Consider the following 130,985-nt stretch of genomic DNA (forward strand, 5'->3'; position numbering starts at 1 on the left):
AGACAATACAAAACTAACGTACCCACCCTAGTCACACCCTGACCTAACCAAAATATAAAGAAAACAGAGATATATCAGGTCAGGGTTAGTATTGTGGAGTGAGTACAATGTTGTTGATCCATCCTTAGATTTCTCCTATCACAGCCACTAAACTCTGTAACTGTTTTAAAGTCACCATGTTCACCCTAGTGAAATCCCCGAGTGTTTTCCTTCCTTTCCGGCAACTGAGTTAGGAAGGAAGCCTGTATCTTTGTAGTGACTGGGTGTATTGATACACCATCCAGAGTGTAATAAAAAAAATCACCATGCTCAAAGGCATATTCAATGTCTGCTTTTTTATTTGTACCCATCTATCTATAGGTGCCCTTCTTTTTGAGGCATTGGAAAACATATATATATTTTTTAATTTAATCCATTTTAAATTCAGGCTGTAACACAAATTGTGGAAGAGGTCAAGGGGTGTAAATAGGTACACCCATCTAGTACTAGGTCAGACCGCCCTTTGCCTCCAGAACAGCCTGAATTCTTTAGGGCATTCTACAAGATGTCAGTACATTCATGCTGCGAACAGCCCGTTCCATCTCGTCTGAAAGATGCTCTATTGGGTTAAGGTCCAGGGACTGACCAGGCCACTCAAGTAAACTGAACTTACTGTCATGTTCCAGGCCATGTTTTTCCACTCCTCAATTGTCCAGTGTTGGTGATAACATGCCCACTGGAACTGCTTCTTCTTGTTTTTAGCTGATAGGAGTGAAACCCGGTGTGGTCGTCTACTGCAATAGCCCATTCGTTATAAGGATCATCGAGTTGTGCGTTCTGAGATGCCGTTCTGCACACCAACGTTGTACTGTGCCGTTATTTGTCTGTTTGTGGCTCGCCTGTTAGCTTGCACGATTCTTGCCATTCTCCTTCGACCTTTCATCAACGACATGTTTTCACCCACAGGGCTGCCGCTGACTGGATGTTTTTTGTTTGTCGCACCATTCTCGGTAAACTCTAGACAGACACTGTTGTGCGTGAGAAGCCCAGGAGGGCGGACGTTTCTGAGATACTGGATCCAGTGCGCCTGGCACCGACAATCATACCCCGCTCAAAGTTGCTTGGGTCACTCGTTTTGCCCGTTCTAACACTCAATCGAACAGTAACTGAATGCCTCAAAGTCTGTCTGCATGCTTTATATAGCAAGCACAGACCACGTGAACGGGGTGGTATATCAAAAAAACTGTCCAGTGAGTGTATATTTCCACACTATGAGGTAGGAACAATACTGTGAAATTGTAAATATGATGATAATACCCTTTTAGTGTAAGAGCTGTTTGAAAAGAATGCCTGTTTTGGTGGGATGGAGTTTTGGCCTGCCTTGTGACATGATAAATTAGTTGAAAGACCAATAAGAAAGAGTTCCAAACCTCTCTGCCAATAACAGCTAGTTTTCCATTTTACCCTCCCCACTCAGCCCCCTCCCAGATAATCCCAGAAAAATGATTGCTTGAGAAATTGATCTTTGCTAAGAAGAATGCATTTTTTATTTGAATTGAAAACAATCACAGTAAGGTACTTAATTGTTACCTAGAAATTATTTGATATTGAGATAAAAACCGCTGCATTGGGCTTTTAAGCTTTTTGTTTGCTAGCCCATTCTGAAGAAAATGCCAAAGGATCATCTTTGATGCGTAAATTATTATACTGAACAAAAATATAAACGCAACATGTAAAGTGTTGGTCCCATGTTTCATGAGCTGAAATAAAAGATCCAAGAAATGTTTCATATGCACAAAAAGCTTATTTCTCTCAAATTTTGTACACAATTTTTTTTTACATCCCTGTTAATGAGCATTTCGCCTTTGCCAAGATAATCCATCCACCTAAAAGGTGTGGCATATCAAAAAACTGCATGATCATATCACAGGTGCACCTTGTGCTGGTGACAATAAAAGACCACTAAAATGTGCAGGAGTATTCCTGTCTGTAATAAAGCACTTTTGTGGGGAAAAACTTATTCTGATTGGGTGGGCCTGGCTCCAAAGTGGGAGAAATTGTTGAATGTAGCGATCATATTGTTGTTCTATATACAGTTGAAGTCAGAAGTTTACATACACTTAGGTTGGAGTCATTAAAACTCATTTTTTCAACCACTCCACAAATTTCTTGTTAACAAACTATAGTTTTGGCAAGTCGGTTAGGACATCTACTTTGTGCACGACACAAGTCATTTTTCCAACAATTGTTTACAGACAGATTATTTCACTTATAATTCATTGTATCACAATTCCAGTGGGTCAGAAGTTTACATACACTATGTGCCTTTAAACTGTGCCTTTAAACAGCTTGGAAAATTACAGAAAATTATGTCATGGCTTTAGAAGCTTCTGATAGGCTAATTTACATCATTTGAGTCAATTGGAGGTGTACCTGTGGATGCATTTCAGGGCCTACCTTCAAACTCAGTGCCTCTTTGCTTGACATCATAGGAAAATCAAAAGAAATCAGCCAAGACCTCAGAAAAAAAATTGTAGACCTCTACAAGTCTAGTTCATGCTTGGGAACAATTTCTAAACGCCCGAAGGTACCACGTTCATCTGTACAAACAATAGTTTGCAAGTATAAACACCATGGGACCACGCAGCCGTCATACCGCTCAGGAAGGAGACGCGTTCTGTCTCCTGGAGATGAACGTACTTTGGTGCAAAAAGTGCAAATCAATCCCAGAACAACAGAAAAGGACCTTGTGAAGATGCTGGAGGAAAACAGGTACAAAAGTATCTATATCCACAATAAAACGAGTCCTATATCGACATAACCTGAAAGGCCGCTGAGCAAGGAAAAAGCCACTGCTCCAAAACCACCATAAAAAAAGCCAGACTACAGTTTGCAACTGCACATGGGGACAAAGATTGTACTTTTTTGAGAAATATCCTCTGGTCTGATGAAACAAAAATACAACTGTTTGGCCATAATGACCATCGTTATGTTTGGAGGAAAAAGGGGGAGGCTTGCAAGCCGAAGAACACCATCCCAACCGTGAAGCACGGGGGTGGCAGCATCATGTTGTGGGGGTGCTTTGCTGCAGGAGGGACTGGTGCACTTCACAAAATAGATGGCATCATGAGGGGGGAAACTGATGTAGACATATTTAAGCAACATCTCAAGACATCAGTCAGGAAGTTAAAGCTTGGTCGCAAATGGGTCTTCCAAATGAACAATGACCCCAAGCATACTTCCAAAGCTGTGGTAAAATGGCTTAAGGACAAAGTCAAGGTATTGGAGTGGCCATCACAAAGCTCTGAACTCAATTCTATAGAAAATTTGTGGGCAGAACTGAAAAAGCGTGTGCGAGCAAGGAGGCCCACAAACCTGACTCAGTTACACCAGCTCTGTCAGGAGGAATGGGCCAAAATTCACCCAACTTATTGTGGGAAGCTTGTGGAAGGCTCCCAAAAACGTTTGACCCAAGTTAAACAATTTAAAAGGCAATGCTACCAAATACTAATTGAGTGTATGTAAACTTCTGACCCACTGGGAATGTGATGAAAGCTGAAATAATTCATTCTCTCTACTATTATTCTGACATTTCACATTCTTAAAATAAAAAGTGGTGGTCCTAACTGGTCCTAACTGACCTAAAACAGGGAATTTTTACTGGGATTAAATGTCAGGAATTGTGAAAAACTGAGTTTAAATGTATTTGGCTAAGATGTATGTACATTTCTGATGTAAACTGTACATGAAAAAGGTTGTTTCACCTCACTATCTAACAGAGCTCAAGAGGATTTAAAAATTCCAAAAGGTGTCAAAGATGAACTGCAATAGAAGAGGACACCATGGGAATGCTAGCACCTGCGTTTTCTGTCCCCACTCTCTCGATTTGACTGCAATGCTGACATTCCAGCACCTAGGAAGGCTCTAGAACTCTATATTTGTAACCTCTGCCACTGGCCGACTGGGACATCCTTTCTGCTGTCATCGACTATTTGACAAATTGCTAACAAAATGGTGCGATCCAATCCACCAATAGCAGGGTGACAAAACCCAGCTGAGGCTGTCCCACGAGGACATGCTTTGACCCAAACGCCTGTCCTGCTCCACTGTCCTGCGCCTTCCACCCAGCCGTTAGCTTCTTGGTGTGTGTGTACGTGTGTGTACGTGTGTGCTGGCACGCCCTGTCTGTCTGCCTGCCTGCGTGTTTGTTTAGTGGCAGTGTGTCCGCAACATGTGCTGACCCCTGTGTGTGCCGCAGAGCCTGGAGAGCCAGCGCCGTGCTGCAGTAAAAGCAGCTTCCTGCTCCAGTGAGCAGCTTTGCCTAAGGTTTTAACGCTGCACACACTCCAGCTAAGGTGCTCATCAGCTGAGCTAAGGCCACCACGCCTATAATCACTCCAACTAATCTTAACCTACTATCACTTTACCATGACTGATATTAGCTATCAGCGCCCTGGCAGAAGTTTCAGTGATGTATAATTTCTTTCTGGCTGTGAATTTGGACCTCTTTATTTAGCGTGAGACGGTACTTAGAACGTGTTGCCAAGGTTGAGCAGAATAGATGAGTTCAGAGAAATTGTTTTTGGAGGAAAACAATTGATGCCCATCCAAATGAGTTCCTAGCAGCACACAATCTGGATTTTTTTTAAACATTCATGCACACACTTGGCTTATATCCACCTCGTATCAATTTCAAAACACAGAGCTGTTGTATAAGAATGTAAATGCAGGTTGCATTGTAGTTCATCCCAGATTTGCACTGATTTATGGGTGGATGAATCAACATAAATCTCATTGACATTTATCATTATGATTTAATCAACAGAGAGTGGTGTTCCGTGTGACTGACAGAAATCCTCCCCAATAAACAAAACAGAATCTGATCGCTAACATGAGTCACCGTAACTGAATCATTACAGGTACAAGCTCGTATAACTGTCATTAATCAACATAAAGCAATTCGATTTCTGATGATATCCAGATCCGAAGCTGACCTCAAAACATAAATTCTGTAGCGTCAACTGCATAACGTCAACATCCGAAACGTCAACATCCGAAACGTCAACTCTGCAACCAGAATAAAAGGGCAATAGATTGACAAACCATATTAAATTCTTAAGCTATTGTACAAACCTCCTGACTTTTCCCGGGCAAGAGTTTTGTCCAGAGGGGGGGGGGGGGGGGGGGGGGGAATAGATAACGTCCCACCAAGTGATTTACTGTAAATAGTGGTGATTTTCCTCCATCTAGCTCAAGCAGAATATGAATATGGCTTTCTAATTATCGACCAGGCCCTGTGTGTGTTCCCTGGAAAGTGATAGAGGTCTCAGCACCACAATATAGAGAGCTCTGCAGAGCTAGGAGGTGTCAGTGGAGTTGGGATGAAAGAGCACAGAGACAAATGATCTTAATCGTATCATACACCACGGTTACTTATTGCCGGAAATAGCCTTCTTGGTGCTTCCTTGAAATTCAGTCGGTGTAGATTGACCATCTATCGATAGAACTTGGGGAATTTAATTCTGTGGGCCCATCAATTACTATCCCAGGGTTAATAGTATACTGTACCTGTAAATTGTATGAGCATAGTCCTGCTGCAATGTGGACTATTTAGCATATTCTTTTTACAGTTGGATGTTACGTACACTCTGTATGAAAACATGCTGCTGTGTTTTCCTATGTTAGCCTAGTGAAGTGGTAAGCACTCAATACACATGTATGTAAAGTGTAGACCATGAATGTAAAGCGTAGGCCGTCAATGTAAAGCGTGGGCCATCAATGTAAAGCGTGGGCCATCAATGTAAAGCGTGGGCCATCAATGTAAAGCGTGGGCCATCAATGTAAAGCGTGGGCCATCAATGTAAAGCGTGGGCCATCAATGTAAAGCGTGGGCCATCAATGTAAAGCGTGGGCCATCAATGTAAAGCGTGGGCCATCAATGTAAAGCGTGGGCCATCAATGTAAAGCGTGGGCCATCAATGTAAAGCGTGGGCCATCAATGTAAAGCGTAGGCCATCAATGTAAAGCGTAGGCCATCAATGTAACGTGTGGGCCATCAATGTAACGTGTGGGCCATCAATGTAAAGTGTAGGCCATCAATGTAAAGTGTAGGCCATCAATGTAAAGCGTAGGCCATCAATGTAAAGTGTAGGCCATCAATGTAAAGCGTAGGCCATCAATGTAAAGTGTAGGCCATATATGTAAAGTGTAGGCCATCAATGTAAAGTGTAGGCCATCAATGTAAAGTGTAGGCCATCAATGTAAAGTGTAGGCCATATATGTAAAGTGTAGGCCATCAATGTAAAGTGTAGGCCATATATGTAAAGTGTAGGCCATCAATGTAAAGTGTAGGCTATATATGTAAAGTGTAGGCCATCAATGTAAAGTGTAGGCCTTGCTTTGGCACACACAGTACATAAAAAAGGCACATACACACCAGGGTTGAGGATCTAGATTTCAAACATTTAACAGACACTCATCCAGTGCGACTTCCAGTAGAGAGTGGATACATTTTTCATACTCGTCCCTTCGTGGCAATTGAACCCACAACCCTGGCATTAAATTCACCATGCTCTACCAACTGAGCCACACAGGATCTGCTCAAATTACAATTCAATAATGGAAAAAAGGATGTTTATTTTGCATGACTTGATAAACTGAATAAACTGAAAAGTAGAAGCTATTCATTTCAAAGGTTATACATTTTCAGATTTTTTTTATTCAAATCACTTCCTGAATTGACTGCCTTCAATTTCGAATTGAGCCCAACCCTGATACACACTCACACAGCTTGAGAGCTTGTACATCAACACACTCCATCAAACACATTACTAAAAAAAGGAACACACACATATACTCAACAAAAATATAAACGCAACATCCAACAATTGAAAAGATATTACTGAGTAACAGTTTATGTAAGGAAATCAGAATTGAAATATATTTATTAGACCCTAATCTATGGATTTCAAATAACTGGGCAAAGGTGCAGCCATGGGTGGGCATAGGCCCACCCACTTGGCAGCCCACCCACTGGGGAGCCAGGCCCAGCCAACAAGAATGGGTTTTTCCCCACAAAAAGGCTTTATTACAGACAGAAAAACTCATCAGCAATACCCCTCCCCCAACCCCTCCACCCCCCAAAACGATCCCGCAGGTGAAGAAGCCGGATGTGGATGTCCTGGGCTGGTGTGTTGTGAGGCCGGTTGGATGTACTGCCAAATTCTCTAAAACAACGTTGGAGGCAGGTTTTTATATTATTATTTAAAAAAATGTTTACCCCTTTTACCCCTTTTACTCCCAAATTTCGTGATATCCAATTGGTAGTTACAGTCTTGTCCCATCGCTGCAAGTCCCATACGGACTCAGCAGAGGCAAAGAGCCATGCGAGCCATGGGTCTCCCGGTTCTGGCAGGGTGCGGACACAGCCCGGGATCAAACCCGGATCTGTAGGCACGCCTCTAGCACTGCGATGCAGTGCCTCAGACCGCTACGCCACTTGGGAGGCCCTGTAGGCAGCTTATGGTAAAGAAATGAACATCAAATTCTCTGGCACAGGGAATGCTGGACATTCCTGCAGTCAGCATGCCAATTGAACGCTCCCTGAAAACACAAGACATCTTTTGCATTGTGTTGTGTGACCAAACTGCACATTTTAAGTGGCCTTTTACTGACCCTAGCACAAGGTGCACCTGTGTAATGATCATGCTGTTTAATCATCTTCTTGATATGGCACACCTGTCAGATGGGTGGATTATCTTGGCAAAGGGGAAATGCTCACTAATAGGGATGTAAACAAATTTGTGCACATCATTTGTGAGAAATAAGCTTTTTTGTGCGTATGGAACATTTCTGGGATTGCGTTTATATTTTGGTTCAGTATAATTACATAAGCACATCGCATTGAGGACACAAACATACCAGTATAATTCTCTACAATCATCCACTAAGTACCTCAGGAGCATCATTCATGATCAACACTACTGCCTCACTCACATGTAAATACATCTTTCTCACACACACACACACACCCACAGAGAGAGAGAGACAGACACACCGACTAAATCGTCTACCCTTTAATCGAGAGCATTAACACAAGCTCGCCACTATAATCAAAAATAAGGGAGAGAAGAATTAAAAGAAAATTCCACCCCATAACCATCTTTTGTTATTAGTCCATTGTTGACATCGTCCCAAAATGTTTTGCTTGTCAGCACAAGTTTTCAAGATATACAACTTTCAAAATACAGAAATCATCCCAATATGATGCTGCGTTTTAAGAAAATGTTAACTTTTGAAAATGAATAGCTTCCACTTTTCAGTTGATTGAGTTCATTCAAAATATACAACCTTTCTTCGACTACTGAACTGTAATTCCTGTTTACTTCCTAAATTGACTGCCTTCAATTTTCCTTTAGTAGGAGGCAAGGTGCCTGTAGACACACAATAACGTACTCACACACCAAAAGAGAGGGGAGCGAGAGAGAGAGAGAGAGGAATACTCACAGAATGAATCACACGACACCAGGAGCCGATATCAAAAGATTCCCAGGGATGCAAGCCGGCTTAGTCCTGGCAGGGAGTAGGATACCCCACGGATAACAGGAATGGAGAAAGAGGAGTAAGATCCGAGAGGAGGGAGAGGCGGAGGGAGGGGCGAAGAGAAGGGGGGGGGGGGGGGGGGTCGGGACTGGGTCTCTGGGTTTGAAGTAGGGGTTTGGAAGGATTTTCTATTTCCTTTCACCAAGCGGTGTTTTCTTCTTGATATGGTGATAAGATATAGTATGGGGGAAACCTATATAGGAGTACTGTCCAACCCCTAGGGATGTCCTTTACTAGGAAAAGATTCCCTTAGGGTGGAAAATTAGGAATTTTCTAGGGTAGAGAAAAATATCCAACAGCAGTGGAAAAAGGGATGCAGACAAACGGAAAGGGAAGTCTCTCACTTTCTGCCCCGACGGAGCAATGAGTAGATGGCAGAATGAAAGAGTGTGTGCTGCTAACAAATATAAGAGCTGGGGAGGAGAAAGACCATTCTGTTTCAATTGGAAAAAAACAACTGTTTCTCTCTCCTGCCTTCCCTTTCGGCAAAAGGGCAAAGGCCTTCCTTGCTTCAACCAGAACTGCGCTCAAAAAGGATCTCGTTCCCGAGATTAAAAAGAGAGGGGGAGAAAAAAACTAACTAAATTAAGGAGGAAGGCGATAATGACGTGTATCTGTGGCACCTGTTCCCTTCTCGATTTCGGTTCCCTCTCACTCGTCCTCTCTCTCTATATCTCTCCCACCTGACTGGCAAGATTAAGGCATATAAATGATCAATTATCTTAATTGGCCCCGATTGTGGCGACAGTCCAATCTTTCAGTCACTAGTTTTTTCTCTCTCTCTCTTTCCCCCCTCCCACTCTTTTTTCCCCCCTCTTGCACTCTCGCCTGAGGAACAGCGAGGAAGGTAGTGCAGAGAATGCCAATGACACTGGTGGGTGTCAGTCTAAAGGTTGGGATCCTACCACCCCACTATCTGACTGAAATGGCCCCCTTATCCTTACCCAGACCGCCACTCTATCCATCCGCCTGCCCAACCTTCCCTACGGATTCTCTCCCGTCTCTCTGCTCTCCTGTCTCCTCTATAACCGGGCTTCTGCAAATATCAGCCTGAGTCTTAGCCTCACTCTCTCTCACTTTGATCTTTTTAGATTCTCTACACCTGTTCCCCACTTGACTCCCTTTGTTTGTAACACTCTCTTTCTTAACCACACTTTATATATTTTTTTAACTAATTTCTTTGTTTCAGATGTCTTTTGCACCGGGAGGGCCAGAAGAATTTCATACTGCCTCTGATTAGGCCAATAATAATTACTCAAAAGCAAAACTGAAACGATGGAAATATGAGAGAAGAGATGGGCAGACAATAACCTAGTTGCAATTTCAAATTCTCTCTCAGTTCTGGGTACTGAGAGTTAATCCACTGCTTTGTAGATCACAGCATGATACAAAAAGTATTTACGTTGAACCAAGATTACCTGGAAGGATAATTCACCTCGTGTGAGACATCATACAGAATCCTTGGCAGGAAATTCTTGGGAACCGATGGCTTTCCTGTCTTTTAGTTCTCACATCCACTTGTGTGAAGCTGTATCATACAGAAAAATGACCCCAAATCCGCTCTTCATTCAACGTGGCAGCAAATGGAACGGGTTGCCATAGCACCCCCAAAGAAAGCCAGCTTGATGCAAAGTCTTTAGGTGTGAAGGACGCTGGGTACTCTAGAGGTTATCACACAGAAGAGTGGCCCCATGGAGGGAAGTGTGGCCCTTGGCAGGGCAGGCAATGGACCCCATGTGGAAAAGTCTCCAGGGGTGATTTGGAATCTGTAATGAAAGAGAAAGGGAGATTAAGAGGGTAGAATAGAGAGCGAAAGAGTGAGTGAGAGTGTGTGTGTGTGTGTGTAATTACACTGACATGTCTTGCATTTCAACATCATATATCCACAGCCATTTTTTACAGTATGTCTCCCAGAAACTGCAATGTAAAAAAAAAAAAAAAATTTGATTTAATCTTATTCCATTTAATTATCAAGGGACCATGTTCAACTACAACATCAATTTCCTTAGAACTTCATAGCAGGCACAGTCACCTGTCAACATAAAAACGACCTTTGCAGTTGCGCAAACTATGACAGTCCATCCAATTAAAATAATGTATAGTTCAGCGGACTTCAAATCACATGTAAACACCACTTGCTCAAATCAGGAATGAACGATAAACTTAAAACGATAAAAGCTTACTAGCTGTGGAACCGGTTACATAATCGTTTTAAGTTGTGGGAGGCAATTTTTTACAGTGTTTAGTACCTCACTAATGTCTCTTTACAGTACAGCACATCCATGTATGTATGTTACTCTCCCTGCAACATCGACATTTACACATGCATCTGCTGCAAACGTACACTGTCTAAATGTTCCCTTACTGTTGTTATTACATTCCCAGCGCGGTCATATCAGAAACATGACCACCAAGGGCGTTCGTTTCAGAAAACGCAGAGGCTGTTCAGGGGGTAACAAAAAATGTAACACGTGTTTGAAAGTGCAGCCACAGCGGTGGACATAGGAGATGATCCGTAACAGCACGTTCCGTAATATTCCACCAACGTTTTAGTAACATTTGCCTAACGTTAGTTCCCTTTACGTAACGCCATCAGTGGCAGCTGGAGCCGAACAGCCGCAGCTTGCCTGCCATTGCGGGGGATGGTGGTCAAGTGGCCTCTGTGATCCACATGTAGCTACCGACTAGCGACTACACTCCGCTTTAGCACTTAGATCTACTCGGCATCACCACAACACTCCAGCCGAAAGTGCATCTTCAGAGTACAACAAGCTCGAATGTACCGATTGTGTACGAGTTCTAACTGTGAAGGTGGATGCTTTCAACTCTTGTGAGACAGATCGACAGATGTTCGAGTGTGTGAGAACTGAAAGTGTGTGTGGTGAGTAGGTGTTGGGAGTTGGGAATTCATGTGACGGTGAACGATGATGGCAGGCAAATTAGCTGTATGCAGAGACAAGCTACAGGCAAAGGATGCCCCTTATAACAGATCTCAGATCAGCTCTTCATCACCCCTGCTCTTACCGTAAACCATTCAGAGATGGAAAAACAAACTGGCCCTGGATCTGTGCTTACGGGCAACTGCAATACGAGTATAAATGGCTTTCCAGTGGAATACACACAGTTTGAGCCTTTTAAACATGAGTAATGTCCCCTAAGCATTGTCTGATTTATCTCTGTTTACATCATCTGGGTTATAAATTGAGGCCCAGACAAAAGAAGTGCTGGTTTGCTCTGATATCATCTCGACTCTATTTCAATGTAATTTATAACTTCTGTTTCCAAACCCATGAGTTATTGTTTTTAAAATCACAGTTCTCTCCTTTTTTTCATTATTCGCTAGGCTAGGCTTCAGGTTGTTTTAGTCGCAGGCCGTCTTTGCATCTTTCTACGCTAAAGCACCATGCACTGTATGTCTCAGAATGGAGAAACCTGTGGAACGGCCAGATGGCAAAGCAGTGTGTTTGTGTTCTTGTGTCTGTACCCCTTTGTGCATCTGTGTTTTCCTGGTTGTTTAAGAATGAGTGTGTGTGTATGTGAGTCAGGCTGTGTTTGTATGTGCACGAGAACCCACAACATCCCCTGAGGTTATTGAACAAACACTGGTTTGTCATTGCTGTGTTCTATCCCCGAACGTCGCTTGCTATCTATGGCACAACACAACCCTGCTTCCGGTGTTTACACCAATGCAACAACCAAACCTACCATCACTCCATCACACGGAGTGATGGTGATATCAGTAGCAGAACACTGCTTGTGCTATTACCACCCTCAATCACCCAGAGTGACGGCTAGCATCAGCATACAGCCATACATTCCTTATGGCTTTTCAGACACTGACAAAAATATATGTTGGGGTCAATGGAACTGTGGTGATGGTAGTGGTGAATGGTACGGGGATGTCATGGAGGTGGAGTAGGGGTGAGATAACCGGGGGGAAGAAGGGAGGGGGGTTGTCTGGACAAATGGGGATGGCGGGGGTGGGGGAGTTTGCTGTGAGAAACGTTTTTTGACCCAAAAGTCCATGGTTTAGGTTGCATGTCAGTTCACTTCCAGTTTCGTTCATATGTATGCGCCCTCGATGGATGGCTCGGTGGGTGACGGTGGGAATGAGTGATGAGAGAAACAAGGGAACGAGAAAGAGAAGGAGAGGAAAAGAGGGGAGCGAAAGAGAGTAAGGTGATAAAATGGCTGATGGATGACAGTAGTCGATTTGGATGAGGGGTGATTGATGAGAAACAATGGACAAATACCGACGGTCGAGATAAAGATGTGACAGAAAAAAAAGGGAATGACAGAACGGGAGGAGAAGAAAAGGGGGAGAAAAGAGGGAAAAACACCACACTCACCCATCCCAGTCCCCTCTCCATGGGCGAACGGTTGCCCCTGCGAGATTAGCGGTTGCCACGGAGAGCTAGTGAGGGAGTCCTCAGCCAAATGCCAACTGGACAGCTATAATGAGCATGTGCACCAGCGCCGGGAAAAAGAGGAGATAGAAGGGGAGAAGGGGAGGAGGAAAGGGGAAAAGAGAGAGAGAAAACAGAGAGAAGAAGAGCAGAGGAGAAACACTACGACCCTATCAGGACTGTGTCTCTTCAGCATTTCTTGAATTCCCCAAAATCCGTCCCGTCCAAATCCTCTTTTCCAAACAGAATGATAGATCACTTTCTTTCCAAGAGGCAACCACAGCTCCAGAGTCTATTGACAGGCAGACAGATACACACACTCCCTCTCAAATACATGCAGGGCAAACGCTGTCACAATGACACCCCGAAACGGCTCCCCAGGCTGTCACAAGAAGAGAGAAATTGCCCTCCTCCTCTCTGTGCCTCTGTGGTGCTCCTCTTGTTCATAAAGACCAGTCCATTTAGAGATGCGTGAAAGCCGTGTAATTGCTCCTCTGTTCCCCTTTTCCTTTTTGACTCCTCTCTTTTCTATCTAACACCTCTCTTCCTGTAGTTCCTCCGCATTGAGCACGCTGTATTTCCACAGTGTGTGGCTAGCGAAGGAACCGACTGCAATCACCACCAGCAAGCTCTTGCTCTCTCTGCTCATTGTATCTCAATACCTCTTCAGCTCTCTCTCCAATCCAATCAGCTCTCTCTCTCTGTCAAATATCAACTGGCTGCCACCCTTTCATCCCCTTCTGTCAATCAAGGAAACATAAAATAAACATCAGCCAGTCTCTCTCCCTCGCTCGCGCTCACACACGTGCCCGTGATGAATTCTCTCACATGGCCATTCATCTTCCTTATGTTGTTTAACCACGTTTGTTTGTGTCACACACACACACACACAGGCAGGCATATTGTAACATACTCACACAGTAACACACTGACATACAGATGTAGGATCTTAATTGGATCATCCTGTAGCAGGAGAACATTCCTGCAACGCAGGAAATGTAAAACTTGTCGTGTATTTGAGGTTTAAAAAGGTTTAACATTTCTGACTTGATTTTCCCTTAAGAAAATTGTATCGACCCCTACAAAAATGTACATTCATTATAATCCACATAATAATTCACATTTCCTGTTGCGGCAGGAATATTTTCCTGCTGTATCAAACTGGCTCAAATTAAGATCCTACATCTGTAGAACTACACTGAAATCCATGCACAAACAAACACACAGGCATATCAATGTCTATCCACACACTACAAAGCACACCATATTCTGTTTATGAGTCACAGGAACAAACACACACATACTGTACACACATGAACACACAAAACACACAAGCTATGTGGTTAAACAACATAAGGCAGATGAATGGCTACGGGAGAGAATTCATCGCTGAGGACACGTGTGTGTGTTCAGCAGTAGTAGCACCCAGTGAGGGTAGAATAGAGTGAAAAGGAATGCCTGATCACAGGGGGAGACAGGGCTCATAAACCTTCTGCCCCACTGGAGTGTTACGTACCGTCGTCCCTCATAATAAATTAGACTTTTCCTTTTTTGTCCTCTCAATGCAGAGCCCCCTGGGCCATGGTGTATAGGTACTCCCCTCCCCGTCATCCTCTTACACCCCCCACTCCCACACACACACACACACACAGCCTACACTACACAGTCACATAGGCTATAGGACTCACAATAAAGCATTTGCTATGGAAAGCTCCCTAAATCAATGGTACACACAATCTCGATATCCATTTTTATTTGGTCGGGAACTAGTCACGGCGTGTGACTGCCACTGGGTTCTTAAGACACAGCAGGAAATGAGAAGCACTCACTGGGACGTTATTGACATAAAGAACATGGCTAGCTCCAAATCTTTATATGAGATTAGGACAAATGACAGGGAGAGATAAAGCAAGAAAAACTGAAAGACTGAGAAAATAAAATGGGGGAAAATCAAATGCGAGGTGATGCAAATTGAGTCACGACCGATAACGAAATCAATACTGCGTAGATATTCAGAAGGATGAAACATGACCGGGAATGTCTAGTACGTCAGAATTGAAACTATAAAACTAAAATCAGAACCAGCCTAGATGTATTGGAAAACAAGTACATGAGCCACATGCAAATGTCAAGCTACATTCTACGGCCTGCAAGTCACACATACTAAAAATGAACGCACATCTACACACACACACACAGTAACATACCAGCACACGCTAATGCATTCACACACAAGCACACCTTGACTTTAGTGTCCCCTGATTAAGGGCAGTGTGGTCCCCACGTATCTTTATCTGCATGTAAAAACTGTGGTGTTTTATCGTCCTCGTTCACTCTTCCGGTCCTCTCCTTTCAGGGCCCGTCTGTGTGGTCCCACTGTTCACCACAGCCTGAGAACACTATGGAGGGGAAAGCCAGAGAGAGTGAGAGAGTGTCAGAGAGGTGTGCTACGAAGATTATGAAGGGGAAAGCCAGAGAGCGTTAGAGGGTGAGGGAGAGCGGGGGGGGGTAAAAAAAAAAGCAGAGAACTGACATTCAGCCCCGGCGCCATACCTCGCCTGTGGAATAATGATTATGCTCTCAGCATGCCAGTCACTATCAATGAGTGAGTGAGCAAGAGAGAGGAGAGGAGGGAAGAGCGGGAGAAGGAAAGCAATGCATTGGGGGAGAAACAAGGTGAATAAGAGAGAGGGTGGAGTGAAAGGGGGATTGAGCGGGGGGGGCTATACAATTTTTAAAAAAGAGCCCCGGGGCCTATGATTTCTTAATCTGACTCACACACATGCACACACTCAGCAAATCACTGCAGGTAGTACCCATTCTCAGCAATGCCAGATGCCACGTGTATGAGCGATGCTGTGGGGAGGGGGCTTGGCAAGGATAATCATAGGTCAAAAAGATGGTGCACAGGACTTGAATTATGTACAGAAAATAACACTGTATGACTGTAAATGTGAGGATATGATTCTGGACTAAAACTACAGAGAAAAGATAAACAGGAAGAGAATGTCCCCTCAAACTAGGAAGAATACATCCTCTCAAAACAGGAAGGACATATGCTCTTAAACCAGGTTCCCCACACAACGTTGACACAACACTAAAGGGACACATTCACTGATAAAAGGGACTAGCTGTTTCCACGCTTGCCCTTTTCCAGCAGCGGACACATTTCTGTCATTGTTTATGTGGATGGGCTAGTCACCCATCATACAGCTGCCATTTTAGGTCTCAGCTGTGGCTGCTAGGTAGTAGGGGGCCTAATCAGTGTTACATGTTAAAGCCTCCCCCATTTCAGACAGGCAACACCTGACATAAGCGTCATGATTTGGCTTATTTTGCATGACGCAAATTGAGAAATATGATCTGGCAGAGAAAATGAATTGCTGAGATTTCACTACCGTAATGCCTAGATGAGATGATCTATCTTGTTTGCGTGGCTACTCTAGCGCCTCGTCCAAATTTGAAGTGCGAAGGAGACAAAATGAAGTAACAATGACGAATAGCCATAATATAAATTCTGAAATCACGATTGAGCAGAAATAGACTCTGAATGAGCTCCAATGAAGCTCCGAAATGTCAAAAGGGAGTTACACCATTGAAGTTGACATGGACAAAGTGGTTACGTGACGTGTGACAAGACTTTACACAAACTGTTGGAAGGTTAAACGCTCCGTCTCACCACCCTCTAGATTCTTACCTCAGGAGTGTTCGAAAACAAACCAAGTTTGAACTTGTTGGGCTCCTGCCTCTCCAATGTTTGGCACAGGAATCACATCAGTGGCAAGAGTTGTTAGAGGCTTTCACTGCTTAATGTAGTAGACACATGAACGCAAGTGGCAAGTGCACCATGCCCCGTCTCAGGCACCAATGCTTGTATCCAAGAATTGCTGACATTTGTTGGATCTTCTTGACATTAGCTGGATTTCAGAGCATGCAGACACAGCAAAATAAATATTTTTTTTAATGCTCTTTAGGGCTTTTCACACCACTGACCCAAACCGAGCCAGGCCAAACCAAGCTGTACTGAGCTGGCCTGGTTACGCATCTACCGTAGTTGCTGGAACTGTGCTTAAAAGGAGAATGTGAAAAGAGAATATCCAAGCCAGCAACTTTAGTCTGAAACAGGTAAAAATGTTAAGACATTAGCCTCATTCATTCTTGATCTCACTGACTAAATCGGAATGATAATACGACAAAGCAAATGACCGACACTTGTCCTTCATTTCAAGGTTTATGTCAGTTCAACGTGCAGCCATTCTGTTTTAACGACACCCCCCGCGATGCATACACACCATAGGAAGTGAGGGCACTTCAAGCTTGATGCTTCATTTGACAGTACAAGTGTCTCATTGACTTAACTGCCTACATGCCCATCTGCCCGCATTGCAGACATGCTCCTGGAAAAACAGATCAATTTCAGTTCCAGGCTGACCTGGTGTCAAAATTTGCTGGCATTCTAAACAAGCCTGGCTGGGACTGACACCATTAGCACTTGGATGCCTCTAACCCAGACAGCTGCCAACAGTCTGCATCCTTAGACCTCCCTCCCCACCGCATCAACTGCTGTCAAGGGATTTGTTACCACAAATATACCACTAAATAGCTTTCCCACGCCAAACAATCTCTATCTGAATCAAAGCCTAGTTTACCTAGCTTTGGGGACCCTTTTCGTAAGTGGGTATTCTAATTCACAGATCCTTCAGTTCACCTTGTTCTTAATTCTCACTCTGAGCAAGGGAGAACAGGTCATTGTTGACTAGTAACATAGTGAGTAAAACTATTTAGAAACAGAAACATTTTGTCAAGCAAGTACTTTAGTGAAGGGCTTACATTTATTGTCTTGCCAATAAAACCCATTGAATCGTTTGAGAGAACCCCCATGCTGTCTCCCTGCAAAAGGATGCAAATTAAATGGAAAGAGAGCATTTTATTCAAAGAAATACAACAGATTTTGAAGGCACTCTGTCAAATTGAGATTGAACACAGGCTCAAAAACATTCTATTAGAAGTAACTTACTTCAAACCATTCTATACATCTGTACTTAAATTGAAAACTGATCCTCGTAATCCTAACACCGCACCATTCCTTCACATTTTATTTATTCAAGTCCCACTTCACTCCGTTCCCCTCACTCCCTGCTCTCCACCCACTTCTTATCCTCCTTTTAGATTGTGACAGTTCTTCTCAGAAATGATTTTCATCCAGGTGACCTTGGCAGCCTCTTGTGAAATGTCTCACCAGTGAAGTTACATCAACTTTTCACCCGCTGCTCACCAGCCTGCTCCACGATGACCTCGATGGCATGCCGCATAATGGTGCCCCCCACAGCCCCGGCCTGCCCGTTGCCCACAGCAACTGAGGGGTGCAGGAGGATGAGGGGAGCAGATACGGAAGAATATCCTCCCTGAGAGACCACTTGGGGCTGAACAAGTAAGATCGTACGCACGGCCGCCTGACCCTCCATATTGTCCATATTCCCCTGAATTTTGACCCCTAGGACAGCGGTCTGCTCGCTGATGCCCTCTTGTGGCTGTGTGGGGGGGCAGCAGCGGTGGGTCTTGCGGTGCTTTCCCAGGTTGGAGAGGGAGCGGAAGGCCCGGTGGCACACAGGGCAGGAGAATGGTTTCTCGCCACTGTGAGTGCGGGCGTGCTCAGTGAGGCGGGCGGCCAGGACGAAGCTCTTGCCACAGACACCGCAGACGAAGGGACGCTCGCCGCTGTGCAGACGCTCGTGGTCGCGCAGGTGAGGGATCTGTCGGAAACTCTTCCAACATTGGGAGCACTGCGGAGAGGAAAAGGAGGAGGGTAGGGCAGGAAGAGGGAGGCAAGGTTGGAGTAGGAGGGAGGGAGGGAAAGATACAGATAGACAGTTATTGCTAATGTGAGCACCCGAAAACATTATCAGGTAGAGGGAAACAGATTTTAAGTGAAAATACTTTGAAAAGGCTTTAGCTACCTTAAAATGGCCTTTAGATACTGGCCCAGAGTGTTCAAAGATTAATAGGGGTCTAATGAGCTGCTAAGAGCTTTTACTCAACACCCTGAGCCTGGAGTGTTACCCAATAGACGGTTGCTAGGTGACGTACAGTGCCTGGCAAAAGTATTCATCCCCTTGGTGTTTTTCCTATTTTGGTGCATTAGAACCTGTCATTTAAATAGATTTTGGGGGGGGATTTCATGTTATGGACATACACAAAATTGTCCAAATTGGTTTAGTGAAATGACAAAAATAACTTGTTCCCAATTTTATTTAATTTTTTATTACAAAAAGGAAAAGTGGTGCATGCATATGTATTCACCCTCTTTGCTATGAAGCCCCTAAATAAGATTTGGTGCAACCAATTACCTTCAGAAGTCACATAATTAGTTAAATAAAGTCCACCTGTGTGCAATATAAGTGTCACATGATCTCAGTATATATACACACACCTGTTCTGAAAGGCTCCAGAGTCTGCAACACCACCAAGCAAGCGGCACCATGAAGACCAAGGAGCTTCCCAAACAGGTCAGGGACAAAGTTGTGGAGAAGTACAGATCAGAGTTGGGTTATAAAAAAATATCTGAAACTTTGAACATCCCATGGAGCACCATTAAATCCATTATTAAAAAATGGAAAGAATATTGCACCACAACAAATCTGCCAAGAGAGGGCCGCCCACCAAAACTCACGGACCAGGGAGGAGGGCATTAATCAGAGGGGCAACAAAGAGACCAAAGATAACCATGAAGGAGCTGCAAAGCTCCACAGCGGAGATTGGAGTATCTGTCCATAGGACCACTTTAAGCCGTACACTCCAGAGCTGGGCTTTACGGAAGAGTGGCCAGAAAAAAGCCATTGCTTAAAGAAAGAAATAGGCAAACACGTTTGGTGTTCGCCAAAAGGCCTGTGGGAGACTCCCCAGACATATGGAAGAAGGTACTCTGGTCAGAAGAGACTAAAATGTAGCTTTTTGGCCATCAAGGAAAATGCTATGTCTGGCACAAACCCAACACCTCTCATCACCCCGAGAATACCAGCCACACAGTAAAGCATGGTGGTGGCAGCATCATGCTGTGGGTATTTTTTTCATTGGCAGGGACTGGGAAACTGGTCAGAATTGAAGGAATGATGGATGGTGCTAAATATAGGGAAATTAAGGGAAACCTGTTTCAGTCTTCCAGAGATTTGAGACTGGGACAGAGGTTCACCTTCCAGCAGGACAATGACCCTAAGCATACTGCTAAAGCAATACTCGAGTCGTTTAAGGGGAAACATTTACATTTCTTGGAATGGTCAAAGCCCAGACCTCAATCCAATTGGTATGACTTAAAGATTGCTGTGCACCAGCAGAACCCATCCAACTTGAGCTGGAGCAGTTTCGCCTTGAAGAATGCGCAAAAATCCCAGTGGCTAGATATGCCAAGCTTATAGAGACATACCCCAAGAGACTTGCAGCTCTAATTGCTGCAAATGGTGGCTCTACAAAGTATTGACTTTGGGGGGTGAATAGTTATGTACGCTAAAGTTCTGTTATTTTGTCTTATTTCTTGTTTGTTTCACAATGAAACATATTTTGCATCTTCAAAATGGTAGGCATGTTGTGTAAATCAAATGATACAACCCCCCCCAAAAATACATTTTAATTCCAGGTTGTAAGGCAACAAAATAGGAAAAATGCCAAGGGGGTGAATACTTTCGCAAGCCACTGTACAACGCCTCCTATCAGCCATGTTGGAAGACCACCATATCAATTCTTCCCGACGACAACAGCTGAATGGCTAGCCCAAACGTCATGATAACAGTGCCTAAAAACTAGTTGATTCATCACCACAGTCAATTTTTGTGCAGTAATTGGCTGCTCTAAGGCAGGAAATCATGTTTTTCCAGATTACTCGCAATCATGAAACACCAAAAGGAGATATGACTGACCGTAAGGCGCTACAGAGGGTAGTGCGTATGGCCCAGTACATCACTGAGGCCAAGCTTCCTGCAATCCAGGACCTATATAATGGAAGTAAGCATTTCACGGTAAGGTCTACACTTGTTGTATTCGGCGCATGTGACAAATAAAGTTTGATTTGACTCAAGAACTGTCAGAAAAGCGAAGAAACCTTTTTGCCCATCAAGACCTGAACCCAGACAGCTGTCAGTACAGGGTCTGCTCCAATCATTTCATCACTGGTAAGTCTGATGAATTTCGAGTTTAGTTTAGCTGTTACGCTAACCAGGCGTTGACAACAATTCTAAGTTAGCCAACATTAGCTAGCTAGCTAAATAGCTTGTAGTCTAGCTATTAGCATGCATCTCTTATAGGCAGTGCGTGAGTTTCAATTTGAGGAAGCAATTTTTCACTACAAAAATGCACCTTTATAATAAAACATTGCATGCATCTATCATCGCATTTGCAGACTAATGAAAACCTACTATTCCTAATGTGGTGAGTAGATTGAGTTATATTAATAGCCTAATAAATTGACTATCCAAATCTAAATCACTGTGCATAGCTGAGCGCATAGTGGAATAGGCCTTTAAGGCTATATCAGATACTTTTTTTTCTTTGCACAGGAAATATTTGGCTTTCGATAAACACATTTCATGCAATTCTACTACACTTTATATGACTGGAGACATAAGCAATCTTTTTTAATACGACAAATCACGGGGTAGCCTTCCTTGCTGAGACAAACAGATCAATGAAAACAACCTTGTATTGAATGCAACCATCTAATCTAGGCCGGCGAAAAGGGGAGACACAAATTGTACAAAATCTCAGACAATGTTTTGAACGGTCATCCAACTCGGAATGCCATTTTTCTAGAGCGCTGACTTTCCGCCCTGAAGATCACTGACGTCATGATTTGACCTCTCTCTACTATAATAGTTAACAATTAAAACACTTCACTTCAAAGAACCAACACTTTATTTCATATAATTTCAAAGTGTACAAGTAAGCTAACTCATAAGATGTCTAACAGTAAAGGTTAGACATCTTAGTAACATGTAGGCTATTATTACTAAAGCATAATTTCAGGTGAAAAAAAAAGTGATACCAGTGACGGCCAACCTCGCTCCACTGATCACTGTTCTACTTGCTGAGCAGACTTCTATTCCAGCCCAGCAATAGCACACGTTAGTTATCAACTAATTAGGTTTGATAAGGTGAATCAGGTGTGTTAGTGCTGGAAGCCTGCACACCCAGCAGGGTTGACCTGCTCAAGTTGTAATAGGTTTATACATTGTGTGTGACTTAATTTTTTTTTTTTTTTGTTTACAACATTTGCTAACATTAGGTACACGAATAACCCATGGTATACAAGGATGTACCCTTATTCTCTCGGGACATTCACTGAGACCTCATCTGCAGAGTTCCACAGCTCTCTGTATCTGAGGACCGAAGACATAAACAGGCTTCATTATACTCAAATTAGACAGCACTGAATATTATGCAATATCTCTATCCTCAGTTTCTCTCGCTAGGTACTGGAACTGGAGAATATTTTCACAATGTCCTCCCACAAAAGATACCTGCCCTATCCAAAGTAGCCTACTCTCTCCCTTCTCTGACAGCTGGAGCTGCTAACATTAATCCTTTCACCCTCTTCCATGACTGTTTGCTAGCTACCTGGCTATGAATGCATGGAGTTTGTGATTTATTTTACAATGATAAATACATCATGGTAGCTAACTATCTAATGTGAAGTTAGCTAGCTGGTAACATTTTATTCACTTAGCTAGCTATACAGTATGTAAAGTAGCTATCATTACGTTAGCAGCTCATTTGAGTTAGCCTGCACATTAGTTCCTGTAGTAAGCTTGCTAACATTACATAGTCAAAGAAAAATGTTCACTTAGTTTTCTGGGTCCTTACAAAAAAAACGAATAAATGGGCAATCTTCCTGATGTTTCCGGTGGTAGCAATACGCAGCCAGCCATGTGGACGTTTGGAGGACTTCCACAGAGAGGAAGAGGTAGAGAGAGGCCAAACTTGGCAGAAAATCTGTTTCCCTCCAGCAGTTGGCTTTTTTCATTGTTTTGACTACCAAGCAAGGAGTTTTTGTATGGAGGTCAATGAGTGTCGAATTTGGTCAACAACAAAAAATGTAAGGTTTATTTAATCTAATATAAGTTTTTGTCATGCTTAAGTTGTACGAGTGTACTGATCTAAGTAGGAGACGTGACATCCCGGCAACTTTGAGTAAAAACACTTTAGATCTTGAGATGGCTATGCATATTCATGATAAGAGGCTAGTAGCATAGCATCGCTCTCCATTGAATACAGGCGCATCGAATACTCAGAAAAGGATTACAATAATTTGATGTATCCACCAATCCAAAAAGAAAGGATAGGTGGGAGCTTGAAAGCCGACCATGCCACTTTGTGGACAACAACTCCCATTGTTAGGGCTTCCGTTTGGCCACTCTACCATAAAGGCCTGATTTGGTGGAGTGCTGCAGAGATGGTTGTCTTTCTGGAAGGTTCTCCCATCTCCACAGAGTAACTCTGGAGCTCTGTCAGAGTGACCATCGGGTTCTTGGTCACCTCCTTGACCAAAGCCCTTCTCCCCCGATTGCTCAGTTTGGCCAGCTCTAGGAAGAGCCTTTGTGGTTCCAAACTTCTTCCATTTAAGAACGATGGAGGCCACTGTGTTCTTGGGGACCTTCAACGCAACTTTTGGTACTCTTCCCCAGATCTGTGCCTCGGCACAATACTGTCTCGGAGCTCTACGGACAATTCCTTCAACCTCATGGCTAGGTTTTTGCTCTGACATGCACTGTCAACTGTGGGACCTAATATAGACAGGTGTGTGCCTTTCTAAACCTCTAAACTTTTGTAAATAAGGTATCCGTTGTTGGAAAAATTTGCTAAAATTTATAAAAACCTGTTTGCTTTGTCATTCTGGGGTATTGTGTGTAGATTGATGAGAAAAAAAGTATATTTAATCCATTTTAGAATGAGGCTGTAACGTAACAAAGCGGAAAAGGTCAAGGGGTCTGAATACTTTTCGAATGCACTGTATATGGTTCATTCCTACAGTTACTGTGATGGTCTGGTTTCCACCAGACTGACTCTGGTCTTCCAACATGGCGCCTGGTGTGGTTGCTAGGTGATTTGTGACGCAACTGAAAACCCTCTATACAACAACCTGTTGAAGGGGACTAAAGCCGGACAATTTGGTTATCTAGAACTGTTATTTCTGTTGACAAGTTGGAGTAACAATTAACACAGGGTTGCCCTAATACAACCTTTGGTCTATGTAGGGCTGCAAAAATCATGAAACTGTGTCCCACATTCCTTTGTTTTTCAGAGAGGATTTCTGGAATCAGCAGGGAATGAGCTGCGAGGGAACCCTCTAACTTGGAAATCTGAAAAAGCAGGGAATTTGTGGAAAGTTTTGAAATTTTGCAACCCTAACCCTGCATTGACGTCTTTCACCTCTGACCTGAAAGGGCTTCTCCCCCGTGTGGACTCTAAGGTGGACGCTGAGTGATGAGCCGGTGGTGAAGTACTTCCCACAGTGATGGCAGTGGAAGGGACGGGGCTTGGGGAGGTCGGCGGCGGCCACCGTGTCCCCGGGCGCCGGGCAGTGGGTAAGGAGGTGCTCTTCCAGGGAGGCGGCCGTTGCATAGCGCCGTCTGCAGGGGGTCATCGGGCAGCGTAAGGGGGTCTGTCCGGCGTGGGACAATCTGTGGAGGTCCAGGCCTTCCTTGGTGACACAGCGATGGCGGCAGAACTCACAGTCCAGAAGCCCTGTGGTCTTGTCCCGCCTTCCGCCTTGGCCACGGCCTCTACCCTGGCCTGTTCCCTTAACCAGGCCTATGTCCACCACTCCTGTACAGAGAAGAAAGTCTGATTACATGGCACAGGAGCAGCCATGTTAAGTGAGCATATGCATAAAAGCAGAGGGTTAGAAACCAGTTTAGAAACGTAGAACTTTACATGGTTGATAATATCAGTGAGAATATCAAAAGAACCATACGATAACAAGGAAAATTACCAAAGTCCTAATTTAACCAAACGAAAATACTTCAGTTGAAATACACTACCGTTCAAAAGTTTGGGGTCACTTAGAAATGTCCTTGTTTTTGAAAGATAAACTATTTTTTTGACCATTAAAATAACATCAAATTGATCAGAAATACAGTGTAGACATTGTTAATGTTATAAATGACTATTGTAGCTGGAAACGGCAGATTTTTTTATGGAATATCTATATAGGCGTACAGAGGCCCATTATCAGCAACCATCACTCCTGTGTTCCAATGGCATGTTGGGCTAGCTAATCCAAGTTTATAATTTTAAAAAGGCTAATTGATCATTAGAAAACCCTTTTGCAATTATGTTAGCAGAGCTGAAAACTGTTGTTCTGATTAAAGAAGCAATAAAACTGGCCTTCTTTAGACTAGTTGAGTATCTGGAGCGTCAGCATTTGTGGGTTCGATTAAAGGCTCAAAACCTCGTACAAGCGGTGCACTACTCCCTTCACAGAATAACGCAAACTGGCTCTAACCAGAAAAGAAAGAGGAGTGGGAGGCCCCGGTGCACAACTGAGCAAGAGGACAAGTACATTACAGTGTCTAGTTTGAGAAACAGATGCCTCACAAGTCCTCAACTGGCAGCTTCATTAAATAGTACCTGAAAAACAATAGTCTCAACGTCAACAGTGAAGAGGCGACTCCGGGATGCTGGCCTTCTAGACAGAATTGCAAAAAAAAAGCCATATCTCAGACTGGCCAATAAAAAGATTAAGACGGGCAAAAGAACACAGACACTGGACAGAGGAACTCTGCCTAGAAGGCCAGCATCACGGAGTCGCCTCTTCACTGTTGACGTTGAGACTGGTGTTTAGCGGGTACAATTTAATGAAGCTGCCAGTTGAGGACTTGTGAGACATTTGTTTCTCAAACTAGACACTGTAATGTACTTGTCCTCTTGCTCAGTTGTGCACCGGGGCCTCCCACTCCTCTTTCTTTTCTGGTTAGGGCCAGTTTGCGCTATTCTGTGAAGGGAGTACTACACAGCGTTGTACGAGACCTTCAGTTTCTTGGCAATTTCTCGCATGGAATAGTCTTCATTTCTCAGAACAAGAATAGACTGACGAGTTTCAGAAGAAAGGTCTTTGTTTCTAGCCATTTTCAGCCTGTAATCGAACCCACAAATGCTGACGCTCTAGATATTCAACTATTCTAAAGAAGGCCAGTTGTATTGCTTCTTTAAATCAGAACAACCGTTTTCAGTTCTGCTAACATAATTGCAAAAGGGTTTTCTAATGATCAATTAGCCTTTTAAAATGATAAACTTGGATTATCTAACACATCGTGCCATTGGAACACAGGAGTGATGTTTGATGATATCAGAAATACAGTGTAGACATTGTTAAATGTTCAATTTGATGTTATTTCAAATGGACAACAAATGTGCTTTCTTTCAAAAACAAGGACATTTCTAAGTGACCCCAAACTTTTGAATGGTAGTGTAGAACATCTTCCATCTTTGTAGGCAACAACTTCTAACAGATAGACTAACATTATTAAGGGGTAAATAAAGTGGTCGGGGGAAATTCATTAGTCAAAGTGAAAGGGGGAGTATTCACAAGACTGATATGACTGCGCGAGGCCTTGTAAGTTGTGTTGCAACATTGCCCTTGACGACCTCGGTAACTGGCCCCGAGCCAGCGTGATTTAATAATGATAACAAAAGAACAAAAGCAACAACATAAATCAGCAGGTAATGGCCTGTGAAACGCACAACGCAGCGTATTAAAATAGATCATGTGTTCTGACAGGGGCGGCAGGGCTGGCAGTTGTTGTATGGCATTGTGGGATAGCGGGGGATTTCCCTCTCCGCCAAGTCTTTTCTCTTATACGTTTAGTTAGCGGTTAGTGGTTCATATGGATATGAAAGCTCGCTGACTTTATTAAATGTCATTTAAACGATATTACGCTGGTGCACTCAACCGCAGAGTACGGGCGCAATCCATCGCTTAGCCGAGGCAGCAGAGGGCAGACTTGATGTAAGGAAGAGCATATGGCACAGAGACTGGCGTAGACACGCGTGCATATGCAAAGCAACAGGCAGACGGCCAAGTGTAGTAATACAGGCACGCAGGTGCTTGAAGAGCCACCCACACACTCAAACACACACCGAGAAACCCACAGAATGACATCACGTAGGGCCATCTAAACCATGCATATAAAAGATGAAAGATTTGAGGGCACAGACTGGTAAAGAAATCCACACACGAACGCATGCACATACTATTAGTATTACTCTGACCATCGTGTGTGAGAGCATGAAGCTTCAGCCTGCTCTTGTGGAAGAAGTGTTCTCCACAGATGGAGCAGGTGAACGGATACTTCCCTGTGTGAGAGTATCTGACGGCCATTTCAGGGGAAAAGAGAGGGAAAAAGAGACAATTAGATATGTTTTTCTGAAAATATAGAGATAACATTTCAAGCGAAAAGCCCTTATTTCCAACATTCACCATATAAGGCCAGGTTTCCTTCCTTACCATGTGACCAGACCATTTCCTTACCACGTGACCAGTCCAGGAAAGACTTCTGGCCCTAATCATGGTCCTATATGCAATTCACAATAAGACAACATCTACACAACCTCATACAAATTCAACATAGGACAGCCTTATGTGTATTCAAACAGAGTGGTGCTAATATATTGTAGATTGTTTAAAGCTTTGCGCCACAAGTCATGACTGTTGAGCAACACAACCCTTCTGCAATAGACATGACACGTATAAAACTTCTGACCCTGTGTTTATCACATTCCCTCTCCCATATAATAAAAGCTGTGTTGTGGTCTGTGTGTGTGTGGTAAACTGTCCTAGTGGTTTATGCAATCAGAAATCGTCTGAATGAAAGTTAATGAGTCGTGGCGCAGTGTCATTACTTCCACCCCCGCAAACAGTAAATTGTGAGTGAGAGCAGGTTGGTTGGCACTGTGCTGGATTGTGTTCATTAGGCACCAAATGGAAGAAAACAGGCTGAAACAGGGAGGGACTACATGGAGTAAGTAGTCTAATATGAACTAAGACTTTTTTAGTTTTCCGATGAAAAACATTTTGCTACAGTGTGCCATAATGAATACTGGTGTCTATGATGGGTGGTGAAGAGCACGAGAACTCCGGCCTTCAGCCATGTTGCTAATGGGCTAGTCACATAATGGCAGGTCCGTGTGTGTGTGTGGGGGAGTCTTGTGTAGCCACATAACGGTGGGTCCACCAGACAGATCTCTCAACGTGATTACACTGTCAATACATATCCTCGGGCAAGAATAATAAGAAATGACAATGGAGTATACCCATCACTAACGAAATACGATTGACCACAAGCGACTTATAAATCGATTCCTTTTACTTGTGTTATTATACTGGAATTTGTTATGTCCATGATGGTCGGGAACTATTGTTGATTAACTATTGAAGCATCCGTCTATTAATAATACGAATATGCCTATTATAATTCCATCATTGACTGAACACTTTCCCGCTTCAAATGGTCAAATACTCCAGTCACCCAAATCATAGACTGTTCTCTCTGCTACCGCACGGCAAGCGGTACTGGAGCACCAGGTCTGAGACCAAAAGGCTTCTGAACAGCTTCCACCCCCAAGACATAAGACACACACACATATTGATGCCACACACAATCTTCACACATGCTGCTGCTACTCTTGTTTATTACCTATCCTGATTGCCTAGTCACTTTAACCCCTACCTACATATTACCTCAACTACTCCTTGTATGTAGCCTCGTTATTTTATTGTTACTATTAACTTTTTTAAATTAGCTACTTTTTCTACCTTAAGTTGGGAAAGGGCTCGTAAGTAAGCATTTCACGGTAAAGTCCACACCTGATGTATTCCGTGGCATGTAACAATGAACATTTGATTTGTTTTTATTGGTATAAACTTCTTTGTATCTCTGTGCACATGAATTAACAGAATGTTGTCAAATGTACAGGCTGATGGTTCTGTATGTACGAACGCAGGCCTTGCCTTCATATGTTCAATTGTATTGTATGAGCACTGAGCAGGTTGCATTTAATTATGCTCTTGTGCTTCCCATGATAACGCCTTCTCAATTGCCCCAAAGTATTGTACTGGTCTGAATGAAGAGCAATCGGTAATCAACTTAGTATTGTGCTGTTACACAATGTAATTACCAGTGTTTTTTTAAACACCTCAACTAAGAGGCCACATCTAAGCAGGCATAGAGAGAGGCATAATTGCCCCTAAGGCGATAAATAAAGTTGAATTGAATTCAGGCCAAACTGAATTGAATTGATCGCCAGACATACCTGTGAACCGGCACCTGAGATGACATTCGGAAGCAGCGTGGACAATCGGGGCATTTGTATCGAAAAAACGTTGGGTACTTTGAGTTCTTTGACTCTGCATCATTGACCACACCGCAAACCTCCTCCTTGACCACAACACCATCTTTGTTCAAGGCATCCTGGCGTTCGTGTAGTAGGTGGTGGGTCTGGAGCGAGCCCAACAGTGTGTAGCTCTTGCCGCAGCGCAGGCAGGTGTAAGGCTTGCGGGCGCTGTGGGTGATACGGTGGCGCGCCACGCATCTGTTGTAGGCGAACGTCTTGGGGCAGAGGTCACACTTAAACGGCTTGAGGCCTGAGTGGGCCTGGATGTGGGTGCGCATGCGGCTGCAGCTCTTGAAGAAACGCCCGCAGTGGGGGCACGGTCCGAAGTGGTCCCCGGGTGTTGTTTCCAGGGCCAGTAGGGAGATGGAAGGGTCAGGGAGGGTGGTGGTAGTGAGGGGTGGATGGGTCGGGGTCTCTTCTCCGCCATTCACCACAGCTGAAAGAATTACGGAAGTCAATAATGAACACTAAAGTAGGCACAAAATGTGAGAAAACGTTTTGAAAACGGAAGAGGTGCCCCTGGATATTACCCAATGAAAAAACAGATGAGCATTCTCCTTTTCAAAATGTTTTGCTACATTGTACACTACTGAACACATCCCAGTCTTCCATGTTCCTTTAGTAAGCCTACCTAGTACCTACCACTGTTGCTTTTCCACTGGAACAGAGGCTTAGGTAAAATGCACTCCACCCGGGGTGTGGAGCCCTCCGAGTCCTTTTCCCTTCTGTCTCGATGCTGCCTGCGGTGGTAGAGGTACTTGGTAGTGTTCATAAAGCTCTCTCCACACACGTCACAGTGATGTAGCGCCCCCGGCAAGCCGTGGATGGCCACACGGTGCAGCTTTAGCGCCGACTCGGTGCTGAAGCCCGAGCCACAGGCCGCACAGAAGGAGGTCTGGCTCGAGAAGGAAGCAGTTGGATTGGAACTACAGGCAGCAGGCTGACACTCTGTGTCCATTTCCTGGTCCCTTGGTTCTGACCCAGTGGTTGCAGAACAGTCACCCAGCTTGCTGTGCTTCTGCCACAGCTCCAGGGACTCAAACAACGCCTCACATTCCCTACACTGATAGTGGATGAGCAGGGCCGGGCTAGTCAGGTTTTGCGTTTGGGTCTGGTTCTGAGGGCTGTTGGAACCGGTCGGACTTCCAGTCGCTCTCTTCTCTATGAGGGAGTGCAGGTAGGGCAGGTTTGGGTTCGTCATGAAGGTTCTCTTTTGGTTTCTCTCTTGGTGCTGGGATGGTCCATTCTGAGACTGAAGCACCACTCTGGAGCTCTAGGACATCACCACACACACAGAGAAATTAAGGAAATACTTGAAAAACAGATAAAAAGAAAGAGTTATACAAAAACAATAGTTATTTTTGATCACTTAATTAATTTTTCGATGCTATGGTGGCATCTGAATGCTTGTCATGAGTGCAAACCTGTTGCAAGCTGATTCGTTTGTTGGTAAGGATAATAGGTAGCTAGGGACTAATTTTCATAGCAACATAATGCATTAGCTCAGGGAGTGTCAGGCACCAAGGTCCTCAAGGGCTACTTTTCACATTTCTACCTCCCTGACACTTATGTGATCGGTTTGACATGTCTCAAATTGCACCCTGGGGCCCAGAGGGTCTAAATAGTGCTCAATAAAGGGAATAGTCTCCCATTTGGGACGCATCCAAGGTCTCCAATCGGATGAAAGGAGGCTATGATGAATAGAGGCAGACAACCTGCAGCCCACAAGGACTGTCTGGAGGTTCAAAAGTGGTTGATAAACCTTTTTCCTAGTAAAGATTTCTTAGTCATCACTATCTGCCCAGGCTAGAAAAGGACAAAGTTAGACTTTCTAACAAAAAAACTATTTGAACTACTTTCCATGACTTTAACCCTAACTTATCCTTACTCCTAATCCAACATAAAGAACAAATAGCTCATGTTCATCATCTCGATCAGAAAGTTTGTCAATACTGCCATTTTGGTCCTTTCAAACATGGCCATCTAGCGACTTCGCCCAAGGCTGCAGTACCTCGGTCTGTGCTGTAGGTGGCGCTGCAGGGACCGTCTCCTCTGTGTTGACAGGTTGGCAGGTGAGCTGATGAGAGATCACCACCTCCAGAGAGTTGAATATCTGGTAGCAGGTAGAGCACAAGTAGAGGGAGGAGTCCATACCTACAGCTGAGAGGAATGCACACATTATACACAAAGAAATACAGAAAAAGTGCACACACACACACACACACACGATTGCAACCCAATGAACCCATGATTTAAGCAAACACACAAATACTCAACAAGACTACAACACAAATTAAAATCACACACACACCAAGACAGAGACACACACACACACACAGTTGCAATGGCTCACATACAGCTGTCAGCCGTCCCTATCACATTGAATGCTTAGTGATGGATAATGCAGGTCGGCTGACATATGGCTGCACATTAGCTGTTCCCTGGGGGGGTTCGATGGGTGTGAAACAGTCAGTGTGAATTTCTCTATCTATTATCTCTCTCTCCTCCTCCTCCTCCTCCCGCTCTTTCATTGGACTGTGTGTGAGCTTTCTGAGGGTAAAACAGATGGCTGTTCACCAACTGTTTGGCTAGGGACCCTTTCTGCCTCAGCCTCTATGTATACGCACACGCACACACACCACACACACACTATGACCCTCGCAACAGAGCAGATTACACAGACACATGCTGCACCATTTGGTTTCCCTTGGATTGTCACACGCAACCGAGTGTCTGTCCGCGCCTGGTGCCCGTTAATAACAATCGCAATTTGATTTTGACCTCGATAGGCGCTTGGAGCTAAATATGTTTTTAAACGCGTGGAACAGGGGTAATTTCCTGAGTTGACATGATGTAACAGGAGAGCGCAATACCCAACACAACTCTGAGATATGGGGAGATCTTAGATGCGTTTGCCAATTCAAAACTCTTTGACTGTGCCGATCCCGACAACGGCACCTTAACCTTGGAGCTCTGTGTTGATCCCAGGGGGTTTCACACTTCTAACGATGTGGACTTCTAAACATCTAAAAGACTCAATCAAATATCTGATTACCTTTGGTTGGGTGAATTATAATATGGTGTGGCAGTGTGAGAGTAAAGCATGTCTGTCAACAATGTTTCATCTATTTAGTCAGTGAATAGTCATCACTCACTGTATTAATCTTCAATTTCCAGTCAAAAGTGCTGCCCATGCACTTGTTTGTAAACTGAGGCGGTGGGTTTTGGTGAATATAAGCCCTTTTATTTTGCATCTTTGCAAAAATGTGTTTGTAGAAGGTTATATAAAACTACAGAGAAACTGAAATATTGTAGACTGTTGTGCCACCACTGCTGTGCTGATAGTTATAGAATGCCAAACAGTTGGCACCATTGCTGACAGCAGCCTTCAGTGCAAAGCAAATACTGATGAACTGTGCAATGAAGCCCCCAGGCTTAACAGCGTATAATGTGCAAACGGCGAGGAATTTCCAAGGAGACGAAACCATTTTATTTTAAATCCTTTAAAAGCTTTGGCACTCGAGCTTGCCTCTCTAACACTGTACTTGAGGTTAGATCTTTAAATGATTACATTTTTTTTTTAAGGAAAACATTGGCAGTTAATCGCGTGCACAGGTAATAACCAGGCAACACATCTTTACATAGTAAGTGGAAAAACACTGAACTGGCCTGCAGGACTGTAGGGATCCGAAAGTCATTGAAAAAGAACTAGCCTCTAGGGCCTTCTTGAATGGTGTTACTGTGTGCATGACAAAGGCAAACGCCTGTTAGAACATTACAGACCATGTTCTGACCTAGGCCTATAGGCGTATTCAAGCCTTGATCCTCCAACGTTTTCTTCTGTTTGTCTGTAGGCCTACAAGTGCATTCGGAAAGTATTCAGACCCCTGCCCTTTTTCTACATTTTGTTACGGTACAGCCTAAAATGGATTTAAAAAAAAAATATGTAAACATGTCCTCATCAATCTACACACAATACCCCATAATGACAAATCGAAAAAATGTTTTTTGAAATTTGCTATGAGACTAGAAATTGAGCTCAGGTGCATCCTGTTTCCATTGATCATCCTTGAGATGTTTCTACAACTTGATTGGAGTTCACCTGTGGTAAAATCAATTGATTGGACATGATATTTCCATTTCAGAGCAAAAATCAAGCCATGAGGATGAAGGAATTGTCCATAGAGCTCGGAGACAGGATTGTGTCGAGTCACAGATCTGGGGAAGGGTACCAAAACAATTCTGTAGCATTGAAGGTCCCCAAGAACACAGTGGCCTCCATCATTCTTAAATGGAAGAAGTTTGTAACCACCAAGACTCTTCCTAGAGCTGGCCGCTCAGCCAAACTGAGCAATCAGGGGAGAAGGGGCTTGGTCAGGGAGGTTCCTCAGAGTTCCTCTGTGGAGATGGGAGAACCTTCCAAAAGGACAACCATCTCTTCAGCACTCCATGGTAGGGTGGCCAGACAGAAGCCACTCCTCAGTAAAAGGCACATGACAACCCGCTTGGAGTTTGCCAAAAGGCACATAAAGGACTATGACCATGAGAAACAAGACTCTGGTCTGATGAAACCAAGATTGAACTCTTTGAACTGAATGCCAAGCGTCACGTCTGGAGGAAACCTGGCACCATCCCTACGGTGAAGCATGGTGGTGGCAGCCTCATGCTGTGGGGATGTTTTTCAGTGGCAGGGAAACTAGTCAGGATCGAGGGAAATATGAACGGAGCAAAGTACAGAGGGATCCTTGATGCAAACCTGCTCCAGAACCCTCAGCAGCTCAGACTGGGGTGAGGGTTCACTTTCCAACAGGATAACAACCCTGACCACACAACCAAGACAATGCAGGAGTGGCTTCGGGACAGGTCTCTGACTGTTCTTGAATGGCCCAGCAAGAGCCTGGACTTGAACCCGATCAAACATCGCTGGAGACCTGAAAATAGCTGTGCAGCGACACTCCCCATCCAACCTGACAGAGCGTGAGAGGATCTGCAAAGAATGGAAGAAACTCCCTAAATACAGGTGTGCCAAGCTTGTAGCATCATAACCAAGACTCGAGGCTGTAATCACTGCCAATAGTGCTTCAACAAAGCACCGAGTAAAGGGTCTGAATACTTATGTAAATGTGATATTTTAGTTGCTTTTTCTATACATTTGCAAACATCTCTAAACCTATTTTTGCTTTGTCATTATGGGCTATTGTGTGTAGATTGAGAAAAACGATGTAATCCATTTTAGAATAAGGCTCTAACGTAACAAAATGTGGAAAAGGTCAAGGGGTCTGAATACTTTCCGAATGCACTGTATGTGGCAATTCTGCCCCTAGCTATAAAGAAGTAATCTACTAAATACAATGAACCAATAAACCATTCTATATTACAGGCCTAAACACTTCACCGCATTCTATTGTACATAAAGTCTCTTGTAAAATCAGTGGCCTAACCTTTGATAAACTTCCCAGAAATAAATTAACTGTGAAATCCATCCAAGCGGTACTGTTCAATATAGAATCGGGATTTCAGTTAAGTATTGATGCGTATATATTTTTTTTACAGTCTATGATTTAAACCGTATTCAATGTCGCCCCCTGGCGTGCTATATACAACCTCACAACTTGTGGAAAGATGAGTGTGTAAAGAAATAGTTGCAGGCCTAAGTGTAGGTAGATATTTATGTTCAAATATTATTTTGTGCAGATGGTTACCACGATCTTGTTTGAGATATTTATGAAAGTGACATACATTTATATTGTTTTTGTCTTGTCAAGCATTGTTCTTTATGCATATATATTTACAATATTTAAATGGTCCTAAAACATTTTCAGGTGTTATTAGTAGCTGCATTGTTTGCGTTCTTGTATCAAAGTGGGCTAACTGTACCTGCAAGCCAGACAAGTGGCGTGGGTTGCTATCCCATCGAGCTGAGAAACACAATTGCGCGTGCTTTCTATGGTACAATGGCCGCTCCTCTGTAGGTCGATCGTCTATATAGTCCCTCTTTCAGAATACATTTTCCTCTCACGAAGACTCGGTTGCTTGAATAAAAATGATAGTCTGCTCCTCGAATAAGCTCAAAAGTAAACGGCCTTTCATAAAATGACATAAATGTATTGATACTAACTGCAAATCGACGCTAGCAAAATGTTTGTCAAAACAGTCGATGACGTCCTCCTAGTAAAACGCTATTTGATTGGTCGATATTCCGCGCCAAAGTAACCAATCACGCAATGTCGTTGGAGAATGTTCAATTTGCGCTACAAATTAGCAAACAAGTGGCACTGGCTGGCTAGTGTGGTAGCATTTGAAGAGTAGGTACAGTACATTGTAACACTGGTGCTGTTTTATATTAAAGCTGCAATATGTACATTTTTGGGGACCCCGACCAAATGCACATAGAAATGTGTCATAGACATGTTATTCTCGTTGAAAGCAAGTCTAAGGAGCGGTATATCTGTTCTGTGTGTGTAAATTCTTTGCTTCCCGTTCTTACATTTAGTTTTTGCATCTTTTACTTTCAGTTTTGTACACTAGTTTAGGACAATGCAGATGGCTCAGAGCGGTCTGGTAGGCTGTTTGGTGGTTTAAGCCAGCTGGATTTGGACCGCAAGGACACCACAGAGCGTGCGAACAGAGGCAGCTATTGTCTGTGTGTTATGCTTTTTCTCGGAGTTGTAAAAGTAAGCAGAGCAGAAACAGGCTACTCTTTATTTGACTGATGTAGCTGGCAAGGTAACTGCTGTTTAACTTAATAAAAAAATATATTTATTACGTGCTGAGCTAGTAGTGCAACTGACATGTAACGTTAGCAAATGTTTCGTCCCCTCTCGAATGAAGTTCTGTCTGAGGTGAATGAACTAACTAGCTACCACAGCCAGTTCAGCTCCAGCCTCTGGCTATCTGTCAGGTAGCAGTATCTGACATCTGTTGTCTGTATGGAAATGTTTTGTAGCCTTTATTTTGTCCCGTTTCAACAGAAGTAAATTAACTTGGCTTGTTTTCGTTGATGTACCATTGGAGTTACCAAAAGTTGGCTAATATTAGATGTTATTTTGGCCACAATCAGTCAGTATAGCAATGTAACTTTATTGGTCTGTCAGTTTCCCTATCTAATTCCATACAAATTGACACGGTATAAACAGCACTACAGGCTTCACTGTCGTGGTGCACAGTCAGTACACAGCACTATGCTCATCATGTCTTAAAACCGCTTAAGGATCTGCCCCTTTTTCAAATTTTTCGCCTAAAATGACATACCCAAATCTAACTGCCTGTAGCTCAGGCCCTGAAGCAAGACTATGCATATTCTTGGTACCATTTGAAAGGAAACACTTTGAAGTTTGTGGAAATGTGGAAGCAGTGTAGGAGAATATAACACAATAGATCTGGTAAAAGATAATGCAAAGAAAAAAACGACCGTTCTGTGTATTTTCTTTGTACCATCATCTTTGAAATGCAACAGAAAGGCCATAATGAATTATTCTAGCCCAGGTGCAATTTAGATTTTGGCACCAGATGTGCAAAGTTTTAGACTGATCCAATTAACCATTGCATTTCTGTAATTTCTTTTTGTCAAGACTGCCCAAATGTGCCTAATTTGTTTATTAATAACTTTTCATGTTAAAAATTGTGCACTCTCCTCAAACAATAGCATTGTATTATTTCACTGTAATAGCTACTGTAAATTGGACACTGCAGTTAGATTAACAAGAATTTAAGCTTTCTGCCAATATCAGATATGTCTATGTCCTGGGAAATGTTCTTGTTACTTACAACCTCATGTTAATCGCATTAGCCTACGTTAGCTCAACCGTCCCGTGGATGGGACACCAATCCCGAAGAAGTTTTAACAGGATCAGATGGGGACAGGTGTCCCAGCAGGGTCGGACAGCCAGGAAAGACCAGTCTACGGAGCTCAGCTCAGGTGAATTTTGCAGTATATTATAACAATCAGTGAATGGATACAAAGTTCCATCTTGAGTTGATGGGTAGACTACAGTCAGGGATCTGGAAATAATGGTAATTTCACTTACTGAACCATTGATTCTATTGAATAATATAATGTATAAATTAACACCCAGAGCAAATCAAGTGCACTTATAGACCTACCGCTGGCCAATCAGATAGCTCAGATAACTGTCTGCATTTTAGACCGGTCTAAAGAAGCATTAGCAGGCAAGATCTGCTTAGAATTCCGTGGCATTATTTTATAGTATGAAGAATACAATTGAACAAAGCTGAATAAAATAGAAAGGATATTTTCTCCAAAGGATTTGAGGGAGTGCCCTCATGCGGCTATTTGTGTTGCGCGGTTAACAAATAAATAGGTATTCCTATATGCTTAATTTAGAGTTATTAATGTAACTTTAGTTGTTTTACAAATGTTGGGATATATGTTTAGATGTTTAATACATTGTAAGGCTGCATGATGCGACTCTAATGATGATTTGAAAAAAAAGTTGCTTAAAAGGCATGAGCTCTGCTTTGTTTTTTGCGCAGGCTGTACACACTTCATCAGTCACTCATTCACAATTTGACAAGCACTTGATAATGCCTTGAATTTCACAGCGGCATTCCCTTTGTGTGGCCGTAATGCACCCTAAAGAAATCCATGCCTTTTGAAGATATTGGAAGAACTGTCCACATTTACTTTTCGTCAGCCAACAAGGTGAAAAGGTCTAACGAACAGCAAAAGCACTAGCCTATGTCAATCTACTATCCCCCATAGTACAAACGTCGACCTATTCTAATCTGTGCGAGAAATAAATATTCCAAACATAGTCTGGGACCGTTGTTGGATGCAATAGATCCCAAATGAATACAACCACTAGCATCAAAAAACCTTTTTCAAGCATTGTGGCTGACGCAACAGATCAAAACGATTAGCTTAAAATGTTGATCGACTATTAGGCTATTTCTTCACATTAGAAGCGCAGCAATGCACACATGGCAGTAAGCTATAAGCGCAAATGTTCCATTAGCGGGAAAACACCATTTTCAAAAGTGACTGCAAATGCAGTTATGCATGTAATGCTTTTATTATAAAGGTGAAAATGATCTTCCCCAAACTTGAAACTCATGTGCTGCTTATGTATGCCAGTTAGGCTCTACACCTCTTGTAAAGCAGATTAATTTGAAGATGTTATTTGGCCACTTTAGTTGTGATACAAACTAGAGGTCGACCGATTAATCGGAATGGCCGATTCATAACAATCGGAAATCGGTATATATATATATATTTTTTTACACCTTTATTTAGTCTTTATTTAACTAGGCAAGTCAGTTAAGAACACATTCTTATTTTCAATGACGGCCTAGGAACGTTCTGCCTAGAACGACAGATTTTTAACCTTGTCAGCTCAGGGGATCCAATCTTGCAACCTTACATTTACTAGTCCAATGCTCTAACACCTGATTACATTGCACTCCACGAGGAGCCTGCCTGTTACGTGAATGCAGTAAGCTAAGGTAAGTTGCTAGCTAGCATTAAACTTATCTTATAAAAAAACAATAAATCAATGACTGTCATTGCTCCAATGTGTACTTAACCATAAACATCAATGCCTTTCTTAAAATCAATACACAAGTATATATTTTTAAACCTGCATATTTAGCTAAAAGAAATCCAGAAATCCAGCAAAATGACCTCCAGCAGGCCACAAATGTGCATGTGTCAGCATATGGTCTCACAAGGGGTCTGAGGATCTCATCTCGGTACCTAATGGCAGTCAGGCTACCTCTGGCGAGCACATGGAGGGCTGTGCGGCCCCACAAAGAAATGCCACCCCACACCATGACTGACCCACCGCCAAACCGGTCATGCTGGAGGATGTTGCAGGCAGCAGAACATTCTCCACGGCGTCTCCAGACTCTGTCACGTCTGTCACATGTGTGAAGAGCACAGGGCGCCAGTGACGAATTTGCCAATATTGGTGTTCTCTGGCAAATGCCAAACGTCCTGCACGGTGTTGGGCTGTAAGCACAACCCCCACCTGTGGACGTCGGGCCCTCATACCACCCTCATGGAGTCTGTTTCTGACCGTTTGAGCAGACACATGCACATTTGTGGCCTGCTGGAGGTCATTTTGCAGGGCTCTGGCAGTGCTCCTCCTTTCACAAAGGCGGAGGTAGCGGTCCTGCTGCTGGGTTGTTGCCCTCCTACGGCCTCCTCCACGTCTCCTGATGTACTGGCCTGTCTCCTGGTAGCGCCTCCATGCTCTGGACACTACGCTGACAGACACAGCAAACCTTCTTGCCACAGCTCGCATTGATGTGCCATCCTGGATGAGCTGCACTACCTGAGCCACTTGTGTGGGTTGTAGACTCCGTCTCATGCTACCACTAGAGTGAAAGCACCGCCAGCATTCAAAAGTGACCAAAACATTAGCCAGGAAGCATAGGAACTGAGAAGTGGTCTGTGGTCACCACCTGCAGAACCACTCCTTTATTGGGGGTGTCTTGCTAATTGCCTATAATTTCCACCTTTTGTCTATTCCATTTGCACAACAGCATGTGAAATTTATTGTCAATCAGTGTTGCTTCCTAAGTGGACAGTTTGATTTCACAGAAGTGTGATTGACTTGGAGTTACATTGTGTTGTTTAAGTGTTCCCTTTATTTCTTTGAGCAGTGTATATATAAATACTTTTTTTTTTTTTATCGGCCGATTAATCGGTATCGGCTTTTTTGTCCTCCAATAATCGGTATCGGTATCGGCGTTGAAAAATCATAATCGGTCGACCTCTAATACAAACCTTAGCGAAACATATAGACGTATGGGCTAGGGTACATTAGGTGTGCGACTAGGATTTTTTTAAAGTTGCAAAAAAAAAGTTTTCTTATACTGGGCATCATTCACAAGTGATAATATATAATTCACAAGTGATAGGCTAATGTTGTCATCCATCAGACTATTCTTAATTTAATCTTGTCTTTACATATACTAAATAATATGTGTGAAATTTGTTTTAAATTTAGAATGGACCATTATCATTTACCTGTATCGAAATGGGCAGGGGGAAAAATACATGTAATATATGCACTTAAATAGCGAATGGAGGATGCTTTTCCAGTGGTTCATTGTCATGCCAGCAATGTAGGCTATACTCCTGCTGTAAATGTAAGCAATATGCTTAATACTAAAAAAGTTCAGAAATAAATATAGTAGGCCTAGCCTATAGAAAGCTGATGGGATCCTCCTCCTTTTAGTAGAGGCAATAGAGTGCTGAGTACCAGGCAGTTAGCAAGTTTGGTAGGCTACTAATGACCAGCAGCAGCATCAGAGCTTGGAGAAGCCTAATTACCTTGACTAAACGGTCACGTGGAATTTGACTGCCTACAGTCACCGCAACAGCCCTACATAGGAATAACATGAATTGGTGCATGAGGCAGAAATAATGCAGAGCGACTTAAGTTTCTCCATCAGCTGGAAGACTGTCCCCTTTTCTCAGTGTAGAGAGGAGGGATGATGAGTTGGGTGAGAGGTAGCCTCAGCGCTTCTCCCTCCCTGCCCTCACTGATCGTCAGATGCAGGCCATCAGTACAGTAAAAAAAAGAAAATGATTATGCTCACTTAGCTGTGCCTCACAAGGAATACAACGAATGATCTATTACCAGTGTGATCATATACCTCAAATTTGGTCTAAAAATGGTCTGAGAAGAACAAGATTGGCAGGGCAATTCAAGCATAGCCAATATGCGGTGATAATGTATTGGGCCTATAGCTTACTGCACAAACCTCATTGTTACAGAACTGTTTTTAATAGGTTAATGTTGCATAGGTTTTTTAAGTCATCTGAGCGGTAGATCTCAGCTTGCATTTTGACTGACTCAGATAAGGTTGGGGACCACTGCACTACACTGTATCTGCTTGTTTTGTCACAAACTGATATTAAGGCGGAGTGATTTCTGTATAATTTATCTTTAAGTGTCTTAATGCTGTGTTTATTGTTATACACCAAGCTAAACCTAGGAACGGTAAATCATTGATGATGCAATGCACTGACAACATCTACACAAAATATTAGGGATAATATTTATTAGCAGCAAAACTTCACTATGGCATTTTACATGATTAGCATCATTGAAAAGATTGACGACAGCTTATTTACATGATAGAAAATCCCCCTTAAGTTAAATCTCATGCTTGACTATGATTCACAAAAACTATAGGCCTACCATATATTTACATTCTTCAATAATACTGTACAGTTTTAATGACAAAAGGGATTACAAAAAAGTGGTTCAGTTGATGTTATGATGGCAGATTTAACACAACCTTTTGGAGCACACAGATGGAAATATAGATCCACATTGAATATCATTCCAGCGTTTTTCACCTAAAGAGGAAACAAGGAATGTCAATTAGCTCTCCACTTGATTACGAGTGCATGAGCTAGACCGGCAGAAAACGTCCTAAAGTTTGTACTGCTGCTGCATGGAAATGGACTCAAAACAGACATTGACTGATTTAAGCCTGGTTTTACATTTCCTTGTCAGACGTGTTTTTTTAAACACACTATAAATAAAGCTCAATGTCATTTAAGGATATTGTGATAAGAGTTTGATTACTGTACCTCCATCGTTCATCATCATGCATTGCTCTCTGCCACCGAAATTATTGGGTTCTCCTGTGAGCCAGTTCCTGTAGTCAAATCTGGAGCCGTCACTCCAGAGCCACACTCGGGTCTATGGGGAAGAAGTGGTCTCAGTGTCAAAGAAACCATAGAATACAAACAATCAAATTGTTGCCAGTAGATAATACATAGGTAAAAATGCTCAAGTGTAGGCCTACAGTAGAATACTGTTTTAAGATTTCCCAAACTTAGATCTGACTTCGTTGATGATCACTCTACCTGAACAGCATCAAATCCTCCAATCCAGGCAGGGGTAAAGTCTTCTGTCTGTAGTATGATCAACTCTTGCACGAAATGATACTCTTCAGAGCTGTGGATGGATGCAAGGTTTGCTCCGAAGTGCACACAGTACCGCTAGAGAGAGAGGACAGGAACGGAGGACAGGATATAATATCACTTAGATTTTATAATGGAAGTTAAAAAAACATACTTGTGTTCTTGCCACATGGACGCTTTTCAATGTATAATCCAGTGTGGAACTGCAGCACTGTGATCGGTGATACCTGGTGTATGCCTATATTATCAGTCTAATATATCTAAGCCAAAAAATGTAAAGGATGCAACAGGTTAAAATGCACCTCAGCATTCATCCACGTCTTGCCGGAACGTACAAACATGAAACACCGTGCCCCGTACTTGAGCCAGCCAGGTGGGCAAGAGTCCCTGCTCCACCTCTCCGCCTTCGCCACCTCTGAATGAGACAAGACATGATCAGAACAAACTCATTGAAGCCTAACCTTACAAACTTACAAAACTGAAAGCACTGTGTTGATCAACTGGCTTATGTGGAGGAAGGAAATCGGATTTCTTCATGCACCAGGTTTCACCGATCAGTGTTGTAGTTCCACACTTTAAAAAGCTATTACAAGTTGCTCATTCATTGAAGACGATGTAACATCATCAAGTACTTACCAGCAGGTGAGCTCTGTTCCATGTGGTTTTCCATGACAGTTGTATCCTCTGAAGAAAAGAGATGTAACGGAATGTTATGAAAACATTCCATTTTACAAGTAAATCATGTGAGCTCTATCATTTCCGTATGAGGATGACGTGTGTTTTCTTGGTTTACTGTGTGTCTTACCTGTTGCACCGCTCAGAGCAAACGCAGCACAGAGAAGCAGGGAAATTGTAAACATTGCCATGGTGATGAGATCCCTTTGTTGTTAAAAACAGCACTTAGTGATGAACTGACGATTCCCTCAAAGTTTAATGGAGTAGAATAGGTGGACTAATCTGTTACACTAATGTTTCCTGTCAGAAAGTGTCAAAATGAATACCAGGTTATCTCTGTCGCTTCTCTTTATTCAAGTAACAGGGAGCACTTTTATACTGTTGGGTCATATGGCCACAAGGAAACACATTTCCTGTGACTCCATATCAGTTGAACATGGTACAAAGTATCATGTTTGTGAGAGTTGTTAAATGTGATTACCTACTATATTGGGATCAGTTGTTTATTGGGGCAGAGATTCAACAATAGGAAGAAAATACACATACAGCATTTATTGAGCAAGTACAGCGGACTGATTAAAAAGTTGCCCTGCTCTCCCGCACAGGCAACAACAACAACAAAAATATGCAGAAAACCCAGTCATCTATGGCATTGTGTTGTGTGACAAAACGGCACATTTTAGAGTGGCTTTTTATTGTCCCCAGCACAGGGTGCACCTGTGTAATGATCATGCTGTTTAACCAGCTTCTTGATATGCCACACCTGTCAGGTGGATGGATTATCTTGGCAAAGAAGAAATGCTCACTAACAGGGAAGTAAACAAATTTGTGTACAGAATTTGATAGAAATAAGCTTTTTGTGCGTATGGAACATTTCTGGGATCTTTTATTTCAGCTCATGAAACATGGGATCAACACTTTACATGTTGCATTTATTGTTCAGTATCGTTAATAGTAATATTTATTTTTCAAATCAAAATCAAATCACATTTTATTGGCCGCATACACATATTTAGCAGATGGTATTGCGGGTGTAGCGAAATGCTTGTGTTCGTAGCTCCAACAGTGCAGTAGTATATAACAATTCACAACAATACACACAAATCTAAATGTAAAAGAATGGAATTAAGAAATATATAAATATTAGGATGAGCAATGTCGGTGTCCGGAGTATAAATATACAGTGCCTTCGGGAAAGTATTCAGACCACATTTTGTTACGTTACAGCCTTATTCTAAAATGGATAAAAAAATCTAATAAAAATCCTCATTAATCGACACACAATACCCCATAATGACAAAGTAGAACCTTTTTTTTCTTTGGTAATTTATTCAAAATAAAAAACAGAACTACCTTATTTACATACTTATTCAGACCCTTTGCTATGAGACTCGAAATTGATCTGAGGTGCATCCTGTTTCCATTGATCATCCTTGAGATGTTTCTACAACTTGATTGGAGTCCACCTGTGGTAAAATTGATTGGACATGATTTGGAAAGGCACAAACCTGTCTATATAAGGTCCCACAGTTGACAGTGCATGTCAGAACAAAAAGGTAGAAGGAATTGTCTGTAGAACTCTGAGACAGGGTTGTGTCGCGGCACAGATCTGGGGAAGGGTACCAAAAAATGTCTGCAGCATTTAAGGTCCCCAAGAACATAGTGGTCTCCATCATTCTTAAATGGGAGAACTTTGGAACCACCAAGACTCTTCCTAGAGCTGGCCAAACTGAGCAATCGGGGGGAGAAAGGCCTTGGTCACCAAAAACCCGATGACTCTGACAGAGCTCCAGAATTCCTCTGTGGAGATGGGAGAACCAGACGGCCAGACGGAAGCCACTCCTCAGTAAAATGCACATCACAGCCCGCTTGGAGTTTGCCAAAAGACACCTAATGGACTCTCAGACCATGAGAAACAAGATTCTCTGGTCTGATAACCAATATTGGAGGAAACCTGGCAACATCCCTACGGTGAAGCATTGTAGTGGCAGCATCATTCTGTGGGGATATTTTTCAGCGGAAGGGACTGGGAGACTAGTCAGGATTGAGGGAAAGCTGAACAGAGCAAAGTACAGAGACCTGACAGAGCTTGAAAGGATCTGCAGAGAAGAATGGGAGAAACTCCCCAAATACAAGTGTGCTAAGCTTGTAGCGTCATACCCAAGAAGACTCGAGGCTGTAATCGCTGCCAAAAGTGCTTCAACAAAGTACTGAGTAAAGAGTTGTCGTGGAATATTTCTAACCAAAGGAGAGAGACTTTTAGATTTCAAACTTCATTATTAATTATTGCAATAATAGAGCTGGTCAACAATCACCCGGAGGTGATTGCTGAGAACCCATGAGCAGATTTGGGTTACAGCTCTTTAAAGCAAAGTACATCCTCCTGAATGTTCATGACAAACAACAGATGTGTAGAATTACACAAAGGTACATTGTGCTATCAAGCAACAGACAGCAAGATTTACATTGCGCCCGGTTTTTATCTGTAGGTCATTTACTGTTTGTTTATACAGGGTTATCTTCTCAGTTTCGCACTCCTTAACACACAGATACTAATGCAACATTGAACATAGGGTCCTCCTCACAATTTCTGAAGTCCAGTGTTTATCTGCATGTGGGAGAGAAACTGAAGGGAAGGTTCACCTGGCCCTGGCAGACAGGCCAGCATGTCAGACAGGAATCATTCAATGGAGTGCAGATGGTAGGTTTTATCACCAAGCCATCATAAATCTATTGCCAGCGTGTTACGGTGCCTCCTAACGGAGGAAGGTGCAGGAATCAGGAGCAGGAGAGCAAGGAAATCCCAGTGGCAAAAGTTTCATGAGCAGTCCCAACACAACTACAACATGGGACTAAAACACACCCAAAACGAGATTGCCACACACACCGGGAATAAAGCGTAACACACATGGAGGAGAAACCTCTACTACTAAACTCAATACCAAAACGGCACAACTGCCGAGAGAAAAGAAACCCCGTGGTGCAGACACGCACCCCTAAATAACGTCACCACAGAAAACAATCCCGCACAAAGACTCGCAGGCAGCGGAGGTAAATATACCTACCGAAATCAACTAACAAGACACAGGTGTAAACAATACAGACAGACACAAACGAAAAGGAAGAATGGATCGGTGGCAGCTATTAGGCCGGCGACGACGACCGCCGAGCGCCACCCGAACAGGGAGAGGAGACACCTTCGGTGGAAGTCGTGACACAGCGTTAAGCTCCAGAGGTCCAACTCAGTCCCACAGACACAGATGAGAGAGTACTAATCAAAGCTATTCGATGCATAAACAGTGTTAGAACATAAGCTTGCAATTTTCTACCTTAGGGTCTGAATACTTATGTTATTGTGATATTGAATTTCTTTATACATTTGCAAAAAATAAATTTCAAAAAACTTTGAGGTATTGTGTGTAGATTGATGAGGAAAACAAACAATTGAATCAATTTTAGAATAAGGCTGTAATGTAACAAAGTGTGGAGAAAGTCAAGGGGTCTGAATACTTTCTGAATGCACTGTATATATGGCATGTTTTTGTTTTTGCACCATAGGTTAGGTTTATTGGTGTACCTAAAGATTGTAGCTAAAACAAGCACTGTATCTTTAGTCAGGTGACAGGATTCCTGAAAACACCCACACATACACATCAATGAACTACCCACATGATTCTGTGTACATTTCCATTCAACTGACTGGTATCAAACATAACATACCAATTCATAAACTATGCACAGTATTCTGTATGTGCACGGTGTCCTACACAAATGCAAACATTCCCATTTAACCCCCCAAACATAACACTGTAATATGATTTAGGCAGCTCTTGATTGGACATTGCAATTCAACCCAATTTCACAATGTACTATTACACAACCCCAAATGTATGCACACACAAGCTCATATAACTGATCAACTTGGACAAGTTTTTGTGGAAAAACTTTTGTTATCCATCAATAATGATAAGCCACCTAGCTGGGAAACTATTGAGAATGGTAGCAGACTGTATTGCCATCCCTATTTACCATGCCTTTAACCAAAGCCTAAAGGTGTGTGTCCACAGGTGAGGAAGTTAGTCATTCCACTACCTAAAATAGTAAATCCTTTGCTGGCTCTAACAGCCGCCCAATCAGTTTGCTGTCTATTCTTAGTAAACTGATGGAGAGAATTGTGTTTGAACAAATACAATGCTCTTTTTTAAAGAACAAGTTACCTACTGACTTTCAGCATGCATTTAGGGAGGGTACTCAACTTGTACTGCACTGACTCAGATGACTGATGATTGGCTAGAAGAAATGGATAATAAGATGATAGTTGGAGCTGTGTTGTTAGATTTCAGTGCAGCGGTGAGAGCGCCGAATCCTAACCACTAGACAATGCGGTATGCGATCTTTATTGCTACTCAATCATAATCTGGCAGCCGGCGAGAAAATAAAATCTACAATAATTGGTGTAATTAAAGATTGTAGCTAAAGATACAGTGCTTGTTTTGACAGAGATCGAAACAAGCACTGTATCTTTAGTCAGGTGACAGGATTCCTGAAAACACCCACACATACACATCAATAAACTACGCACATGATTCTGTGTACATTTCCATTCAACTGACTTGTATCGAACAACACAAACCGTGCACATGATGTATCGGTGTATGCATTCCCATTCAACCCACCTCTAATCCCTGAAGTGAATTCATTTGTTTTAGACCTCCCAAACACGACACTGTGTAACATGATTTAGGCAGCTCTTGATTGGATATTGCAATTCAAGCTAATTTCACAAAGATTAAAGAGATGACTAAAGATAAAGTGCTTGTTTTAATCTTTATTGATACTCCATCCTGATCTGGCAGACGGCGAGGAACAATTCCAAAATAACAACATCAAGGGCTCACGTTTTAATCTATGGTGCAGGGAAAAGACCATGCCAAAAATATACAATATCAAGTAAAAGAAAAAAAACGTCTGATCGTTTCCTTGTGATCTAACAGTATAAAAGTGCTCTTCTTTCTCCATCTGAACAGAACCTGCAGAACTTGTGACTCACTCTAATGGGTACGTCCTCTTCTCACCCTGTGTTGCTGTTTTAATCTCCTTTCCAGTGACTTCTTTCTCAGAAATGTATTTTGATGTCTTGTTTTCAGAAGCCCACCATCATCATCATCAGCAGCATGGCAATGTTGACCGTATCTCTGATGCTCTGTTCAGCAGCATGGCAATGTTGACCGTGTCTTTGCTGCTCTGTGCTGCCGTCGCTCTGAGTAGCGCCGCAGGTAAGACACACAGTAAGACACATATCACGCTTACTCCACTTGAGTTGACAAAATATTGACACTTTTCTAACCTCAGACAGATCCATTGATGATGTTTTATGTGGTCCAGGAGTTGAGGCCCTACCTTCATTCTTTTTCATGTGTGACAGTTTCAGAACCTTTTATTGGAGGGAAACATGGAGCAAACCCCCCCTGTTGGTAAGTGTGTGTACATAAGTCTAGATTGTCCTGCAGACATTATTGAAAGTCATCTTTTACATAACTGGCATGTTTATTCATACCTATCCTTTTACAGAACCCTTTCTGGAGACAAATATGGAACAGATTCCTCTAGGTGAGTGTGTTATTTACCAGGGAATACCTAGTAGTGGCAGAATGGACATAATGAGCTTCCCATGTCTTTCCCTCCATATGTTTCCATTTCAGTGAGGATATGGATGATGAGGGAAACACCTTTAAACAGAACCCACCTCTTGGTAAGTCTTTACCAGGAACACTCCCTTCACTAGATGCTTCCAGTAAGACGTGTTGTGTTAAAAGAGGAGTAGCGATCAAACCAAAACGCTGTGTAAATATTGCTACGACAGCTTTGATTGAATGCATCCCCTTGTTTCACTGTAGAAACCCTTGAGATGATGGACTTTGAGCAGACATTGCCTCTGGGTACGTTAGCAGATAGACATTTTTCCCAGTGAAACATGTCTATAGTTGTTTTGTTTTGCTTGTGACGCCCACCAGTGAGTCAGTCACTGCTATTTGAAACATGCACTTAGAGATATTCGTTTATCTCGGTCTTAAACCATATCCTGTGGGTTCCAATATACTGGAAGCCTGACTCCACACATGAAATAAATATTCCAAGCTAATAGAAAATGTAAATTAAACAATAAGTGGAGGTTTAGTATTTTACATGAGGCATGCCGTGTCTGTTAAAAGGCCAACCACTTATAAGGTAACGTCAAACCAAGTAAGTTGATTTCAATTGAACTTCCCCTTTAATTCATAGTAGAGGATAAGCATGATACCTCTGCTAGGAGCCATGTTCTTGTATTATCGACAAGCATGACGCAGCGTGAACCAAATTGGAACCAGCCTGTGAGGCATTGGCTCCTGCTTTCTGCCCCCTTAGCTCCTGGAAGGACAGACAGGAATTCAAATGGACCAGTCGCAGCAACGTTGTTCACAATCAACTTCCCCCACACACTGTCACGGCATTCAAGAGAAGAAGATGAGGACCAAGGTGCAGCGTAGTGCGTGTTCATATTTAATTTAATAACCGAACACTAAACACAAAAATGACAAAAAAGAATAACCGAAACAGTTCTGTCTGGTACAGAATACGAAACAAAAAAACAACTACCCACAAACACTGGTTGGAACAGGCTACCTAAGTATGGCTCCCAATTAGAGACAACGATAGACAGCTGCCTCTGATTGGGAACCACACCAGGCCAAACACATAGAAACACAACATAGAAAAAAGAACATAGACTGCCCACCCTAGTCACACCCTGGCCTAACCAAAATAGAGAATAAAAAGCCTCTCTATAGCCAGGGTGTGACACACACACTTCTTATTTCGATAAGTGAAGCCTCTTCCTATGAGGGGCGTCTACCTAGAAGTACTGCAGATTCATCTACTGACATCTATTTTATCATATGTTACACTTACCCAGGTGCAAAGCCTGCTCAAAGTCTACTATGGAGTATACAGTTAAAGACAAGAAAACACAATAAATGAAAGCTGCTTTTGCAATGTCCATGGGACAATTCCATTAGTTCTATACCATTTGCCGATCCGAGCTGTAGTGGCTCTGACATGTTTTATTTTTTTAAATTGTATCCCATTTTCTCCCCAATTTTCGTGGTATCCAATCGCTAGTAATTACTATCTTGTCTCATCGCTACAACTCCCGTACGGGCTCCGGAGAGACGAAGGTCGAAAGCCATGCGTCCTCCGAAGCACAACCCAACCAAGCCCCACTGCTTCTTAACACAGCGCGCCTCCAACCCGGAAGCCAGCCGCACCAATGTGTCGGAGGAAACACCGTGTACCTGGCCCCCTTGGTTAGCGCACTGTGCCCGGCCCGCCACAGGAGTCGCTGGAGCGCGATGAGACAAGGATATCCCTACCGGCCAAACCCTCCCTAACCCGGACGACGCTATGCCAATTGTGCGTCGCCCCACGGACCTCCCGGTCGCGGCCGGCTGCGACAGAGCCTGGGCGCGAACCCAGAGACTCTGGTGGCGCAGCTAGCACTGCGATGCAGTGCCCTAGACCACTGCGCCACCCGGGAGGCCCCGGCTCTGACATTTTCTTTTCACATTGTCTTTTCCAGCACAGTTCCAGCAACAATTATGGATTGGCCAAATTCTAAAACAGGTGCATACTTGGTAAGTGCGCACTTGGTAAATGCACACACCAAGTCAAGGGGTTGTGGTTTTCTACAGCAAAGGCTTTGAAATAAGACCTAACAAAAATAAAGTAAACATCCCAAAAAATTCAATAATTGTTTACATTGTGAAGTAATCATCAAGTCTGTATTCCTGGTTTGCTATGCGTCTTGCCTGCTGCACCACTCAGACCAAAGGTAGCAGAGAGCAGAAGAGAAATGGTTGACATCGCCATGGGGATGATGGGGTCCTAAATACTAGATAGACAGTCAGAGGAAAATAATGCCAGAAACAATCAGAATTCAGTGAAAAAAATGAAATAACAGCAAAGTAAATGTATTATTTACTGAGTAGAGGACTTACCGGTTGCATTACGTCACTACATGACTGTAAGGGTTGCGTAACTGGTGGCAGTGAAGTCAGACGCAGGAGAGCAGAAATAGGTAATAGCCGGAGCAGTTTAATTTCCAAATCAACGGCAATACAAAAATAACCTACATGGGTACAAAACCCGACGCGCACCAGTAACATAGTGCACAAGCACTTACAAACAAACAATTCCACACAAGGACATGGGGGGGAACAGAGGGTTAAATACACAACACTTAATGAGAGAAATGGAAACCAGGTGTGTAGGAAAACAAGACAAAACAAATGGAAAATGAAAAGTGGATCGACGTTGGCTAGAAGACCGGTGACGCCGACCGCCGAACACCGCCCGAACAAGGAGAGGAAACGACTTCGGTGGAAGTCGTGACAATGACACACTCACTCGATCGTCATTACACAACAACAAAAAACGGCACGACACACCCAAATTCTGCCGTCCGCAGATAGACCCTTCTCCAAAAATAGCGCAGCAAACTAGGTGAGAAATCCATTTGAATTGATAAGCTCGATTTACACACTTGAAATATGTACTTATTTCTTTATTGGATCTGAAATTGGTTTATTCGGTTGATAGAGCATCCCATGTAAATAGCTAGCTAGGTATTATGGCACCCTGTTATGACACCCTATTACCTTTGAAGGTTTTGTGTAATCAAATCCCATAGCACATTCAAGTGTCAGTTTTAACAAAAGACACCCTCTATTTAATTGAAAGGATCACTTAAATCACTTGCTGTAGCATTTGTTGCCAAGTTATTCCTATCAGTGGAGGCTCCTCAAAGAAGGAAGGGGAGGACCATCCTCAGTGAATTTCATAAAAAATGTAAAACATTGAAAAACTATACTAAATACACTGCTCAAAAAAATAAAGGGAACACTTAAACAACACAATGTAACTCCAAGTCAATCACACTTCTGTGAAATCAAATTGTCCACTTAGGAAGCAACACTGATTGACAATAAATTTCACATGCTGTTGTGCAAATGGAATAGACAAAAGGTGGAAATTATAGGCAATTAGCAAGACACCCCGAATAAAGGAGTGATTCTGCAGGTGGTGACCACAGACCACTTCTCAGTTCCTATGCTTCCTGGCTGATGTTTTGGTCACTTTTGAATGCTGGCGGTGCTCTCACTCTAGTGGTAGCATGAGACGGAGTCTACAACCCACACAAGTGGCTCAGGTAGTGCAGCTCATCCAGGATGGCACATCAATGCGAACTGTGGCAAGAAGGTTTGCTGTGTCTGTCAGCGTAGTGCCCAGAGCATGGAGGCGCTACCAGGAGACAGGCCAGTACATCAGGAGACGTGGAGGAGGCCGTAGGAGGGCAACATCCCAGCAGCAGGACCGCTACCTCCGCCTTTGAGCAGGAGGAGCACTGCCAGAGCCCTGCAAAATGACCTCCAGCAGGCCACAAATGTGCATGTGTCTGCTCAAACGGTCAGAAACAGACTCCATGAGGGTGGTATAAGGGCCCGACGTCCACAGGTGGGGGTTGTGCTTACAGCCCAACACCGTGCAGGACGTTTGGCATTTGCCAGAGAACACCAAGATTGGCAAATTCGCCACTGGCGCCCTGTGCTCTTCACAGATGAAAGCAGGTTCACACTGAGCACATGAGCACATGTGACAGACGTGACAGAGTCTGGAGACGCCGTGGAGAACGTTCTGCTGCCTGCAACATCCTCCAGCATGACCGGTTTGGCGGTGGGTCAGTCATGGTGTGGGGTGGCATTTCTTTGTGGGGCCGCACAGCCCTCCATGTGCTCGCCAGAGGTAGCCTGACTGCCATTAGGTACCGAGATGAGATCCTCAGAGCCCTTGTGAGACCATATGCTGACACATGCACATTTGTGGCCTGCTGGAGGTCATTTTGCGGGGCGCTGGCAGTGCACCTCCTTGCACAAAGGCGGAGGTAGCGGTCCTGCTGCTGGGTTGTTGCCCTCCTACGGCCTCCTCCACGTCTCCTGATGTACTGGCCTGTCTCCTGGTAGCGCCTCCATGCTCTGGACACTACGCTGACAGACACAGCAAACCTTTTTGCCACAGCTCGCATTGATGTGCCATCCTGGATGAACTGCACTACCTGAGCCACTTGTGTGGGTTGTAGACTCCGTCTCATGCTACCACTAGAGTGAGAGCACCGCCAGCATTCAAAAGTGACCAAAACATCAGCCAGGAAGCATAGGAACTGAGAAGTGGTCTGTGGTCACCACCTGCAGAATCACTCCTTTTTTGGGGGTGTCTTGCTAATTGCCTATAATTTCCACCTTTTGTCTATTCCATTTGCACAACAGCATGTGAAATTTATTGTCAATCAGTGTTGCTTCCTAAGTGGACAGTTTGATTTCACAGAAGTGTGATTGACTTGGAGTTACATTGTGTTGTTTAAGTGTTCCCTTTATTTTTGTGAGCAGTGTATATTCACGTCACCAAATAATTGATTAAAACACACTGTTTGCAATGAATGTCTACAGTAGCCTCAACAACACTCTGTAGGGTAGCACCATGGTGTAGCCGAAGGACAGCTAGCTTCCGTCCTCCTCTGGGTACATTGACTTCAATACAAAACCTAGGAGGCTCATGGTTCTCACCCCCTTCCATAGACTTACACAGTAATTACGACAACTTCCGGAGGACGTCCTCCAACCTATCAGAGCTCTTGCAGCATGAACTGACATGTTGTCCACCCAATCAAAGGATCAGAGAATGAATCTAGTACTTAAGGCATAAGCTACAGCTAGCTAGCACTGCAATGCGGTGAGTAGTTGACTCAGAGAAAGACAATAGTTTTCAACAAATTAATTTATTAAAAAATGAAGGAGAAGCAAGAGAGAGATTGTCATTTCTTTTCAGTTCCACTTACTTAGCTAGCAATTGAATCTTGCTAGTTTAGCCTGCTCCAACAGAGGGATGCTATGTTAGCTAGCTGGCTATGATTATCCAACAACACTGGAACTCTTTCAAGTCAAGGTAAGCTTTTGGTTTTATTAATTTATGGCCACCGGTGTAACTGCTTACTGACTATACACTTTAATGTTACACCATTATTGTAGCGGGTTTACTAACACGTTACTTCTATTAGCTATGTTGACTATGACGTTACTTTAGCTAATATGGTGACAACGATGTAGGCTGTGTGTAGCGGTTATGATGTGGTTTGGTTTGGAAAGGTTTTTTCTCCTGGTCACATACAGCTGATGTGTTGTTCATTGAAGTCCACAAACGAAGGGAAAAGGTGAGGAGGAGAGTGCATAGAGGCTAGAATGAATACAACGTGGCTGCTATGATCAGGGGTGCATTCATTCCGTCGATTCTGTTGAAAAATGTTTCTTAAACGGAAGCAAATTAAACGGTGATAAAAATATCGGAATTTATCCAATAGAAACTCTCGTTTGCAACTGTTGGACTAATGATTACACTCTAGATCAGCTAGATGCAGGCAAGAGTGTGCAAGGCAGTATTGAATGTGTCACTGTCTGTCATCTCAATTTTTTCTCTCGACCTGTGTGCACCTACGTTGTAAACGTTCATTCATAGGCTAGGTTGCAGCAACCTCTTGATGGGTATAGGGAACATTTGAGTATCATGTAGTAGCCTATAAACCCATCAATTTTACATTGAACTGGGTGAATGGAATATGAATGACAGTCATCCAACATGGTGTAATAGAAATAAGGCCATGCTAATGAAAACAAAAATGGTCCTCCCTCATCATAAACGACACTGACACGCACTGATTCCTATAATATGAGTCATGGAACAGCAGCATGAGAAAGCAGCACTAAGTCACTTGGAATGACTTGTGGGTACATTTGTTTTTTGATGCCTCATGTTATTGCCTGTGTGGAAGGTGAGGTGCCTTAATTAATAAGCACCTCTTCAAACCAATTTTATGACAGAGTAAAGGCCATTTCCGATTATAGTAAAAAAAATTATGGACTTTTCTTACTGAGTAAATACACATTTGAACTTAAATGGTAAGGCACTTCATTAAAATGAACAAACACTCCCATTTTCTTGTTTGCCTTGAGGCTGGTCCCATACACAACATGCGACAGGAACTCACACCCTGTCTTGAGGAGAGATTGTGTTATGTGCGTGATGATGTGTCAATAGACCACGAGAAGAATGATTCTTTCCTTTGTGAGTGATTATTATTTGCTATGCAAACTAGTATTGTGTTGGGTTTAACTTGTTAAAAGCTTCAGAGAAGCCTTTACCATTGGCTTCCATGATTTGATGAGCTCATCAATGAGTTGATGAGCTCATCGTCAGTCAGTCATTGTTTAGTTTATTAGGATCCCCATTAGTTACTGCACATGCAGCAACTACACTTCCTGGGGTCCACATAAAACATACAAATACATGAAAAGTACAGAACAGTTATAGACAAGAACATAAGATTATTACGTTCAATTCTAAATAAATAACATATATTGGGGGGAAAAAACAAGAGACAACTAAAATACTGTTTACATAATATTCATATATACTGTACGTATTCAGAAATACAGTACAGTTAAATTATCTGTTTTATAAAGCTAAACTTGCTTTTTGCCTGAGTAATCTCTGGTGGCAGAGCATTCCACTATGACATGACTCTATACATAACTGAGCAATGTATTAAATCTGTTTTTGGTTTGGCTACAGTGAAGAAACCCATAATGGCGTGTCTGGTGGGGTATTTATGTATGTATGTTTGAAGTGCATGCAACTAGATGATACAAGTGTTTTGGCATTTTCAGCACACAAATGTTTCTTAAAAAGATCAGAGCCTGAACGAGTACAGTTGATCTTTGTGTCAAAAACGCAGAACATATTTTACAACAGACATACCTCTCCCCTTCTTCTCAACAACTTTGTCAATATGACTTGACCATGCTAACTGACCATCCAATGTTACTCCTAGGAGTTCAGCTTGTCTAAGAGAATGCTTTGAACCAAATACAATGCTTTTGGTTTTAGATGTATGATAAATGTCCATTGGGGTGAGGGCAGGGAAGAACCTCCACACACATTCACATTTACTACATGCGTCCACATACACATAACACACAAGTAGACCAACACAACACAAAACAAACACAACACACAAGTAGACCAACACAAAACAAACACACACACATAACACACAAGTAGACCAACACACACATACACATAACACACAAGTAGACCAACACAAAACAAACAAACACACACACACACACACACACACACACACACACACACACACACACACACACACACACACACACACACACACACACACACACACGTAGACCAAAACAAAACAAACACACACATACACATACCACACAAGTAGACCAACACAAAACAAACACACACACACAAGTAGACCAACACAAAACAAACACACACACATACACACAAGTAGACCAACACAAGTTAAAGACCAACACAAACACACACACACATACACATAACACACAAGTAGACCAACACAAAACAAACACACACACACACACACATACACATAACACACAAGTAGACCAACACAAAACAAACACACACACATAAGTAGACCAACACAAAACAAACACACACACAAGTAGACCAACACAAAACAAACACACACACATTACACCAGGGGTGCAACTTTCACTGGAGATGTGGGGGGCATGACCCCCCCCTCCCGTTTTATAATTGCACTGTCCCTTACAAAAAAGATAGCGGTCAGAGTGCATTATAACTGCAGTATGCTTGTAACGATCGTCGAAGGGAGGAGACCAAAACACAGCGTGGTAAGTGTTCATGCCTTTATTAGAAAAGTGAACACTATGACAAAAATAACAAAGAGATAAACGAAAATCGAACAACACGAAACAGTTCTGTCTGGTGCAGAAACACAAAGACAGAAAACAACTACCCACAAAACCAACATGGAAAATGGCAACCTAAATAGGCTCCCCAATCAGAGACAACGAGAAACAGGTGTCTCTGATTGGGAACCAATTCAGGCCACCATAAACATACATACCATTAGACCATACAAAATCCCCATAGATAAACAAAAACCCCTAGACAATACAAAAACGAAACAAACCACCCTTGTCACACCCTAACCTAACCAAAAAATAAAGAAAACAAATATAACTAAAGTCAAGGCGTGACTATGCTGCAAATACTGTATCCAAAATATATATATATTTTTTACTGGAGTTAGAGTGCAGTATAACTGCAGTTCAACTGTAGTACACTGCAGTTATTCTGCAATTACTGTGTCCAAAACACCACAGTCGAATGTACAGTTGAAGTTGGAAGTTTACATACACTTAGGTTGGATTCCTTAATTAAAACTCGTTTTTCAACCACTCCACAAATTTCTTGTTAACAAACTATAGTTTTGTCAAGTCGGTTAGGACATCTACTTTGTGCATGACACAAGTAATCTTTCCAACAATTGTTTACAGACAGATTATTTCACTGTATCACAATTCCAGTGGGTCAGAAGTTTACATACACTAAGTGGACTGTGCCTTTAAACAGCTTGGAAAATTCAAGAAAATTATGTCATGGCTTTAGAAGCTTCTGATAGGCTAATTGACATAATTTGAGTCAATTGGAGGTGTACCTGTGGATGTATTTCAAGGCCTACCTTCAAACTCAGTGCCTCTTTGCTTGACATCATGGGAAAATCAAAAGAAATCAGCCAAGACCTCAGAAAGAAAATTGCACCTCCACAAGTCTGGTTCATCCTTGGGAGCAATTTCTAAATGCCTGAAGGTACCACGTTCATCTGTACAAACAATAGTACGCAAGTATAAAAACCATGGGACCACGCAGCCGTCATACAGCTCAGGAAGGAGACGCGTTCTGTCTCCTAGAGATGAACTTACTTTGGTGAAAAAAGTGCAAATCAATCCCAGAACAACAGCAAAGGACCTTGTGAAGATGCTGCAGGAAACAGGTACAAAAGTATCTGTATCCACAGTAAAACGAGTCCTATATCGACATAACCTGAAAGGCCGCTCAGCAAGGAAAAAGCCACTGCTCCAAAACTGCCATGAGTACAAACATTGTACCTTTTGGAGAAATGTCCTCTGGTCTGATGAAACAAAAATAGAACTGTTTGGCCATAATGACCATCGTTATGTTTGGAGGAAAAAGGGGGAGGCTTGTAAGCCGAAGAACACCATCCCAACCGTGAAGCACGAGGGTGGCAGCATCATGGTGTGGGGGTGCTTTGCTGCAGGAGGGACTGGTGCACTTCACAAACTAGATGGCATCATGAGGGAGGAAAATTATGTGGATATATTGAAGCAACATCTCAAGACATCAGTCAGGAAGTTAAAGCTTGGTCGCAAATGGGTCTTCCAAATGGACAATGACCCCAAGCATACTTCCAAAGTTGTTGCCAAAATGGCTTAAGGACAAAGTCAAGGTATTGGCGTGGCCATCACAAAGCCCTGACGTCAATCCTATAGAAAATTTGTGGGCAGAACTGTAAAAGCGTGTGCGAGCAAGGAGGCCTACAAACCTGACTCAGTTACGCCAGCTCTGTCAGGAGGAACGGGCCAAAATGAACCCAACTTATTGTGGGAAGCTTGTGGAAGGCTACCCGAAACGTTTGACCCAAGTTAAACAATTTAAAGGCAATGCTACCAAATACTAATTGAGGGTATGTACATGTCTGACCCACTGGGAATGTGATGAAATAAATAAAAGCTGAAATAAATCATTCTCTCTACTATTATTCTGACATTTCACATTCTTAAAATAAAGTGGTGATCCTAACTGACCTAAGACAGGGAATTTTTACTAGGATTAAATGTCACGAATTGTGAAGAACTGAGTTTAAATGTATTTGGCTAAGGTGTATGTTAACCTCAGGAGGGCAGTACAGGAGTACAGGAGGGCACTGAGGACGCACCCTTGTGGGGCCCCCGTGTTGAGGATCAGTGTGGAGGAGGTAATGTTGCCTACCTTCACCACCTGGCCCCTCAGGAAGTCCAGGAACCAGTTGCATAGGGAGGAGTTCAGTCCCAGGGCTGTGAACTTTGTGCTATGCTTAGAGGGCACTAAGGTATTGAAGGCCGAGCTGTAGTCGAACAGTATCCTCACATATGCATTCCTCTTGTGCAGATGCGTGAGGGCAGTGTGCAGTGCAATGGCGATTGCGTTGTCCGTGGATCTGTCAGGCTGTAGGCAGAGAGGGTTGAGTGTATCGGGAGGAAGGAGGTGATGTGGTCTTTGACTACCCTCTCAAAGCACTTCATGATGACTGAGTGCTACGGGCCGGTAGTCATTCAGTTCAGTTACTTTCCCTTTCTTGTACACGGGGATGATAGTTGACATCTTGAAGCAGGTGGGGGATAACGACCTGTGCTAGAGAGATTGAAAATGTCCGAAAACACAACAGCTAGCTGGTCTACACATGCACTGAGGGTGCGGCTAGGGATGCCGTCTGGGCCGGCAGCCTAGTGAGGGTTAAGCAAGTAGCCCTTGTTGTCCTCAGAGGCTCTCAGAGGCATCTCAGAGTCGTTTCGCTCAAAGTGTTAGGAAAGGGTGTTTAGCTTGTCCAGTAGGGTGGCGTTGGTGTCCGCGATGTGACTGGCTTTCTTTTTGTAATCCATGATCGTTATAAGCCCCTGACACGTACGCCTTGTATCCGACCCGCTGAATTGCTCCTCCACTTTGTCCCTATACATGTCTCGCCATCTTAATCAGTCTGCGTAGGTCTTATTTTTACTGTTTAACCATACAATTGTCCCTGGTCACCTTGCCATGTTTATAAGCAGCATCTCTCTCCTTCAGTTTCCTGACAAGGCTGCCATCAATCCACGGTTTTAGAATCAGCTAAGTTTTGAAAGACACCATCGGTATCACATCTATGCATTTTTTGATGAATCCTGTGACTGAGTTGGCATATTCATTAATGTTATCGCCAGAGGCGACCCGGAACATATTCCAGTCCACGTGATCAAAACAGTCTTAGAGCATGGATTCTGATTGGTCAGACCAGCGCTGTACAGACCTGACCACTGGAACTTCCCTCAAGTCTTTGTTTGTAGGTGGGGTGGAGCAAAATGGAGTCATGGTCAGATTTGCCGAAAGGAGGATGGGAAATGGCGTGTAGCAGTGGTCCAGCATAGAATCTCTGCGAGTTGGACAGTCAATGTGTTCATAGCAATTCGGGAGCACGGTTCACAAATTAGTTTCGTTAAAGTCCCACGTGACAATGAATGCTGCCTCCGGGTACGCAGTCTCTAGTTTGTTCAGGGTCCAATTAAGCATTTTTGGTGTCTGCTTGGGGCAGGATGTAGAAAGACATGGCGATAATCCCTGCCAACTCTTTCGGAAGGTAAAAGTGGTGACATTTGATGACCAAGTATTCCAAGTCGGGAGAGCAGAAGCTCGCAAGTTCCTGTGTATTTCCCCCATCGCACCACTTATTGGTCATAAAACAGAGCCTTCCGCCTTTGTTCTTGCCAGAGAGAGCCCTCTTCCTATCTGCTCGATGTGTAAAACCCACTGGTTGTATATCATTCATTTGGATGTCGGAGGAAAGCCAGGTCTCAGAAAAAGAGAGTATGTTACAGAATCAGATGTCCCTCTGGAAGGAGATCCTCGATCTGAGTTCAAGTTTATTCACTAATGATTAAACATTGGCAAGTAGTATGTTCGGTAATGAGGGCCGGTTTGCCCGGCGTCTCAATCCCATCAAGACCCACCCCCTCCATTAGCGTCTTTCTTTCCTACTCTCCGGTAGAACTCCCAGGCAACCGGGCGACTCACTGAAGATAGACAGATCATTGTTCAGCCATCTCCTGGAATTCGGGAAGGTCGGGTGAATGGCGAGTACCCAGCGATTGATTAATATTCCAATAGTTCTGCCCGGGTGTATGAAGTTTGCGTGAAACAAACTGAGTAAGAACATTTGAGAAAATCACTAGGAAAAACACTAGAAAAAGTAGAAACCTGTAATGTTTTGTAGGAGCTCAAGGCGAGGCGCCATCCGTGATGTATAGTGTGTGCAATCAGCATACAGTCATTTTTGCTCTATTTGTAAAAATAGAGTAATAGCCCAAGAGAACTGCCCTGAGGGATACCACACTGTACATATGTTAGAGAAGCTTCCGTTGAATAATACTTGAGTTCTATTGGATAAGTAACTCTCCAACCATGTGATGGTAGGTGATGCAAAGCCATAACATAGTGAGTTTTTTCAATAACAAATTGATAATAACATCAAAGGCTGCACTGAAATCTAACAATACAGCTCCAACTATTATCCATTTCTTTTAGCCAACCATCAGTCATCTGAGTCAGTGCAATACAAGTTGAGTCCCCTTCCGTATTTGCAAGTCAGTAGTTTACTTGTTCTTTGACAAACATTTTCTCCATCAGTTTAGTAAGAACAGGCAGCAAACTAATTGGGTGGCTGTTCGAGCCAGCAAAGGGTGCTTCACTATTTTTAGGAAGTGGAATTACTTTAGCTTCCTTCCACACCGGTGGACACACTCCTGTAGGCTTTGGTTAAAGACATGGCAAATAGGGGTGGCAATACAGTCTGCTACCATTCTCAACAGTTTCCCATCTAGGCTGTCTATACCTGGTAGCTTATCATTATTGATGGATAATAATTGTTTTCCCACCTCTTCCATACAAACTTAACCAAATTCAAAATGGCAAACCTTATTTCATTATTAGATCTTTAATACACAAATACGATGGTTCACTGTGTAATGTTGTCATTTCACTTCTCAGTTTGTCCAGTTTGTGAAATAGTCATTGAAATTACTGGCTATATCAGTGTTTCCCAACCCTGGTCCTCGAGTCCCCCTAACAGTACACAGTTTCTTTGACAAACAACTCATTCAACTCATTGAGTGCTTGATGATTAGTTGAATCAGGTGTGTTTGTCCAGGATTACAATAAAAATGTGTACTGTTGGGGGTTCTTGAGAACCAGGGTTGGGAAACACTGATATAGCCAGTAGCTGTGAAGATATGATCAATACAAGTGGATGTCACAGACCCAACACTATTGGTATACACTAGTTGGTTGAGTGATAACCTGGCTCATGTTAGAATCTCACACAGTAAGAAGCTTCATCTTGAGAGTACAACCAGTCAATGTTCAGGTCACTGAGAAAATACATGTCTGTTAGCATCAGAGACCTTATCTAACATCACACACACGTTCTCCAGATACTGACAGTTTGCGCTTGGTGGTCTATAGCAGCACCCTAAAATAGGCTTCAGATGAAGCAGGTGAACCTGCAATCACAGCACTTCTACTTAATTTTTCATGAGATCCTCTGAGCTTTACAAAAATGATGGCTCTGAATATATACAGCAACAACTCCCCATAGACATTCCTGTATTTTCTAGAATGTTACAATGTTATCCTACTGCTGTATCATCAAATGCTGTTTTGAGTCTCAATGTGTTCTCTTGATTAACAGATAAGACTGAGTCATCTAATTATTCCTCAGAAAGCAATGTCCAACTGATAGCCCCATTCCCCCTACAACAAGTCTGCTGACATTACAACGGCTCTCCATTTCACCACAGGCTTTCCCTATCATTTAAATCAATTCTGAATAATTAAAAAGTATATTAAGTTAAATGTAGAGAAATACCACACACAAACCAGAAAGTCAGATTAGATTTTTCAGACCTATTTTTCACTTTATTAAATGAGACCATTTCATACAGACAGTTTGGTTCTCTCCCTCCTTCACTCTCCTACCTCATCCCAAAAACACACACCAGTTCTCCTGGCCAGGATGACGCAATTGAAACAGGATTGGAATGAAAAATGACTGATCCACGTCACAGAACAGTAAAAGTGACCTCACTTGGTTGCTATACATACACATGTTGATACACACACAACATGGTACTTATAGGATAAACACTAGTAGCCTGATACTGCTGAGATTTAGTTATGAAACCAGCAGCTAGGCAGGTACATAAACACACACGCTCACGGAAGCACACACAGAAGGGGAGGGGGTTGGTAACTGGCTCGTCGTACTGCAGTCACTGAATTTTGTCCATGGCTGCCATTTTGAAAGCAGCAGAGGTCAGAATTGTCCGTGATGGGCTCAGGCATTGTCAAGGGCGGGAGGCTGGCTGCATCAACCGACCTTGTCGCCATCATGGCCCTCAGGTTTACCCTTCACATTACACTGGGTAAAAAAGGTATTATGGCTCCTCTGCATCCCAACATGGCACTTTCACACACTTGAAATCTTTTTAGGTACCCATTGTAATGAATGGGGGCAAGTCATTGGCCAAATGGTTGTCTGGTAAACTCAAAACAGCCCACACTCAAATTTCCCTGTCATAGGTCAGTACATATGTGAAACTGTAAAATATTTAGTTGGAATCGTACCAGAGAGTGATTCAATCTTGATTCAATCTTGAAGTCCAATCAAACACCTTTCCCCATTCAAAAAAGTAACTTGCTTTGAAATACCAATGTGTGGGTGCCAAGTACAGTACATTTGACATAATGCCCACAAAACAGTTAGGTGCCTCAACCTCTCCCTACATGAGAGAACACCAAGTGAGCAATAAATAAAGCAGCGAGATACAGTACAATCGTATGTTGATGGAGGTGCACAACCAGAGAGATGGAGAGAGAGACAATAGGGAGAGAAAAAAAAATGAGGGGAGTATTTACATCTTAAATCAGGACATCGAAAACAAATTGTATTTACAGACTTTTGAATGGAAATGAGACCAGTCAGTTACGGACAGCTTCAACAGGTAATGGAAAATAAACGCTAATAAAAATAACGAGGAAAAAAAAAGAAAAAAAAAAGTGGGTGATATTTACAGATGTTCAATAAGATGAGGGGGGCATGGGTTAGGGAGAGAAGCAAATGGAATCCAAAACGATATGCTACATTTCAAGCAAATCAGTTGGGACTCTGGGCTAGGAAGCAGAAGGCTTCAGAGATAAAGGGAGGGAAAATGTGTTATTTAAATCAAATGTCAGCACATGAGGGTTGTTCATACAAGGGGGTGGCAGAGGTTGTACAATAGCATAACGCACCTGCACTAGAAAGCATTCAAGTGGTCATTACTGAGAACTGAGCTAAACCTACAACACTGGCTTTTTAAAAACGGTGCAGTTTGAGTCGGCAGGTACAATTATTCACATGAACACACAAAAACTCCGCTATTCCTCCACCCTTCAAATTTCTCACTTATTCTCATGAACTCCCACAAGCACATAGCAAAGTACAAGCCTTGTAGGACTACTATGAACTAGCTATCCGCCCTTCTACACCAGTAACAGAAATTCTCAGAAATTCTCCCATTTCAGAGAATTTATTATAAGAAACTGGGATCATGGTCTGCTTCAAAGTCCAAACTGGAGTCAACTACTCCATATAGGATATATTTATGTCCATATGGCTGAACCCCCATAGTTGATAATCCCTTCGTCCTCTACAATCTAGATGGGTGCCACACTGACAAAGATTCTTACAAGTTTGCTGCGAAAAGTCCACTTTCTTCACTGCAAATTTGAAATGAACATCTCAAAAACACAGCATGGTTTGTATATCCTTTCAGAAAGCTCCCTCTTTCAAATCAGGAGTTCTGAAGAGTTCATGCTATGAATGGAAAACAAGCGCCAAATCAGCCAAAACCAGATTTATTTTTATTTTTATCAAACATGTAACCTCACCATACAATATAATTGATGCTATGCCATTTATTGAAGCCAATAGGAAGGTGACAATTGACTACCGCAGCAGTCTTAATCATCGATAGCACCTTGATTGTCTTCCCATGGAAAGTAAAGGTAGGCTCAGTTTGTGATTGTCAGTGGGAGAGATGCTGCTACATAGATGTGAATCCTGGATCTCTCACGTCACCACACAAACGCCACCACCCTCACGCTCTGTCAAAACGTTTCCTTTAGGTCCTCAACACACAACATGGGAAATTGCTAGCAAGTACGGCTACCAATTATAACTTGCACTCCTGTTTCAATGTAAAAATTCACAGTGCCTTTTCCGAAGCAAATTAAAAAATAAATACATTTACAAGTAAAAGAAAAAAGCAGCTGTCATTTAATCTCTTTTTAAATATCATTTAAAAGTATAAAACAAAACACAGCCTCTTCATCTCTCCATCTTGCAACCAGCACCATTTTATCCCATTAGAATCATTTGGTCGCATCGTAGACTAACTGGGAAACACCTCAATTGGCTTCTAGAGACAAACTCCTGTTTACTTTGTGTGTGGTGGTGGTGGCAGGAACTCTTCATGAAGTTTTCAGTCAAATAAATAAAACAGAAAAAAAAGAAAAAATAACCTTGATTAAAAAAAAAGTATTATACAGAGGGCCTGTCCCACCTACTGGAGCTTAATGTCACCCCCAACAGCAGGAACATGAGTGTTATAAACAGCCGGAGAGAAAGAGAGCTGGGCCAAAGGAGATGCAGCGAGGGAGTGGGATAACACTTAAGGTGTCGGTACATGAGAAAGTGTGTTCGTGTCTCCACAACTCTTAGCCTGTAGTGCTGATCGAGTTTCAATTTCATGTAACAAAACTACCTTGTCAGCTAATGATATCCTCTTCCGGCTATGAATGGTTTGTTCAATGTATGTACAGTACAAAAAAGGTATGTTTGTAACCAATGGGGGAAAATAACAAGCAGCGAGGAAGATAGAAGCAATACAGTGTGTGTTAGGCTGGCAGACAGAGGTGTGTGTGTGTGTGTGTGTGTGTGTGTCGGGCTGGCAGACAGAGGGTTTGCAGGGACATTTCAGGTGCTGTTGTTTAGTGATCCGGGTACAGAGCTGTGCTGAGAGGAGCCGGCTAACCCAGAGCCATCTACAAAGGGATAGGGGAAAGAGGAAGGGAAGTGGTAGAGAAATAGTGTTAGGTATATTGAGTGGATATAATACATTGATTTTGCTTATCAGGAATACACTGGAAACAATTACACAGCTAATTGTAGTAAAAGGATGTGTGTAGTAAGACCTCCTCTAAAACTGATCAGAAAACATTTCCCAGGTTTCCAGTTAGAGGACCTCCTTTAGAATACAAACGTTCTCAATGCAATGACCAGAAACATGACATTATTTTTGCCATTTGTAAAAGCAGCATTAGTCTTACCATCCATGTGGATGTAGCTTAGAGCTCCACCTAACCTAGAATGTCTGCAAGCCAATCACTACTTCATAAAACTAGGTGCAGAAATGGGAATGTGATTGACAGCAACTCTATCTACTGAAGTGACATGTGTAGCCAATGCCTATGTTTGGGGACGGGGTCATACCAGAGGAAGCTGTCTGTGCGCGGGCATGAGGAGGAATGAGGGTGGAGTTCAGTTGGGGCTGGATTGACAGCTCTGGAAGGAGACAAGAGGAAATAGCATTAGTTATATAAGACCAAGGTAATAGCGTTTCAAAATTGGGACAAAGTCTTACAACGCATAGCTATACTACAATACATATTGAAACAAATACATTCTAAACTTCATATTGTAGATATTCTGCACCTACTTTTAGGATAGATGCAAAGGTCACAAAACAAAGTTGGGGTCAGGTCCATTTACATTCTTGAATTGAAGTTTCAATTGATTCCCTGAATTTAAATAGAGTCAACCCCTTTCAGGTCACAGACAGTCAGGGGTCAACAAGGTGTACTGACCCGTGGTGCTGAAGTTGAAGAGCAGGGGCAGCTCTCGCCCGCTAGGCAGCCGGGCGTTGGGCGCTCGCAACTCGTCGAAGAAGGCGTGTGCGCAGGCCTCCAGGGGCGAGAAGCGCGTGATCGGGGTGTATTCCAGCAGGCGCGAGCACAGGGCGACGGCCTCCGGAGGGGAACGAGGCTTAAACACCTGTAAGAGGTGGTACAAGGTAACAGACAACATGAAACAGTTATTAAACACAAGACATTACTTGAAAGCCAAAAATAGAATGTTTACACATATATATATATAAATAAAATACATACATGCATACATAACCATTTACCTTAGTCCAGGGATGCGCTTTGATCTGGGGGAATTTAAACTCTGTGTAATTGGGGTTCATTTCACGGATCTGTTCACGTGTTGGAGTTCCCAAAACCTGAGTAGCAGACATACAAGTATACAGTTAGTAGTGTACAATGGGTATCATTTGGTTTCTCTCCACATCACTGATTATGATCCAACTTTCCTCCCCCACACACACGTCCTCATAAGCCAAATGTCCTCCAAATGCTGATATGTAATCAGAATGTCAGGTATTTTGTCCCTGTAGTGTAAACCATAAACACAAACGTTTCCTATTTACTCACCTTGATGATCTCTACTAGCTGGTCCACTCCGCTGTCCCCGGGGAAGATGGGCTGTCCCAGCAGCAGTTCGGCCAGCACGCAGCCCGCCGACCAGATGTCGATGTTGGCCGTGTAGTCGGTGGCGCCAAAGATGAGCTCTGGGGCGCGGTAGTACCGCGAACAGATGTACGACACGTTGGGCTCCCCACGAATCAGCTGCTTAGCACTGCAGGTAGGGGTCAACCGCAGAGGTTAAAGGTTAGACCAGGGGTGCCCAAACTTTTTGGACGACCCCATTGACATCTGAAAACTTTTGTGACCCCAACAATTATGGTAGCAATTATTGTAGCAGTCAATTGCAAAACATTCAAACAGTATTTCTGATTGTATTCTCAACTCACCATCATATATACTTGTAATGTGGGGCTATGACAATAAATTGCAAATGAGTCTGACAATTTCTCTTATCTCACCGGCACTAATGAGATTGGTGTGCTTGATGCATGTCGCGTCGGAGCTTCTCAAAGTCAGAGGGCGTGGTCAACAGTGCGTACCTCATCTCTCCTGTCACATCCAACCTGGATCGATATTTGTTTTTAATGCAGATGAGAGCACTGAATCAGCGTACCATGAGTTTTAATGCTCGGAGGGAGACGAGCAAAACTCCTTCATAGTGACCCGTGAATGCGTTGTCTACAGCATTCGGTCACATGACAGCTCGATCAGCTGTTCGATTTCATTTACTGGCATGTCAACTGAGCCAGGATCACAGTCAAACAGATTTCGCTGATTCGGACACTAGTCTGTAGATTTTTGGGGGGTATTTCCCCTGCATGCCTGCGTTCAGTTCGTTCTTTTTCACAAATATGTCTGTTACATAGGCAAGGAGACAACAAAGTCTGTTTTTACATCCATTGCGAATGACAACAGTTCTTCTCGCAACTCTAAAAAAATTATTCCAACACTCCCCCTCGATAACCACCAAGCCTCAGAGTGAAATAGAACAGTCATGCTCTGAAACCGTATCTCCATATAGTTTACAATTGAAGTTACCTGCTGAATATCTCCAGGTTCTGCGCTCAGCTTTTTTGCCGCCAGTTGCTCTCGTGTATCCATTATAGCTCAGTGGGTGTGATGGAGGGGGGGTCACCTTGGGGTCATGATAGGGGCTGCACCAAATGTTTGATGTATTAAAATAATTGATTATGTTTATGTTGTATTAATAGAAGGGGAAGGGCTATAAGACCCTTCCCACTACATGTATAGGGTCCTGGACTATAGATTAGCAATATTCATTATAAGGTTTAATATTGTTCCTACTAGTTCTTTTCTAGTCTCTGCTTCTTATAAAGAAACGGTCTGACAGATGTGTGAGTTACTGCAGTCAAAACAGGGCGTCTGTGAGAAAGCGCCGAGAAAGGCTAAAAGAGATTCATAGACACAGAACCCCGCAGGGGAGTGAAAGAGATAAGACAGACATACCACTATAACGCAACTTGGGGAGTGGAAAATTACTGTGGAGCCTTTAGAAAACACTGGAACTATTGTCTCTCCTGCAAGTTTGTATAACTGTATATGCATGGGCTTGGTCTCATGAGTAGAAGGTGTTGACATAGGCAGTTACATCACTAGGGGTTGACTGCAAGCATATTAAAGCAACTTGGACCTTTCCTATTTTGTAGAACTTACTCGGAAACATGCGTGCTATGTTCCCGTTGTCAACTTCTGTCTGCAATTGCATTAATAAATGTTTTTGATCGATTTACTTAAAGATTGTCTGATTGCTGATTTCACCAATAAGCAAATGATTGACAAGGAACAAGGAACATACCCCAACCGGTGTATCATACAATGCGTCCATATGGCAGAGGGAGACATTCATAACTAGAGTGCAGAGGCCTGCCCGCCGTCCTGTGATAGATGGAGCCCCATCTGTGGAAAAGCCCACCTTCGATCCCATGGAATTGGTTTTTCGTCAGTATAGCCACGCAGCACACTGAACAGCCCCTGTGCCGTTCAATGCTCAAAACAACATGTCCTCGTGAATACCACCCCCCGACATGTAGCGAACAAATGTCAATGCATCTCGGCCCTCACAGCTAACGTCCATTTGGAGAGCATAAGGTGGGGAGTTTGAGTCGTTCAGTCAGTTTCCTCTTGATTGCTAGCTATAGCATCAATTCTTAGTTTCACAGTGTTATCTGACAAAGGTATTGATGTGAGTTTGTCCTCCCCACACATTGTTTTCCCCATATTAATTGCGGCCGGTAATATCTCCATTCACCATGGGAGTGGTTCAAGTGTAACGACCAAGTGTGGCCTTTTCCCACAATCTAAGGGAGCTCTGGTAGAATTTTTACTTATAGATTTGAATAATTTTCATTTAGATTTTTAAGGTTAACCACAAAGATTGAGACAAAGACGAGATATATATATATATTTTTTTTTTTACAAGGATTTGGGAAATTCTCCCGCGACCCCATTTTCATATCAGGCGACCCGAGTATTCTAAAATAAATCTAGTTTAAGCTAATACAGTCTTCTAAGCTGAGTCTAGGTTATGCTAAGACAGTGTTCTCTTACAATACTTCAATCTCTAACCACTGCAACAGTTGTCACTTATAAGAAAAGCATTAGATGCTTAGCAGTAGAGGCAAACACTCAGCCATGCAGGTCTAACCATGTGGTATGGGATTATACACGGCTCTTTGGTGCCTCCTTGAGACCACCTGACCACACTACCCTTTGATGTTTAGCAGAAACTAAGGTATACAGCCCTAGATAAACCAATGAACGAGGGGTGGGTCTCCCACGTCTCAGTGTATTTTTATATATATACACCGAAGTAAATATCTCAGTGCGATTTCTACTTATTGATTTACAATTAAGAAGCTCAGTGTATACTTTTTATAGAAAGCAGCCCTGCATTTGTCTGCACAGTAACAGAAATGGATGTACTATGGGGAAAATACACATGAAAAGGGTGTGAGTAGGTAACTGTAACTAAGGACAACTGGATCAGTGTTGCATAGCCCCATTCAAGGGAGGGCATAGATCCATTTCACATTCTGTCTGGTTGAGCCCATTTATTCAACACATTCAGTCAGAACACATAAGACCCAAGTTTACTTCAATACTAGGTACCAGTCAGTCATATTGGCTCAATAGCACATTAACACACTGTGTGGAGGGAAATATCTGACCAGCTTACCTCCCAAAGTCACAGAGCTTTAGGATGGCCGTTTCAGGGTCCACCAACAGGTTCTGGGGTTTGATGTCTCGGTGGCAGACACCCTGGGAATGGATATAGGCCAGGCTGCGAAACAACTGGTACATGTACACCTGAGAAGAGACAAAATGGACCAATTAGAACTATAAACAAATCAATAAGAGGGAGTCATTCTGTGTCAATGCCAAGCCTGTCTGGGAGAGTAAACAAAAAAAGGATAGTTCATAATTGAATGACATACTGGACAATCAAAGTCCAATGAACAGACGCTGAGGCAAGCAAAAGTGGGACAACGAAAGAGAGCAAGTGAAAGAGGGCGAGAGAGTTTACCTTGACGTAAATGATAGGAATGATGCTTTTGGCCTTGTTGAAATGCCGGGCCACCCTGTACACGGTCTCCGGGACAAAGTCCAGCACCAGGTTGAGATACACCTCATCCTTCTGTATAGGGGGAAGAGAACTGAAAATCACTATATGACTACACTAAATCATAACTCCATACGTCCTCAGATTATTCTTGTACAATGAAAAAGCGCTTTACAAATGTAACAAACTTTGTAGTGGGACGAATGACTCATTTGAAGAGGAAACACAGTTCAGGTGCTCAGTGTGCCAAAAACAATGGATGGCAACCTACCTTTTCACCACTAGAGTAGAAGAAGTAGCGTAGCCTCACGATATTGCAGTGGTCCAACTTTCGCATGATCTGTAGCTCTCGGTTCTACATAGCAAAGTTATTAAACAAAGAATAGTGGGAAATGTCAAGGGTTTCTGATTGATCTGTAAGCGCATTGATCTTTAGTATGCGCGTGATATGTGTTTGTTCAAGTACGTGTACATTTCTGTCACCTAAAAAATAAAAATAAACTTAGGCTACAATACCAATTTTCTCCCACAAACTAATATGGAAATGTTCCTTGTAAAACTACAAAACGGTGTCCTGTATTCAGACAAACAAGTAGCTACTCATAACAGTGGGAATTTACAAGACCAATCCAAAAATGGATATTCATATCACTATTATGTTAAACAAATTAGTGTTGTCACGACAATACAATTTTAGATGGCAAAAACCCCCAAAGAAAACTCAGCATTACGGTCCATTAAAAAAACAGCTTTCTATAAATTATTATGTGCTATAGCTTGGAAAATAAACAAATATGACTCTGGGTGACACGAAGCCTGTATGTCTTCAAGAGAATGGCCTCCATACCTTGAACCTCTTATCCTGCAGCACCTTCTTAATGGCCACCATCTCCTGGCTGTCGATGAGGCGCGCCTGGTACACCACACCAAAGGAGCCATTCCCGATCACCTTGATGTCCGTGTAGGACACCTCCTGTGGACGGTCGGGACCCTGCCCAGATGTGGCCACCACCGTAGTCACCTTCCCACTGTCCCCTGGGAAACAACGATAAGTTGGGTCAACGAAATAGTTGTCTTTTCAGATTTGAAATGGAGAGGTGATCAGTGTTGTGTTCATTAAGTACGAAACTGAAGAAAACGGGAAGGTAGGCCTATTATCTGAACAATAAGAAATGCTGTTTTACTATGGTGTGACAATGAACAAGGACATTTAATACAGCTCATTCTGAAAGTATTCAACCCCTTGACTTTTTCCACATTGTTACATTATAGCCTTGTTCTGAAATTGATTAAATAAATGTATCCACACACACACAGCAAAAACAGTTTTTTATTTTTTTTAAATGTTGGCAAATTTATAAAAACTTTAACTTTACTTAAGTATTCAGACCCTTTGCCATGAGACTCGAAATGAAGTTCAGGCTCATCTTGTTTCCATTGATCATCCATGAAATGTTTCTACAACTTGATTGAAGTCCACCTGTGGTAAATTCAATTGATTGGACATGATTTGGAAAGGCACACACCTGTCTATAGAAGGTCCCACAGTTGACAGTGCATATCAGAGCAAAAACCAAACCATAAGATCGAAGGAATTGTCTGTAGAGCTCCGAGATAGGATTGTGTCGAGGCACAGATCTGGGGAAGGGTACCAAACAAAATGTCTGCAGCATTGAAGGTCCAAGAACACAGTGGTCTCCATCATTCTTAAATGGAAGAAGTTTGTAACCACCAAGACTCTTCCTAGAGCTGGCCACCCGACCAAACTGAGCAATCGGGGGAGAAGGGCCTTGGTCAGGGAGGTGACCAAGAACCCAATGGTCACTCTGACAGAGCTTCAAAGTTCCTCTGGAGATGGGAGAACCTTCCAGAAGGACAACCATCTCTGCAGCATTTCACCAATCAGGCCTTTATGGAAGCGTGTCCAGACGGAAGCCACTCCTCAGTAAAAGACATATGACAGCCCACTTGGAGTTGCCAAAAGACAACTAAAGGACTCTAAGACCATGTGAAACAAGATTCTCTGGTCTGATGAAACCAAGATTGAACTCTTTGGCCTGAATGCCAAGAGTAATGTCTGGAGGAAACCTGGCACCATCCATACGGTGAAGCATGTTGGTTGCAGCATCAAGCTGTGGGGGATGTTTTTCAGTGGCAGGGACTGGGAAACTTGTCAGGATCGAGGGAAAGATGAACAGAGCAAAGTACATAGACATCCTTGATGAAAACCTGCTCCAGAGTGCTCGGGACCTCAGACTTGAGCAAAGGTTCACCTTCCAACAGAACAACGACGCTACGCACACAGCCAAGACAAGACAGGAGTGGCTTCAGGACAAGTCTCTGAATGTCCTTGAGTGGCCCAACCAGAGCCCAAACATCTCTGGAGAGACCTGAAAATAACTGCGCAGCGACACTCCCCATCCAACCTGACAGAGCTTGAGAGGATCTGCAGAGAAGGTCACCAAATACAGGTGTGCCAATCTTGTATCGTCATACCCAAAAAGACAAGGCTGTAATCGCTGCCAAAGGTGCGTCAACAAAGTACTGAGTAAAGGGTCTGAATACTTATGTAAATGTGATATTTCCATTTTTTATTTAAATATGCAAGAACTTCTGCTAGCCTGTTTTTGCTTTGTCATTATCGGGGTATTGTGTGTAGATTGATGAGGGGGGGGACTATTTCATCCATTTTAGAATAAGGCCATAACAAAATGTGGAAAAAGTTATGGGTCTGAATACTTTTTTTTATAAATGTGCAAACATTTATAAAAACAGTTTTGCTTTGTCATTATGGAGTATTGTGTGTTTGATGAGAATTATAATTGAATACGTTTTAGAATAAAGCTTTAACGTAACAAAATGTGCAAGGGGTCTGAATAGTTCCTGAATCCACTGTATATGGTTCATTCCTATAGTTACTGTATCATGAAAGGTGGTCTTTTGAATGAATGTATGGCTATTGTGGATAACATTAGTGACCTAGTTTAACATTGTGACGTAAACAAGGGCTCAAGTTATAATAGGCCTTTACATTTCCAAAACAGGCAGCAGGCAGAGAAAATAATTGCTCAGCATAGAAAATAGCCCTACAGGGTCATGTTAAGGAGAACATGTTTTAAACTGAGTGAAATACTATCTAGACTTGTCCAATAAGATTGTTTGGTGTTGCAAAAATTGTTGCGCCAATGTCCTACTGAACAGAATCCAGGGCTCGAGTTATTAACTACCTCGTGGTTGTTTAACCACTATAGTAACCGCCTGCCTTGTCGGAAGACGAGACAAATACATGCTTTACTGTAAAATCCAATATCACTATTCCAGGGCTATTTGTGCTCCTTTGAACATCATTTGACCTAAGGAACACAAGACTTGCGATTATCCAATAGGCCCATCCTCGAGCTCATCTATCACACTTGAACACAAACAAGTGTTTGGTGGCCTGGATCAGAGAGTTCTCTGAGGCAGGCATACCTTCATGTGAGGTTCATTTCCTGTATGGAGGACAGAACAGGGCCAGATGGCTGGAATTGAACTGGAGACCTTTGCACTGAGAATGACCCTGCTCTAACATGCTGACCACACCGCTTGCGTTGCAAAATAAATGTACACATACTTATCATCTAAACTCCTTGCGTCTGTGTAGCCAGGCGCTAAAATAGAACTTGGTTCTATCTTTGATGCTTGATGATCTACAAGTCTCGCCTCTCCTAATTGCTTTTTAGGAGCATATACCCATGTGGGTGATTGAAAGACTAACACTTGTCCATTTGGTGGTGGTAATGCACCTTAAAGTTGGTTGCCAACCGACATGTAAAATTCCTCAGGACTACTAGAAACTATTAGTTTCCCCTTTTATCGGTGGATTAAATGTCGGAGAAGAGAACACACGATTGTGTGACTCAAAATGGGTCAAAATTCTACAAAGATAAAGAAAAGGACTTTATGCATTTCAGGTAAATTAACTCAATGTTCATATCCCAGGTTAAATGATCTAGCAATAGCAAGCTGCTGTCCACATTTTTGCTCAATGTTTCACCAAGATTGACTTATACCATGAGGTTTGAGGTCAAATTTATATCAAATATAATACGGAATGGCTGCAGATCCTTTTTCCCTTGTACTAAAGATTTCGAAGCTTCTGCGCATGCGTGTATTCTCTACTTTACGAACAGTCTCTGCTCTATTCGTAGCGAACAGGCTACTCTGGCGAATGGTCATTTAACAAAGATAAATCAAAACTGAATCAATGTCCGCAAGATCACAATGACAGTATTCTACATAACAGAACTTCATATAATAGTATCGTATGACCAGTGCTTTACTTGGGCCAGAGCTGTTTGGAGCGCTGTACTGGCACCTCGATTTTTTGCGGAATTTGGGATAAACAAAGTAGCCCATCTATTCTGGCCCAAGTTAACACAGTCAGAAATGGTTGATCAAAGCGGAAATGCGGCGGGATCTGCATTGAATAGCAATCGAAGGAGGGCATATATTTCCTGATTCCGCTTTGTTCATGTTTATTTGTCACTAGTCTGAATCTGCGTAACAGTAGGCAGTTCGAGATTGCGCAGATTGAAAATGTGCCAGCCTGAATGCGCGTGATGCGCTGTTCCAAATGGTCAAATTAGGGGTTTTATTAGGGTTTAAGGTCATGAAAGTTTGTTTCATAATTTGTATGTAATTCATTTAATTAATGAAGGCACACATACATGTTATCAATCACTTAATCTAAATAATCAGCAATCATCGGAATGACCCGTAAGTGTGTGTGTGCCAGTGGGCTGTTGCCAGAGGAGAGAGAGCGTGACATTTCAGCAGCAGGTATAAAAATAATGACAGACTAACTAGACAGCCAATTCAAAACTTGTAGCATTTCTCGCTAGTTAACTATAGCTAACTAAGCATTAATGTCGTTGTCGCCTTCCCACGGGCAATAGCCTAAATAAATCTGCAACGTTGGAATGCTGAAATTCTCCTCTATTAAACAGCATCCATGTAATTGCAACAACTTTCGAAATATTCTAAGAATAGCCTAAATGACATAACTTGCTGTGCATAGATATCCCGTGATACATTCATATTTTAGCCTTATATAAAACATGTCTAGTTAGATACCTTGCTTTGAAGTAGCCTACTTTATCCATTTGATCCCTGATTCATTGAATGAGGGAATACTTTTATAAAGACAAAAAGTATTTGGTTGTAATGTTACAATATTTTATATCAAGGGTGGCAAACATCCTCCTTTTTGTTCACTTTGTAGCCTAAACAACAGCTCAACAGGACCTTGATAAGCAGACCTGGGTGTTTCAGGGCCAGATCAAAAGCCAAGCCTGCACACCCAGGAGCTCTCCAAATGGAGGTATGACCACATGTTAAAAACATGTGACTAACAGTGCAGTTCTACTTTGTGGGGGGTTAAGTGCCTTGATCAAGGGCACAACGGCAGGAGATGGTAGGCCTACATGGGATCAGGTACAGCAGCCTTCGTGTCAACGCTTACTTTTTCCATGTAGGCTATAATAATAGTCATGACAATTTGGTTAAAAAAAAGTAATGGAAAATGTTTTTGAACCCTTAACAGTAAATAATCAGGAAGTCTATAGCATAACGTAATTTGTGAACATAGTCTAATGGACAGACTAGGAAAAAGACTGCTTCTGCACTTCTTTCATCAAGTCAAGCACTGAGTAAGAAGTTACTGCAAGACAAAAACACAGCCTTTCTCTCATGTGGCAAAAACTCAGAGGGTAGGTAGCCAAGGCCTACTTCTATGCGTAATCAGGTGCGTGTTCTTCCTCAAGACTGACAGGAGCGCTTCAAACAAAAGACAAGGAATAAATTGACAACTCGTAAATGGAATAAAATAAACCAAAACTTCTCACAAGCGTAGCCTAGGTTGTGCGCTCTGCAAACAACGTGCCCACTCCCATGACAACGGTAACTAACAATATATTGAATGCATTAACAGAAATTCCCGTAAACAAACATTGTAGATGAGAAATTATGGGAATTAAATGGTAGGCTAAATGTACTAGTGGTGTGCCTATGCAATGGAGTAGTCCACTCAGACAGGTGTCTCGTGTGCCATACATTTTTTGTATACATTTGCCACTGCTCGACTAAAAAAAAGAAATTAATCTTGGTCGACCAACTGCCTATTGATCAAACAATCGACTAAATGGGGTCAGCCCTACCTACCACTCAAGAGATTATCAGTGTTGCGACATTGGCTTGTGACTATGAATCACCGGTTGCCCCCAGATTCAGGGATAGCAGTGCCCACTTCAAATATTCAGATGTGTATAAAAACAGTTTAATACCTCTGGGATGCTAATCGAAGACACATAACCTGAAGCCAGATGCAGTACACTCCATCTTTGACTATTCAGGGTACAGTGTTTGAAACACTGATGGACCGGCAACCAATACGAGAAGGGTGCAAATTGCAGCATGCAAATCAGGGTGTTCCTGCATATAGGCATTCTTCCATCTGCAGGAACCCCTCTAAACTTCTATTAGTCCATTTTTAAGCTAGGACAGGCACGAGTTGGGGCGCTCCAGTACAGTAGGTAGCGTTAATGCATTAACGGATGCCAGCCGCCGATAAACCCCACAGAAGAAGGGGGAGGCAACAACGGTAGCTAGCTAGCTAGCCGTGCACCGGTAAACAGTGTTCTGTCGGGGACTGTTTTCCAGCAGTTCTGTTAACTTCTTATGGATGGGGGGGCAGTATTGAGTAGCTTGGATGAATAAGGTGCCCAGAGTAAACTGCCTGCTACTCAGGCCCAGAAGCTAAGATATGCATATTATTAGTAGATTTGGATAGAAAACACTCTGAAGTTTCTAAAACTGTTTGAATGATGTCTGTGAGTATAACAGAACTCATATGGCAGGCAGAAACCAGAGAAAAAATCCTACCAGGATTCAGGCTTCTACTGTGAAGGGGGAGCAAATAAGAGCTGTTTGACTAAGAGGTCTGGCAGAATTCCCTGAGCTAAATCATGCGCGCAGCTGTGAGCGAGCTACGTTCCTTTTCATTTCTAAAGACAAAGGAATTGTCCGGTTGAAACATTATTGAAGATTTATGTTGAAAACATCCTAAAGATTGATTCTATACATCATTTGACATGTTTCTACGAACTGTAATATAACTTTTTGACTTTGTCTGGACTAAGTGCCTGCGTCTGGTGAATTTGGATTTGTGAACTAAACGTGAACAAAAATGAGGTATTTGGACATAAATGATGGACGATATCGAGCAAAACAAACATTTATTGTGGAACTGGGATTCCTGGGAGTGCATTCTGATGAAGATCATCAAAGGTAAGTGAATATTTATAATGCTATTTCTGACTTCTGTTGACTCCACAACATGGCGGGTATCTGTATGGCTTGTTTTGGTGCCTGAGCGCTGTACTCAGATTATTGCATTATGCTTTTTCCGTAAAGCTTTTTTGAACTCTGACACAGCGGCTGCATTAAGGAGAAATATATCTTTAACGACGGTGAGGGCGGGGGGAATCAATGGGATAGAATGGGCCTGGTCATGCCCTCCGGCGCCAAATTCCAGACATTTGTATGAAGAGGAGAAGCCTTTACAGAAGTCGAAGAGCCAGATACCTGGCGAGACAGCGTCGGTGAGTGGATAATCCGCCTTTACCCTCCGTTCTACTGGCGAAAGTGAAATCACTGGATAATAAACTGGATGAGCTCCGTTCGAGACTATCCTATCAACGGGATATTAAAAACGAATATTCTGTTTCACAGAGTCGTAGCTGAACAAGGACAATATACATTTAGCTGGGTTTTCCGTGCATCGGCAAGACAGAACAGCAGCCTCTGGTAAGATCGGGGTGTGGTGGGTGTCTGTCAACAGCTGGTGCGATCTCTAATATTAAGGAAGGTTTTGCTCGCCTAAGTTAGAGTGCCTCATGATATGCTGTAGACCACATTAGCAAGAGAGTTTATCAATAAACCGATGCTGGCACAAAGACCGCACTCAACGAGCTGTATACGGCCATAAGCAAACAAGAAAATGGTCAACCAGAGGCGGCACTGCTGAATGTAGGAAAATGTAAATCCGTTTAACCAAATTTCTACCAGCATGTCACGTGCTCAAATATTTTATTTTATTTTTTTTACTCTAGATCACCATAACACACAACTTGCACAAAGCTCTCCCTCCAAGTCTGACCTATCCTCCCGATTCCTGCTTACAAGCAAAACTCACAGGAAGTACCAGTGATCTGATGAAGCGGATGCTAAGCTACAGGACTGTCGCTAGCACAGCCTGGAATATGTTCCAGGTTTCATCCCATGGCATTGAGGAGTATACCACATCAGTCATCGGCGTCATTGTTTTTTATCCTCCACAATTTCGTGGTACAGTCCTGTAAATCCCATACAGACTCGGGAGAGGCGAAGTTCGAGAGCCATGCGTCCTCCGAAACACGACCTAACCACTGCTTCTTGACACAATGCCCGCTTAACCCGGAAGCCAGCCACACCAATGTGTCAGAAGAAACACAGTACACTTGGCGACCGTGTCAGCGTGCACGTGCCCGACCCGCCACAGGGGTCACTAGAGCGCAATGGGACAAGGACATCAATGCCGGCCAAACACTCCCCTAACTCGACGACGCTGGGCCAATTGTGCGCCGCCCTATGGGTCTTACGGTCGTGGCCGGCTGCGACAGAGCCTGGACTCGAACCAGGATCTCTAGTGGCACAGCAGGCAACTGCAATGCAGTGCCTTAGACCACTGCGCCACTTGGGAGGCCAGCTTCATTAATAAGTGCATCGACGATGTTGTCCCCAGTGACCGTACGTACATATCTCAACCAGAAGCCATGGATTACAGGCAACATCCGCACTGAACTAAAGGCTAGAGCTGATGCTTTCAAGGAGCGGGACACTAATCCGGACGTTTTAAGAAATCCTGCAAAACCCTCAGACGAATCATCAAACAGGCAAAGTGTCAATACAGCACTAATATCCAATCCTACTATACTGGCTCTGAGAGACTAAGATTATAGCTAAATAACTGATGCTGTTTTCATGCTCACATTCGTTACGAATCAAGTTATCAAACAGAAAGAGCAAAATTTGCTCTCTTATAGCAGCTAGCTCGCAGCAGTATTATTAGCTGGGTCGATGCTAGTCACTGCAATTCTATAGCCCAGCTGTCCATATAGCACACACTATTCAAAAAAATAAAAAAATAAAAAAAATAAGACTGCCACGGTGGAGGATGAATTGCACTGTGTGTCTTGTTTACACTGAAAACTCCTGCTGCAATGTAGTAGGATTTCAAATACGTAGTCTAGATCAATCAGCCCAGAATTGATTTCACCACTGAAATTTCATTTCACCAAAATGCTTTGACCTCAAGATTCATAATTCTCACCATGCAATTGTTTTGTACATTAGAAGCTACCAGCTAGGCTATAGCCGACACTATTGCAGCTAACCCCACATTTCTTATCTTCTCTCAACTGCCTGAGGGGACCCTCTACCTGACTGTATGAGGCCACCCCCTCCCACCTTGCTTGGAGCCTGTCCTTTGTCCTGCCCTTCTGCCACCTTATTTCAAATGTGTTCAGAAGTTATTCTGTACAATGACCATCTTTGATTGTTTTTCGCCATTGATGTGATTGTAACCCATTAGCTACCCCCAAGTGGTGACCTGGGATAACCTCACCCTTGAGACCACACCTAAGTGTAATTCTTTTCCATAACTTACACAATGATCAAGGCTCTACGCTGAAACATGTGTTTTCTGTGGTCTATACATAATAAAGACCTTTAGACTTAAAAAAAACAAGACTGGACCTTGGATTCCTCAAACCATTCAACACTCGTGTTGGCCTGTGCCATGTCATGTGCTTGTTTGACATGACAATACCATCACGTGATAAGATTTCAGTGTTCCACAAATAAACAATGTTTACTTAGTTGCATTTTCTATCAGTTATAACAATACTCCAATCAACTAGAATAACAGGACTAAATATACTCAATTTAGTTTACGGTAGGTTTCAACATGGCTATTTACCTAATTCAACACACTTAACTGCTGACAAACGGTATTAGAGACATCTAAACTCTGAGGGGAAATATGGTGTGCTCCCTAAGAAATATACAGGGGAAAATACAATAAACAGTGACATGGAACGCAAGTTACTGTTCAATAACGCACACGAAAGGAACCACTAATTTAACAGTCAGGAGTGCCAATAACTTATGCCACGTTCAAAACAACTGGGAACTCTGAAATCTCAGACTTCCAAGCATTCAAAACAACTGGGAACTCCAGGGGAAAAAGAAAAAAGCTCAGACTTGGACAAATCGTTTAACGGTCATCCAACTCAGAATTCTAAGTCGGAAACTCAGGCATCTTTCTGACCTGAAGAACACTGATGTCATGCCTTCACCTTATTCCCTCCCCAGAGTTCCCAGTAGTCTTCAAAGCACCATTAGTTCTTTACAATAACTATGAACTTGTTCTGGCACGCACCAGGAACGTGAGTAGAAGGTACACACGTGTGTACTGTGTGGGAGAGATGTCATACATAAAATGAGAACAGCTTGAGAGAGGCAGCCTTTCATACACACTCTATAGGGAACAAATTGGTGGTGGTGGAATAATTGAAACTACATAAGACATTTTGCATGGAGAAATTCAAAAAGCCATTGTTATTCATTACACAATTTACTACAGTAAAGAAAATGTAAATGTAGGCTGCATGAGCAAGTCAAATGTTTCTATCCATTTGGGCTCCCGAGTGGTGCAGCGATCTTGGAATGGATGCAAGGTAGCCTACTAATAATAGGCATTGAAAGTGGGTTGCATCGCAATCTGTAAAATGTCAAACGCACCTTTCAATACAGTAGCCAGCAGTCACCTCCCTGACCAAGGCCCTTCTCCCCCGATTGCTCAGTTTGGCCGGGCGGCCAGCTTTAAGTCTTGGTGGTTCCAAACTTCTTACATTTAAGAATGATGGAGGCCACTGTGTTCTTGGGGATCTTCAATGCTGCAGAAATGTTTTGGTACCCTTCCCCAGATCTGTGCCTCGACACAATCCTGTCTCAGAGCTCTACAGACAATTTCTTCGACCTCATGGCTTTATTTTTTCTCTGACATGCACTGTCAACTGTGGAACCTTATAATAGACAGGTGTGTGCCTTTCCAAATCATGTCCAATCAATCAAGTTGCAGAAACATGTCAAGGAGGATCAATGGAAACAGGATGCACCTGAGCTCAATTTCTAGTCTCATAGCAAAGGGTCTGAATACTTATGTAAATAAGGTATTTGTTTAATTTTTATTACATTTGCAAACATTTCTAAAAACCTGTTTTTGCTTTGTCATTATCTGATATTGTGTGTTGATTGATGAGGAAAAAGGGTCTGAATACCTTCTGAATGCACTGTATGAGAACAAGATATTGTTTTAGCGTTTCAGCTCATCTTTAACACTATCTGGCCTAAAATTCACTCACTGCAAATCATTTAAAACACTGTAGGCTACTTCGAAGCAACATTATAACTCAAGAATTTCTAATTGTATATCCCCATCAAACTGACGTTTCACCAGTAAAACCTGAAAAATCACAATTTACGATTGACAGTGAGAAATGTGAAGGGGACCACAAACACGTGTTTGTGAAGTAGAGGTAAAAGAAACACGGGCAGAACGTGATCTGCACATACGCAGAAGCTTCGGGACTTTGTCATGGGGGAAAAAGTCAGGAAAAAGTCGGCACACATAATATACTCTACATGACTAACATGGACCATCATGGTGGATAAAGCCATCCAATTCCAATTTGCATTACAAGGGAGAAATTGTAACCATGTTCTATGAAACAAAAACATTTGCAAACTATGCATGGACGTTGTTGATGTGCTATGTAAGCAAGTATTTCGGCTTGTCATCTACTAGTCCACTTTGAGAATTATTAGCTAGCTAACATATTATACAGCTGGCTCGGTTACATGTTTCGTCACTTTATAACAAGTTCTTTATCACCTGTTAATTAACGGTCAATGTATAGAGGGCTCTTTCAATGCTGGTTGCTTGTCTGGGCTACTGGATAGATAAGTATCCACTATTGACTTAATTTGAACAATAGATAAGGGTGCTCTTAACATAAATCTGTGTTGGAAACGCAAAGCTAGTTATCTGGCTACAAGTAGCTTAGTCAACCGTTATGAACAAATAAATTAGGCTACCTAGCCTTAGCGTATAGTACCAACTGACAGCTAACGCTAGCCTGTAGTTTGTTGTGCCAGTTAACGCGTTAGCTAGTTCAAACAACTATTTATCTTTAACTATCGCTAACTCGTTTGCTTGGTAACATGTACAAACGGTGTGTAATTAACGTTAGCATAGTTACAGTAGCTAAATAGCTAACTAGCGAAACTAGATCGAATCCCCTTGTAAACTAGCTGGTAACTAACGTTAGTCACCTAAAACCTATATTAGACGCTAGCTAGCTAACGTTATCTGCTCTAGCTACTGGTTACAAGTTAGCTAGCATGTCTTAGCACACGTAGTTAAGGTTGTTTGCGTTGCTTATGCTTTCTTTATATTTAGCTAACTAGCTAGTTACGGTACCTCGATGTCATTAACTAGCTAACATGCTAATATAACTAACCTAGACAGCTGCCTAGTTAAAAAAGCTAAATAAGGTTAGCTAACTAACGCGAAATGTCTTGATTTTTGGCGTTGGTTAGCAAGTTAACTAGTTTGCTAACTGACACGTTAGCCGTTTAGCCAACGATAGCTACTCAAGGCAGTTAGCTAACTAACTAGCTAGTTAACTAACTTGCTTTTTCAAACTAACGTTACAACAATGTTCGCCGTGGAAATCGTGCACAACAGCCCACACTAGCTACAACATTGGACACTGGACTGCAATGCGTGTCTTTTAATCATCCAAGACAGTCTTTTTCATAAAATACATAATAAACCTACTGGACAGCTTTAAATTCGAGCATCCAGACGAACTGCTCCCCGAGGCCTGCGGGACCCCGGTCTTTCCTGTGCTGCTCCCCACGGCAGCGGCTGATCCAGTGGATGCTGCAGTGGCTCCGGGAACACCTTGTGGCTCAGCAAACGAGCTAGTTCTGGGCCGCCCGCTGCCGCTCATATCTCTGTGCAAGGGTAGCGGGCGGGGGGCTAGGGATTCACAATTTATAGCCAAGTGAGTTTAAATGTTGCCTGTTTTGACTGCAAATGCAATAATCATTGAAAGACAGACAGAATTGACACCGTTCAGATGAGTCCTCCCTTGCACTGCCTGTCTGAGATCGTAGATCGTATAAAACTGACAGATTACATTTCCTCCTGGGAAATGAAGTTCGACGTGGCTGCTGCTTCCCGTGTCTTTGAAAATGCCTATAGAACTACACTGCTAAAATAACGTTGCGTTTCACCAGAGGTGGCGCTCCGTCTGGGATTTCTACCGTGACTGTAATAATGATGTGTACCCAAAAGGGAGAACAGACATGAAAACTACAAATCCAATAATGTTTTAGATTAGAGGAGAGAAAAAGTAAGAATTCCACATAAAAATAATGGCGAGTGCAATCTGGAATCCTTGGGATGTCCGCACCCTGACCCAAACTCATAACCTAACCTTAACACTTACCTAACCGTAACCATTTTAATGGGGTAGGGACGTCCCAAGGGTTCGGTATAGCACACACCTACAAATAATCCTTAAACTTTCTTTCAAGCTCCTTCACATGCCTCTGGTGGCCTCACAGCAGTTGTCTCCCACTTCTGACACCATTGTAGCAAATCCAGGGCGGTTCCTGACCGGGCCTCGAACCTGGGTGTCTGGTTCCCGAGGAATGCACACAATTCACAACAATGTTGTCAGAGGTGGCAAGTGACTCAAATGTAGTGCCTGATGTCAATTAATGGATGATGCAAAAAGTGTCACCCAGGTACCTGAATGGTCTGGTACGCCAACTGTAGTTTTGGATTAACGATCGTGAGATTATGAGTTCATATCGCCACCTGCCATGGCAGGAAGGATCTTGACATTGTAATTCCAGGTAATCCCACTTTAAGATGACTGATGGCACAGGTGTGAGATGTCTACTTGTGTATGGAAAATCAATTAACAAAGGGCAAAGGGAATCTCAAAATACTGGTGATTTCACTTTGTGGAAGCAACCACAGTCGACTGTGTTGGGGAGTCACTGGTTGACGTTCACTGAATTCAGATTCTCTTCTAGTCATCCTTTCAATTATCAGTACGGGCTCACAACTTTAGGCAAAACATGGGGGTGTCTACATCCACATAGCATAAAGTAGTTATGTTATTACAGACCTTACAGGGGTAATTCCGTTGGAATCTTGGGTCAGTTGTACAGAGATGGATTCCATTATACCAGCACACTCACATTCACTAATCTGACTCAAGATTAGAAAAGACAAAGGATATTGTGTTATGTCTTTAATATTTTCAATATTTAGTTTTTGTGTGTGTTTTGTTTAGAAATATTGCACATGGTCAACATGCCTGTTTATGAGCTAACACTCATCTCTCTCATTCTAAAATTCCTTCTCCAAGGTAAGGACAGTTTATTTGAAGCACAATCATACAGTGTACACGCATACATGTGTGTGTGTGTGTATGTATGTCTGTTTGTTGCGTGCGCACATGCATGTTCATGGAATCATTTCAGGCCTCACCTTTGCAAGATTCAACAAATCTTTGACAAATTCTATGTCTTTGATCTTGGACTATCTCTTTAATATAACAAATCAAGATGTCATATAATATTCCCTGTGACTGTAAAAATACTGCCTCTAGAATACGTGAAGAACATATGATTGATAATGTCTTATTGTATGGTATGTGAAGGAATCTGGGTGTGGCTGATTCCATACATGCATGTGCGCAAACACACACATCATCTATATGCACATATGGAAATATATATTTTCACACATCCAACTGTATACAGAGAAATAAAGGTATATCCATAACTACCCCAACTCTTCCCAAAACAAGTGAAGAGGCAAAAAGTGCTATTTGAATTTCTTTGACTTTAGTTAGTTAGCTACGCTCTATCTCTTCAAATATAGTAATCTCAGATCATTCTTCTTATGCCATTGTTATTAGAATGGGTCTTCTGACTGTACTGTAAATATCTATGGCACAGACCCACATAACCCACCCATTCCAAATATCGTATTGCACCATTTAATAAGGAAAAAATAAAGTGTCAGAGAGAGAGAGAGAGAGAAAAAAAGAGAGGGCTCCAGAGAATGCCCTGCAGGGCTGGTCTAGGATCTGCTTTCCCTGAACTAAACCCTAACCAGAGCCATCCTGAGCTACATAACAGAACTGACCCTGGACCAGTGCTTAAGGGCACTTTCTAACAACACTTGGATAGAGGGGCAGGGAGAGGAAGCAAGGGGGGAAGGAAAGGGGATAGAAATGGAAGAGGGGGGATTGATAACAACAAGGTCATTTCTATGAAACAATCTCTAAAAACAATACTTTCCTGATTTAAGTTGCAGTCACAAGACCACACATTGTGCAAACACCTGATTTCAACGTTTAAAAACAAACTGCCTTCCCCCTCCTCTATGTGTCTACTGAGAAGTCATGGGAGAGGGGAATTGGCCCAAAGTAAAATTTAGAAGAGGGCTCGCGTGGGCTGTTTCAAAACCCCTTTTATATAAGTTTATGCTGGAGAAACACCAATAAGAGCCACGAGAGAAAACAGGCCACATAAAACGTGTTATTTCCACTGCAACAATACAAGATAAAACAACATATCCACTGGGTGACTCCTAGAAGTTGATTCAATATCTACTTTTGCTTGTGAAGCCACTTGGTAGCCAAGTGAGCCATGTCACATCATCTGCTTCCGGTGTCCTTGGTGGAATCCGCAGCCTCCACTCGAGTTGACCAATGAATGGACCATCGTCTCGTTCAGCCTTTCTCTGTGCTCTGTTACAGCCAACCATTGTTGAGTTTGTTGCTTTGTCATGCATCACCCTTCAATCTTTACATATTTCATATCTCATAATGGCATCCACAAGGGGGGAAACCCCAATATACAACATCCTCTCCAGCCAATAGGAACTCAGTCTGTCAGTGACAGTGATAACTGATTGGGCCAGAGATTGGGTCAATTGTCACACTGAGTCTCGCCTCCCTTTATCGGGAGCCAATGGTATCCATGCTTGACTCACTTTCTACAATCGCTAAAAACTGTGCAGGCCAATGGCTTGGTCAGGCGAATGTTGAGTAGACTGATAGACTGTGTGTGTGAGTCCATTTCAGTGCTGTCTGTTGTTGCAGCATAGAGGGGCTGTGGAATTTCAGTGGAGGTTACATTTGGATACATCCCAACCACTGTGCTGAGGAGTGGAGGGAGGGAAGTCAAGTCAATGGCAAACTGCATCCGCACAAATTGTTACAACGTGCCGTTGTGTATGGTCATCTTTCGTGTGACAGTGCTTGTGACTGCCACCCAAGAGTAACAGTCTGCGTTGGTGGGGTGTGTGTGTATGTGCGAGAGAGACAGAAAGAATTGTGTGTACCACAGAATGTTCTGTATCAAACTACAAACTACAAATGTGCTGAGAGTACGGCCAGTACAGAACTGTGCCGACGAGATACTGAAGCCCTGTTACTACATGTACAAGGACATGCAGTGGGTCACAACAACACTCTCTCTCTCTTTTGTCACTTTCTCTCCATCTACTCCATTCTCTTGTTTTTCTCCTTCTTTCCATCCCTCTTTCTTTCCATTCCTACAATTTACCCAAACTCCTGGGCTCCTCGGGACTCCTCCCTCTTTCTCCGGGCTCCGTCCCTGTACCATCTCGAGTGTTAGTATTTGAGGAGCCGTTGGCAGCGGAGGTGGAGTCTGTTGACCCCGGGACCCCTGTTGTTGACCCACCGGGCTCAGAGATTCCAGGGGTTCCAGGTGTGGCTGTCTGCATGATCTTCTGCCTCACTTCCCTGATCTTCAGCTGCAGACACCCCTTGGAGGGAAAGGTGTCTGAGTAGCGCGCCTGGAAGGCTGCAGTGGCCTGGGCTAGAGGAGGAGAGGAGGGAAAGCAGATGAGCCCTCTGAAGAAAATAATTGCAGTGCAGCATTCACGTGGTTGTATCAGAGACTAGTTGGTTGTAATCTGGTCTTGCTCAACCGCAAAGCCAGTATACAAAGTGACCAATGAGAGTAAACAATTCTGCTACATTAGTCAATGAGAGAAGCAGATGGTGCCGGTTGGCTACCTGAAGGGAAGAACCCGTGTTCCTGGAAGAGCTGCATGACGAGAGCCCTGCGCTGGTCCAGAGTCCTCCGGAGAGAGGAGTACGGCACTCTGTCCATCTCCCCCAAGACATCCTCAGACTCAGCAACTAGAGAGGGATACATGAGATGCGAGAGAGATGAGAGGAGAGGAGAGAAGAGCGGGGAAAAGATGGTGATTGAGAGAAGTGAGAGGAGTGAGTAACATGAAGAGGGAGTGAGAGGAGAGAAGGGTGATTGAGAGAAGTGAGAGAATGGAAGAATGGAGAAAAGAGGAGGTAACGAAAAAATCGAAAGTAATGAGTGAGAAAAGAATGCAAGGAGGAAGGGAGTAACTAAGGAAAAAGCTATTGGGGTCTACCAAAAGTAGTGCACTATGTAGGGAATAGGGTGCCATTTAGGACACAAGACATAACCTATGACAGACTGTTGTACACTCCACACTATTTACCAGCTCTGTCAAAGGTGAAGATGTCCCCCTCACACTTGACGTCGCTCTTGGGTGTGTTGGGCTCCGAGCTGCAGCTGGAGAGACGGCTACGAGCTGCAGTCTTCCTCCTGGGAGAGCTGGGGTCCTCTGCAGACGAGTCCAGGTCTGAAGGGGAGGAGGAAGAGAAGTAGAGGAGGAAGAGGAGAGGAAGAGAAGAGGAGGAGGAACAGAAGAGGATTGGAGAAGAGGAGGAGGAAGAGAAGGGGAGGAGGAAGAGAAGGAGAGGAAGAGAAGAGGAGGAGGAAGAGAAGAGAGGAAGAAAAGGGGAGAGGAAGAGAAAGAGAAGAAAGGGAAGAGAAGGGGAGAGAAAGAGAAGGAGAGGAAGAGAAGGGGAGAGGATGATACAGAAGAAGGGGAGGAGGAGGAAGACAGAGAAAGAGGAGGGGAGGAAGAGAGGGGGAAAGGAAGAGGAAGAGGATGATACAGAAGAAGGGGAGGGGGAGGAAGACAGAGAAAGAGGGGAGGAAGAAGATACAGAGGAAAAGGAGGTGGTGGTGGTGAGTGAGTGAAGAAAGAGGAGGCAGATATAGAATGAAGAGAAGGCGTTTTTAACTCCAGAATCCAATAGAACATGGAATAATATTATCATGTATTTCTGGTCTTGACGGAGGAAAGAAATCCGTTCAAATTTATTTTAGTGGCTGTGCTAGATTCATATTACATTTTCTTTTGAATATGTTGGACAAATCTCTCCCTAGTCATGCTTGTTTCAAGATATGGCTTAAACTTAAACCTCCAATCCCAAATTTTGAGACTGACCAAGACAGCAGGGAAGATTATTGGTATGACACTTCCCTCCTCTCTCCAGGATATTTTCCAGGAGACCATCATCAGACAGGCCAGAAAGGTCATATCGGACCCCACACATGCACCGAAAAGAGTTCCAGCTGATGCCATCTACGAGGCGTTATATGGTGCCTATATGCAGGCTGAACAGATATAAATATTCACTTGTCCCCGAGGCAGACGTGGGAGATGGCAATGACGGACTGGAGCTGGCCTGTAGGCCTTAAAGGGATACTTTGGGAATTTTGGCAATGAGGCCCTTTATCTACTTCCCCAGAGTCAGATGAACTTGTGGAAACCATTTTAATGCCTCTGTGTCCAGTATGAAGGAGGTTGGAGGTAGTTTCGCGAGCCATTGCTAACTAGCGTTAGCGCAATGACTGGAAGTCTATGGGTATCTGTGACTAGATGGAACTGCCACCTAGTCACAGCCTTGCCTGACATGAACTTATTAACTTTTTTGTGTGGGTGGGGAGGGTGGTGTATGACGGGGTGTTATTCTCAATTAATTCTATGTATTTCTGTATGAATGTGGAAGAGGCTGCACTCTCTATTGTCCAAGTCAAATTTCAATAATGTTAGAGATTCAATTTGTATAGCGGACAGGCTAAATTTGTAAACACATTTTTCATTTTTAATGCTATCTCTCTGTCTCTCTCTCACCTGTGGAGTTCCTCCTTTTCTTCCGGTAGCTGCCCAGTATGGCTCGGGGGGAAGTGGCCAGACTCTGGAGGGTGGGAGAGGGCAGCACCTCTTCTGGTCTGAACTCTGGCAGCTCGGCAAAGCGCTCCTCAAAATAGGACCCCGACAGGACCCTGGTACAGTTGAAATAGAGTTAGATTTTATGAGGCCCATGTTGGGATCGAACCGTACCCGACTCCACGAGGGAGCTAAAAAGGGCTTAGCCCCCTCACTTCAAAGGTGTGCCTCCTCAGTTTTTCTGAATGGTATCAGCACAATGGACAGAGCACGCCACGGTGTATGTAGCGGGGCTATGTAAAGCCACTGAGACGGTTAGGTGTGACTCCTCTGGGTTTCCATAAAAAGCGTGAAAAAAACGCTTCTCATTTCTGTTGTAGGCTAAGTGAACAACGTGATACGCCTCCGCCTGTAATATTTGATTTTGATTTATAAAAGGCGGGGTCAAGTTTACCGGTCGGGTGCCATATTGAATGTCGAAATGTCTCCTTGCTCCTCTGCTGTTCCTATGTGGGGTGGGGGTGGGGGGGTGCTCTGCAGGAGTGTCTGCCCTATGATGGGGGTGTGTGAGGTTTTCATCCCGACACTGACTGACACTGAATTGATTATGACGAGCTCTCTCCAGAGCCCGGAGAGGACAGAGGGAGTTCTCTGACCCATTCCCCGGGCTTGGAGAAAAAAATGACTGCATCGCAAAATGTTCCTGGGTGTGGCATGGAAGTTGCATCACTGCTGGGGGCTCTGGAGACAACCCCAGGGTCCACTGTTCATCGTGTCGGGAGAGGATGCTTCCTTAACTGCTTCAACAAAGCCCCTGATTAGCCAAAAGGTTCATGGACAGTGTTTAGGTCCTGGGCATCTAGTTCATGGCTGTGCTGTGATGTTCCTTTATTTGCTCTGCCAATCTACATTCACCAAATGGACACGACATGTTGGTCAATACGCATCATGTACCCAGTGCTCGTTTGGAATGTGCCATTCTGCCTTGCTGTCACATGTCCATTAGTTTGGGTAGTGTGTGCCTTTAATGTGGGTGGACAGAAATACTGAACGGTAATGATTTCAGTTGCAGGGAGAATGACCAGTGTTACGTCCTGACAATGTTTATGAGGTTACTGCTTATGAATGAGGAACGTGTCTCCAGCATCATTAAATATGTTGAGACCAGAATAAGGAGAGGGGTGTGTGGCGAAGAGGTGCTATAGCCACTTCCCTCTCCACTATTGCACACTGACTCGCGCCAATTCTGCCCCACTATTTGTTTTATTGTGTCAATGTTTATCAATGCCCTGTGAAATATACACAAGAGTGTACAACATTTTAGGAAGACCTTCCTGATATTGAGCTGCACCACTCCTTTCTCCCTCAGGGCAGCCTCAATTTGGCTGGGCATGGACTCTACAAGGTGTCGAAAGCTTTCCACGGGGATGCTGGCCCGTGTTGACTCCAATGCTTCCCACAGTTGTGTCAAGTTGGCTGGATGTCCTTTGGGTGGTGAACCATTGATAGACACGGGAGACAGTTGAGCGTGAAAAACCCAGCAGGGTTGCGCCAGGCACCTACTACCATACCCCGTTCAAAGGCACTTAAATACCTCGTTCAAAGGAACTTATATTTTTTGTCTTGTCCGTTCACCCTCTGAATGGCACACATACACAATCCAGGTCTCAATTGTCTCAAGGCTTAAAAATCCTTCTTTACCCAGCCTCCTCCCCTTCATCTACACTGATTCACGTGGATATAACAAGTGACATCAATAAGGGATCATAGCTTTCACCTGGGTCAGTCTATGTCACAAAAAGAGCAGGTGTTCTTAATGTTTTGTACACTCAGTGTATATTCATCAGTGAAGTTACTATTAATGTCTACATATTCCCCCATTAATTTAGAATGTTTGGTTATGGAAATGTTGATAATTCATTCAATATAATATATATTCATAGCATTCTTATTCTCCAAAAGGAAACGTTGTTTGGAGAGCTCACAAACTACGCAACACTTGTGATAAAGAACTTTTGGTTTATTTAATTGCATTTACCTGTCAATTTCTTCATTGTCTTTGTTTTGGAGAGCATAAGTCTGGTTTCTCCGTCATGTGTAATGTCGTGTGAACGTGCATACAGCGCATTCTGAAAGTATTCAGACTCTTGACTTTTTCAACATTTTGTTACATTACAGCCTTATTTTAAAATGGATTAAATGACGTTCTGTCCTCATCAATCTACACACAATACCCCCATAATGATGAAGCGAAAACAGGTTTTTAGTAATGTTTGCAAATGTATTTAACATTTTTAAACAGATATACCTTATTTACATAAGTATTCAGACCCTTTGCAATGAGACTTGAAATTGAGCTCAGATGCATCCTGTTTCCATTGATCATCCTTGAGATGTTTCTACAACTTGACCTGTGGTGGACATACCTGGCCTGCGTGCTGAGAATAGGACTGGCCAAATGTATTTAAGTGCCCATTTTGGGATGTTCTAGTTAGTTCACGTTTGGGTAACTCAACGGGAGGTTGTATTTGAGACTGGTAGACCCCACCAATGCATTATTGGTTAAGACAGGTTTTGCCTGATGAGATTATTTTGAACTTTGTATATATATTTGTAAATACCACCGTCATCTTTCAAACACCAGCGCTGTGTAAATAAATCCAACACTCATTTGCACCTCTACCTGCCTGCCTCCTGAATATTTGCCCTTACGACTACTAGAAAGCCCCTATTTTACGCTGATACAGCGCAGCAGAGAGAGGGTAGATTTCCAACCTGTCACTTCAAAAGCACTCAATGATCTCGGAGTCTCTGCATGTGAACGTTATGTTTATTGTGGTGTGGCGTGATATAAGCAGAATTCAATACAATTCCAATGCAAGAACCCCCCCAGAAATGTAGCCCTCTCGCCGATTACAACTGCCCCTTTAGTCACTTTATCCTGGCGCCGGGTCTGGATCGAACCCTCAACATTACTGATGTAAGCAACAAGCTCCAACCAACTAATTCCCTGGCTACAAAATCTTCTCCAATTGGGCATAACTGTCAACTGTCAATACATATTTACTGTCAACTATGGTGACATTTTCATTTCCTCCCATTGCCCCCTCCCCCAATCCCTGCCACTCACTTGTCAATGAAGTCGGAGGGCTTTCTGAGTGGCGGAGGGCGGAATTTGGTCTTCTTGGCTGAGGGGGGCGCGTCCCTGTCAGTGTGTGGGGCAGGCGGAGGAGTGTCCTGTCCTGTGGGAGGGTGGGGAGGTTCCCTCGGTCCAGCCTGGAGAGAGAGAGAGAGAGAGAGAGAGAGAGAGAGAGAGAGAGAGAGAGAGAGAATAAAATAAGGAAGGATCAGTAACCATACCAGCAGCCTCGTCCTTGATCAGTGTTTTGCGATAATTGTTTGTGTCGCAATAATCGTTTGCAGGACGATTAACAAATTAATTGCATTACTTTTGCAATATCTATAGAGTCGTCTCTTACCCCTTTGCTGTGGCCCCCGTTGCCACTGTCCCCTTTGTTGTGGCCCTCATGGGGCCAATCATCTGTCTCCCTGGACCTCTCTGGTTCAGGTGTCCCACATTCCATCTTTATCCCCCTCTCCCTCTCTCCATCCACATCTGTCTGTTTCTCTTTGGCATAATCTCTGGCATCGTCCGTGTTCTCTTCTTTCACGTGGCTGGCTCGACCACCGTTTTCTTCACTCCCTGCAGGAAAAGACACGATAGTGGCTCATGATTCCTAGTAAAAATACACTACATGACCAAAAGCACCAGCTAGTTGAACATCTCATTCCATAATCATGAGCATTAATATGGAGTTGGTTCCTGCTTTGCTGCTATAACAGCCTCCACTCCTCTGGGAAGGGTTCCACTAGTTTTGGAACATTGCTGCGGGGACTTGCTTTCATTCAGCCACAAGAGCATTAGTGAGGTCGGGCACTGATGTTTGGTGATTAGGCCTGGCTCGCAGTGGGCGTCGCAATTCATTCCAAATGTGTTCGATGGGGTTGAGGTCAGGGCTCTGTGCAGGCCAATCAAGTTCTTCCACACCGACCTCGACAAACCATTTCTGTGTGGACCTCTCTTTGTACACGGGGGCATTATCATGCTGAAACAGGAAAGGGCCTTCCCCAAACGGTTGCCACTAAATTGGAAGCACAGAATCGTCTAGAATGTCATTGTATACTGTAGTATTAAGATTTCCCTTCACTGGAACTAAGGGGCCTAACCTGAACCATGAAAAACAGCCCCAGACCATTATTCCTCTTCCACCAAACTTTACAGTTGGCACTATGCATTGGGGCAAGTAGCGTTCTCCTGGCATCCGTCAAACCCAGATTCGTCCGTCGGACTGACAGATGGTGAAGTGTGATTCATCACTCCAGAGAACGCATTTCCACTGCTCCAGAGTTCAATGGCAGCGAGCTTTACACCACTCAAGCTGACGCATAGCATTGCGCATGGTGATCTTATGCTTGTGTGCGGCTGCTCGGCCATGGAAACCCATTTCATGAAGCTCCCAACAAACAGTTCTTGTGCTTACGTTGCTTCCAGAGGCAGTTTGGAACTCAGATTTTTATGTGCAACACGTTCTGTGAGCTTGTGTGGCCTATCACTTCGCGGCTGAGCCGTTGTTGCTCCTAGACATTTCCACTTCACAATAACTGCATTTATAGATGACAGGGACAACTCTAGCAGGGCAGAAATAGCCAAATCCACTATTTTGAAGGTGTGTCCACATACTTTTGTATATATAGTGTATATAGTAGCACAGCTAGTTAGAAAAGAGGCAACTATAGCAGAAGAGGTCATAAGCAGAGAGGTGAGGAGTGGAGAGATGGAGGTGAGAGAGGAGGTGAAAGGGCACAGAGTGAGAGTGAGGGCAGGCGGACTACAGTTTTGACGTACCTGTTGGTGTGTTGCTGTTGGACGTACCCATTGAGTTAGCACCGGGTTTGCTATGTGCCTCGACATCCTCTGTCATCTTTTCTTTCTTTATGCTCTCTTTCTTTGTCTGTGTCTTGGTCTTCCTTTGGGCCTGGCCCTCGACCTTTGGCTTGTGCTCCATCTCTGCAGTCAGGTGTGGCATTCCCTCTTCATGTGACCGGGTCACATCCTTTGAACCTTGGACGCCGACAGCCAAGTGTGATGATTGGCCGGACACTTCTTGAGCCAAATTGGGGGGCACGGAGGTCATGGTAACCACATCTGGCGCCAGGGTGACGTTCTGGGCCGGGTAAATGGTGGTGAGGAGTTGACGTCCGGTCCCCGGGGCTCCAGGGGAAAGGGCTGGGGCTAGCCAGGGTGGTTGGCCCGCTACGAGAGGGTGCACAAGGGCGTGGCCGGCCGGGGCGATGGCGGTGAAGCCCAGGGTTGTCAGGGACGATGGCAGGTAGGCGGGGCCTGAAGAGGGAGGGGCCTGGACTGTTGCCGTGGAGACCACTCCGGTGCCTGATTGGACATAAGTGATCCTAGAGTAAAGGAGAACCAAAATGCAGGAGGGTCAGCTATGTACACATTGTTCTGATGAAGGTCAATTGACAAAGGCACAGCCACAATAAACTAGAAGTCTGCAGAGGTTCTCTTGTCATTAAAACCACGTGAAAGTAATAGTGGGACATACACACTGAACAAAAATATAAACGTAACATGCAACAATTTCAAAGATTTGACTGAGTTACAGTTCATTTGAAGAAATCAGTCAATTGAAATAAATTCATTACGCCCTGATCTGTGGATTTCACATTACTGGGAATGCAGATATGCATCTGTTGGTCACAGATACATAAAAAAAAGGTAGGGACATGGATCAGAAAACCAGTCAGTATCTGGTGTGACCACCATTTGCCTCATGCAGTGCAACACATCTCCTTTGCATAGAGTTGATTATGCTGTTGACGGTGGCCTGTGGAATGTTGTGCCACTCCTCTTCAATGGCTGTGAGAAGTTGCTGGATACTGGAGGGAACTGGAACACGCTGTGTTCTACGTGGATCCAGAGCATACCAAACATACTCAATGGGTGAGCTGTCTTCTCAGTATGCAGGCCATGGAAGAATTGGGACATTTTCAGCTTCCAGGAATTGTGCCCAGATCCTTGCGACATGGGACCGTGCATTATCATGCGAAATATGAGGTGATGGCGGCGGATGAATGGCACAACAATGGGCCTCAGGATCTCGTCACGGTATCGCTGTGCATTCAAATTGCCATCTATAAAATGAAATTGTGTTCGTTGTCCGTAGCTTATGTCTGTACATAACATAACCCCACTGCCACCATTGGGAACTCTTCACAATTTTGACATCAGCAAACCACTCACCCACACGACGCCATACATGTGGTCTGCGGTTGTGAGGCCGGTTGGACGTACAGCCAAATTCTCTAAAACGACGTTGGAGGCGGGTTATGGTAGAGAAAGGAACATTAAAATCTCTGGAAACAGCTCTGGTGAACATTCCTGCAGTCAGCATGCCGACTGCATGCTCCCTCAAAACTTGAGACATCTGTGGCATTGTGTTGTGTGACAAAGCTGCACATTTTAGAGTGGCCTTTTATTGTCCCCGGCACAAGGTGCACCTGTGTAATGAGCATGCTGTTTAATCAGCTTCTTGATTTGCCACACCTGTCAGCTGGATCGATTATCTTGGCAAAGGAGAAATGCTCACTAACAGGGATGTTAACAAATTTGTGCACAAAATGTGAGAAAAATAAGCTTTTTGTGCATATGGAAAATGTATTGAATCTTTTATTTGAGCTCATGAAACATGGGACCAACACTTTACATGTTGCGCTTATGTATATTTTTGTTCAGTATATATACTGGATAATCAGACGTTTCTCGTAGGTTAAAGTGAGTACCTTGTTGGAGGCGAGGTTAGCAACACGGTCTGAGGGGGTGTGATGCCAGGAGTCATCACAGTGGCTGTTGCCATGGATACAGGGAAGGAACTCCCAGGATGCACTGCTCCAGCAGAGTGGACATTTGTCTGGACCCTCGGCATGGGGGCGATCTGGATAATCTGTGCAGGATAACACACACATCAACAGGTCAGCCAAGAGGCTAGTGGTCCCCATGCATCCGCTGCATGGAGCATGGGTTGTGTGTCATTACTCCCGCAGTAACAACACATTTTTTCGGAAAGTTGCTGTTATATTGTATGTAATGCTTTTGTGTAATAATCGCTACCTTGCTTCCTGGTAGAGCACCATTTTGCACAGGAAGGGGAGGAGCCACCAGGGAGCTGGGCTGAGGAGGAGTAGAGCCGGTTCTCACTGTTGCCATGGGAACCAACATCTTGCTCTGCAAGACTGGAGACTGGGCTTGGACTGGTGTGTGTGTGAGAGAGAGAGTGAGAGTGAGAGTGAGAGTGAGAGAGAGAGAGAGAGAGAGAGAGAGAGAGCGAGAGCAAGAGCAAGAGAGAGAGCGAGAGCAAGAGAGCGAGAGAGAAAGCGAGAGATGTTGGTTTAGGTAAGACTGTGTTGGCATGATAACTAATGACAACCATAAGGTGATGAATCTCTCACTGACAGGTAACATTAAAGTGTTAGACTAAACAGAGGGTTACACTTATTCTGGGCTTGAAGGAGCATTCAACTAACTCACCCCCCCAAAAAATAAAACTTAGACTTATGAATTTTGGATGGTCGTAAACATATCCCCTTTGTATATAACAAAGTACCCTCCCCTTTTCCATAGGTCCTCCCCTTTTCCATCCCTGTCGGCCAATCTCTCCTCTCTCTCACCTCTTTCTCCAGGGCTGACCCCTCCCACTGTGGCATATCTTATTTCCACTCCTGCCCCCGAATGTATTCCATTGGCCAGGGAGACATGTGTGGGCGGAGTGGAGGGCAGCGTGCGGACGCCGGTTGGCTGCTGGGTTAGCTGGGGGGAGGGGGTCTTGGGGTTGGCGCTGACAGATGACAGGGTGGGCAGGATGTACTGCACCTGGGTGAGGCCAGGCTTGGCACCGCCAGGGGGGGTGAGAGAACTGGCAGGAAGGAACTGGGGCTGCAGCAGGGGGAGGGGGAGTGGCAGGGTGCTGTGGGTGGAGCTTAAGAGAGACTGAGGCGGGGCTATGAGCTGTATAGACTGGTTGGGGAAAGCACCTCCCAGCACTAGACTGGTGACCTGCAGCCCCCCCGGCCCCACACTCACAGGATTTGGAGAGGACGAGGACAAGTACCCACCCCCTGCTGTGAAAGGCCCGCCTCCTGCTCCCGGTCCTCCAATCAGAAGCGTGGCTTTCTCCTCCCCAGGCAGTGCACTGAGGGCAATGGAGCCTTCCATTGGCTTGCTGGCGATGGGGATGGGCATGCTGGTGATGGGGCATACCATGTTGGTCACCATGGTGGGGGCCATCCGGACTGCACCGAGCACCTGGGTGAGTCCATAACCTAGAGCAGGGGCCGAGGTGTTGGGCGCCGATCCAGGGATGGAATTAGAGGGAACGTGCCCCCCTCCACCCCTTCCTCTTTTGGATTCTCCACTTCCCTCTTCTCCTCCCTCCATCCCTCGTTTTCTCTTCCTCTCAGAGCTCTCTCCGGCGCTGCCCCTTGTGTCCCCCTTGGTAGAGTCGGAGTGAGAGTCGGCGTGGGAGGTGTTGGTGGAGGAGGGGAGAGAGGAACGGACCACTGGCTGGAAGGCTTGCTGGAGGGGGAGAGATCAAAGAGAAATGTTAACTAAGGTTCCTCCTGAATTAACTATCTTAGTGCACCAACGTAGAATTTAAACTGGATCAGACTCACACCACCTTAGCACGGGTGAGAAGAAACAGTAGGAATCGAATCTACTAGATATCTGTTAATATTCAGTAGGACAATGCTACTTCATTTGGCAGCTCCATTACCCATGAAATCTAAATTGTACCTAGTTAATAGCACCTACAGTCCAAAAGGCTAAAGAGGCTATACGGCTAAACGTGTAGGGTACCTGTCCATCCGGCTCATCCTCGTCACTGTCAGTCACTCTCTCTTTACACTTGAGGTCTATGGATCCTTCAGGGCACGAGTCCTCTGGACATAAAGCAAAAGGTCCAATCAGACGTGATAGGACAGTAAAGACAGTAATGAAACAATAGGGAACGTGCCATTAAAAATGGACGAATACAAGACAGACAACCAACATCCCAGCTAGGGGGAAATAAGTCATCTGTGAGATAATTCCTGTCGTAAAACACTACAGACTACATGTGCAAGACATTGAGGAGTCATAGAACAGGAACAGTATTAAAACCGTAGAAACAGAATAGGTCATCTATTATTTTTCTATGAATGCGACAGTGGACATCATAGAGATCCTATTAAATTACTAGAGGAGCTATGTCATTAACCCTCAAAGTTCCAGAAAGGGATGATAATGGCAGCCATTTTGGTCAGGGAGAAATCCAAACCAGTCTAATTGGAATGAATGGCAGTAGAGGCATAGGTGATGTATTTCCAGCATTTCTTTTTTTAAATTCTAATTCCTAATTCTATGGTAGCCACACTAAGGGTGCGTTTGTAAATTCACTCTGGCTATCTACTCCGATTTCAGAGCACTCTCATCCTAGTGTGCCAGAGCGCAGAATAACTGATGAACTTACGAATGCGCAACACCCGCTGAATATGAACGGTGTCAGTAAACGTCGTAATTCAATTGTTGCGAGCAGCACAGTTACAGTCACCAACCCTCTAGAGTAAAATGGACAGAGTGAGGTGTTCTCTCATTTGTGTCTGGAAGTAGCTAGCAAGCTAGCCAACGTTAGCCAGTTAGCGTGGGTGCTTGACTGCCGTTGTGAGGTCAGAACGCTCAGATCATCGCTACTCGTCGGCCAAAGCGACCAGAGTGCACTCTGAACGCTCCGAGAGCGAAACGCTCTGAATTTACGAACGCCCAGAGCACACTCTGAGCACACTCTGGCACTCCAGAGTGAATTTAGCAACACCCCCTAAATATGACTGTGACCTCACCCATGACATCATCGTCCCCCTCTTCCTCACAGATAACCATGCGCTCCTCGTCGCTGGTCACGTCCTCGCTGGCCCCACACTGTGCCAGGGAGAGAGTAGGGGGGAGGCTGCGGAACGAGCCGGTCCCTTCTCGACACAACTGGGTGAGAAATGCAGAGCCAGAAGTTAGCTCCACGGCTCCATTGGCCGCCGTGCATCACCTGTGTGTGGGCGCCATACATTGGAAGTAAAAACGGGTGAGTTCCCTTCTTACTATGCTAAGTGCTTTGAGATATACTGTAACGCAGTCTGTTACTGTGGAACTATTGCTAAACAGAGAGAGAAGAATGATGGGAAAAAAAGGAAAAAAAGAAAATACAAAAAAAAAAAGGATAAGCAGTGGAAAATGGCGCACAAAACAGGTAGAACGGAAGAAAAAGGGATGCCACTAACTATATCAGTCTTGTACCTTCTCCACATCTCTGGTCCGCTCCCTCCTCTCCAGGCTGTGTACTGCACTCTGGGAGAAGGCACGGGGGCGAGGGAGCTGGCCACTGTAGTCCCCCACATGATGCTCAGAGCCCCCAGGCCAGCCCGGGCCTGCCGTACCCTTCACCTCCATGCCCTGTGACACTGACTCGGGCTCTATGGAGGAGGAGGGGGGAGAAAGAGTCTTAGTAAAACCATATACAAATTAAACAAGGCTGGTTTCCCAGACACACATTAAGCGTAGTGCTGGACTAAAAAGCACTTTCAATGGAGATTCTCAATTGAGTTTGCCATTTCGTCCAGTGTCCGGGAAACAGGCCAATAGCGTATATTGCATGCAAGACATTTACAAATAGTAAACGCACTCATACAATTACACACAACCAAGATGATTCAAAATAGCTTGTACAAGCACAGGGAAAAACAAACCCACCCACACGCACCCTCAGAGGAGTGGAGTACAGACACATACCAATAAGTAGGTAACACTTTTCATTACAGTCCTCTCACTATGATGTACATGTTCCTGTAAGTAAAGTGTAAGACCTTAAGATGATAAATAAACATACACAAATGCAAACACACCTATGGTGAAAAGACACACACACACACACACACACACACACACACACACACACACACACACACACACACACACACACACACACACACACACACACACACACACACACACACACACACACACACACACACACACACACACTCTGACCTGCGCTCTCCGACATGCTCCTCTCGCGTGCCACTTTGGCCCCTGGGGTCCCTCGGCCCTCAGAGATAGACTTCCTCCTGTCCTTGTTGCACCACTTCCAGTCTGGGTGGGCCCTGAAGTGAGCCTCCTTCACCTGGGAGGGAGGAATGGAGGGAGGGAGAATGGAGTCAGTCAAAAGGAGTCATAACATGAAAAGGATAGAAGGAAGGACAGAAAGAAAGAAAACCGAATATCCTATTCTCCGGGTTCAGAGTCCTTGGGTATATTGAAAGGCACAATAAACAACACAATCTTTTGATATTAACATAATCATTATTGCCTGGTCCCAGATCTGTTTGTGCTGTATGGTCTATGTACCAATGATGTGTATAAACCCTGGATTGCTGATGCTATGTATTGGCCATTGAGAGGCTTTGAAGCCACCGGTCGGCCATATTGGCACTCCCCCAGTAGGAATAGTCCTCCACGGGAATGAATAGAATTATACAGCATTTCAATTAAATGTTTCAAGAACAAAACTACATGTATTTAAGTATTTTTTTCTGTAGTGGGGACAGTAACATTAGAACTCTCTTAAAAAAATACTTTAAGGAAAATGTTTTTATATATATTTTTAATTACATTTTTATATTTAGCTAACATAATATAATTTAAACGTATGCATTAGGGTGTCTGTAATAGAATAAACATGCAAAAAATGAATGTAGACATTAATAAATGAATTTCTATAGCTTCCAAAATCTTTTTTACACTGGAGGAGAAACCAAGATGACTGTGCAGTGGCTTCAATACCCTGTCGGTCATCCAGGGTTTATATACAGTGCCTTCGGAAAGTATTCAGACCCCTTGACTTTTTCCACATTTTGTTATGTTACAGCCTTGTTCAAAAATTGATTCAATAAATAAAAATCCTCAGCAATACCCCACAACGACAAAGTGAAAACAGGTTTTTAGAAATGTTTGCAAATTTATAAAAAATAACTTATAAGAATTCCAACCCTTTGCTACGAGACTCGAAATTGAGCTCAGGTGCATCCTGTTTCCTTTGATCATCCTTGAGATGTTTCTACAACTTGATTGGAGTCCATCTGTGGTAAATTCAATTGATTGGACATGATTTGGAAAGGCACACACCTGTCTATAATAGGTCCCACAGTTGACATTGCATGTCAGAGAAAAAAACTAACCATGAGGTCGAAGGAATTGTCCGTAGAGCTCTGAGACAGGATTGTGTCGAAGCACAGATCTGGGGAAGGGTACCAAAACATTTCAGCAGCATTGAAGGTCCCCAGGAACACAGTGACTTCCATTAAGCACACAGCCAAGACAACGCAGGAGTGGCTTCGGGACAAGTCTCTGAATGTCCTTGAGTGGCCCAGCCAGAGACCGGACTTGAACCAGATCGAACATCTCTGGAGAGACCTGAAAATAGCTGTACAGTGACACTCCCCATCCAACCTGACAGAGCTTGAGAGGATCTGCAGAGAGGAATGGGAGAAACTCCCCAAATACAGGTGTGCCAAGCTTGTAGCGTCATACCAAAGAAGACTCAAGGCTGTAATTGCTTCCAGAGGTGCTTCAACAAAGTACCGAGTAAAGGGTCTGAATACTTACGTAAATGTGATATATCCGTTTTTATTTTTAATACATTTGTAAAAATGTCTAAAAACCAGTTTTTGCTTCGTCATTATGGGGTATTGTGTGTTGATGAGGATATATATTTTTTTTTGAATAAGGCTGTAACGTAACAAAATGTGGAAAAAGTCAAGGGGTCTGAATACTTTCTGAATGCACTGTACATCATTGGTATGTACCTGGAAGGCGAGGTCGTGGTACTTCTGCTTCTCTTGTGGCCCCAGGGCGTACCACCACTCGCCCAGGATCTTGCTGACCGTGCGGTTGTCCTGGTTGGGGTGCCTCTGGTGCACCAGCGCCCGGTGACGCTTGCTAAAGATCATGAACGCGTTCATTGGCCGCCGAATGTGGTCCTTTTCCCTCTAAGACAGAGAGAGAGAGGTAAGAGGGTGCATGGAAGCCATGAGCCACAAGGAGTAGTTCGAATTTGACCCTAACCACTGATACAGGGTTAGATATTCTTTATCCCCCTAATGGTAAGATTGACATTGGGGGTCATGTAATCTGATCCTTGATCTGTAGATAACGGCAATTTCAAGTTTGAGCTAATGGCACACAGAGAGAGGGACACATACTGTATGTGCATGGGAGATATTGGACTGAGAGACACAGCTAATAAAATAAAAGCCAGAGACAGTCAAGCAGAGAGCTCACCTTTCTGTCTCCATCTTTTGGAAGAGCACTGAGGGACTGAGTCCGCCTCTTCATAGTGCCTGTAGACGGGGCAGCATCATTTGCTACACCCGGAAAGAACCTGCCAATCAGAAACTCAATGTGAATATGGCCTGCCAATCAGAAACTCAATGTGAATATGGCCTGCCAATCAGAAACTTAATGTGAATATGGCCTGCCAATCAGAAACGTAATGTGAATATGGCCTGCCAATCAGAAACTTGATGTGAATATGGCCTGCCAATCAGAAACGTAATGTGAATATGGCCTGCCAATCAGAAACGTAATGTGAATATGGCCTGACAATCAGAAACCTAATGTGAATATGGCCTGCCAATCAGAAACTTAATGTGAATATAGCCTGCCAATCAGAAACGTAATGTGAATATGGCCTGCCAATCAGAAACGTAATGTGAATATGGCCTGCCAATCAGAAACGTAATGTGAATATGGCCTGCCAATCAGAAATGTAATGTGAATATGGCCTGCCAATCAGAAATGTAATGTGAATATGGCCTGCCAATCAGAAACGTAATGTGAATATGGCCTGCCAATCAGAAACGTAATGTGAATATGGCCTGCCAATCAGAAACGTAATGTGAATATGGCCTGCCAATCAGAAAATGTGTAGGAGAACCAGAAAAAAGGGCAGATTTTCCAATCTTTTTCAATGATGTGCTAATAGCTATTTCTTCAAGAGAATATGTCCGTAGTAACATACCTTGATTAAGAATTGTTGAGTGGGGCAAAAAGCTTTATCCTTCTTCATCATTTAATTTCTAAGCCCATTTGGGGGTTTAAAGTGGTACATTCAACTGTATACAAACACAGCTATAACATTTGCTCTATGTAGGTCTCTCCATCAAACTAAATGTATTCAACAATCAATGAAGCTAGAGCAATTGAAAGAGCACCGGTCTTTCCTGGTTCCTACTGCAACGCAAGCCTTTGTGAAAGACTATTGTAGAAAGCCCTAGAGGGGCTTTCAAATATTACAGACAACATTATTTCATTTTACATCCCACTTGTAGTGTGTCACCTGCAATACAACAGATGACACACTTTCGAACGACCATTAAACAACCTAGAAAAAACGTACGGGTCATCTGCATCGCTCTCCGTCTCGCTGTCGCCTCCGCCTCTTTCTGCTCTTTCAGCTTGGGGGTTGTTGTCATTGGAGGAGGGCGGTGGGCGGGATGGAGACCCTCGTCCTGCATCTGGTGGGCCCACCCGTCCGTCACTCACTAGGGCCACCCCACAACGAGGCTCTGACCAAGAGAGAGGGGAGTTAGCTGGTGGATCCTGGTTGGTTTTTATGCCTCATCTATGACTGGTTGGTAATTATCACTCTGCTCTGTGTCGTGGCACCTACCTTCCGCACGATGCATTATTTACAGAGAACGCATAGCCCCTTGTTGATTATCCCTTACATTAAGTAGCTAAAATGGTTTCATAGAGAAATTATGATTCTTGGACTCGATAATAAACTCAATGTAATCCATGTAATTAAATCTCAATGTAAAAACAGGCAGGTTGAATGTCACCAACATAAACGTTTTTTTAATTTGTACTGTTATTTGTACTTATTTTAGTTCAGTTATTTATTAATGAAGTGATGCAGCAAATAGTGAACGATGCAATACGGTATACTGTACACTTTTCCCCATAAATATCTTCACAATATAAGTAAGTACAACACAAATGAGTTGTGTATGCAACCTGATCAGAATAGGCCTATTTATTTCAACACATGAGTGTTGATCAAATCCTCACCGTTGTTCTGATTGACAAGCTGTTGGCCATCAGTGGGCTGGGCAGCCGCACTCGACTGGCTGGGCTCCAGGAAAGGGACCAATGAATGCCAAGGAAACACTGGCACTGACCGGGGCTCCACATTGGTCCATACTGTGGGAGGAAAAGGCGGATTCGGAAGGAAAATATTATGAATAGCTGGTGGTTTCGAAAAAAATCTCAAAAAGTGAGGGTTAACTGAAGTGGTTCCCAAATTGTCTTTGTGCCATGACGGCGTGTCCACACCGAATTCCCCGCCATTTGAATTCTCTTGTGACCCTTAAGAAAAACAAAATATTTCCTGTTAGAGCCCAGTCTTTAGTCATGTCCATCTCAGCCCCATTGGGAAGTGACCCACCATGTTGGAATCCACACTGGTTAACGGTCATACAGTCAAATGGAATACTAACATACATGGTCTTATTGGAAAAGGAACATAGGTCTTGGTTAGTATATAATATGCTTCAATTGATTCAGATATTTCTCCAAGTACATAGAGAACAAATTATATTTCACAATGACAACCTAGTTGGTCAAGAACAACATATACTGTATATATGGGGTCTCACACATTGCAACTTCTTTTACGATTTTTGAGTCACATTGAGATTGTTCCCCTGACATTTTCAAGTGACCCCTGAGTGTCCACATCACTAAGGATCTACCATGGTCCACACACACCAACACAGTCCTGAATAGGGCACGACAACGCCTCTTCCCCCTCAGGAGGCTGAAAAGATTTGGTACGGGTCATCAGATTCTCAAAATGTTCTACAGCTGCACCATTGAGAGCATCTTGACTGGCTGCATCACCGCTTGGTATGGCAACTGCTTGGCATCCGACCACAAGGTGCTACAGAGGGTAGTGCGTACGTCCCAGTACATCGCTGGGGCCGAGCTCCCTGCCATCAAGGACCTCTATACCAGGCAGTGTCAGAGGAAGGCCCTGAAAATGATCAAAGACTCCAGCCACCCAAGTCATAGACTGTTCTCTCTGCTACTGCATGACAAGCGGTACCAATGCACCAAGTCTGGAACCAACAGGACCCCGAAGAGCTTCTACCCCCAAGCCATAAGACTGCTAAATAGTTGTTTAAAAAGTTAACCAAATAGCTACCTGGACTATCTGCATTGACATACTTTTTTGGACAAACTTTTCTGACTCATCACATATGCTGTTGCTGCTATTATTATCTGTCACTTTATTCCTAGTTCTATGTACATACAGTATCTACCTCAATTACCTCGTACCCCTGCACATCGACTAGGTACTGGTACCTAGTTAAATGTCTACAATGCACAGACATCTCTGGGTCGCTCCTCTTTTCAGTTTGCTGCAGCTAGCGACTGGAACGAGCTGCAGCAAACACTCAAACTGGACAGTTTTATCTCCATCTCTTCATTCAAAGGCTCAGTCATGGACACTCTTACTGACAGTTGTGGCTGCTTCGCGTGATGTATTGTTGTCTCTACCTTCTTGCCCTTTGTGCTGTTGTCTGTGCCCAATAATGTTTGTACCACGTTTTATGCTGCTACGATGTTGTGTTGCTACCATGTTGTTGTTATGTTGTGTTGCTACCATGTTGTTGTTATGTTGTGTTGCTACCATGCTGTGTTGTCATGTGTAGCTACCTTGCTATGTTGTCGTCTTAGGTCTCTTTTTATGTAGTGTTGTGTTGTCTCTTGTCGTGATGTGTGTTTTATCCTATATTTCTATATTTTCTATTCCATTCCCCGTCCCTGCAGGAGGCCTTTAGCCTTTTGGTAGGTCGTCATTGTAAATAAGAATTTTTTCTTAACTGACTTGCCTAGTTAAATAAAGGTAAATTAAAATAAAATAAAACCCACTGTATAAAGCCAAGTTATCGCTTGCTCATTGAGTATTTATTACTGCTTATTACTACGTGTTTTACTTTTCTATTATTTCTCTATTTTCTTTCTCTCTGCATTGTTGGGAAGGACCCGTAAGTAAACATTTCACCGTTAGTCCACACCTGTTGTTTATGAAGCATGTGACATAACATTCCATTTGATTCGATGTTGGTCAGGTGAGATACTGTACACGAGGAAGGATGAATGAGTTGTGTTTACAAGAGAGAGGGTTTTCTTCTCAGAAGTGTTTGAAGTGGTTAACTTGCAAGCCCTCCTCAGATAATCTCATGACACGCGGGAGGGTCATGGGGGGGAGCATGTCATTTCATACACACACGTCGAGAATACTGGTCTAGAGAGTGTTACATTGAGAGTGTTACATTGAAAATACTAACTGGTGTCTATGGGGTTTTAGATTCTAGAAGAAAGTTAGGAGCAGAAGCATAGGGGCGAATCCTAACTTCCATTTAATCTACATGTTCACTTAATCTCCCATTGACTTCAATAGGACGAACTGAAAATTTGAAGTGGAAGTTAGGATTCGCCCCCATAGAGAATAAGTGATAGAAAAGCAGAGAGAAGCACGATCCAACAAGCAGAGAGAGTTCTAAGTTTAACTGCACTAATTCTATGGAGAGACAAAGTATCCATGACAACACTGCAATATGATTACTCCTTTTCAGTTCAGTGGGATAAAAAAAAAACACTGGACTTGCCCTTGGTGCTCTGCCTGAGGTTGTGTATTGTCTGCTATATTGAGCGCTGTGTGTGTGTGTGACTGTGTGTGTGTGTGTGTGTTAGTGTGTGTGTGTGTTCGTGTGTGTGTGTGTGTGTGTGTGTGTGTGTGTGTGTGTGTGCGTGTGTGTGTGTGTGTGTGTGTGTGTGTGTGTGTGTGTGTGTGTGTGTGTGTGTGTGTGTGTGTGTGACTGTGTGTGCATTTGTCAGCAGCCTTGCATGTCTAGACACATTCCTTTTAAAAGTTTAACTGAAACTGAAGCACACAGACCAACACCCTGTATCACACACTCGTTGACACCCCCCCGCCCCCTCCCCTACACCAAACCACACACCACACACATTCTGAAAGACATACCAGACCAACATTATATTTAGCTGCCTACTACGTAATGCCCCACACAGCATTCTTGCGGCCATGTTGCAAAAGTACAAGTGTACATTTCTTGTCACTGAAGTCACTCATTTTTACACATAGGTAACTGCCAAAATAAAGGAAACACTTGAGTAAATGAGGGTTCTTGGCGGCTCTGTTACGATGTGGGGGTGCAGTTTCCTGGCATGGTTTAGATCCACACAACCCCTTAGAGGGCAAGGTAAACGGCAATAAATACACAGCCATTCTGAGTGATCACATTCAACCTGTGGTGAATCATTTCTACCCTGATGGGAGTGGACTCTTCCAGGATTACAAGGCCCCCATGCACAGGGCATGAATGGTCACTGAATGGTTTGATGAGCATGAAAACCATGTAACCCATATGCCATGGCCGTCTCAGTCACCACATCTCAACCCAATGGAACACTCAGAGGAGATTCTGGAGCGGCGTCTGAGACAGCGTTTTTCACCACAATCAACAAAACACCAAATGATGGAATTTCTCATAGAAGAATGGTGTCGCATCCCTCCAATAATAACTCTCCCCATTTCCCTTATTACTGATGTATGTTACTATGATGTCTATATAGCCCTGACCTCTATACACCTCTATATAATAACCCCTATAAACCTCTATATACTAACCCCTATACACCTCTATATACTAACCCCTATACACCTCTATATACTAACCCCTATACACCTCTATATACTAACCCCTATACACCCCTATATACTAACCCCTATACACTAACCCCTATACACCCCTATATACTAACCCCTATACACCCCTATATACTAACCCCTATACACCCCTATATACTAACCCCTATACACCTATATATACTAACCCCTATATACTAACCCCTTTATACTAACCCCTATAGACCCCTTTATACTAACCCCTATACACCCCTATATACTAACCCCTGTATACTAACCCCTATACACCTCTATATACTAACCTCTATACACCTCTATATACTAACCTCTATACACTAACCCCTATACACCTCTATATACTAACCCCTATACACCTCTATATACTAACCCCTATACACCTCTATATACTAACCCCTATATACTAACCCCTTTATACTAACCCCTATAAACCTCTATATACTAACCCCTATATACTAACCCCTATACACCTCTATATACTAACCTCTATACACCTCTATATACTAACCTCTATACACCTCTATATACTAACCCCTTTATACTAACCCCTATATACTAACCCCTATATACTAACCTCTATATACTAACCCCTATACACCTCTATATACTAACCCCTATACACCTCTATATACTAACCCCTATACACCTCTATATACTAACCCCTATACACCTCTATATACTAACCCCTATACACCTCTATATAATAACCCCTATACACCTCTATATACTAACCCCTATACACCTCTATATACTAACCCCTATACACCTCTATATACTAACCTCTATACACCTCTATATACTAACCTCTATACACCTCTATATACTAACCTCTATACACCTCTATATACTAACCCCTGTATACTAACCCCTATAGACCCCTATATACTAACCCCTATACACCTCTATATACTAACCTCTATACACCTCTATATACTAACCCCTATACACCTCTATATACTAACCCCTATACACCTCTATATACTAACCCCTATACACCTCTATATACTAACCTCTATACACCTCTATATACTAACCCCTTTATACTAACCCCTATACACCTCTATATACTAACCCCTTTATACTAACCCCTATACACCTCTATATACTAACCTCTATACACCTCTATATACTAACCCCTATACACCTCTATATACTAACCCCTATACACCTCTATATACTAACCCCTATACACCTCTACATCGGCAGACTCGACAGCCTTGGTTTCTCAAATGATTACCTCGCCTGGTTCACCAACTACTTCTCTGATAGAGTTCAGTGTGTCAAATCGGAGGGTCTGTTGTCCGGGCCTCTGGCAGTCTCTATGGGGGTGCCACAGGGTTCAATTCTTGGACCGACTCTCTTCTCTGTATACATCAATGATGTCGCTCTTGCTGCTGGTGAGTCTCTGATCCACCTCTACGCAGACGACACCATTCTGTATACTTCTGGCCCTTCTTTGGACACTGTGTTAACAACCCTCCAGGCGAGCTTCAATGCCATACAACTCTCCTTCCGTGGCCTCCAATTGCTCTTAAATACAAGTAAAACTAAATGCATGCTCTTCAACCGATCGCTGCCTGCACCTGCCCGCCTGTCCAACATCACTACTCTGGACGGCTCTGACTTAGAATATGTGGACAACTACAAATACCTAGGTGTCTGGTTAGACTGTAAACTCTCCTTCCAGACTCACATCAAACATCTCCAATCCAAAGTTAAATCTAGAATTGGCTTCCTATTCCGCAACAAAGCATCCTTCACTCATGCTGCCAAACATACTCTTGTAAAACTGACCATCCTACCAATCCTCGACTTCGTGATGTCATTTACAAAATAGCCTCCAATACCCTACTCAATAAATTGGATGCAGTCTATCACAGTGCCATCCGTTTTGTCACCAAAGCCCCATATACTACCCACCACTGCGACCTGTACACTCTCGTTGGCTGGCCCTCGCTTCATACTCGTCGCCAAACCCACTGGCTCCAGGTCATCTACAAGACCCTGCTAGGTAAAGTTCCCCCTTATCTCAGCTCGCTGGTCACCGTAGCAGCACCCACCTGTAGCACGCGCTCCAGCAGGTATATCTCTCTGGTCACCCCCAAAACCAATTCTTCCTTTGGCCGCCTCTCCTTCCAGTTCTCTGCTGCCAATGACTGAAACGAACTACAAAAATCTCTGAAACTGGAAACACTTATCTCCCTCATTAGCTTTAAGCACCAGCTGTCAGAGCAGCTCATAGATTACTGCACCTGTACAAAGCCCATCTATAATTTAGCCCAAACAACTACCTCTTTCCCTACTGTATTTATTTATTTATTTTGCTCCTTTGCACCCCATTATTTCTATCTCTACTTTGCACATTCTTCCACTGCAAATCAACCATTCCAGTGTTTTACTTGCTATATTGTATTTACTTCGCCACCATGGCCTTTTTTTGCCTTTACCTCCCTTATCTCACCTCATTTGCTCACATTGTATATAGACTTATTTTTCTACTCATGTTAAAAGGAACCACCAGCTTTCATATGTTTTCATGTTCTGAGTAAGGAACTTAAACGTTAGCTTTTTTACATGGCTCATATTGCACTTTTACTTTCTTCTCCAACACTGTGTTTTTGCCTTATTTAAACCAAATTGGAACATGTTTCATTATTTATTTGAGACAAAATTGATTTTATTTATGTATTATATTAAGATAAAATAAAAGTGTTCATTGTTCATTCAGTATTGTTGTAATTTTTAAAAAAATGGTCCGATTAATCGGTATCGGCTTTTTTTGGTCCTTCAATAAATCGGTATCGGCGTTGAAAAATCCTAATCGGTCGACCTCTAATACTAACCCCTATATACTAACCCCTTTATACTAACCCCTATATACTAAGTCTTATACTTAAGCAATAAGGCACGAGTGGGTGTGATATATGGCTAATATACCACGGATAAGGGCTGTTCTTTCGCACGACAAAAGTGCATGGACACAGCCCTTAGTCGTGGTATAATGATTGTGGTGTTACCTGTCCCGGGCCGTCCCATGATGATGTCCTTGCGGGGTGCAGGTTGAGGGGACTCGGCTGGTAGGATGAGGGGCAGCAGGGCAGTGGGCGAGGGGTGGCAGGCTACCGGCTGGGGCAGTGTCCCTCCAATGGCGTCCTGATGCCCTCCGGACTTCCTCTCCCACTCCCTACCGCCTGATCCAGAGGTGGAGAGGGCGGAGCCAGTAGAGGACATGGAGGCAGAGCCACCACTGAGGGCTGGGCTGGAGTGGATAGGGCGTCCGGTGACGGCTGGGGTCAGGGACTGGGAGGAGGTTACAAGGACCAGGGTGGAGGCGGGGTTTCGCATGAGGACCGCTCCATTGGTATCGGCTCCGTTGATGGGCACGGGTGCTTGGAGGCCGGTGGCAAGGTGCAGGGGCTGGCTGTGGTCTCTGGAGGAGCAGCCCCCTGCTCCCCTCCTCCCTAAGGGGCCCTCGGTAAACTTGGCCAGGGGGACGTCGGGGTTCCTCACAATGACGGGGGAGTCTCGCAGGGGCACGATGCGGCGGGGGCTGGGGTCCTGGGGCAGTGGGGAGGGAGGGGTGGGGGACACCAGCATGGGCGGAGGGGTGGAGGCGGCAGATGACGGGGGGCGGCTGGTGGCGCTCCGGGGCCGGGGGAAGGAGAGCGAGGAGGGGGTGGTGGGCTGGCTCTGAGGGGAGAGCACCCTGAAGGCGGCTGGCCGGAGGCCTATAGTCTCCCCTAGCTGCTGATCGGGGAGGGGCAGGGGCGGAGGAAGGGCATCCAGTTTCCGCTTGCTGGGGCTCATGGGCACGGTGAAGGTGAGGTTGGTCTGGAAGGTGGGTACGATGCCCGACAGGTGGCGCTCGCGCTCCGAGCCCGGCGTGCTCATCTTAGTCCCGCTCAGATGGCGGTGGCGGCGAGGGGTGAGAGAAGGCGGGGCCGTGATGGGGCTGAAGGTGGCCGGGCGGAAGCTGAGGAGCGGGGATGGCGAGGGCGACGGTGTGGGCGAGAAGGGCGACTGGTTGGAGATGGGAGAGAAGGAGGGGGTGCCTGAGCGGGAGCTGCCCAGAGACACCAGCATGGTGGCCGCCTCGCACTCATCAAAGTCGAAGTGTGATAGGTCCTGGGGCAGGAACGAGGGCAGGACCATGCGGGGGCGTGAATCCCCTCCCCTACTGCTCGCTTCGCTGCTGTCTCGCGACGTGTTGTCCCAGTCGAACTCCGAACTGGTCCGGCCGCCGCCCAGCCTCAGGTCTGACGGGGTTAGGGTGCCCGTACTGCTGGCCCCGCCACGGTCTCTGCCCCCTCCGCTGGCCTCCATCTCTTTAGTTCTCATGGAGAGATGACGCGAGCAGTAGCCTCTTCTCTGGGACTCCTTAGAGCAGCCCTCTCTGGAGCACAGCCTCCTCCACTGCTTGCCGTTGAACTTCTTGCGGATGCCCGTGGGGGTACACACCACGTCGCCCTTCTTGTACTTCTGCTGGGCCGCCGTGAGAGGGGTGCGGGAGCGCGACGAGGACGCCGAACCCGAGCCTCCACCCCCTCCAGATGCACCGTGGGAGTTGGCGTTTGACGAGGGTGGCTTATCCAGGGAGCCGCGGGAGGACGAGGAGAGCAGAGGAGGGAGCTGAGGGGTGGCGATGACGCCCGCCCCCGCTGCCAGGGCTCCCGACTCCAGGCCCATTAGCACCGTGGGGGAGGCAGGGGGGTGGGGGTTGAGGGCCAAGTGGGGGCCCACCAGCGGGGTGCCTCCGAGGCCCCGGACCACGGACAGGTGGGGGCTGAGGTAGCCCGGGGGCGGCTTGGAGAGTATGTGCCTGTGCTGGGACACCGCCAGGGCCTTAGCCGCCCCCCCCGCCACCCCCATGGGCACCATGCTGAAGTGGGACACCTCTATGTCCTCCTCGGGGGTCAGGGGCATGAAGTGGTGATGCTGCTTGGCCCTCTCTCGGTTATCTCTCTCTTGTTTCCTCTGGAGCTCCCGCTCTCTCTCCACCAGGTCCTTCTCTCGCTCCCAGTCTCTTCCGGCCACCAGACTCAGCACCGAGGCGGGGGTGACGGGGGAGCTGACAGTGGAGGAAGATGAGGAGGCGGGGGCCGTTCCAGGGTATGAAAGCCTCCCCAACACGGACCCAGCCACAGCTGCGCTGAGCCCCATCCCATGGCTGAGGAAACACAGCTCCTGCTCCACTTCTATTTCGTCCCTGTCCTCTCTCTCCCTCTCTCTCCCCCTCTCGGCGGCAGCATCCTCTCGCCCCCCTCCAGAGGGTCCCAGGTCCAGGTCCCATGGGGGCACCAGCAGGCGGAGGCTCTGACGGGACACCCACACAGCGGTCGGAGTGCCCACCCTGCCATCCCCCTCCTCATCCCCTGGGGGCGCTCTGTCCTCTAACAACACTCTATAGGGGTAGGACACAGCCGGGTGGGAGTCTACCTGGGTGACCAGGCCCTCTCGGTACCACTGGCGCTGGGCCTCTGTGGTGCCGCCGTCCTCGTTGCCTCCGAAGGGCACACACACAGGGGTGCCGATGGGCACGGCCTGGGAGCCAGGCGGCGGGGCGTCCATGATGATGTCCACGGGCCCCTGGGGGCCCTCGCGGAACGGGTAGCGGTACAGCTCCTTCTCACCGTTCAGCTGCACCTCCAGGCTGCCGTGCTCGCCGCTCACCCGCCGCACCACGCCCGCTCGGAACACTGAGTCCATGTCCTCCCTCCCCCCTCCCCTTCCGTTCTCCTCTTCCCCCTTTCCAGTCCTCCTCCTAGCCTGCCTGGCTAGCACCCGCTGGTTCTTTAGACCTTTGGCCAGGGCGTCGGCTAGCGCGTCCGACAGGCTCTGTGGGGTCGGAGTGCGTGGGGTGCTACGTTGCACCAGGTCCAGTGTGTGTGCTTCGGTGTTGGGGTTGGTGTGGGGAAAGTTGGCGCGGCGTGGCTCGCTCACGTCAGGGTCGTGTTCGCTGGCTGTGTCTGTAGAGGAGCAGCGGACAGGGCTGGGGGAGATTTCTCTGCCTCCCTCTGGGCCTCTCCTGACTCTGTCCCCTGTGGGAGGGGGTCCAGGTGTGTTATCCCTGTCCTGTGGTGGAGCTATAGTGGTAATGTAGTCCTCCACTGGTCTCCTGGTCTGACTGTTGATGTCAGTAAGCGAACCGCCCTCACTTGCCGTCGACCCGGGCCCCGAAGATAAGCCCGACGACTGACTACCGGTGTTACTGCCACAGTGAGCACTACTGCTGTTCAGTGGGGGCGTGCCGGGGTTGCCATGGTATCTGTGGTTGTTGGCGGCAACAGCTGCAGCAGCACAGTGCTCAGAGGTGTACTTCTTCTTGGGGACACGGGCCTTGAAGGTGGCCGTCTTGCGGTTGGACGAGGGGTTGGGGCTGTTGGCAGCACTGGCAGCACTGCTGCTGCTGTCTGTGCTGTGGGCGCTCAGCGACTTGACACTCTCCGGGCGGGAGTCCTCTGACTTCCCAGGGAGGGACCCTGCTGCTGCGGCCGCTGTCTCTGGGAGCCGGGGCCCCTCTCTGTGGACCTCCCTCTCTGGCGTAGCCCTAGCCGTAAGTGTCACCGACTCTTCCTGAGAAGACTCTGAGTGAGATGAGGTTTGGGGTGAGGTCTGACTTTTGGGGGATCGGTCTCTGTTCTCGTCTGAGTCTCTTTTCTCCCCACTGTCCACCGCCCCCCGTCTCTTCCCACCTTTGGCCCGGGTCGACGGGGGCGAGCGCCTTCCTTGCTTTTTAATTGGCTTCATCTCTGCATTGGCGTTTCCTTTACGATTTATAGTGGCTTATTTTTCCAGAGACCAGATTCTCAGTTCCTCTCTCCTCCTTCTATTTCCCTGCTCTTCCAGCCCCTCTCTCTCTCCTTCCTCTATTTCTCTGCTCTTCCAGCCCCTCTCACTCTCCTCCCTCTATTTCCCTGCTCTTCCAGCTCCTCTCTTTCTCATCCCGCCCTTTCCTCTTTCTGTGTCTCCAGCTCTTTCCACCTTATTCCAGACCCTGAAACACAGCAGAACATAAAGAGGACTGGATTATTCATGTGGTAAATGCATTGTGACATTATAAAAAGCCCATTCACCGGACAATGGCTGAGGTGGGGTGAAGTGGCTGTCAAAGTAAAATGCCCATTTAAAAAAATAAATAAAATCAAATATAGGCCTATTCTATAAAACCATGTATTTTTTGTCCTTGGTAATACATTAATTATTGAATGATATATCCCCCAACACAAGAAGTAATGGGTATTATTATATTATTACAAAACATTAGGAACACCTGCTCTTTCCATGACATAGATTGACCAGGTGAATCCAGGTGAAAGCTATGATCCCTTAAGGGAAGTCACTTGTTAAATCCACTTCAATCAGATCTCCCGAGTGGCGCAGCGGTCTAAGGCGCTGCATCTCAGTGCTAGAGGCATCACTACAGACCCTGGCTAGATCCCGGGCTCTATCACAACCGGTCGTCATTGGGAGTCCCATAGAGCGGCGCACAATTGGCCCTGCATTGTCCAGGTTAGGGGAGGGTTTGGCCGGGGTAGGCCATCATTGTAAAATAAGAATTTGTTCTTCACTGACTTGCCTATTTAAATAAAGGTTAAATAAAATAAAGAAAGAAATAATCGATGTATATTAAGGGGAGCAGACAGGTTAAAGGATGATTTTAAAGCATTGAGACAATTTAAACAATGATGTGTATGTGTGCCATTCAGAGGGTGAACAGGCAAGACAAAAAATATAAGTGCCTTTGAACAGGGTATGGTAGTACATGCCAGGCGCACCGGTTTGAGTGTGTAACGAACTGCAACGCTGCTGGGTTTCCCTTGTGTATCAAGAATGGTCCACCGCCCAAAGGACATCCAGCCAACTGTGGGAATTATTGGAGTCAACATGGGCCAGCATCCCGGTGGAACGCTTTTGACACTTTGTAGAGTCCATGCCCTGATGAATTGAGGCAGTTCTGAGGGCAAAAGGGGGTGCAACTCAATATTAAGGTGTTCCTATTGTTTTGTATACTCAGTGTACAATGCGTACATTCCATAATGTAGCCTATATTACTTATAATTAACACCTAACACTGTGTGAATACAAAGTAAACCATAATGAAGCAATCTTATATAACGTGTAAAGTAATATAACAATATAGCATAGCAGAATAGTGGCAGGCACATTTGGAAGTGCTCGTCCAGACAAGTCTACACCCACACACACACACACGCGCGCTGGTTTCTTGGCTAAGGCAGTGGAGGTGGGGGAATTCCTTCTTGTTCACTCGCAGTTCTCTCATTCTCTCTCTCTTACTCAGGCGTTCTTTTCCCCTCTCTCTCACTCGTTCTGGGTGGTGACCTTTATCTATTTCGTAGCCGAACCAATCCGCCCCTACAATCCACACTTCCTGTCATGGACCATTACCTAACTTCCTGCTACTTTATTACCCTGTCTCTTTAGCCCTCTCGTTCTCCTTAGATTTCATACCAACCACTCATTTAGAGGCATTTTTCACAGCCAGGGAAAACATCCATGTTGTTGAATGCTGACCTACGTGGATTAAAGAAACTATCTGAGAACCAACCGTTTTGCTTTGGGTTTTCCATTGAAACAGGCAGCGTCAAGTGTTGTAGGGCTATCTTTCTTTCTTTTTTCCCAGTACACAGTTCCCATCGGCCTCAGTTTCAGACAACACCACAAAGTGATTCAACAAAAAGCCTAATCATCTTATAGAGCACGACCAAATACAAACATCAAAGTCTAGACCAAATTATTTTGTAGAGTATGAGTTTTGCTTTAATCACATTGGATTTAATGCTCCATGTCATGGTATGTTTGAGACATATACAACATGTCTGGGACAAATGATGATATTTATTGAATATTAGGTTGTTCCAATGTCATGTACGTCAAGTCATTTAATACGTTCAGCTCTACAGAACTCTACTTGTAATAAGAAACTACAGACCTGTATTGTTGTGAACACACAACATGTAAACTGCTGTTTGATAATACACACAGTTACAACCCAGGATCTGTGTCATGCAAATTATATTCAGGAGACTTGAGATTGCATTCAAATTACTGTCATCGTAAAATAATTTGTTGCCTTCCCTTTTTCAAGTTGGAGGTGTGCACATTGTTTACTCAATAGTGCATTATGCACGCCAGCAAGTATGTGGGTGTGTCATAATGATAACAACTTCGAGAGAAGGCACATCGGCATTTCCATTCTAAATGTATGAGCCTTATCCATTTGTCAATATTGCATTCATGTTCAATCTTGTGTTGATTCAATGTTCAATAAATGTTGCCATATCAACGCTGTATAAACCTAGCATTGCCATTTGTCACCATTGGAGAACTTGTTGTAATGTCCTATTAGAGCATTATGAAAATCCATATTAGCATAACATCCCATTGGGCACAGACGTCAATTCAACGTCTATTCCACGTTGGGTTCAACATAATTTCATTGAAATGACGAGAAAGCAACGTTAATTCAAGCAGTGTGTGCCCAATGGGATGAATTTACGCCTCGACAGCGTCGATGTATAAATATATAACTATAAAACTATGATAACTGGTGGAGAATATGGACCTATAGTGCAACTACCGGCTAATGTACAAATGTCACGTACTTAAAGTAGACTTAGGCTGAATGTAGATATAAAAAATATAAAAAACTACAACCCTAAACTGAAGTACGGTAAAATGCAAACGATTGCAAGAATGTGGTCACTGTTAGTTTTGCTGAATAGTACCGTGCTGTATATGTGTGAAGCACTCTTATTGGTCATAGTGCTTTGCGATTACTATCAGTTTACTACACAACAGGGCCGTGAAGTCCAGTGACGCAGGCCAAACAACACAAGGCCGCTTAGAAAAATCTTCTTCTTGCAACATTTACACGTGAAATTAAAAATGTAAAGGCCCATTATTCTGATATATGGTGTTGTGGAACAAATTATAATGGGGTGTTACAAACAGACAGTAAGTAGGCTTACTTAAATCAAACAATATGTAATTACATCGCGCGACAGAAACCAAAGTAATTATGTTGTAAATTCATTCGTGTGACAATTGCTGTAAAATGTTGACGATACTGGATGCAACTTAGTAACACATTTCCCGACGAGTGCAAACTGCAACATTGTAAATTAAGTTACAATAAAAAGTAACATTTGTGGACACAACGTAGAAACGAGGCCCACAAGCCCAGACGAAGGACAGATGGAAATATACATTTTGTATGACGAATAGTAGCCCATGGAGGGATAATAATGCTAAAAACTCTATGTTGGTAATTCAGATGACTTCAATGTGTTGCCTTCAATCGCAACGGAAGAAAAACACTTCTAGGAAGTCTCACTCTTATAATGGCAGTTATGGCGTTGAATATTTTCTGGGAGAAAAGTTTTAGGCTGACAATCCACCCGTACCGCTCCCTTTTCAATGAAGTGTGGCATCCAATCCTCTCTTTGCTTCTCTCCGCAGTGTATTATAAACTAGGAAAATGATATTTCATTAGTAGTTACAAAGGGTGCTTATTGTAGACAACGTCTACAACGTAGCATCTCGATAAAGCAATACAGGCTACTGCAGTGCTGCAGAAGACAGATTTGTAGGTTTTACTCACCACAAAATTATTTTCAATGCAGATATTTATCGAGTCAGTAACAAAATTGATAGTTGGCCAAAAGTCGGAAATCCAGGGTTGACAATTAACGGACTGTCATATTATCTTTCGTCTGTAAAGCAACTTAAAGGAGGTAAAACTACTGCTCGGTACATTCTACACTACAGTCGCAAAATGGTGAATGAAGCCCAAAGCCTTGACAACTAGTCCATGTAGCCAATCAGAGGACACATTTGAGTACAGTAGCCAGTAGATTTCATGAATCCAAGGAGCTACATGGCAGTGTCTACATTTGATTGACACCGCGTTTAGTCGAATCGTGCTGTTGGAAAAGACTAACAGCTGTTTAGGACAGGGCTGCGGCATCCAATAGCTCTTTAGGGGAGGTCTGCTGACAGGGAGTAGGCGGTCGAATGGAAGAAAAATAACTCCTCACCAATCTACAAACGCATGCAGCGGCACTGACAGCGGAGGTAATAGTCCTATAAAAATGGTAATTTAGGATTTGATGTTCTAAAACGCTCGCTTTTGCAGTTGTGTTAATGTAAGGACATCTGCTGCAAAATTATATTTAACCTGTAGTTTAACCTGTACATGGCGAGTATAAAAGAGGAGGCAAATGAAGTTCAACCAGCAACTAAATGGGGAGGGTAAAGTTAATGGGATAGAAAAAGTTTAGAGCTGTTTATTTGCGCTGATCGATGCGCTTAACCAAGTAACATAGAAAACCAAGACATTATGAATGTCCATTTCTGTTATTTATTTTGAATATACATTTTTGTATCTATTGTTATTTTTCTGTTGTATACTTTCGATATTTCTTTATTCTCCTGTATATTAGCCAGTCTAGCCAACCACTGCGCTATATAGACTATCGTTGACGTCAGTCCGCGCTTTGTCCCGCCTCCCTATCAAACCTGATAGACTTTAAAGTAACGTCACCAAATCAATCTACGATTGGCCAAATGATAGAGGGTCTCTAGGCCAATGACCAAGTACTGTGATGAGGTCATCATGCTTGTTGCCATCAGCTGAGCCAAACAGGAAGGGTCCAGAGTAAATTTGACTAAACCTAAGGATTACTGTTCCTAAGGGATTTACCCATATATATTCCTCTATAGGCAATCCTCAGTTAAACATTTCACAATGTTGACATGTATCCTGTTTGTATGGATTGGTTTGTAGCAGTGCACCACACTGCATTGTCAGCCTGCACGTACAAATGGTGAGCGGACTGGTCTTGGTCAACACTATAGTTCTGCTTTCTGTGGCATTGTAGTGTGTTTGTCACGCATGTACCATGTAGTTATAACATGCTAGGGCGTTACGGAACCTTTGCGTGTGGAAGTAAACACACACACACACGCATGCAGACACACACACAGATATGCAAGCCTGTTGGGTAGAGCACTGCAGTCTCTCAGCAGTCTGCATTCATTCACCCCATCGACACATATCAGAAATCTAAGACAACAGAATATGAGAGAAGTAACTTAGGGAAATGATTTTGTGAACCAATGATATAGACATAGAACGTTTGAGAGATGCAAACACCATACAGAATTTCTCGTTTTTGAAAGGGCTTGTTGAGTAATCCGGTAACATTTTATTTAAAGCCTGCAGGTATAATAAAATAAAATGTTATTAGTCACATACACATATTTAGTCATTGGAATTAAGAAATATATAAATATTAGGACGAGCAATGTCAGATTGGCATTGACTAAAATACAGTAGAATACAGTATATACATATGAAATGACTAAAGCAGTATGTAAACATTATTAAAGTGACCAGTGATTCCATGTCTATGTACATAGGGCAGCAGCCACTAAGGTGCAGGGTTGAGTAACTGGGTGGTAGCCGGCTAGTGATGGCTAGTTTGATGGCCTTGAGATAGAAGCTGTTTTTCAGTCTCTTGGTCCCAGCTTTGATGCACCTGTACTGATGTCACCTTCTGGATGATAGAGGGGTGAACAGGTCGTGGCTCGGGTGGTTGATGTCCTTCATGCTCTTTTTGGCCTACCTGTGACCTAATGGTTTTTAACGTCTTACAATAAGGAGTATATTATTTCATATCTCTGTCAACATTTCAACTAATTCAAAATGGCTAGTATTTAGTCAAAATCATTATGGGATGATTATAAGACATCACAAGGGGGCTATACGTGCTCATGACAAGTCTTACAATGCATTATAACGACATCATAACCCATTACACCTAATCCTGCAATCCTGTTTTAATCTCAGAGCCCTTTTAGGAGCATGACAAATACTTCATGTAGGATAGCAGAAATCCTATATCCACATTACATAAACGCATGGCTTTGTGGGAAAGTTTAATCCCTCTGTGACCCTGCCTCACTGAGGTTATCTGCACGGACACGGAAGAGAGATACCATACAGTAAACATGCACTAACATGCAACGCTGTTACTGTGAGCAGAGTTCAAATGGTGAGTCTAACCAGGCTAGAAAAACAGCTCACCCATTCATGACACATTGGTAATGAATCCCAATTACAGAGATCTGGCTCACATGCTGTCCAGGCCAATCTCTCTCCCTAAACACACACACACACATGTTCTCGCACAAACACACACACAAAGTAACTCTTGGGCTTTGAGTTTCTGCTGAGTTCCTGTTTACAAAAGGGGCCTGATGCAGTCTGTCTTTAATTGGTTGCAGGGACCCTGGATTAAAATGACTTTAACTGGAAACAGTGCATTGAACATGCTTTGTACTCCAATAGTTGGCTTACCTTGGGTCCATGTAACCAGGCACTTATGTTCAGAAAATTATTATAATGGAGGTAGCTTCGAAAATAGCAGAGAACAATATGTGATGTCAACCAATGTAAACAAAGGCAAGAACAAATGTACACTATGTAACCCATAATGCAATAGGCTGGAGTTCTATAGATGGATACCATCTGAAGCCTATTAACCTGCATGAAGCAGACAATGCCAAAAGTTCTATTGGTAGATTGTTTTACAGCACATGAAGTTGCATATTTACTACAAAATGTTAAATGCACTGTAATAACCTATGAATAACTATTTGTTTCTACTACTTATCAATACATTCTGTAGTTTACATTATGTAGTTACTAATTGTGTTGACGTTTTTGAAATAAAACTATTGTTTTATAAATGTTCTGAAATAAAACTAAACTGAACAAAAATGTAAATGCAACATGCAACAATCTCAAAGATTTTACTGAGTTACAGTTATAAGGAAATCAGTTCATTTAAATAAATAAATTAGGCCCTAATCTATGGATTTCACATGACTGAGAATGCAGATATGCATCTGTTGGTCTCTAAAAAAGCTTGGGGTGTGGATCGGAAAACCAGTCAGTATCTGGTGGGACCATCGTTTGCTTCATGAAGCGAGACAACTCCTTCGCATAGAGTTAATCAGCCTGGTTCCTCTAGGTTTCTTCCTAGGTTTTGGCCTTTCTAGGGAGTTTTTCCTAGCCACTGTGCTTCTACACCTGCATTGCTTGCTGTTTTGGGTTTTCGGCTGGGTTTCTGTACAGCACAGCTGATGTAAGAAGGGCTATATAAATACATTTGACTTGTTGATTGTCGTCTGTGGGATGTTGTCCCTCCTCTTCAATGACTGTGTGAAGTTGCTGGATATTGGCGGGAACTGGAACACGCTGTCGTACACGTCAATCCAGAGCATCCCAAACTTGCTCAATGGGTGACATGTCTGGTGAGTATGCAGGCCATGGAAGAATTGGGACATTTTCAGCTTCCAGGAATTGTGTACAGATCCTTGCGACATGGGGCTGTGCATTATTATGCTGAAACATGAGGTGATGGCGGCGGATGAATGACACGACAATGGGCCTCAGGATCTCGTCATGGTATCTCTGTGCATGCAATTGTGTTCATGGGCCGTAGCTTATGCCTGCCCATACCATAACCCCACCGCCACCATGGGGAACTCTGTTCACAACATTGACATCAGCAAACCGCTAACCCACACAACACCATACACTCTTCCATCTGCCCAGTACAGTTGAAACCGGGATTCATCTGTGAAGAGCACACTTCTCCAGCGTGCCAGTGGCCATCGAAGGTGAGCATTTGCCCACTAAAGCCGGTTTCGATGCCGAACTGCAGTCAGGTCAGGACCCTGGTGAGGACGACGAGCACGCTGTTGAGCTTTCCCTGAGACGGTTTCTGACAGTTTGTGGAGACATTCTTTGGTTGTGAAAACCCACAGTTTCATCAGCTGTCCGGGTGTCTCATCTCAGACCATCCCGCAGGTGAAGAAGCCAGATGTGGAGGGCCTGGGCTGGCGTGGTTACACGTGGTCTGCGGTTCTGAGGCCAGTAGGACGTACTGCCAAATGATCTAAAACAACATTGGTAGATTATGGTAGAGAAACAAACATTAAATTCTCTGGCAACAGTTCTAGTGGACATTCCTGCAGTCTGCATGCCAATTGCATGCTCCCTCAAAACTTGAGACATCTGTGGCATTGTGTTGTGTGACAAAACTGCAGATTTTAGAGTGGCCTTTTATCATCCCCAGCACAAGGTGCACCTGTGTAATGCTCATGCTGTTTAATCAGCTTCTTGATATGCCACATCTGTCAGGTGTATTATCTTGGAGAAGGAGAAATGTTCACTAACAGGGATGTAAACAAATTTGTGCACAACATTTTTGAGAAATAAGCTTTTTGTGCGTATGGAACATTTCTGGGTTCTTTTTTTTCAGCTCATGAAACATGGGAACAACACTTTACATGTTGCGTTTATATTTATGTTCATTGTAGTTCCCTCAATCACAGAGAAGTTCTGTCAAATAAATCAACATTTTTCACAATTCAAATATTTGTTTGCACAAAAGCAACATTAATGTATTTGCTATCCCCACTAGCTGACACACAACATTCTCTGTGTTGAGTTAGTGAGAGTATAAAACAGTCGGTACCACGGCGACACACACAATGAAGGATAATTAGCCTTGTTCTTTGGGGCCCAGCCTCCATCTCTTCTCAAGACGTTGACCTCAGCCCTCGCCCCAGGGCCAGGCAACAAACCCTCCCAGTGGGTGGCTTAAAGCGCCCTGTCAATCAACCTTTGTGGGAAGCAACCCCCAGCCCCCCGCTGTAATGAGAGGTGACAGTCAGAGGAAAGAAGAGATACGTCTACGCAGGGGCGCAACTCTCACTGGGGATGGGGGGGCACATTCTGAAATTGCATTTTTGTCCCCCCCAGTTTTAGCATTGGAATGTGATACAAAACAGGACAACGGTGTGCTTTAGGACCATGCAGCCGCTGCCGATAGGTCGGGTAGGCAGTTTGGAGTGTTTATCCGACTGGATTTAGGACTGCGCTGACACCACAGAGCGGGCTGACAGGCTGTGTGAAGGCAAAGCTTCTGGAAGACTGGCTGGACCAGCACGGGAGACCAGCATGGTTCAGTGTGTTCGTGTTGCACTCTTTCACCGAGTTGTAAAAGGTAGCAGAACAGAAACGGTCTACTCTTTAGTTGACTGATGTAGCTGGCAAAAACGAAACAAGTGTTTATTCGCAGTGCTGAGCTAGTATTGTAACTGACACTGGGACGTTAGCTAATGCTTCATCCCCTCTCGACTGAGGTGAATGAATAAGCTACGCTAGCTAGTAGCTACCACAGCCAGGTCAGCTCTAGCCTCTAGTTATCTGTCAGATAGTAATAACAGCCACCTCATATCGCTATCTAACAGCAGTTGTTTGTATGGAAGTAAATAAACTTGGCAAGCTTTCACCAGTTGATGTACCATTAGAGAGAGAGCTGACCAAAAGTTGGCTTACATTAGCTATTATTTTTGCCTCTATCGAACTAGACCTCAATCAAACGATGAAACCATCGGCCAAACGATTGAAGATTGATATTCTGACTTTTCTTTCACTGCAATGTGAGTTGTATTAGTCAAATCAAATTGTATTGGTCACATACACTTGCTTAGCAGATGTTAATGCGAGTGTAGCGAAATGCTTGTGCTTCTAGTTCCGACCGCGCAGTAATATCTAACAAGTAATCTAACAATTTCACAACAACTACCTTATACACACAAGTGTAAGGGAATGAATAAGAATATGTACATATAAATATATGGATGAGCGATGGGCGAACGGCATAGGCAAGATGCAGTAGATGGTATAGAGTACAGTATATACATATGAGATGAGTAATGTAGGGTATGTAAACATTATATAAAGTGCCATTGTTTAAAGTGACTAGTGATACATTTATTACATCCAATATTTTATTATTAAGTTGCTAGAGTTGAGTCAGTATGTTGGCAGCAATCACTCAATGTTAGTGATGGCTGTTTAATAGTCTGATGGCCTTGAGATAGAAGCTGTTTTTCAGTCTCTCGGTCCCAGCTTTGATGCACCTGTACTGACCTCGCCTTCTGGATGATAGCAGGGTGAACAGGCAGTGGCTCGGGTGATTCTTGTCCTTGATTATCTTTTTGGCCTTCCTGTGACATTGGTGTAGGTGTCCTGGAGGGCAGGTAGTTTGCCCCCGGTGATGCGTTGTGCAGACCTCACTACCCTCTGGAGAGCCTTACGGTTATGGGCGGAGCAGTTGCCGTACCAGGCGGTGATACAGCCCGACAGGATGCTCTCGATTGTGCATCTGTAGAAGTTTGTGAGTGCTTTTGATGACAGGCCAAATTTCTTCAGCCTCCTGAGGTTGAAGAGGCGCTGTTGCGCCTTCTTCACCATGCTGTCTGTGTGGGTGGACCATTTCAGTTTGTCCGTGATGTGTACGCCGAGGAACTTAAAACTTTCTACCTTCACTACTGTCCCGCCGATGTGGATAGGTGGGTGCTCCCTCTGCTGTTTCCTGAAGTCCACGATCATCTCCTTTGTTTTGTTGATGTTGAGTGTGAGGTTATTTTCCTGACACCACACTCCGAGGGCCCTCACCTCCTCCCTGTAGGCCTTCTCGTCGTTGTTGGTAATCAAGCCTACCACTGTAGTGTCGTCTGCAAACTTGATTGAGTTGGAGGCGTGCATGGCCACGCAGTCATGGGTGAACAGGGAGTACAGGAGAGGGCTGAGAACGCACCCTTGTGGGGCCCCAGTGTTGAGGATCAGCGGGGTGGAGATGTTACCTACCCTCACCACCTGGGGGCGGCCCGTCAGAAAGTCCAGGACCCAGTTGCACAGGGCGGGGTCGAGACCCATGGTCTTGAGCTTAATGACAAGTTCGGAGGGTACTATGGTGTTAAATGCTGAGCTGTAATCGATGAACAGCATTCTTACATAGGTATTCCTCTTGTTCAGATAGGTTAGGGGAGTGTGCAGTGTGATTGTGATTGCGTCGTCTGTGGACCTATTGGGGCGGTAAGCAAATTGGAGTGGGTCTAGGGTGTCAGGTAGGGTGGAGGTGATATGATCCTTGACTAGTCTCTCAAAGCACTTCATGATGACGGAAGTGAGTGCTACGGGGCGATAGTCGTTTAGCTCAGTTACCTTAGCTTTCTTGGGAACAGGAACAATGGTGGCCCTCTTGAAGCATGTGGGAACAGCAGACTGGGATAGGGATTGATTGAATATGTCCGTAAACACACCAGCCAGCTGGTCTGCGCATGCTCTGAGGACGCGGCTAGGAATGCCGTCTGGGCCGGCAGCATTGCAAGGGTTAACACATTTAAATATTTAACTCACGTTGACTGCGGTGAAGGAGAGCCCGCAGGTTTTGGTAGCGGGCCGTGTCAGTGGCACTGTATTGTTCTCAAAGTGAGCAAAGAAGTTGTTTAGTTTGTCTGGGAGCAAGACATCGGTGTCCGCGACAGGGATGGTTTTCTTTTTGTAATTCGTGTTTGACTGTAGACCCTGCCACATACGTCTCATGTCTGAGCCGTTGAATTGCGACTCTACTTTGTCTCTATACTGACGCTAAGCTTGTTTGATTGCCTTGCAGAGGGAATAGCTACACTGTTTGTATTCGGTCATGTCTCCGGTCGCCGGAAAAGCGTTTTCAGTTTTGCGCGAATGCTGCCATCAATCCACGGTTTCTGGTTGGGGAAGGGTTTAATAGTCACCGTGGGTACTACATCACCGATGCACTTGTTAATAAACTCGCTCACCGAATCAGCGTATACATCAATGTTGTTGTCTGAGGCTATCCGGCACATTTCCCAGTCCACGTGATCGAAGCAATCTTGAATCGTGGAATCAGATTGGTCGGACCAGCGTTGAACAGACCTGAGCATGGGCGTTTCATGTTTTAGTTTCTGTCTACAGGCTGGGAGCAACAAAATGGAGTCGTGGTCAGATTTGCCAAAAGGAGGGCGAGGGCTTTGTATGCGTCGCGGAAGTTAGAGTAGCAATGATCCAGAATCTTGCCAGCCCGGGTCACGCATTCAATATGCTGATATAATTTAGGGAGCCTTGTTTTCAGATTAGCCATGTTAAAATCCCCAGCTACAATAAATGCACCCTCAGGATATGTGGTTTCCAGTTTACATAGAGTCCAATGAAGTTCTTTCAGGGCCGTCGAGGTGTCTGCTTGGGGTGGCTGTACCGACTCTGATAACGTATCCCGAGTGAGCCATGTTTCCGTGAAACAGAGAATGTTACAATCTCTGATGTCCCTCTGGAAGGCAACCCTTGCTCGAATTTCGTCTATCTTGTTGTCAAGAGACTGGACATTGGCGAGTAGTATACTCGGGAGCGGTGAGCCCGTCTACGGAGCCTGACCAGAAGAGCGCTCCGTCTGCCCCCTCTATGGCGCCGTTGTTTTGGGTCGCCTACTGGGATCCGATCCATTGTCCTGGGTGGTGGTCCAAACAGAGGATCCGCTTCGGGAAAGTTGTATTCCTGGTCGTAATGTTGGTAAGTTGACGTTGCTCTTATATTCAATAGTTCTTCCCGGCTGTATGTAATAAGATTTAAGATTTCCTGGGGTAACAGTGTAAGAAATAATACATTAAAAAACGAAATATGGCATAGTTTCTTAAGAACGCGAAGCGAGGCGACAATCTTTGTCGGCGCCATCACATATGGCAATATAACTTTATTGATCTGTCAGTTTCCCTAGCGAATTCCCTACTTCTCACACAGACACAGTCAGTAATAAACAGCTCGAACTTTACAGGCTTCACTGTCATGGTGCACAGTAGAGCCTTATACGGAATACTGCACGACAAAAGGAGTCTGTATTGAAAACATGCCCACGTCAGGGGAGATACTTATATGGGCAATCCCTAGCTGCTGGGCTGCTCAGTCCTGGCCCTGGGGGTTTGTTGTACTGTTGTCACTCTGGCCTTGCCCTAACACACCTGAAACCAATAATGAATGTTTCACTAAGATCCTAAAGTGGTGTGGGATGTGTTGGGTTGGGGCGCTACAGGGCTGTGGATCCCTAGGTGCAGGACAGGGTGACCCACCTATATTGTGTGCAATTAAAAAGAGCTCTACAGTACTATTAGCACTATGATATGAATTATATGACGGATGTACTGTTTCTGTGTGTTAATGTGTAGGTGTGCTATTCCTTACGACATAACTGTCTAGAAGGGCCATGGGTCATTAGATTGTGTAAACATGCAGGAAATGTTCTTTAGATGCCCCCAAAAATGGGAGGACCCTCAGACTCCCTGCCAAGTACATTTTTTAATTTACAATATGTAAAATCTACAAGAATAGAAAGGTTCAGAACCTTTGTGAAAAATCACAGCACAGTTGAGAAATATATGGCAAATAGAAATCAAACGTGGATGGTGTTCAAAGATAGATGGGAGGGGTTGACTGGAGCTGGAAGATGGGACTAAAAACAAACAAAAGATAACTATGGTAAAATATATTGTGTCCTTAAAATGTAAAAAGAAACGTCCTCTCACTGTTAACTGCGTTTATTTTCAGCAAACTTAACATGTGTAAATATTTGTATGAACATAAGATTCAACAACAGACAAACTGAACAAGGTCCACAGACATGTGACTAACAGAAATTGAATAATGTGTCCCTGAACAAAGGGGGGGTCAAAATCAAAACTAACAGTCAGTATCTGGTGTGGCCACCAGCTGCATTAAGTACTGCAGTGCGTCTCCTCCTAATGGACTACACCAGATTTGCCAGTTCTTGCTGTGAAATGTTACCCCACTCTTCCACCAAGGCACCTGCAAGTTCCCGGACATTTCTGGGGGGGAATGGCCCTAGCCCTCACCCTCCAATCTCAGACGTGCTCAATGGGATTGAGATCCGGGCTCTTCGCTGGCCATGGCAGAACACTGACATTCCTGTCTTGCAGGAAATCACACACAGAACGAGCAGTATGGCTGGTGGCATTGTCATGCTGGAGGGTCATGTCAGGATGAGCCTGCAGGAAGGGTGCCACATACATGAGGGAGGAGGATGTCTTCCCTGTAACGCACAGCGTTGCGATTGCCTGCAATGACAAGCTCAGTCAGATGATGCTGTGACGCCCCAAACCATGACGGACCCTCCACCTCCAAATCGATCCTGCTCCAGAGTACAGGCCTCGGTGTAACGCTCATTCCTTCGACGATAAATGCGAATCCGACCATCACCCCTGGTGAGACAAAACCGCGACTCGTCGGTGAAGAGCATTTTTTGCCAGTCCTGTCCGGTCCAGCGATGGTGAGTTTGTGCCCATAGGCGACGTTGTTGCCGGTGATGTCTGGTGAGGACCTGCCTTACAACAGGCCTATAAGCCCTCAGTCCAGCCTCTCTCAGCCTATTGCGGACAGTCTGAGCACTGATGGAGGGATTGTGCGTTCCTGATGTAACTCGGGCAGTTGTTGTTGCCATCCTGTACCTGTCCCGCAGGTGTGATGTTCGGATGTACCGATCCTGTGCAGGCGTTGTTACACATGGTCTGCCACCGCGAGGACGATCAGCGGTCCGTCCCGTCTCCCTGTAGCGCTGTCTTAGGCATCTCACAGTACGGACATTGCAATTTATTGCCTCAGCCACATCTGCAGTCCTCATGCATCCTTGCCGCATGCCTAAGGCACGTTCACACAGATGAGCAGGGACCCAGGGCATCTTTCTTTTGGTGTTTTTCCAGAGTCAGTAGAAAGGCCTCTTTAGTGTCCTAAGTTCTCATGGCTGTGACGTTAATTGCCTACCGTCTGTAAAGCTGTTAGTGTCTTAACGGCCGTTCCACAGGTGCATGTTCATAAATTGTTTGTTTATGGTTCATTGAACAAGCATGGGAAACAGTGTTTAAACCCTTTACAATGAAGATCTGTGAAGTTATTTTGATTTTTACAAATTATCTTTGAAAGACAGTGTCCTGAAAAAGGGACGTTTCTTTTTTTGCTTGAGTTTATGTCTCCCGTGGA

The 130,985-nt window shown here is 44.0% G+C and overlaps 4 protein-coding genes across 7 annotated transcripts; all 4 read right to left on the reverse strand.

Annotated features, from left to right (window-relative positions):
* Positions 1-17,898: 17,898 nt before the first annotated feature.
* Positions 17,899-35,516, reverse strand: LOC120027399 (zinc finger protein 14-like). 3 transcript variants are annotated; one of them, XM_038972320.1, is made up of 7 exons: positions 35,241-35,516; positions 31,375-31,523; positions 30,006-30,636; positions 29,283-29,799; positions 27,225-27,340; positions 24,409-24,797; positions 17,899-18,769 (listed from the first exon to the last, which is right to left on the reverse strand). In XM_038972320.1, exons 2-7 carry the CDS (start codon positions 31,513-31,515, stop codon positions 18,239-18,241), a joined length of 2,325 nt encoding a protein of 774 aa, XP_038828248.1. In that variant the 5' UTR covers positions 31,516-31,523; positions 35,241-35,516; the 3' UTR covers positions 17,899-18,238. The 3 variants fall into 3 exon arrangements, with proteins under 3 accessions (XP_038828248.1, XP_038828247.1, XP_038828246.1); XM_038972319.1 differs by lacking the exon at positions 35,241-35,516 and having other exon boundaries at positions 27,243-27,340; positions 31,375-33,276; XM_038972318.1 differs by lacking the exon at positions 35,241-35,516 and having other exon boundaries at positions 31,375-33,276.
* A 5,888-nt stretch (positions 35,517-41,404) lies between these two features.
* Positions 41,405-49,592, reverse strand: LOC120027379 (ladderlectin-like). The gene is made up of 4 exons (XM_038972294.1): positions 49,244-49,592; positions 42,211-42,345; positions 41,932-42,043; positions 41,405-41,694 (listed from the first exon to the last, which is right to left on the reverse strand). Exons 1-4 carry the CDS (start codon positions 49,478-49,480, stop codon positions 41,624-41,626), a joined length of 555 nt encoding a protein of 184 aa, XP_038828222.1. The 5' UTR covers positions 49,481-49,592; the 3' UTR covers positions 41,405-41,623.
* Positions 49,593-62,634: 13,042 nt separating this feature from the next.
* LOC120027385 (glycogen synthase kinase-3 beta-like) lies at positions 62,635-84,205 on the reverse strand. The gene is made up of 10 exons (XM_038972300.1): positions 83,838-84,205; positions 71,703-71,890; positions 71,127-71,210; positions 70,820-70,930; positions 70,472-70,602; positions 67,282-67,486; positions 66,975-67,070; positions 66,652-66,838; positions 66,278-66,349; positions 62,635-65,829 (listed from the first exon to the last, which is right to left on the reverse strand). Exons 1-10 carry the CDS (start codon positions 84,010-84,012, stop codon positions 65,762-65,764), a joined length of 1,317 nt encoding a protein of 438 aa, XP_038828228.1. The 5' UTR covers positions 84,013-84,205; the 3' UTR covers positions 62,635-65,761.
* A 1,111-nt stretch (positions 84,206-85,316) lies between these two features.
* LOC120027525 (protein capicua homolog) lies at positions 85,317-119,818 on the reverse strand. Of its 2 annotated transcripts, none has more exons than XM_038972491.1 (20): positions 119,658-119,818; positions 112,054-116,030; positions 105,352-105,483; positions 104,678-104,846; positions 103,561-103,660; positions 103,086-103,268; positions 101,272-101,404; positions 100,522-100,697; positions 100,074-100,212; positions 99,055-99,137; positions 98,313-98,772; positions 97,312-97,451; positions 96,984-97,144; positions 95,032-95,594; positions 93,605-93,828; positions 93,256-93,401; positions 90,090-90,241; positions 88,602-88,745; positions 88,135-88,260; positions 85,317-87,934 (listed from the first exon to the last, which is right to left on the reverse strand). In XM_038972491.1, the coding sequence occupies exons 2-20, from the start codon at positions 115,781-115,783 to the stop codon at positions 87,648-87,650; spliced, it is 7,248 nt and encodes a 2,415-aa protein (XP_038828419.1). In that variant the 5' UTR covers positions 115,784-116,030; positions 119,658-119,818; the 3' UTR covers positions 85,317-87,647. The 2 variants fall into 2 exon arrangements, with proteins under 2 accessions (XP_038828419.1, XP_038828418.1); XM_038972490.1 differs by having other exon boundaries at positions 97,869-98,772.
* Positions 119,819-130,985: the final 11,167 nt, after the last annotated feature.

This window comes from Salvelinus namaycush, chromosome 32 (genome assembly GCF_016432855.1).
Source record: "Salvelinus namaycush isolate Seneca chromosome 32, SaNama_1.0, whole genome shotgun sequence".
Lineage (NCBI taxonomy): Eukaryota > Metazoa > Chordata > Actinopteri > Salmoniformes > Salmonidae > Salvelinus > Salvelinus namaycush.

Bases quoted from the DNA above. Each gene is read 5' to 3' on its own strand.
- LOC120027399 (XM_038972318.1), bottom strand. From the start codon at position 31,542: ATGTGTGCATTCCTCTCAGCTGTAGGTATGGACTCCTCCCTCTACTTG. The intron at 29,800-30,005 runs GTAGGTACTAGG...TAATTCTTTCAG, and splicing joins CCAGTGGAAAAGCAACAGTG to CTGTGGTGAATGGCGGAGAA. The intron at 24,798-27,224 runs GTATGTGCATGC...TTCTCTGTACAG, and splicing joins TGGTCAGAGTAATACTAATA to GAGTGGTGGACATAGGCCTG.
- LOC120027379 (XM_038972294.1), bottom strand. From the start codon at position 49,480: ATGAACACGCACTACGCTGCACCTTGGTCCTCATCTTCTTCTCTTGAA. The intron at 42,044-42,210 runs GTAGAGTGATCA...TCTTCCCCATAG, and splicing joins GAGGATTTGATGCTGTTCAG to ACCCGAGTGTGGCTCTGGAG. The intron at 41,695-41,931 runs GTACAGTAATCA...TTTCCTCTTTAG, and splicing joins CATGATGATGAACGATGGAG to GTGAAAAACGCTGGAATGAT.
- LOC120027385 (XM_038972300.1), bottom strand. From the start codon at position 84,012: ATGAGCGGCAGCGGGCGGCCCAGAACTAGCTCGTTTGCTGAGCCACAA. The intron at 70,931-71,126 runs GTAGGTTGCCAT...CCCCCTATACAG, and splicing joins TCTACTCTAGTGGTGAAAAG to AAGGATGAGGTGTATCTCAA. The intron at 66,839-66,974 runs GTAAATGGTTAT...CACCTCTTACAG, and splicing joins AAGCGCATCCCTGGACTAAG to GTGTTTAAGCCTCGTTCCCC.
- LOC120027525 (XM_038972490.1), bottom strand. From the start codon at position 115,783: ATGAAGCCAATTAAAAAGCAAGGAAGGCGCTCGCCCCCGTCGACCCGG. The intron at 101,405-103,085 runs GTACATACCAAT...CCTCCCTCCCAG, and splicing joins ACCACGACCTCGCCTTCCAG to GTGAAGGAGGCTCACTTCAG. The intron at 87,935-88,134 runs GTAGCCAACCGG...CTCCTCCTCTAG, and splicing joins ACACGGGTTCTTCCCTTCAG to CCCAGGCCACTGCAGCCTTC.